The following is a 123,628-nucleotide window of genomic DNA, read 5'->3' on the forward strand; positions in this document are numbered from 1 at the left end:
TATGGATGAATTTTCTCAGATCCCTTGACATGTATTCTCTAATCTCATCAGGTATTACTGAAGACTCAGAGCTGTTATTTGGCAAAGGGAGTTTGGACAAATTACTGATTAAAAGGTGCCAATAATTGTTGCACACATATTTAACAAAGATAATTTTTTTTTATATAAATCTATGTTTTGTTTGAAATTGTTTGATATCCATGAGAGCAGAGTATTTTTGTGAATTTTTTAAATAAAAGATCAAAAGTTTGAACAATAAAGACAATTTTTCACAGCCTTCTTTGCTCATATTTGCCAAGGGTGCTAATATTAGTGGAGGGCACTGTAGCTTACTATGTGATCAGCCCATCAACCTTATCACATATGCAGTTTATCCCACTTCAGGTATAGATTTACTAATGTAAAATTAATGCATGAATGCATATATTGTCCAAAAATATGTTGTACTGTATGCTTTAGTAAAATGTCAATAAAATTAAAATAAATAGTTGGGTGACTGCAGTAAAAAGTACATTAAGTATTTTATTTTCTTGCATCTTTACAATGTGTACCATTAACAATTAAGGCTTCTTCAGTTTGTACTTTTGAGGAAACCCTCTATGTAGAACTCAATAGTGGGATTGAAGTCCAGAAAACATTGCAAGTAGAAATCCTTCAGAACGCTTGAGTGCCTAAGAGAATAGTGTGTTAATCTGTAATACTGCTAACCCCTAAACAATCAAGTAAGCTTCTTGTGACTTTCTTCATGTTCCACAATGTGGCTGGATTGGTTCTGTGCTTGAGCTCATTTCTAAGTGAACAGGAGTGGGGGATGCTGTTCAGAGAATTTGAAAACGTCTGGGACTTTTCTAATCAGAAATATGCAACAGAAGAGGCAGACTAGAGGTCTGCAAAATGTCGCTCCAGCATGACTCATGGCAAGCTACACCCGAATCATTTTACACACTGGGGAGAAATATAGTGTAAAAGATTTATCAGTTACCTGAATTGAACTAGTAGGGTCGGGGGAAAATGGCAGTTAAATCATAATTAAAAGAACGAAATCAAAAGTATATGTAAAATACAAGTACAAATCACTCATCTATTAAATAAGCAAATGATCACACTTGATATTGGGTTTTAAAAATTGTTTATGTGGTAACAAATAATTCCACATATATCATTTACACGGTAACAGCTGTCACCACAGAAGTTATTGAGAGCTTATATTTACAAAGAAAGTGGCTAAAGATAAATGTTACATTTTGATATTCTTTCCTTTTTTATTTCTACCCATAGGGTAATAGGTCCACGGTACCTTTGAGTGTATTTAAAAACACACAAATCTAAGTTAACACTTTTCTAAAAATAAAAAAATGCAATTTACTTTATAAACATATATAAACAAAGCCAAAGGACACCATGTTACTAAGGAAAATGTTTAGAGTTAAGCTCTCCCACAGCGACAGCAACAGGGCCTGTAACACGAAGAACAGCGCAAAACTGCTGACGCACAGCATTCAAAACACTTCACTGTGAAATCGTCAGAACCCCATATTCACGTATACAATCAGCAATTTGATAATAGATGTGATTAACTTCAGCAGTAAACTCCCTTCCTTTGACGTCCATATCATGGCAATGGGCCAAGAGGCCTCTGCCAGTTTTTGCTTTCAGGTTCGTTCACTGCAAAGCATGAGCCATAAAATGCAGGAAAGCAGTCAGCACAACGGCTAATGCAGATACGCAGTGAGATAATAAAATCTTTAGTGTTGTTAAAGAGCTGCTTTGACGTCAAGCAGCAGGACAGAGGCATGTTAGATGCATACTTTCAGAATAATACTAGGCCACAATTCAAGATTGTTTGGAGAAGGAATGAAAATCAGGAATTTAAAGATAATTAAAAGGCACACGTAGGCTAGACCTGCACTGTCATCACGGCACAATGATTCTGCTTGGTGAGAAAGAGTCAGTTTGGCACAGTAGACGCCCTCTGACACACACTGGGTTTCTGAAATCCCTCTCAGTCCTCCATGGGCACATATGTTGGGAGGATTATGCTGGGTGTTCCTTAGCCTTGCTGGAGTTCTTCCTTTCTTCACACATATGCTGATGCACTCCACATGTCTCTGGGGATATTTCTTATAAAGATTGGATAAAGATTTGGCTATTTGGCCCACCCTGTAGTAGCTTCTCCACTAATATAGGCAAAGCCAGGAAAGTGTTGTGCATGCTCATATTCAGAGTTTCTGCGTGGTGTCAAAGAGGAGTACATGTCCCCTGTAGAGGCATAGCGTGTTGAGTGCATAGGAGTGCTGGAGTAGCTGTTGGCTGAGGGAACATCTGGCCAGCGGGGGGTCATCGGGGTCGCATGCAGCCGAGGAGCACCACCCATCAGACATGGCTCCATGCGGGACATCGGGCTGTTCAATGAGTACTAAAGAAGTGAAGAGGGAAAAAAAAAAAACAATCAAGGTGTGTGTGTGTGTGTGTGTGTGTGTGTGTGTGTGTGTGCATACTGCAGTCATGCATTTTCCATAACTGCATAAAAAAAAAAGATCACAAAAAGTCTCAAAATTCAAAGACACGATTACTGTCTAGTCATTATGCTTATCAAGGTCTGTTATATATCTGTTACATGTAATGTTATATAATCATTGTAAGCATTTTTTGGTTACTGAAAACTACTGTATTTTAAGATATCTGGCCAAGAGAACAAGTTAAAGTAATATTTCATCTGTAATATTATAGGAGCATCTCAACAAAAAAAAAATTATATTGTGGAAAAGTTAATTTTTCACCCGTAATTTAATTCAGAAAGGGGAACTTTCATATATTCTAGATTCATTACACATAAAGTGAAATATTTCAAGCCTTTTTTTTTGTTTTAATATTGTTGATTATGGCTTATAGCTTATGGAAATAAAAAAGCCAGTATCACACTACAATACAGAAATGTCGAGCTTCTGAAAAGTATGTTAATTTATGCACTCGATACTTGGTCGGGGCTTTAATCCTTTTGCATGAATTACTGCATCAATGCGGTGTGGCATGAAGGCAATCAGCCTGTGGCACTGCTGAGGTGTTCTGGAAGCCCAGGTTGCTTTGATAGCGGCCTTCAGCTCGTCTGTATTGTTGGCTCTGGCGTCTCTCATAGATTTTCTATGGGGTTCAGGTCAGGCGAGTCGGCTGGCCAATCAAGCACAGTAATACCATGCTCAGCAAATCAGTTACTGGTAGTTTTGGCACTGTGGGCAGGTGCCAAGTCCTGCTGGAAAAGGAAATCAGCATCTCCATAAAGCTTGTCAGCAGATGGAAGCATGAAGTGATCTAAAACCTCCTGGTAGACGCTGCATTGACTCTCGACTTGAGAAAACACAGTGGACCAACATCAGCAGATGACATGGCACCTCAAATCATCAGTGACTGTGGAAACTTCACACTGGACTTCAAGCAACTTGGATTCTGTGCCTCTCCACTCTTCCTCCAGACTCTGGGACCTTGATTTCCAAATGAAATGCAAAATTTACTTTCATCTGAAAAGAGGACTTTGGACCATTGAGCAACGGTGTTTTTAGTCAAATGGTGTTTTGAGTTAATTAGCTGATTAGAACTCTTCTCAGGTCAATATTTCTGTATTATAAATTCTTTATTCTAATATTTTTGAGATACTGGATTTTTCCAGTATCTCATTTCCATGAGCTGTAAGCTGTAATCAAGTTAAAATGTAAAAAAGGCTTGAAATATTTCACTTTATGTGTAATGAATCTAGAATATATGAAAGTTCCACTTTTTTAATTAAATTACGGAAAAAAATGAACTTTCCCACGATATTCAAATTTTTTGAGATGCACCTGTATGTACCAATTCATTTAGTCATGACCAGGATTAACTCAATTTTATATCAGTTTGAGAAATAAAGAGATATTAAGGAGATAATAAAACCTATAGAAATTCTAAAATATATAAAAGTTACATAAATGAATGTTCGTTTATGATTGGTCAGACAATGTAAATAATTTTCTATAACAGTAGCTTTAATAGGTTATTGCTTCTATAGTAACAACCTGCACATGCTCTTGGCATGACAAACAGATGTTTTTGTGTAATCATTGATATGTTGAAGTTGTAAAAGAAAATATGAATGTAGCATTGTTGTAAGGAATCTCTCGTATCGGGAATTCAGTCAGAGGTAATGCTATAACTTTAAGTCTGAAATGGGAAAGTCTTCAGGATCGAGGGCTTTGCGTTTTCTCTTTTATTTTTCTAATAAACTTCACGAGAGAGAAACTCAAAGAGAAGCTCTGAGTTCAAGAGAGAGAAACTCTTAACTTGCTTTGCAAATGTTCTACAATATTAAACTATATTGTATAAACAAAATAAAAGAATGCAATTGCTGGCAAATGCTGTTGTATAAGAGGACTGAAAAACTTCAGGACTTCATAGAAATTAATCAACAGGGTGTTTGAATATTTTAGCAACAATAGAACATCCTGAAGTGTTTTATTCCTATATATTTAATGTCATGTTTATTTCCAAAAACAATACAATTTCACAATTTATGCAGTTAAGTTTAAGGAAATAGTGTTTCAGCAGGGACACTGTTAAGGGGCTCTACATACATTTTTGTTGCCATGGGTAACTCAAGTGATCATAAACAAAATCAAATCATACATGTCAAGACGTGTGCTTCTCAAACATCTGTCTCCAAATAAGAAACCACCATAATGTTCCATTTGTGTCATCTAAATCACTTCCTATTGAGTACATCCACTCAGACAAAGATCAGACATTGTGCCTGTTTTAAGCACACGGAGGAAACGTGGAAATAAAAAGCTCTCTCCTCTCTAAATAGAAACAGTCCACAGTCAATACCATTATGAAGTACTGCAGCATGGAAAAAGAAAGTCAGCCGGGGTCAGAGACCAAGATATGAGACTTAGTGACCTCTTGTTCGTGCAGAGAAAAGAGGCCATTGAATAACAATATTTTAATAAAGGCGTGCTCGGTCTGGTTTGCCGCTTTCTGGCTGGGGCTCTGTGAGGCAGCTATTGAGTGTTGGGTAGAGGGGTGTTGAGTGGGGGGCTGTCAGAGCTGTGACCAGGCCACCTGTCAGTGTCTGCATCCGCTGTGGAGAGAGCGATTCACCCCCGGCTGCTTCGGCAGCACTGAGGCTGGGTCAAAGATCTCTTGACAGGAAATTACTATTGCTATGTCTGCTTTGGCTTACAATATACGATGCCACCAACCTAGAAGTCTCTTTCCTTTCTATGCGCAGTTACATTTAACCACTGCTAGCCACTTTCAGTTTGATAAAAGTGCAATTTCTACATATCCTCATTTGTCATTTGTAGCCGGTTTCTGCATGAAGTAATACACAAAATACACTTATCATTTATTTACCTTGGATGCACATGTTCTTATTACGTTTGGTGGCGAATGCACAGAATTCTTTTTGCAGTACCACCAAATGAAAATTTTATTTCTAATTGTTTGCACAGAAACATTCCTGAAAAAAGGGACAATACATCAACTTTGGACTGAAATGACAACGAGTTCATTCACAGGGTAAGTGGTCCATTACTACAAACCTTACTGCATTACACACAGTTCAGCATTTCACATGCTAATGACCACAGTGTGTCATTCACCATTCTTATTCATATTAGCATTCCTGTCTGAGTTACAGGCCTTGTAAGATGCTATTAAACAGGCAGGAGTGGAATACACTGCCATTACCATTTCAATGAATAGGAACACACAACTATTATGCAACTATTATGAAACAGTGGAATTCATTACAGTTGCATAAAGATGTATATTGGTCCGAACAAAGCCTGAACTTGGCAGATGTTAAGAAATGTTAGAAAGACATTTCATATTGTTGGTGTATCTGAGCTGATTTAGAGTATACGAGAGTCCTGGTGGACAGCTGACCTGTGCAGAGGAACGGTGGTAAGAAGAATAGTGCAGTGGGGTGGGGAGGCCTGCATCATGGGGCAGACTCTGATATTGGCTCTGGATGGCATGATGATGCTGGTTTGTGTAGCTGCTGTAGTTGTAGCTGCCCGTGTAGCTGAGGGAAAGAGCATGAAAAAAAACAAAAACATTAGCCCATAAAATCAGGATTATTGGAACCGTTCTGCTATTTCTCTTGGGATGGACTCACCTATGCTCATCTCTGTAGGGGTAAACTTGCATCCGGTGTGCAGACGAGGTAGGGTGCACTGGGGCGCTGCTACGCATGCAGGACAGCTGGGATCCTCCATCAGGGGGACTGCCTCCTGACGTGGTCACTGTGTATGTAAGGGACCATGTATATGACTGAAGAGCTCCTAGTATAATACACACATATACAAACAGACGTTTCTCCCTTGGACCTCATTTAAATTACATAAATGATAGAGGAAACCTTTCATATTGCAATGATTACATATTAACTGGAGGTTTTTGAACGCTTACATACCTGAGGTAACAGACACACTGTTGTATTCTGGGGACGGGGCTGAAGTTGGGGTACTGGTGGTTACTGCTCCCACTGAAGGCACCAACTTCGGAGGAGAGTAGGGTTCAGGGGATACGGAGGCGCTCTCGGTTACCATCATATCCTCACTACTGTCTGCTGTAGGAAAACAGCAGTGGAAACCTCAATACATAACATACACTTACCCACTACTTTGTTTTAGGAAGGCCTGTATACCTGGTCATTCATGCAATTATCCAATCAGTCAATCATGTAGCAGCAGTGCAATGCATAAAATCATGAAGATACAGGGCAAAAAAAGCTTTTACCATGGCACTGATGTTGGTTTATCTCCTGGGATTTTCATGCACAACATTCGGTAAAGTTTACACAGAATGGTGCGAGAGAGAAAAAACACCCAGTGAGCGGTGGTTCTATGGGTAGAAATGCTTTATTGATGAGAGAGAACAGAGGAGAATGGCCAGAATGGATTGCGCTGATAGGAAGGCTACGGTAACTCAAATAACTACTCTGTGGTGAGCAGAAAAGCAACTCGGAACGGACAACACGCCGAATCTTGAGGTGGATGGGCTACAACAGCAGAACACCATATTGGGTACCATTCCTATCAGCCAAGAACAGGAACCTGAGGCTACACTGGGCACAGGCTCATTGTAACTGGACAGCTGAAGATTGGAAAAACATCACCTGGTCTGCCACATGACTAACTGACTGGATAACTGCATGAACGAACAGAAAGCCATGTACATGACATGCTTCATTTTGTAACCTTGTGATCCCATAATGTTCATTCAAACAATATAATGTGTTCTTTAACACAAAAAGGAGTAGGACTTTTTATTTTTCTGCTTGATGCTTGTCCACTGAGCAACTACAAACAAGATGCACCTTTATTGATCCACCATAGTTTTTTTTTTTCCACATCATTCTGTGTAAAATCTACCGAATGTTTCTGAAATACTGTCTGGAGCTAATATCAATGCCATGGGCAAAGCTTTTTTGACCTGTATCTGCATGGTTTTATGCATTGCACTGCTGTGACGTGATTGGCTGATTGGATAACTGCATAAATGAACATCTAATAGCTGAGACGCAAAATCTGCTTTGTCCACCACTGTCCCAACACACAGTGGTAATCACGGTCATCTTTTAATGACTAACATATGATAGTTATGATCCTATACTATTTATTATGTGCTATTGTCGCTTGTGCTCTCAGTAAAACACATTTTGACTTATCTACATTGTTTTAGCTTTGCATTCATCCATTCAGTTTCTGTACTGCTTATCCCACAGAGGGTCACAGGGAGCCTGGAGCCTATCCAAGGGTACTCAGGGCACAAGGCTGGGGACACCCTGGACAGGGTGCCAACCCATCGCAGGGCACAATCGCCTACACTCACACACGCATTCACACAATATGGACAATTTAGAGATGCCGATCATCCAACAACGCATGTCTTTGGACTGGGGGAGGAAACCAGAGTACCTGGAGGAAACCCTTGAAGCACGGGAAGAACATGCAAACTCTGCGCACACAGAGCAGAGGCTGGAATCGAACCCCCAACCCCAGAGGGGCGAGGCAAACATACGTTACGTTAATTTACCATGCTTATTTGTTTCTTAATAGAGATGCATTGGAATATAAGGCGTGATAACAGACAGTACATATCCTTTGACTCACCTGTAGTTCCCTCTCCCTTCATAGCCCTCATCAGCTCATTGGCTCTTTCCTGGCAGTGCAGTGACTCCAGCAAGTACAGCACATAGTCATCAAACATCAGATGAATCAGGTGGAATGAGCCTGCACATACAGGACAAAGGCATATACACTTCATCACAATGCGCTATATTCTGTGCTTATACCCAGCTTATTTCTTAGCTGTAAAGAAACGTACACTTGGTTAGGCTTTTGTTAGACCCTCTAATGAAAACAGATTACGAACTATGATTACAGATTAGGCATAAATCACACACTTTTTAGAGTTGCTGGTGCAAATATAATGTAAAAGCCCTCACTCATAACAAAAGGGGGAGGACAATTTTAAAAGAGCATGACACAATCCTCACATTGTACAAGTAAGTCCAGTCAGTGTGTGCATTATAAACCCCGTGGCTATTCAGAGCACCAGGCGCAAATACTGCCCACTCATAAAATGGGAAGCAGGAGGAAACACTTGCGGAGGGGGGTTAGCCTTTGTTAATTAGCTGTTTTGTACGGAGAGCTGCATTATCAAAACACTGCAACCAGCTGTGTCTTTGATATTCACAGACAGAGCTAAAGAGGAGGGGGTCTTCGCCTCTACTTATAGTCCGTCTTTCAGCTATTTCGCAATAGACACAGAGCTGCTTTTAGCCAAGAGTTAGCACGGCAGCCATGTTGGTGTGAAGCTTTGGGATTTGGACTGTGAGAAATCTCTTGAGAATAAATACAGAGGAATAGACCTCAGGTCATACTAGACTAGAAATGAGTGCAAAGTAAAATAATACAAATTTAAGTGAACCAGTAAATTAAAGCCACATGAAAAATAAAAATGTTATATTGTAATTCGTTTTAATTTAGTCTAATTTAAAATATAAATATTTCGAGACACAAAAAAAAAAAGTGTCATTCTATTCTGCATGACACCAGATAGTGGGATTATAAATTACAGAATACAACTGTAGAAAAATAACAGAAAAACAGCATTAATTGTGCTGACAGGCTCATGTTCAGTATGAGTATATTGTGAATAAGAGTCCTGAGATGAGCACATGACATTCTGGCATTCAAATATCTATCACATGGGGGTCGCACCCTAATGTGACTGTAATAGGATATCATGACTCACCAAAGCTGGGGGCGCTGTGCAGCGTCATGTCCCGGATCACTCTTGTCCCAAAACAGGACCACATGAGAAGAAACTGCTGAGCAACCTTCTTCAGGGATCCGGGTCTCTTCCCCGCCACCTAAAGGAATATTACCATGAGAAAGACTTTGGGGGAGGAGCACAAGGGCCTTAACCTTAGCGTCCATGCTGGGGTCTAACCCCACAGGAACGAAAAACATGTCAACAAGTCAACTATTTGATTTTCCCCTGGGGACACGCCTTCCCATTCAACTATTGTCTGCTGGTTAGTGGATGTTCCCAAGGCGACCAGATTTTTACAACACTATATCTGCTATATAACGGGTGCAAAAGGGGCCATGAAGACATCATTAAGTTAGGGAATTGCAGCACAATTGGCCCAGCATAAGCATGTCATAATGGGGCTGACATTTAGATGGACGCTTCACATTTCAGCAGCGCTGTTGTTAAGATGGACACCTGCAGTATATTTATGAAAGACTTAAAAAATAAAAAAAAATAAAAAAAATTTACATTCATGTGAAAGTAACAGAGAAAACAGAGAAGAAGAAAACAGAGAAAAATAACACAGAAAACCATGAAAAAGCCTGAATTTTGAATAATATGTTGTTTCTAATTTTGCCAACAAATGATTAAACATGCAGAAGAATAAGAAAAATGATTTGTAAATAGATGAGCTGATGTTTCAGCCAACAGAAAAGACATAAAAGCTGAACTGACCCGCACAACGCATCTGTCCACCATAGAGTCCAGCCACTCGATGTACGCTTCAATGGGGGACTGATCCTCCAGCAGTCGGTCAAACTCCTGATACACTGAGTAAGGAAAAACAGGACGAGAGAGACTAAACGTAAAGTAGAATTAAAATTTCTGAGTTACGCATGCTCTGTAAATTCTAATTATCCATCGACAGTGATTCATAGTCCAAAGAGGTGCTTCTACAAGCACAGCAGAAAATGCCATGCAGTTTACTGCATGTCCTTCCTAAAACACAAAAACTCGAAATAAATGGATTTTTTAAAAACAAAGAACCTGAAGATCAGGGTTTTTTTTTTAAATATCCATATCAATAAGTAAACATATTCAAACTCTGTTGGCATTAACCTACCATGAATGAACACATTATGCCCCTTAATACAATTCTGAACACTGATGCAGTGGCAAGAGCCAATTTCTGACCTTTGATCTTATCAGTCATTTGTGGCTCACCACTGAAATGAGTCTGAAATTCTCCCTGGGTGTTAAAGTGTGAGGGTAAGCTCGGTTAACCTCTCAGTGGCTGTAATTAAAGACTGCCTCTCATGACCGTGGGAATGATTCAGCTCTGGGTACCTACTACAGCTACTGAGTGACATCAGACTGACATCAAACATCAAAATGTAAACCTTGCCCAGGAGCACAATACTGATATTATACAGATACAGATACTAACAATTCACTGTTAATCACTACGAATAAATTCATATCAACTTCAGTTTCTAGCTAAGTGTTAAATGAGCAGGAGAGATGACTCATTTGTTAAGTCAGAGTAGCCGTAAAAAAAGAAAGATCAAAATATTACTTACATCGGGCAAAGCTCAGTGAGCCCTGAGCCTTTGTATTTAGTTTTACATCACTGCACTGCTCTTTTCTACTACATACTTGATTTTTTAAAACTCCACTGAAGAAAACAAGCTGTTTCTACAATTTACTTACATTAAAGACAGGCCTTTTCCCCAACTCTTTCCTCCCCTCTCTAGCAGGTTTTTATCATTCTACGAGTAGTTCAGTCAGTCACTCACATTGGATTATGAGTCGTCTCTGGTCCTCCCGCGAGTCCTCCATCGTGTAAAGTGTCTGCTTAGTGATGCTGTTCAGATCTACATTCCTCCAGTCCTCCAGCATCTGAAAGGTAATATCTGCACTGTGGATCACGGTCCGTGATGCCTACAGGTATAGAAGTGTGAACAAAATGCAGTTCAGTGAAAGAATTTGGACACCCTTAGTGCAGAATAAAGAAAGAATAATATTTATACCAACAAATAATTTAATGGGCTGGGTTTTACACGTTCCTTTATTATTAAAAGTAACAATCCCAATCAAATGTTTGCATTTTCTTATCTGAAGTGATATGAATATTCACTAATAATCATCTTTCTGCTTTTATAACTGCCTCTTCCATATCCTCTGATCATCAGCATTGGATCCTCTTAGTAATTTTTAACCCCCACCAATCACTCACTCACACCAATCCAATTCTTCTGGTGTAACTCAACATGTCATACACTGGCTTCTTCAGATCCGGTCTGGAGACAGAGTGTTATCACAAAACTCTGCTGTTTGGATGTAATTCTAGGCACACCACATTTCATTTAACATCATGGAATTCATTTCTTTTTTTGGAACTACCTGACTAACTGTAAAGGTACATGTGGGAAGACACATTTCATATGAGAAAACACTAAAACATACTATATTCATATTATTCACAGGAATTTTGTCTCACCTGACAAAGATGATTTAATGACGTTTGCCGCTTGAGGATCTGGGAGAATCTTCTTGACACTGAAAAAAATTCATATCTTTCACACTGCTTTGAGATAGTGAGTTAACTGAACAGTCCATACGCAATATAAATGTAGCTAAGACGAGACTTACACTCAAACTTGATGTTGCGCAGGTTTTCAGGTAGATCATGTAGCGCCACCCTCAACCACTCATCAAGCTGCTTAGCAAATTTCCTGATGACCTGAGTCAGGCTGCATGGACCATTCAAACAGGGATTTAAAAAAATGAAATACTCGTACAGTTAATTATTAAGAAGGTATTATGTAACTAAATATAGTGATGTCATTTCCTTTGGAGGGAAAGTAAGTAATAGATATGAAAAAGAGAAAAAAAGGAAATTAGAGCAAGGTGTCTAGGTAAACATACTGTTTGTGATGATTAAAAGGATGATGATATAAAACTATGGTGAATAAAAATATTTGTGATGATTAAAAATGTCTCTTCACATGGACATTTTCTACTATACTGTATATAGTGAATGAAAATTTGCTTCCTTTCTGTGCATATCTCACTCATGAGCATTTGAAATACTGGTTATTCCTACAAGTGAAAAGTATGAAAACTGCATTTAAAGTTTTCATTCTAACAACCTGATTCCCTGCTTATCTCTACATTTATAATCTAGGGAATTTATGGAAAGCAACAATACTGACAAATTTCAAAGAATTATAATGGTACGGCAGAAAATGTGTTTGATAATCAGAATCAGCCGCATAACACATCTGAGGTAAACATCACGAGGTATTTAAACATGAGCCTCATCGTTGTCTCTTCACGTGACCGACCTCTATGTGGCTCTTACATCGGTAGGGTAATTTATCGCTGATTAATGAAAATATATGAACATACAGTACTGTGCAAAAGTTTTAGGCACATGCAAAGAAATGCTGTAGAGCAGAGATGCCTTCAAAATAATGAAATTAAATGTTTCTACATTTAAATGAATAAATAAAGAAATACCCTAAAGAGCAGTAAACAGTAGTAAATTAAACAAAGTCAATATTTGGTGTGACAAAATAATAAAAATAAAAATAAAAATATAAATAATAGTCTCTGGTACAATTTTTGCAGTTTTATAAGGAAATGAGCTGCAAGTTTTATTGAGCATCTTGCAGAACCAGCCACGGTTCTTCTGGAGACTTTGACTGTAGCACTTGCTTCTTATTTTTGGAGCAAAACCCAGCAGCCTTCATTGTGTTTTTTTTGTCTGAAAAATGTTTCTTACATAATATGCTGCTTTCTTTAATGACATACAAATATTTTTCTGTCACGTTTAATTTTATGCTAGAAATCTAATGTTTGGGAATCTAAAATGTTTTTTGTACTGACTTGATAATGTTATAAAATCTATAACATAGGGTGCCTAAAACTTTTACACAGTACTGTATATAAATATGTTATAGCAAAATGTTATATTATACCATTTTTGTTTTATTAAATCCACATCAGGATAATGTTTTCAGTCAAAGAACAACATTCTGAACTTCAGAAGAGTTAGAGTAGTTAAGAAGTCAACATTTCCTATAAAGAGATAACAAAGGAGAATAGTGATGGGACCTAATACAATCTTTTTTTTTTTTTTTTTTTAATCTACTAGCAGGATAGGATAGGGAGCAAACACTCACCTATCAGGCAGGGCCTGCAGGACTGTGGGCATGAGGACTCCTGAAATGGCTTTGTATAAGATGGAGTCACACACCCCTACAATGTTTACTACAGTGGATGAGCCCAAGACAGGCAGCATGTGTGGAGGCATGCCTTGCCAAAAATGCAACAGGAAGCTCTGGACCTACACACACACACACACACACACACACACACACACACACACACACACACACACACACACACACAAAAACACACACACAAACACACACACAGTAGGAAAATCCTTAATACCTGATCTAAACTATAGGAATACAGCTTAAACAATTAAAGACTGTAATGGGTTGTGAGAAAAGACCACAGGTGTCAATAAGTTTTATAAGCCAGACATATTCAGTTCATCCAATGAAAAAGAAAAAAATAATACACAAACCTCATCAAAATTGGCTCGTATGACGGTGTCTAGTATTCTCTGGCAGTGAGTTCTGTACATCATGATAAACGTTGAAACCTGGGAATAACAGAGGTCATTTCAATGATACTTATTGACAAGAAAATGAAATAAAGTGTTTTCGTTCTACATTTATGACCATTCACACATCAATATGACCTCTCATTCCTCCTTAACACGTGCTGTACAGGTTCGGATGAATCACAAAATAAATGACACATCAACTATTTGCATCAGTAATGCTGGCCACAAATTTTAGTCAAACGCGGTGTATAATAAGTGGCTTTGGAGATCAGCAAGCCGTAAACCATTTAAAATTACAGCTCCCTTTTTAAAACAGGACAGCTAGAGTCTGTACTTTGTTGTGTGTGAGATCTTATTATCTACTTGAAAGATTAAGAGTTCGCTAGGACCCAGCATATAAATCCTCTGGGCCCTTGTTTAAATCCAGACCCAGAAAAGGTGCAGGGGGCAGATGAAAGGGGAAGCAGGAGGGGTGGATGCATGAGAAGAGATGGGGGGGGGGGGGTCAACTGGCTAAAGAAGAAGATAGTCACTGGAGTTTTTTTAGTGCTCTATTTACCTTCTGTTCTGGGAGAATGGCAGGCAGATTTAGGTCTTTGACATTTGGAAATTCTGGCAGAAGAGTGCCCAGTTTGGAGCGGGGTGAATACGCCACTGTCTGCTTGGTAACCTCTTTCTTGCCCGTCTCGTTTACCCAGGCGCCACCCTTCTTGGAGTACATCACATCGTAATACTGGGAGCTCTCCTTCACTGCTAGGCCGTAGTAGTGGTACCTGAGAAAGAGAGAACATAAGAGAGAACTAATGCAGCTTTGCAGACACAAGACTCACCAGAATAAATGTACTGACACAGCAGTGGAATTATTCATTCGTCACAAGAAAAGTAAGCAGAATTATCACACAATATGAGAACGTAATGCACAGACAGTGTCAGTCTGCTTACACTTACTTTGACTGACCCCTGGTTCCCAGCCTTCGTGTTGTTAACTGAGGGAACTGCTGCCTTATTATCTATATAGGACAGGGCACAAGAAAGCATTTGCTTCAGATCACACATTGTGCTTCCTTCACATTTGCAAACTTCTTACAAGTTAGACAGTTTACTTAAATCTACTGGACATGTCCAACATGAAAGGAGGAGACATTGCAGTGCATGAAAGACGGCTCTCCGTTTGACCACTGAAGTTCTTGCCAGTTGTCACATTCACAAAATTCATATCCAACAGCTCTTCTTTCCATCTTTTTTTTTCCTTTTCCTATGTCTCTCTCTGAGCGTCTGTCTCTCTCTCTGTTCTGTTTTTGTCCATGAGATTGGCTCCTTGGTCCAGCTCCCGGTGCAGAAACTTTAGCAAACAGTGGAGCTCTCCATTGTGTGGGATGAAAAAAGGGGCCAAGCTGTGAAGTTTCTGTCAGGCTCGGCTTGATAAATGAGCAGACAGGGAGGCAGCCCCAGCTCTCTCTCTCTTTTTTGTCTCGAATCAATGAAGCCTTCCTAAAGGACACCCCACGCTGCTTCAGCCACTGATCTAACATTCCGCAACATCTCACCCTTCCAAATTTCCTTTAATTACACATTAATCCAGGCCCCCTCTCTTTTTCAATATCCTCGGACAGGAGCTGGGGAATGGGGCAGGGATGTCAGGTGGTGCCGACGTAAGGAGGTGCTTGGACAGATTGTGGGAACAAAGGGAAGCATGTCTATAGGTTTAGATTGTTAGTTTGTGGAAAAGACCAATGACAGTGACATTCTGCTATTCTACTGAAGGGTAGTAATTTAGTGCAAATGTCTAAGACCTTGAGCAAGGCCCTTAACTCTCATCTGTTCCGCTACATGCATATTGTATATGCTTCAACCTCACCTTGTAATACACTTGTACTATTATAAATGTATTAAAGCTGTCTAAATGCATTTAGAGTCTGAAACTGATGCAAGTATTGCATATGTTTTAGAAATAATCCCATGACACAATTCAGCCATAATGCTCAGAATATCTGGTTTGTGCGAGCTTACCTTCCCAAAACTGGCAGCATTGACAGGCTGAGTGCCATGCTTCTCACAGAAGTCTAGATAGTGCATGTAAAGTGCACTGCGAGGGACACACACACCCTCAGCAATCTCATAGTTCTCCTCCAACCTAGTGAAAAACATCTTATCAACACAGAGGTTCAAACATTCTGCTGCATAATATTGCTGAGGAACTTTTCAAAAACACTGACATTGTATTGAAGCAATAAAAGCTTAATTTGCATTAACTGAAGCCAGTAAGCACGCTAGGTTGTAATCATTTTGACACGAATTTCACGAGTTTTGATTAACTAGTATTTCAAGTTTGATTAACTACAGTACTTTACAACTTTTTCTTGCATTTCAATAGAAATACAAGACGCAGTTGTAAAATTTTATTATTATTTTATGTCGTATTAAATCAGTGCGTAACATACAGAACTCATCACAGCAAAGTTGAGAGGTTGTCTTTGCTTAGTAAAATATTAATTTTGTTTAAAAAAAATATCTTGTATCTAAATAACAATCAATCATATTTAATTACATCTTTTTCATTTCGGGCTTTTGAACCACACAAAGGCCATATTATAAATGCTTTTGATTAATGTGTAGAAACTTGCAAATATGAATATTTATTAACCACAATATTATTGACATGATATTACTTATTAAGATAACATTCATTAATTAGTTATTCAGCTTCGTGGGTCAGAAACACTTATTCATTTTTTAATAAGAGTTTTTAAAATTTCAGTTATACTCCGTAACTTAATTCTGTATTGTTGTGTCACATATACACCACCTATACCTTAGGAAGTTTGTACACCAATAAGACACCTTCATAAAGAATATTATATTATACACAGCGAAGGGTGAAGAAAGCTTGGTGGGTTGATGTACAGTACACCAAGAGCTCCTCCGCTTTGATTTACACAAATTAATAGAGTGAACGTTCCACTATGTTTTATTTTTTCAATCACTGATTGCGCTTTTAAAAGCTGACACCCAACATCTTGGTAGAAATTAGTTGATATTATACTGAACACCAATTCTGAGCAAAAAAGCGATAAATACTGCTGGATTGTTGTTGTTTTTTTTTGTTTTTTAAAAAATAAATAGTTACTGAAACAGTTATGCCTACCTTTGGACCAGAATGTAAACAATATAAATTCTGTAATATACAGCAAAATCCCCAGTGACAAATCAAGAGCTACAGTGCTGCAGAAACTGTTACAGTGTCCATTTATGTCCAGCTGTGTTTATGAACTCAACACTGGGCTTTTTGCTGTGAATGAAGGTCTCTCTGTCTCATTAAGTGTCATGCTTAATAGTGTACCAGCCAAGTTTTAGTAGTCCAGTACATGAAAATGATATAATGGAAATGAATGGTGTTGAATAATTCTGAGTAACTGAAAACTCACCATTGTAAAGTTGCAGGTGTTGAATGACGTTTAGATGCCCGGTTATTTTCCTTCTCTTCATCTTTGACAGATTATAAATACAAACCAATTCAGGAATTAAAAAAATATTATTTTTAATTTGGTTAAATTGTGGTTTTAAATTTTAAATCCATCCATTTAAATCATAAAATGTCTTCACATGCCACTTTTTCTTCTTCTTCTTTTTTTTTTTTTTTAAATCTCTTGTTCTTTTGAAAAACTGAAGAAGAAAAAAACTGAAACCTGGGTGTACAATAACTGATTGCTTGTAAACAGTTTGTGTATTGAATTGAAGCTTACTATCCGTGTCCGTGGACATATTCCCCAGGGACGTGTGGCTGGAATAGGGTTTGCTCTCGCTTTCATTCAGGCACCTTTCAATCCAGCTCTCTGTAAAAGTGCACATGTGGAAATGTTCTTTTCACTCTATATACACACATTTTCATCAAAGAGAAAGTCAACTTTTCTGCTATTTTTATAGCTACAAGGCTTGCTTTTCCCCCCACTGTCATACTGTCAAATGCATGACTACGTGAAGCAACATGGGCTGGATGAAAAAAAGAGTTGGATGTAAAACACAATAGTTAGTTTGTGAGATTCTGTGGAAAAACAAGGAATATCTGTTATAGGTAGATAGATTCATGCAAGGTATGATGCTCAATTTGAACAGCCCTGGAGAGTTAACTGGAAATGCATGAAAGTAGGGTCCAACTTGTTTCAATTTAACAACAAACAACAACAACAACAACAACAATCAAGTCTGGATTAATCTGACAGAGGACTATGTTTCTTCCATGGACACTGCTTGTCACATTAATGCCTGTTCTAACAATTTGTCCAGCTTTATCAAGTTATCCTGCACTAACATTTCTAGGTCCACAAGTAATTTATTTTGTACTGTAACTTTATCAGAGAAAAAAAAAACACAACTTCAGGAGGAAACTATACGTAGCATGTGTTTTGTTTTAATGTATAGTCTAAAATGGTCGTGTCAGAAAATTCTACCAGCATAAAAATAGGCCTACTGGCAGTATATTTTGACCAGGTAGCTCAGAAAATATCTCTAGCGTGGCAATAGCGAAGTGCGCATGCGCAGAAGCTCTGGCTCGTATTGTGTGGATTTTGGGATAGTTGTTTGTGTTCGTTTGGACCGAATTAAACGCGCGCGCAGTAGCCTAACCGTCCGCGCGCTCAGCGTCACCTCGCTGCACCGTTCCGCTTCCGCTTTGCTGGTGCAAGTCAAGCGAGTCACACGCCCCATAATACCACTCTGAACATCTGTGTCAAAATTGTGCACGTACACGGGTTTTCGTTTTTGGACACAGCACCTAGGCCTGTACTGTTTCCGGCACTGTTCGTGACTACTATCACCATAGCAGCGGTTGCCAAGGATGCGCGTCGGCAAGGACTCTAGTTCCGGGGTTAAAGCTGACTGCTGGAGAAACTTTCTCTGAACTTTCACATGGAAGTGCAATTATTTAACATTTGAAAATGTTAAAGGGTTGAAAATGTTAATGTTAGGCATATAACATGCAATTTATTAATTTAAAAAAAAGTTTTATGGTTTCACTGCAAATCAAGTGTTGCAAAGGTAATCCCTATAAGATATTTGCGACATTGCCGACAAGCAGTTGGGCTTCTTAATTATGCCACAACAAATTACGTGTCTTTTATTTTATATTTAATACGCAGAAACGTTAATTGTCAAAAGTTGTCTTAATATGAAAAGTTATCCTGGAGCTAGGTTGTTGTAATTGAACGGTTTGTTTAGTGCGCAGCTTGAGTAGTTCTAAATAATTGGATTAAATCCAATCTAAAGGCGAGACGGATCAAAGATCGTGTCTTGTGTGGCACTGAATACGATCGGGAACGCCCACAAGAGAATGGCTAGATGGCTTGATAAAATATTAGCATTAATAAAACTGTTAGGTTTTTTTTTTTTTTTTTTGATAAGGAACAGGCAGTTGATACTGAACCTAGAGGAAGGCTGAGATGTCTTGGGGTAATTTCGTGTTTAAAAAAACAACAACAAACTTTAGGCCTAATCACAACTGAGATATGTTCGGAATAGACCTAATCTACACTTTAAATTCAACAAGTAAAGCGTGATCCGTTTAGATTGAGCAATAATTAGCCCACCCTTTGCAGTATCACATATAATAAAATAGTAGCACTATTATTTAAAAACAACAACAACACTTGTGTAACAATGCAGTGTTTTTCACCTTAGGCTATTTTTAAACAGCGGACAAAATAAATGCAGCTCGGTGCATACAGCAGGTGCAGCTCTGGGCCTCGAGAAGCAGCGCGACTTTTACACTCATTCACCACAAAAATGTGTCCAAACTGCTTGACAAAATTAGAAGCACGAACCAAAAATCTCGAATTTAAATTCCAAGCGACCCAAATGCCACTGAAAAGTTCACTACGATGCAAAAGGTTGGACATTAAATTGTTTGCATTAGAAGAGCATGCATCCTTTGAAGCAATGAAAAAGATGAAAATAGCCCTCCAGCTGATTATCTCTAATAAGTTAAGGCCACCAAGCTGTCCTGCTGAAGAATAAAAGTACTAAATGGACTTTAAAAAATATATATATTTTAATTAATTAAAAAAAAAAAAACTTTCTCTACTGTAAGGTTGAAGTCAAACATTTCCAAGTCTTGAATCCCAAAACTGCCCAGGCTCCCAAGCATCCCGAAAGCCAGGAGCAGCGCGGCAAGAACCAACCTGTGGATTCCATATCAGGCTCTTCGAGCAGCCCACAGTGCATCCTCTTCCCATCCAATGTCCCCAGGGCTCCTCTGAGAAAATGGCTTCGAGCAGGATTCCCCCTCCTCAGCTCCCTCCGAATCTCCGAGAGCACTGCCTGTCACTGAGACGCATACGATGTGCTGGCTATACAGAAAGAGAGAGAGAGAGAGAGAGAGAGAGAGAAGATGGTGGTGGTGGAGGTGGTGGTGATAGTGGAGGAGAGGTGGCGGGGGTGAGGGTTGAGCGGTGGGGTGGGGGGTGTGAGGGTCAGAGACTCCAGAAATCCAGAGGGGGGAAAAGCCAGAGCCGTCAAAATGTTTGCTGATGTTTCATGGGAAAGGGGCTGATTTTATAGGAGCCCTGATGGGGGACATGTCATTGATAGGCTCGGCAGGCTGATGAATGGGTTCGAGTCAGATGGGGATGTGGCAAGGCTCACTGGAAGTCTTTTGTGGGGCTGTTTTGAATAAGAAAAGCTCCCTCCCCAGAAAAAAAAAGAGGCTTAGATCTACGCAATCCCAGCACTGTGGCCTCCCCGTCTCCCATTATAGCATTTAATACGTTTTCATACCCCCCTCCCTCCACACACATACACACACTGCCCCCACTGCCTCCGTTTTAAAGTTCTTGATCCAAGGGCCACTTTTTGGCCCATTACAGAACTTTCTTGATGTCTGCGTTTTCTTTGGTAAACCCAAGTGGTATTTCATGAAGCAAGCTAACAAACTGCTAACCCGAATGCCCAAGTTGTAATATGTTATTTATGCATAATTTCAAAAATATTTATTGAAGTTTGAATTATTATTGCCACTTTTCTAATCTGGCACCGCTTGTATTGCACTATTAAAAAACACATAACAGCACCAAATCTTGAAATGGGGGAAAAAAGAGAAAGTTTAAGAATTTGGTCAAATCCGCTCTTGCGCAAACAGGACTGGTTGACCCCCTCCCCTTCAGTCTCTCTCACTCTCTCCTTGTACCAACCTTATTTTAGTGTGCTGGGAGGAGAGCATTGGCCACAAAAGGGGGAAGTAAAAGTGTAGAGCCTGAGGCAGGGAGGCTCTGATGGAGTGCCTGCAAACTGCAGAGGGGAAAGCTGTGATTAGAATATGAATGGAACCACGGGGGAGAGATAGAAGGAGAGAGAGAGTGAGCAAGAGAAAGGGGGATTATGGCTGAACTGCTCCCCACATGGTGGATAGGGGAGGAAGACTCTCCAGCACTCTGTGCACTCAAGTATGGGGTTGCCTTATAACTGTGTGGCTACTTGTCACTCCTTAAGAAGCAAGAGAGCGCAGGGCAGGTATAGAACTTATTAAACAACTTTGAACTCCTTCTACTCCTTCACAGGCTGCCAGAACTTAGAACATGACATGTAGATGAGAGATCAAATATGAGCTGAATGCATCAGACATGAGGATCAGACTCGTGAGTGCCTCATTAATCCCAGTTTACAAGGTGTACACACAGTCAAAAATGGGAAGATGTTAGGAGGAGCTTCTGTTCCCATCCTCAAAAGACATCCTCTTTTTGTTTTATTACACTCAGTCTCTCATTAGGCCCTCATTAGCTAGGACAGGTGCAGTTGCCTAAAAGAGACAACAGCACACCCCAAATCCCTCCATCCTTTATTGGCGAGTCACTGTCAGTACCCTTTCTGCAGCATTCTCCCAATCAAAAGCTTCAAGAACGGCTTAGTGGGAGGCGGCAAGCTTTGAATGGTGGAGGTTTTATTAGTGTAAAAAAGCATCAGAGAAGGAAGGTGGCCAACACAACAAGCACTTTTCCCCTGTCAGTGTTGTCACATTAGCACTTAATCAAGGGCACACAATACTTTCACCTCAGTCCCCACCATCAGGCCAGTTGGGATAAACACTTCCTGTTTCATTGACCTTTAATCACTGGCACAGGTTAAATTGGGTGGGTGTGAAGGGGAGAACCACTCTGGGACCATTGGTAAACAGCAAGCGCATCTGATCTATGACATTTTCATCAAATTATAATATCAATCATAACATAGCATAATTGGTGGTGATTAAAAAAATAATAATTTACTTGCATGTTTTTGCTTTTTTATTTAAGGCAGCTTTTGATCATTAAACCAAAATGTGTTCATTTTTCACGTTTACTGCATTGTGCATCTTTGTCAGAAAGGAATTAGAAAATATTTTTGAAATAATTTTAATTCCAAATCTGTCCAACAAGGAATTCTGAAAACGGATGATCCGGCCACCATATTTCATATTTCTTGTATAGTTGTATTACCATTATATCAGTGTTATGTTTGTCACATTACATAAATTAGGTTATGGCATCCATTTCCACATTGCTCTCTAATCACTGGTTTACTGATAAAGCAGTGATGACAACAAATTTAAGTAACATCACTACACTTTTGTAAATAATTGAAATAATGATTTATTACTTACATATACATACATAAAATACATCAATTCCCAAAAAGAAAACAAGAATAGTCCAAGCAAATCAATGAATATTTTTTTTCATTGAAAAAAATAAAAAAATAAAAATCATGAAGTAGGCACGTTTTCCACATGCAAACAAAATTTGCCAACATTTTGGAATATTATGGTATCTAGTTATATTCTAACCTCTGTATTTTAATGCAGAGATTTTCAAATAATGTCTCAAACCTCTTATTTAGGCTCAGATGGTTTATACAACCACTGCAACAGCATGTCATTATATTATATATACACATATACACACACACAAGACTGAGACATGAATCTGCACCAGTGCAGCTTTACCAGTACAGTGTTTTCTTGGATTGGGTTTTAGCAGCGTCAGAGAGCTAGCTCACTCGTTGTAGCGAGCCAGTTTCAGGCGAGGCACGATGTTCATGGACTGCAGCTCCTGGAAAAGCAGCTTGCAGGCGTAGGGAATACGCAGAGATGATACGTGGCATGAGGACTTACAGTAGTGGCACCTGCAGCACACAAACACAGACAAAGAACAGGGTTGAAAAATGAAACGCCTAATCCGGTTACTCTGTACACAACAAAATGTAATAAGTTTTAATACTGACCATCCGGAGTATCCCAGCAGCCCACACTGGCCACACACGTCCACTTCAAAAGCATCACTGGAGATCATGAGGCGCTCTAGCAGCAGCATGCTGGCCCCGTAGCCAATCAGACAGTCCCTCTCCATCTCCCCCAGACGCAGACCTCCGTCCCGGGAACGACCTTCTGTAGGTTGTCTGTGTAACCATGCACACACATGCACTCGTATAAATTGTGCCTACTATAAAGGCATTACAAGACAACTACTATAAGACAGTAATGAATATTCACAATTAGCATTTTTCCATTGGTTACTACTCTGACTACAGAACTATAAATACACTGGTGCCCATTTCCCATCTCTGCAGGATCCCTTTTCATACACCACTACTGTTAATAGTAAACATCAACCAGGGCTATGTTCAATGGCCTAGGTTCTTAATCTTTGTAATTATTTATTTATTTATTATTATTTCATTGTACCAGTTGGCTGACCAATGGAACCCTGTTTTCAGCAAAGACTAAGGAATTAATTTGTAGGAGAGCTCCCACATGGCTCAACAGAAAAAGCATTCACCAATTCACCCAGAAATTTGTAGATTGGATCTCCTACTCGAATGACAAACTGATGACCTTTCGCATTGGCAGCGGACCTGCAGACACAACCTATCCCTAGAACACTGAGCATGAGGAGGGAATACACCCTGGATTTGATGTCCACCATGCACAGGCACAATCACAGTCATCAACACCAAAGGGCAATTTAGTGTAGCCAAATCTGCCTACGGGCATTTTTTTGGGTGGCAGGAGGAAACCATAGAACCCAGATGAAACCCACAAGAATACATGGAGAATATGGAAAATTCCATGCAGACAATAACCTGGGCTAGGAGAGTACCAGGAACCCTGTAGCTGTGACATGGCAATGAAACCCACTGCTCTGCTGCCTCTAGCTAGTGTTTTTTTTGTTGTTGTTTTTTAAACTTATTTGAGTAACTCATTTAATTGAATTGAGAGCCACTTGGCAATGGAGATCATGAAAATCTCTATATCATACTCTCAGAATGTGGTAAAATGTTCAATGCTTTAAACTGAATTTAGTGACCATCCCTATGATTATACCTGGTAAGCACTGCTCGAGGGCCACGTGCTCTTGCATGCATCTTATCCAACACCATGTGCTTCAGTTTCTGGTAGTACACTGGACCAAAGTAGATGTAGGCTTCCAAGGGTTCTCTGTGTAAACACAAAGAGCATAGGACTTCTCATATTAAGTGGACAAATAAATAAAAAAAAGAAGACAAATACAAACATTTAAATATGGAACAGCAGCATTTAAGGGAAAGATTTGAATTTAGAAGTAAAACACAAACAAACAAACAAAAAAACCACACAGCAATAATCTGTGTGTATTTTCATAATAAATGCATTATGTATTTTTCGTAGATCTTATAATGACTTACCCTGTAATGCCAGATGTGACGAAATCTTTGCCCTGGTAGTTGTATCCATAGTGAATTAGATCCTCACACACATCCTTCACTTTACTGCCCCCGAAAGCCGTGCCATAGTGAAAACGCCCGTCCAGGACGCCTGCTTTTCCAGCCAACAGCTCAATCAGCTTCCCAACCTAGCATAATGTAAAAATAAAATTAAAATAATGTAAATGCCCTCATGCTCCAAGAAGCTCATTCATACATTATTTCCTCAGCATGCCGGTGATAATTATCCTGTTCCAGTTATGCTGTGAATTTCAACACCTAAAATCAACTATGCATGACGTCAGTGCTTTTGCAGCTGGAGAATGTGACATCATGAACACGGTCACGGTCCACTGCACCACAGTGGCTTTGCACAAAAAGGGGCTGAATGGCCTTTGACCTCCTGATACTGAAAGGGTGAATCCCTTTCTTCTATTTCTACACCAGTTTCCATCGGAGAGCCTGCTGGGTGCACCCAAACACACACTTCAAACTGGGTGTAGAACCAAAAGACGTAGTAAATGACGTTTAATCTGAATTACTTTGAAAAATCCTACTTCAATCAAACTGAGTGGGGAAAAATAACCTCCAGAAATGCAAGGCACTAAAGGCACATTTTAACTGTGTGGCAATTCCAACTATAGTGCAAGAAAATATTTGAGGTTGAAAACATTTCAATGGGTTTGTGGGTTTATGAATGGTCTATCCTAAATCGATTTCTGCACACAGCGAAAATAATGTAATCTAAACAGAATACCAAACAAGACTTTTTTTTGAATGTGGTAATAATTCTGTGCAACACAAAGTTTCTGAAATACAACTGCAGGTAGTATTAGTGCAAAATTGAGTTTTGTTTTGGAACCTTGCTCCTATGTGATGGGTAACACACATGCAGTGGTCACTTTATAGTTAAGGCTTATGGCTTGCACATTCAAATCTGGGTACTGCCGAACTGCCACTGGTTGGGTCCTAGGTTGAGGCTCTTAATTTTTAATTGCTCAATTGTATTTTCTCTCAAGAGTCAACCAAATGAATGAATATGAATATATATAAATAAAAATGTAATTCAACTTCAACTCCAATGTTATTCAATTAACAATTATAAGAAATGATTTCCACTGGACTGAAGCTTACAGTCATTCTGGAGGGGTATCCATGTGGGTTCATGATGATGTCTGGGCAGATCCCAGAGTCGCAGAACGGCATGTCCTCCTGAGGGACAATTAGTCCACACACACCTGTAGCAGGAGAAACATACAGCATTGAAAAAAATCTATAAATTACGAGTTGGTTAAACACTAAATCAAAGGCTTCTGTTACTGTGGAAATTATAATCACTTCTGTGATTATTTCAAAAGGATCTACATTTATTATTTTTCATACAGTGCTGGGAAAAGTATCTGCCCCTACCCTGATTTCTTCTGTTTTTGTGCATCTCTCATACTAAATAGTTTTAGATGTTCAAATAAAATGCAACCTAAAACAAAGGCAACCCGAGTAAACAGTTTTTTTTTTAATTGAAGAAAAATAAATAAATAAATAAATAAAAATAAAGCAGCAATATCTGCAACCAAATGCTTCTGAAAACTGGAGATCAGTCTTTCACTTCCTTCTAGGACTTACTCTTATGCGTTGGATCGTTGTCTTGCTGAATAATCCAGTTGCACTTAGGTTTCAACGGACTGAAGACCGGACATTCTCCTTTAGGATTTTCTGGTAGGAAGCAGAATTCATGTTTCCCTCAATTATTGCAAGTTGCCCAGGCCCTGAAGCAGCAAAGCATCCCCAGACCATCACAACTCCACCACTATGCTTGACTGTAGGTATGATGTCCTTTTTTGGAATTCGGTGTTTGGAAGACAGGGGTCCAGTCACATCTGGCATAATCCGAACAGTTCCACTTTCGACTCGTTAGTCCACAGAACATTCTCCCAAAAGGTATGACGATCATCAAGGTGTGTTTTAGCAAAATTCAGATGAGCTTTAATGTTCTTCTGGGTTAGCAGTAGTTTTCACCTCGCCACACTTCCATGGATGCCATTTTTGCCCAGTGTCTTTCTGACAGTGGAGTCATGAACAGTGAACTTTAATGATGACAGAGAGGCCTGTAGGTCCTTTTGATGTTGTCCTTGGCTCTTTTGTGACTTCCTGGATGAGTAGTTGCTGTGCTCTTGGAAGAATTTTGGAAGGTCGGCTAGTCCTGGGAAGGTTCACTACTGTGCAGAGTTTTTCCATTTGGAGATAATGGCTCTCACTGTGGTTCTTTGGAGTCCCAGAGCCTTTGAAATAGCTTTGTAACCCTTCCCAGACTGATGTATTTCAATCACCTTCTTCCTCATCATTTCTGGAGTTTCTTTCAATTTTGGCATATGTATATTACAGTGTAAGACCTTTTAACCAACTTCATGCTGTTGAAAAAGTGCTATTTAAGTGTTGATTTGATTGAACAGGGTTTGCAGTAATCAGGCCTGGTTGTGTCTAGTCCAGCTGAACCCCATTTTGAATGCAGTTTCATAGATTTGGGGAATTGGTAACTATGGGGGCAAAAACATTTTCACACCGGCCCAGTTGTTATTGGAAACCTTTTTTTGCTTCAATAAATAACTATCATTTAAAAACTGTATTTTGTGTTTACTCCGATTTTGTTTTAATTTCTGAAACAATTTAGTATGAGATGTACACAAAAAACAGAAGAAAACAGCAAATACTTTTTCACAGCACTTTATGTAATATTAGAGAGGACCAAATCAATGCAAATATAAAATTATTCAGTTCTTTCAGGAAATGTATTCATGTTTCATCATTTTCCTTTTGTCCTACAGTGCTAGCTGCTTGGTTTATCAGTACAAAATCTTTATAAAAACATGACAAATATAGAAACATTTTAGGTACAAATGGTCCTGCGTTGTTATATTACACTTATACTATTATTATTTTATTATTCTCAAATTTGATTATTAAAATGAGGGTTGAGTAATATTCTGTAGCAGCTCAGCTTGGTACAGTTGGGGCTGAAAGGCAAATCACAGGCTTATATTAATGCACTCCTTCTATTATGTTAGTGTTTATATACAGGATTATGACGGATGCTCCACATAAACATGTGGAGATTTAAAAAAGCGTAATTGTTGATATGGTGAAGGTTTCTGTTAGGAAACGCTTATGTAGCATTTTTGAAGGAGTCTCCAGTGTCAGCGCATTGCAACAGTCAGAGATAAAGGTGTAACCAAGTTATCTGAAATGGGAAAGTCTTCAGGATGGAGAGCATTGTCGTCTCTTAGTAACGAGCTGCAATGTTTTCTTTAAGAGATAACTAAATTGTTTCACAGATGTTCCACAACATTAAATGTGTTAACAATATATACTGTAAACTGATATTACGGGCTATTTTTTAATAAAATAAAAATTCTTTGCATTGGCATATTGCTGTACATGATGAATAATATATGTAGTCTCATACACAACGAAACAAGGACCCTCAGTTACACCATCTGCTAGGTGCAAGTACGGCAAACCTATGCCTGGATCTAAAATCAATAAAAATCAGTTTACTGCTGGAAATTAAAAAGCTACCCATGCTGTATGGATACATGTATGCGATGGTGATCATCAGGTCTGCTGGCTTTAAAGAAAAGGCAAAGCAGGAGCATTAGCCTTTCACACGGTGGGCAACAGAAGTGGTGCACAGCTCAGTGTGTGAGCGCAAATGTTTGCTCCACACTCTTCCGTCCGTCACAGCAAACACATTATTGGGCCATTTGCAAGTTGTAAAAAGAGAGTGGGCAGGAGCAGGAAGTGAGGAGAGGTGCTCAGCCGGACAGTGAGAGAGGGATTAGACTTCTGTAACTTCCCCTGTGCCATGCCACACACAAAGACAGGATCGGTCCGTGACAGGAATGCAATATGTCCGTGTGTAAAGTGAGGACAAGGCTGAGGAGATCTAGTGACTATGTACATCATGTTGACGTCATTAACTTTGGGAATTATATATATATATAAAAAGCATGTACATTAAAGCATAAAACTGGAACTACTCACAGTGAAGCTGCTGAGTATATTAATGCTGGCTTTATATTTACAATGAAGCTTAGCTGGGTTAAAGATTAATATGCATAATCAGAAATATATACACATGCCACAGTGTTGTCGAAATCATAAATCTACTTGGTTAGAAAGTGTTTATTCATTTTCTAGAACAGCATGGCTCTGACAGTGGTGCTGGCTGTAGCTCAAATCACAGGTTATGAATATGTTACTGTTTCTATAGTAACAGCTAAATCTCAGAGACTTAAAAAAAAACCATGCAATTATTCATATGGTGAAGTTTTCTGTAAAGAGATTTATTTCACATTTCAGAGTCTTAGGTGTCAGCTGCTGCAAGTACCTTGTTGTTTCCTGGTTTACAACAAACTGCATTTTTTGGTTATTAATTACAAGAAAGAGAGAAGAGAGGCAGGTGAGGAAACAACTCTTTATAGCTGCTATAACGTAAGTGATAACATGAACTTGTTTGGTGGACATTCCACAACAATAAAAGTAACTACAAACAGATTCTTCCAGGATTAAAACAATTGTTAGTGTTGGGCAATTGCTGTGACGCAAGAGGAATAACACACTTTGGAATGTGCAGTCGAAACGAATCGACTTGGGGGTGGCAACTGATCACGTTGTGCTCTTGATTCTTTTCTTAGAGCAGCACGGCTAGTTTTATTCCTTACTTATTGTACACTATAATCCAGCAAACTGTTTACCCTAGTTTGATCAAGTAATCAATTTGTCAGGATAAAGTACAACACAGAGGCTTACTGAAAAGGCAGAAAGTAAACCAAGTACAAATATCTACACTTCTTTAATAAACCTGCAGTCTAGAATTAGTAAAGCATTCAAAAGAAGGGGAGAAAAAGTGGAAAAAGTGATCTAGAGAGACTGTAAAAAGAGTAATTCTCATCACATTCTCTGTTGTTTATTTGGTATGTGAGTGAATGATAAAAGAGGCATGAAATCAGCGGAGAAAAGGAGAACAGCATTAAGAGTCCACGGCCCTCCATCACACCCCATACAGCCTCACACTGGCAGCTCACACAATGAGCCCCACCAACACAGCTCAGCCAGTGTGTGTGTGTGTGTGTGTGTGTGTGTGTGTGTGTGTGTGTGTGTGTTTATGTCTGTGTGTTTGGGTCACTGGTGAATAATTAACCAATTTTGCTCTGTTGACCAGAGCTTATGAGACCAGTCAGAGCAAGCAGGATCTGTGAAGGGGGATGTAAATAAACAGTAAAGCACAAAACCCCAGTGAAACTTGCCTACTATAACTGGCACCAGGGCACTGTGGGATATCCCCGGTTGGCTCTTGGTAAGAATAAAGCTGCCAGCTTTTTTTCCCTTCAAATACATAATTTGCTTGGAACATGTAACTCTGAAATAAAAGTGAAGCAGGAAGACAATGTACCCTTATTATCTTGGCCATAAAAATGGTTCAAACTTAGGAAAACTCCCTGATAAAGTAGTGCAATAGAAAGAGCAATTAATCTGTTGCTTTTTGCCCGCTAAGCCATTACTTCATTTTCTTATATCATGTTACCTAATAAAAGATATATATTTTTATTATTAGTTATTATTATTATAATAAATATATTAAAAATAAATTCACCCACTACAACAGCAGTACACATGTCAGTTATGGATCCAGCTGAAATGATTTGTCTATAAAAACAGATGTTTATAATTACTATAAAATGAGACCAGAAGGAAAAATCTAAGTATCTATGAAACTATTACTGCATCAAAGACAAAATCATGTTTAATCCAGGGTGTTTAACCTTTCCTTGTGAAAAACGTCTGGACTTTAAAGTCTTTTTCTAGATTTCCTAGTAATTGTAACTGCATCATACAAAAGGAAAACATAAATGAACGTGAATGTGCATTATAAAAAGGTTATTTTGTAATAAGGGAATACCTTAAAAAAGTTTTTTATTTCAATACTTAATGGTCCGTCATTCATTGAGAAAACAATATATTCTCAATCCTATATTTTTCCACATCTTGAAATGAACCCTGTGTACTGCTTACACCTGTTTCCAGAAGCTAATGGACTCTCTGGTGTAAACTAAAAAAGTAAAGGTCTAGTACTGCTGCACTTTCATACAATTACATTATTTAGAACCATTAATTTAAGGATCCCAACAAGAAAGTTTACAGCCCCAAAGCCTTTCAGTAGCACTCTGGAGATTCTGCTTAAATGCATTCCTAAAACACATTAAATGACACCAAACAAGCGACTGGAAGCCAAAACCTCAAAAGGCGTTCAAGAGAACTGCACTGACCCTCTCAAACAAAAACTGTCCTGTGTCAGCCCAGTCTCTCAGCTCTGTGCCACTCCTTTAAATACCAAAAGTCCCGGTAAAAAGAGCAGTAAATAGCATCTCGGGCTGTTTTCAGCTAACCCCTCCCTGACCTCTGCTCACTCTCATGGGCTGTGATGAGTGCCCAAGGACAACCTCGGGTTAATGAAATGAGTGAATTATGCATGGCGCCAGTTAGCGTGCTGATTAAACCATCATCGTGGCCTGGGCTCTCAGCAGAGGTGCGCAGAAACAATGGGGCCTGTAAACACTTTTTCCCAGGAGCAGTGCGGCTGTAATAAATTTGCATATGCTGCTTCGGGACAAAGGGCTAATTAATTGAAAAACAGCTCTCAAAAAAAGAAGGTGGAGAGCAGGATCCTGAATCTGAATACATGTTGGGACTAGGCAGGGGAAAAATAAAAAATAAAAGACCTTTGTACGTTCATGTGTGTGCGTGCGTACACACACACACACACACACACGCTCTCTCTCTCGTATACGAATAGCTGGCAGTGATGTTTTAGCTAGGTCTTAAAACCAAATACATGCTTTTAACACCATCTACTTAAAGCAAATGATTGGAGAGAGTCCTGAATGCTGGTGTACCTTTCTGGCCGTGTCTGCTGCTGAATTTGTCTCCTATCTCAGGCCGACGTGTCTGGCGGAGAAGGATCTTGACCAGAAACGCGTCCTCGGCATTTGAAGAGATCATCACCTTCTCGATGTACGAGTCAGTTGAACCCTTGTACCTGTGTGTATAGGAAAGTCTAAATCATCTGCCATGTCATTAAAACAAAGTAGTAGGGATAATGTGAATATACAGTATGAATGAAGCAGAAATCTTCATAAATACATGTATATATAGATATAAAGACATGGATATGCATTGTGTTACATTCATCTTCAGTAGCCACTTTATCCTGATCACAGTGGATCCAGAGCCTATCACAGGAACACTGGATGTGATGTAGGAATATATCCTGGATGGAATGCCAGTCCATATCAAGCACACGCATACACACCTGGGATAATTTATAGTTCCCAACCCACCTACCTGCATATTTTTGGGAAGTGGAAACACCCAGAATTCAAGACACATACTCAGAATCTAACCCACAGGACATGCAATGGAATCCAAAAGTCTGAGACCACTAGGAAAAATGTGTCTATTGTGCAAGCTTTTCTAATTAAAAACAATTATAAATTTATTACACAATAAGGAGTGAAAAGTGGAATCTTCACATACATTTCAGCAAAACATTAATTTCAGAATAACTTTGCATGTTTCTCTTTTGCTTCAGTGACCATGCACTCTAGCTGGCATGAACTCACCAATATACAGCTGGTACAGTACACAGTGAAATGAAACCATGTTCCTCTAGGACCGTGGTGCTACATAAAACACACTAACCACATGAAACGACACAGAAGTAAATAAGATCTACAAACATTCTACACAAAGTGCACCTGCAGACGTGTGCTAAAAACACAGGACAGTACAATACTACTAAAACGGGACAATAGGCACAGTTTGTGCAAAACCTTATGGTCCAAGTTAGATCAAATACATTACAGTGTCTTCTGAATAGGTGCTTCTATAGAAAGGATAAGACAAATTTGCTTGCTGAAATTTAAATTGGTTAAGGCCGTGGACTCCTGATCAGAAGGTCGCGAGTTCAAATCCCAGCACTGTCAACCTGCCACTGCTGGGCCATTGAGCAAGGCCCTTAACCCTCAACTAGTCAGTTGTATAAAACGTAAGTCGCTCTGGAAAAGGGCGTCTGCTAAATGCCATAAATGGAAATAGTGACAAAGAAATAGTGTAGGATCTTGAATCTTGAATATTCAAGATACTTAACATTTGATTAATTTGTTCAAAATTATATAAACTTTATTTCCAGTTTTAAATAAAAATAGAAATCTCTCAGTCTCAGATTATTATAGTAATAACTCTTTTTGCTAGAAATTCACTAACCTGCAATTTCCCTAACAGATGCTGGTGTGTAAACTACTAGAAAACTAGCTTGCATTGATCACAGGTAGACACGTGGGATTTCAGTATCAGACTTTTGGTTTTCATCATATTCTCAGCAGTTGATTTAGCAGTAGCCAAAACAGTCACAATAGGACATAACTAATACTAATGATGAACAAAAGTTGATGAAGTTGGTAACGTTAATAATAATCAGCATATCTCGCCAGGACAGTCCTAATGGCTTCAAAATATTGTGTAGTCTTATCCTGGAATATTCGCCTCCCATGAAAGTACTGAAGTGATTTGTGCTGTGTTTACAAATTTGAACAAAACAGCTATTTAATCAGAATAAATCATAAAATAATAGAAGTACCATTTGTGAGTTTAATGGTACTTCAGGATAAGTGTGACGATGCCTAATCATACTGACTGTGAGGCAAACAAACTCACGTGATTGGCACATCTCTGTACTGTGGCTGGCTTGGCTGGGTACTGCCCTCCAGTGGTGTTTGCGTGACTGTGGGCATGGACTTATTCACCAGAACCTGCTTATTCTCCACTCGCTCCCCTGGTTCACAGTGCACACACAGATTTCAATCCACATGCCCAGAATCTCACTCAGGATAGAAATCCTATCCTATTTCCAAATTCACAGAGATATTATGTATACTGTTTAATGAGGGAAAAGTACTTCTAAGCAGCGTATGTATAATGCTACACAGCGAGTGTGTGTGTGTATAAATATATATAAATTTATGCAGCACAATACAACAGCTCCAAGCTCCTTTACTCCTTCAGTGCCCTCATGAAGTGAATCTTTGGACTGCTCACCGGGGGAGCAAATGCCGTCAGCGTCCAGGATGCTGTGTCTCCAAATGGGCTTCCGTGTTTCTGCATCCAACATGGGACCCATGACCTTGTCAAAGGTCTGGTTAGTGTAACGTCTTAGTGTGCACTTTGCGTTCTTGTACACAAGACACCTGCCAAAACCTGAGGTGATGGGAAGAGTAGAGCACCGAGATGAGCACAGTGAGTATGGTAGATAACGGAAAAGGTCGTTCTCTAATAATTGTTAGCTGATTGGTATTTAAAGCGCCTGGAAAAAAATTCTTTGGAAGCAAACAGGTAATCACTATTATTGTTTATTTCATACAGAATATCCACACTGGGAACATCACTGCCTGCTACAGGAACTAGAAAGCACTGCAGAGGGTGATCAGGGCTGCGAAGCGGACCACCAGGTCTGCACTACCCAGCCTACAGGACATCTACACCATGCAGCGCAGGACCACAGCAACAAAGATCCTCAAGGATGCCACACACCCCAAGTACGGACTGTTATGGTGGCTGTGGTCTAGTAAGCATCTGCCTAAGGAGGAGCTTTTATCCTGAACTCATAACAGCCACCAACTCTCTCTAGTTCCTTATATTTATGCACGCATAACAACCAACCGGTTGAAAAACGCAAGAGTATACCGTTGAAGGTAAAAGTTATTTTTCTATGACCCAGTCTCAGAAAGATGCCACTAAACTGTACCGTTCCATGATGTTGGGGTGGTACCCTAAAGGGTGGTATGCTTTTTTACTTCTCTACCTTTAATATGCATAGTTCACCTGGAAATGTGTCCATAATGTACCTTTAAAATTGTTTTAAGGTCCATAAAATGGTCCATAATTAGTTTTTAGAGTAAAGCTTTAAAAGGTGCACTACAGGTACATCTCAAAAAATGAGAATATCGCGGAAAAGTTAATTTTTTCCTCTAATTTAATTCAAAAAGTGGAATTTTTATATATTTTATATTCATTACACATGAAGTGAAATATTTCAAGCCTTATTTTATTTTAATCTTGATGATTACGGCTCACAGCTCATGGAAATAAAAAATCCAGTATTTCAAATAATTATGTCATCAGCACTAAAAGTGTTGTGTTCCGATCTGCACTCTTACCTCTGTCCAGAGAGGCCTTATTTAGTACCAAAGCGTCCTCTATATCATAACCGCTGTAGCTCATCACAGCCACCGTAGCATTCTGACCTGCAGGTAGCTTCTCAAAGTCGATCAATTCAATGGTCTTGGTCTTTACCATGGGCCTCTGTGGATAAGCTAACAGGTACATCAGTGTGTCTATACGATTCCTCTGGTTATAGCCAATAGTGCCTGTGGAAAATAGAAACACTTCAGAGTGAATGGGCAAACAGGCAAAGGAGGGGAAAAAACACGTGAGGTCAAATTGTGCAAGTCTGGTGGGAAATATTTATTTTCATCTGCTTAAATATCTAGTAGTAGCAAGTCAGTATGATCACCTTATATGGTCCTATTCTTAAATGGCCCTACCCTTAAATGGCCCTAAAATATATAGAAAATGAAAATCCTCTCCATCTGAATTACTACTACTATTAAGAAGTTTGTAAATGTTGATTAAGATGGTTTTGCAATGCTAAGCTTCGTCTTTACCCAAGAATAATTGTAAATGAAGAATTCATTCAAGACTAGGCTAAATCTGCATGCCCAAAAACCTCCCCTAAATAACTTCTTCATGCTTAACTAACTTCAGGCTGGTGGATGCGAGTGCATTTAAAGTGACAGCATCTTTAGCCGCAGTGTTCCAGCACGATGCGGACTGACAGAGGACCATCTCCTTAATCCACCCAGGCAAAGTTATGAAAGAATAGCGGCCGTCCCTTGAGGCCTTGACATTTGTCAGATGCTATTACTTCACAATCAGGGTACAAGCACACAGTGTGTGAAAATAGGTCCGGGGGCCACACGGAGAGATTTGCACATGTATGGGGCCATCCGCAAAAAACCCACAAGAGACAAGGGCGAGGATGTCGGGCCAAACGTAGCTGCAGTCTCATTGGTTTTGTAAAGACCAAGGGGGGGTGGGGCTTGAGTAGTTCTGGTAACCAGGGAGCAGTGTGTATTCTCTCTCGCTCGCTGGTGCAGCTGAGCACACTAACCCTCTACACACACTGAGCAAGACACAATGAATGGCTAACGACACTTGGGAAGACCATGTGTAGCAGCCCTTTTCCCTGCCCCACACACACACACAGGCAGGAAATGTTTGATGTACACACACATACACACACTTACTTTAGTGTGTCTAAGCGTGTGAATGTGACTGTGAACATGAATATGCCTCAGAGTGTGTGCATGTGACTCTGTGTGTAAGATACACAGTTATTTAGTTGTGAAAATGATTAGGTTGGGGGCACAGCTCTTACCCATTGCCTGCTTGCCCATAGCACACTGATAGGTGTTCCTGGGGGATTGGTTGTGATGGGGATAAGGAATCAAACCGGCACAAACGCCCAGCAGAGTGAACGGCTCAATTTCCAAATGAGTCGTGTACCTGAAACACACCGTTAAACATACGTTGACATTTTTAGAGTGCATGTAAACACATGCCTGCGTTCTAACACCTGCCAGATTATCCAAGCGGTCAGGTATACGGGACAACAATAAAAGACTTATCAACTATGTATTCAGTGCATGCATGGTGTTAATCTGATCTCTTTTGTTTTTGTACATCTGCACAAACACAAGCAGATAGTGAAAATCCTACAAAATAACCATTAAATTTACAAAGCAAGCCACAAGCACTAATAAAAATAAATAAATGAATGAATGAATAAATAAATAAATAAATAAATAAATAACCCTCACTTGGTGATCATATGTTCATACAGAGCAATGCTGCAGTCATTCTCCTCATTCACATCCAGATACTCCACCAGACTTTCGTGTAGAAAGTCCTCAAAACTCCTGCATGGAAATAAATAAATAGGTGTGTTTATTTAAATGATATGTAACACAGATTTTCTAAAACGCTAAGGCAAAAAGAAGAACAGAAAAAAGACTCATTCAAGCCTCTTTTTAAAAAAAATAAATAAATCAATGTGTTTGTCCAACTATTGATCCCACTGAAGTGCACCTGTAGCCCTGAGACAGCTCCTCGATGTGTTTGTTCTTCACAGCCGGCTTCCCGTTCTTCACAATGATGTAGGGTCTGAAAGCACAACACAAGCAGCACTGAACAAAGCTTTCACTATTATCTGGGAAACAGGCTCGACACAGAAAATAAAGCAAGACGCTTGTGTTACACTAAACCGCAGTTGTGCCACGGAGGATAACAAGCATTTAATATCACAGCACAAATACCAGAAATAGATTCTCTTTCTCTCTAAAATAAAAGATATAAGCCACTATGAATGGTTGCGATTACCCATATTGTTCGGATTGACGATACAATACGTATATGAACAGGAGGCATGCTGTCATTTTTTTTTTCTGTAGATAGGTCACATGAGCGGAAGGTTTTTACTTTCATGTGGGTGAGTGATCAGATATATTTTGGAAAACAGTACAAACTACATTAGGAGAAAAATGTGTCACAGGCAGCTACAAACAAAAATAAGCGGGATTAAAATATTTGTCCCATGCACATATCAATGTAAATACAATGAGTGACCTTGACATTTGAAGGATCTGGAGAGATTCTGTATGGAGGAATGGTCTCAGATCCCTTGCCATGTATTCTCCAACCTCATCAGTCATTATAAGAGAAGACTTAGAGCTGTTATCTTGGCAAAGGGAGGTAGCACAAAGGATTGTCTAAAAGGGTGCCAATAATTGTTGCACACCTATGTTTAACAAAGATATTTTTTGGATAAACCCGTGTTTTGTTTCTAATTGTTTGACATCCTTGAGAGCAGAGTATTTCTGTGATTTTTAAAAAAATAAAAGATCAAAAGGTTAAACAATAAAAAATTCACAGCCTTCTTTACTCATATTTAGCAAGGGTGCCAATATTAACGGAGGGCACTGTAAATAAACAACATAACAGTTCTGGTTTGGGCCGTGGTCACTTCTGGTTTAAAATCTGAATACAGACATGAATATTTGGAGAAATAAACAGAGACAGAGAATGACTCTAAACAATCTGAAATGTTCAGAGAGCACACCAAGGCTCTGTACCTGCAGAGACGTCCCCCGTCAGAGGAGATATACACACAGCGGTCCGTCACATTTGTGGAGATAGACACAAACTCATTGATGAAGCCAGCTCTTCTCATCAACCTGAATGTGCTGACGAGCTTGTGATGGTCTCGAACCACTCCCAAGATGTTACCTGCCAGAACCACACACAGTCTCGAATTGCTTTTTGTGGGGTAGCTCAGAAGACATGCTCATTAGTGTAGATAAACAATGTTATGCTTATATCTTAGAAGAAATAACCCTCAGTGTAAAAGGGATACTTTTACAAACATAAAAAAACCCAAAAAACTTAAAAGGTTTTTTCTTTTTAAATAAATAAAGAAAGACCAGAGGATGCTTCTGCATGTGAAGGCGTGCATGTTACCATTCAGGAAGACGAGGAAGACACTGGGGTAGGAGAGTTCCTCTCCGCACAGAAGGTTGACGTCCTCTACTCCAAGGTTAAAGGCCAGCTTAATAATGGGTCCATCCTCCATGTCAGTGGTGATGTGTGTCATTAGAGCCAGATTCTTCACCAGACCACAAGCCTGAATCACAAACATCCAATATACACTACCGGTCAAAAGTTTACAAACACTCATTCTTTATTTTTATTTATTTTTTCCACATTTTAGAATAATAATAAAAAGTCATCAAAACTCTGGAATAACACAAATGGAACTATGGGAATTATGTTGTGATAAATAATCCAAAATAATTTAGACACCCTTTTTTGCCAAGAATGTCCAGAAATGTATTCTTGGCATTTTCTCAACCAATTTCTTGAGGAATCCTCCTGAGATGCTTTTTAAACAGTATTAAAGGAGTTCCCACCTACGCTGGATTCTTATTGGCTGCTTTTCATCAAATCATCCATTTAAAAAAACAAAACAAAACAAAAAAAACCCACATTTTTTTGTAAATAAAATGTTATTAATTTCTTTTATTAGAAAATTAGGTTGGCACAATTATATTTTTGTCTACAACAACGATTTCAAACATTTAAAATCATACACATTTAGATCAAAAGGTTTTTAAGATCAGAAACATTTCAGTTGAGTGTCTCCAAACTTTTGACCGGTAGTGTACTTTTTAGATCAAATGAGCACTTTTAACTGCATAAAGTACCGGCTTAATATTTAGTTATTAATCTTACAGAATATTACTACAAATTATTCAGTAAGTACAGTGAAAGCAACAGGAAGTGTGTGTTTATGAGACAAACTGGACTGCTGAAGATTGGAAAAATGCCACATGGGCTTTTTGGCTGATCGGATAATTCCAAGAATGAGCAGGTGCACTAATAAAGTGGTCGGTGAGTGTAAAAGATATATTATGATCAATTAAAAAAAAAAAAAAAAAAATATATATATATATATATATATATATATATATATATATATATATATATATATAGTATACATAAATTCTACTTTTTTTATTACTATATAAAAAGATGACCTGAGACAATATTCCAAAGTTAAGCAGTGATCATGAAGGTTAAGTGCAGACTGTTCTGGTTTTAAGATCTGGTCCATGAGATTTAACTTTTAAATAGACATGTTGTACTGACCTCTCCTTCTGGAGTGTCTGAGGGGCAGAGCATTCCCCACTGTGAGGGTTGCAGGGAACGCGGCCCGCTCACCTTCCTGGTCTTCTCAAACTGAGAGGAAATACGCGTCATCATACCCAAGGCTGAGATGTACGAGAGACGCGACAGCACCTGCGTCACACCCTGCCTGTCCATCTTAAACCTCTTCAGAGACCAGTTCCCCTGAGAACAACACAGAGAGAGACAGAGGTGTGAAATCCAACACACAGGACTTCACTTGGAAATTTCCAACTAAAAATAGCTTCATGAAATTATGAGCTTCAACAACCATCAACACCAAGACATCAAGAGATAAAGGCCGTCATTTTCCCTGTCCTCACTGTAACAGTTTCAGTTGTTTCTCAAAGATGAAAAGGAACTGAAATATTAACCCTCAAATTCCACTTACTGCACTCCACAATCGCAACCTGCTCCATGTAGCAGAAAGGGTTGAGCCATCAAAGCCCGCTGTGTATTAAGTAGCCTATATAACCAAGTAAAACCACTGCACCACCACAAGCACAATTTAGACACAAATTTTTAGACAACTGAGCTTTTAAAATTGATGCTTGCTCCACTGTATGTTGTTCTGATGTGGTTAAAATCAAGTACTGTATTATCTCATAGGGCAAAATGTTAGTGTTTGACTAGAGATGTTACTTCCCTGCAAAATAAAAAAAAAAATAAAAATCTGGTACTGCATATACGGTACATGCGTGTATTGTAAAGTGCACTTTAATATTAGTATACACCTGGCAAAGGTTTGGGAAAAGCCGTTGCACCTCACTGTGGCTGAATTCTGGCAAATATCCAAAACAAACAAAAATAAATAAATCTAACTTTGCCTAAAAGCTGGTTTTCTTGCCTATAGCATACTTTGATTTTTTTTCCCCCCCACAAACTTCCAGTCAGTCTGCTTACAAATCTCTAAAAGCAAATGTCATGCTTTGATCACCTTTATTCCTTTCTTTTTTTTTTTCCCACCATACCAGCTTCCAAGGCTATATTCATGGCGGGAGCCAGGTTTAGTTATTTAAATTAGACTTAAATAAGGTGTTTAAGAAACATTTTTCCTAAAAACTTTAAAACTACATTTCGATTGACTTGATTAAAAACCTTTTCAAAAGTATCAGCTGAATAATACAGGTTCCTCAGATGTGTAGAGGTATGGCAGTCCAGTAAAGTATGTTTAATGGATAGTGGGTTCTGACAAGATTTTCTCCTGATAGTAAAAATTGGTGTGCGAGTCTTGTATGTCCTATCTGGCATCGTGTGTAAATGACTTGATTCGTGCTTTGATCAAGTTTCTGAATAGCAATGTGCCATAGCAAAATGTATATAAGGGTAATCAGTTCAGATTGCGATCAGAAACCAGCTGTCAAAACGTCTGCCGTTACAGCTGGATTGCAGTTTTCTCCCTTTTCACTTTTAGGGTTAACAAGACTACAGTGATAACGTTACTTGTGCTTGAGATACATGCAAAAGAGAAATGAGTTCCAGTTCAGGAAAGCCTGTAGTTTTCATAACTTTGCCAAAAGTTCACCATGTGAAGGGTTTTCTTAGGCTGCCACATGTACGTTAAGACATTTGAGAACCAGCTATTGTTTTATGACTTTGCAACCGTACCATCCCAAACTCTCCGACATAAATTAAAGGGAAACCAGAAGTCAGCAGAGACTCACGGTCGAGATGGCGTTAACCATGCCGTTCGTGATCTGGTCCTGCCGCATGTGTTTCACCACGTCAAACTGGGCCGCTCTCTGCTTGGGTATGATCTGGTCAGCGATCTTCTTCAGCTCGGAGTTAAACTTCTTAAAGAGATCCTCAAACAGCAGAGACAGAAGCTGGAGGAAAGACCAAATCAGCACATACATGATTTCACAGAAGTCTAGAAGTTCAAAAACAGGCCATTCGGTGACTAAAGCAGGTAGTAAAGAACAACAACAACGCTGCACTAAGCTGCAATTTGTTGATTAAGGCATCAAACAATCCAGTGTGCTTTGAGCTTTCAAACCTCTGTTCATTAAACTCATTAATACATCAGCACTCCTCTACTTCACGTCTCTTTGTTGCTCTGATTCCCCAGTGCCGCTTCCAAAAACAACCAACTTTATTAACTCCATCTGGCTCCTGCAATATCTCATTCTGTGTCATCACCCCTCCGGGCGCCGCAGCGTGTAATAACCAGGTGTGCTCGTGTTCAGATAAGGCTGACCTGGCCTTTCGCCTGGGGCTCGCTCATCCTCTCTGAGACTCTCCAATAGCAGCTTGCCTTCATTCAGCCATATTAGCATACATCAAAACAAGCAGGCCGTACTGAAATTAATAAAGAAATTAAGCTTCTGCAGCACAGCAGGGCCAATTAGTTGAATGTCAATGAATCATAATTGAGGAGTGAGGAGATTGACAGTGTTGGGAGTGTGTGTAAGCTCTGTTGAAAGGGCTTGCTTTGCTCACTATTCTCACACACACACAGTTCACCCCTAGAGAGGGTGGGTTGGGGGAAATTAAAGGACTTAAGACTGCGGTAATTACATTATCAGAGCAGGGCTTGTGGATTAGCTCAATCGCTCCCGTCAAGGCAGCCATTCTTTTGTCATGGCTGTGCTAAATAATAATAAAAGCCAGAAAGGCCTGAGCTCGGCTGGGTTGGGATTTGGATGCTGCCTCTGCTCTGCTGCATATCTCGCCGTCGACAAAAGCAGGCGAGCTGGGAAACGGGGTGGGCAAAACACAGAGGAGACAAACAAAGCGGCGGGGCAAATAATGTAGGTATTAATAAAAGACAAGGAGGGCAGACACAAAAGAGGAAGATGAAGGATTGGGAGGAAGCCAGGCATGCAGGTCTGAGTTCGGTTTCACACAGGAGCGGCGATGTGTGTAAAAGAGAGAAAGAGAAGCCGGAGTCAAAGGCTGGAAATCTGAAAGTTCCGGAAAACATTGTGATTGAGAAAAAAGGCCCTATTAAGAAGATAAGTCAGATGGTAAAAACAGCACACTAAGTAAAGCACCTCTCAAACAAGGAACGGTTAAAAGCCTTAGTGCCCACAGTACATCCTCATCTCAAACTCTTCAAGGTCTTGGTTGAAGAAAGAAGCATTAAAAAGGCCATCACAGTCGTTCTTAATTAAATTAGAGGTGGTGTGAATAAGTGCCAAACAGGGAGGAGGGGCTGCTCATACGAGTATCGAACCCAACAGACCATCGTACACAAGATAATTGTGGACTCTGGAATCTGTGGTTGTCTCATCTCCAGTCACTCAGGCTGCTTCAGAGGCAGAGTGTGTGCATTTGTGCATTACATCCACCATCCATACCTGCCCAGCCAGCTCGAGACGCTTGTTTCCATAGTAATCGCGATCGTCCACTTTGTTGCTGCCTTGAGCGAGAATCACCCTGCGCACCATTACAGCCAGGTAGATGCATTTTGCTCTGAAGTTAAACTCCTTCACCTAGGAAACACAGAAAAACACAATTTACATTTGAGAAAAATGTAACTAAATCATGATCAATGAAAAGCAAGAACCCCCCCAAAATCATAGAATTCAACCCTGAATGAATTCAAGTAAAAAGCTTAAGTCACAAAGACAGAGGCTCACAGGAACATGGGTGAGGATGGTGGAAGCAAGCAGCTCTCTGGCCTCCTCCATCTTGGTTTTCTTCGGTCCACCCCACATGCGCTGACGCCGTACTTTGTTTCCGATGTACTTCAGAGCCTGAGATAAAAACAAAACAGTCACAGCGGCTTCATGGGTCTGGCAGTGGATCATTTCAGCATGGGGAGCGCTCGCAATTTACTTTCAAGTCACGGTAAAGAGAATCGTTTCAAATCGGGGAACGAGCAGAATAGTTCAAGGTCCACTAACTCACTAAAGGTGGGTTAGAGATCGGACGCACGGTCCCTCGTCCGACACATGCACACCTGAGCTTGGCACTGCTTATTCGACCGCAAAAGGTTAAAAGGTCACAGAGTGGGATTTTCTTCTAGACCACCCACTCTGACGATCATAGCCGCATGGCTGTGTGACTTATAATAATAAAGCACACGACATACTTCCAACAATGAAAGAATTAAATGGGGAAAACTTTATAAGACTGCAGAACGCTACACACTGCTAGGGGGCGCAGAATAACAGCAATGGTGGTGATGAATGAGGCATGGACTATAGTTTTGAGTTCTGCAACTTTTTCCAGTGTGTTCATGCTGCCTCTCCTAAGAACTGCAAGCAATAAATAAATAAATAAATAAATAAATAAATAAATAAATAAATAAATAAATAACCAGGGGATGACAGGTTGTATAGGAATTTTGACTGGGACCCTGAGCACACTGCACCACACAAACTCAAAACAACACGTCTTTACTCAAAAGATGGATTTTTGCTGCAAGGCATTTCATTTAAAGAACAGAAATCATTAACTCATTTTTTAGACCATTTGTTTAAAATATTTAATAGCTTGTATCAAAACACAGCTGATCCTTGTGCATACACTGTATTTTTAGAACATTTTTACAATTTGAACATCTAATGTATGCTTTTTTTTTGTTTAACTTCTGTAATTTTATACTTCTATTTTGATAATTTTTATACATCTAGTACCATTCGGTACTGCACCTTAAAATCCATCGTACTTCTGTGCAATGACAATAAAAGCACTCTATTCTATTATTAAAATGAGAACTTCATTCTTTAAGATGGTCCGTGTGGCTGAGAGGAAAAATCATGGAGCCGAATCTGCCGAGGTTCTGAGCCACCTGAAAAATCCCTTCCGTCTGAAGCAGGAAGTTGGCAAAAAGCTTTTGTGTGGCTCTTCATTTTAGCTCATAACAAAGTGAAATTGCTTAACTGTTGAAAATATTTCATCATAATTAGCTTTTAGAAAATGCAGGTCTTACAGGGATGTAAAATATCATTTTTCTAGCATTGAGCCAAAATCACAGTTGCTATTTATTATACCAAAAAAACACTGAATGTGGGGGTACAGTGGCTTAGTGGTTAGCATGTTTGCCTTGCACCTCCAGGGTTGGGGGGTTCAAATCCCACCTCTGCCCTGTGTGTGCTTCTCGGGTTTTCCTCCCCCAGTCCAAAGACATGTATTGCAGGCTGATTGGCATCTCTGTAGTGTGTGAATGAGCGTGTGAGTGTGCGCGCGATTGTGCCCAGAGATGGGTTGGCACCACATCCAGGATGTCCTCTGCCTTGTACCCTTGGGATAGGCTCCAGACTCCCTGCGACCCTGCGTAGGATAATCGGTATAGAAAACGGACGGATGAACAGACAACGAATGCTGGATTCTTAACGGTCAGATGTTGATTAATTTTCTAGAACAGCTCCGCTGATAGTAGTCCCGGCTCAAAAGGTTTACGTTGACATGCTTGTTCTAATACATTGCTGTTTTTATAGTTACAACTTGCGCAGGGACTTGGCAGACAATCCACATACATAGATTTATAAACATGTGTAATTGTTGATATGGTTAAGTTTTCTATGAGGAGATATTTATTTTGAATTTTTTTCTAAAGGAGTCTCTGGTTTCAGTGCGCGGTCATGGTTGCTCAGCAACATGACAAGCTGCATTTCTGGGTGATGAACTTCAAGAGATCTTCAGGTAAAAAGAGATGATGGCGGGGGAATGGCTGGTTATAACTGCTAGAACTTTAACAAGAGGATTGAATTTCTTTCATGAATTTTCCACAACATTAAATGTAGCTACAAATATAAGTTAAGTAATAGAAAATTGCAAATGTTGGCCAATTTGTTGTTTTTGGGACATGCTCTTTCAGGGAGGGGGAAGAAAAAACAACAACTTGTCAACAATAATTAAGCTATATAATATAATAAGCTATATATAATAACTAATGACAGCATGGCCCAAAAGATTTGATTTTTTTTACTTAAAACAGAATGCTTACTCGCCTACATTTAACAACTTAATTATGTTCATTTAAGAACAAAAGACCCTGCTTTTAAATTTCTGCAGCACAGTTATGACAGGCTCTGCACCATCACTTGATGACAGACGCTGCCTCTAGTGGTCAATCAGTGCCAGAACATGTTCCCTCCCCTCCTATTAGAAGCCTTTAATGATTTTGCTCCAATACATCTTATCTGAAGTCTGTCTGGGTCAATTGTAGCATGCACGTAAGGCTCATTAAGAGTCCTGATGTGACGCACACAATGGTACCGGTGCACAAACAGGCGCGTGGGCATGCTCAGACGCAGGTTGCTAGGATGCAGATATGCTTCTTACCAACCTATTGTTGGGGTTTTGTATAAAAATAAAAAAAGACGTCTGCTGAGCAAATTGGGCCTCAGTACTCAACAATGTACATCAGACACATTTTTAAAAGACAAAATGACATTGTTACGTAAGCGATGAGAAACAAACATTTAACATTGTTAAATACGGCAGTCATAAGTGAATTAATTAATGATGATATTAAAAATGGTGCATGCTGGTCACTTTGTACAAGTCCATTATTCAGTTATTCAATTAATCAGGGTGTTAAAGAGAGGGAAAAGAAAAGAAGCACTAATATGCTTTTTGAATACTAGAAGAATTCACAGCAGATGTGACACGTAAGCAACACATCTGTGTAGCGTAAATGTAAACGCCACCGAAATCCAGACGATACGATATTCGGATTGTGCGCGGTGTAGATGTAGAGCAAACACTAAATGGCACTAATGGATATTATAGCAACATGAAAACCAGAACACACAAATATGCTGCTAATTCGCTATCTCGCTGTCTCATGTCATATGTTTAAGTAAACAGCGATGTAATTACAGCTGGTCCAAATTCATTCATGTTATACCGACACGGTTTGTCATTAGAGGTGCTTTCAGACATGAAGCTTTTATTTCAAACCCTGGTGTGTTGACCCCCCTCAGCTCGATTCATTTAATCAGAAGAAGAGAACACGACAATCATACTCAGGTGGGGACGGCTCCAAGAGCTTCAGAACGAGTCTGCTTGAAAGTGATCTCTAGCATTGTTCGGCTGCAGTAAAAATGTGATTCGATTCCGAATCGACCCAAAATGCAGGAAGTGAACTGAATAAGCTGTGTGTTGAGGGCATTTTCTTGTGTGTGCAAGCTACAAAACTGACACACAAGGGCATAGCTTTAGTGCTACAGAAATACAATGGGTTATGTGTTTCTGAACAAAGAACAAATAGTCATCGTTTTTAATCGCCGGCTGTAAATTCTCCGAGCTTGGTTGGCATCAGTGATTTCTACAGGGTGTCCCAAAAAAATCTCCATACAGAGGGGAAATTGAACACTTTTTAGCAAAAAATTTTTTGTTCAGATATCCTTCAAGAACACCTCTGACAAAAGACAAACCTACTGAAATCACTGTCACGGCTGGATTGTGAAGTAAGATTGCGATGGACTTTAACAGGAAACATGGCGAGCACATCACACACACACACACACACACACACAACACTGTTGCCAAACTTATTAACAAATACAAAAAGACTGGAAGTATTGCGGTCCTCCACGAACAGCCACTGATGAAGGCACAACCGATGTGGTGCTGGCAAACATAGTCCACTGTGTATGGAGACTTTTGGGACACACCATATACACACTGGGCAAAGATTTGCTTATATTTTTATGATTGTATTTCTGACCCTCCTGCACACACATCAGCCAGTATTCTTTTTGCTTTTTGGTTTGTGTAATAATTTGTGCAACTTATGTAAAACCAAACCAAAGCTAATTATTTGGTCTAATAGTGACGGTGCCGTAAAATTTCATAAGAACAAATTCCAATAAGAACAAAGCGGAGCATCTGGTGTGACTTCAGCAACTTTAACTTCTAAAACATTTAATTAACATTACTGGTCTTGTGGCACATCAGAAGAATGTGCATCTCCATTCTGGTACTACTTCCCATATTCCATAAACGTGACTTAATTCAGTAAACCGAACAGAAGATGATGATATTTTCCTTCTCATTTCAGCAGAATTACAACTAACATCATGACACCATGCGTCTTTGGTGATACAGTACGTGTAGCTGTGGGGTACCTGTGTCTGGGTGAAAATCTGAGCCTTCTGGCACTCTTCCAAACTGGGGGCGAAAGCAGCCATGACATGCTCCTCTGTACCAATCATCTGCACGATCTCCTGATCGCTCTCCACACCCATGGCCTGAAAACACAGAGGAAATCAGCTGTGAATAAATATATACAAACAATCCCTGTATCTTACAACACACTGTGCTGATGGCCACATCGCAGGCAAACATCTGTATTTGACAACAGGAGAAGTGTTTCAGAGGTGAGGAGTGAATTTTAGGCCTCTCTGACATTTACTTATGCTAATAGACAACTGTGGGAACAGGACCAGGCTTACACGCAATGCGTATAGGTCTGCGTCGTTTGCCAAAGCCTCCGAGGAGCAAGCGAAAGCATGAAGGAATTTACTCGGGATGCACAAGTGCAGAGCAAATATGCTCAACAGCTAATTTAGGCCGTGCAATGTTGCAGTCGTATCTGTGTATTTGGAGGGAGCTTGAAGCAAAGTGATTTCTGTAGAGCACTGTGGGAGCCATTTAGGTTCTGATTAAATATGAGACCTGAATCTAACTTTTTTTTCCCTCAAACACCCATACATAATGTACCATTATGTTGGGTTTTTTTTAGTTTCCTGTATATTACTGCAGAATCATTTAAAAATCCATCAGCCAGCTGATTTTTCACAATTGCCACTGTCATCAAGCAGTTCCTGACTTTACAGCTGGTAATATTATGATGCACTCCCTTTACGGTCCTTAAACCTGAAATGGTAGAAATGCTCATTTTACTGTCTTTTTTTATTTTAAGCTATTGGTCTTGGCACTTAAATTATTATAATTTTAAATGCCAAATCGTGAGCAGGGGAAAAAAAATCTTACTACTTACACAGTTGCTCATTTTGCATTCTTCTCTTTGTATTATCATTATTATAATAAACACCATGGTGTGTGGGCTTGGGGCAGAAATGTTTCAACCGTTGCCCTTCAGCGAGCTGCCCTTATAAACACATGCCTTCATTTTAAAGAATACGGTTCATGACAATAACAGCTGCCTAGAACGACCCTTATTTACAGTTTGCAACAATTAAGCATTTATATACTGCATACCTGAATTGTGTTATACTAAACCATTATTTAAAATTTAAAAAAAAACCCACAACTATCTACAAAGTTCTTAGCATTACCCTGTAGGGACAAAACAAAACTATGCCAGACTGACTTAAATGTTCCAGACATTTTGCGTTCAGTTTCTTACTAAATGTTATTAATATCAAGTTCATTACAGAAACTGTAAAGAAAAAGAGATGCAGAATCCTAAGTGTATTGCCTTTGTTTGACAGAGTAATATACACTACCTGTCAAAAGTTTAGACAAACACATTTTTTCCCCCACATTTTAGAATAATAATTCCAAAATAAAAACAAAATAATTTAGTATTTTAGCATCTTCAAAGTAGACACCCTTTAATAGGAGTTCACACCTACGCTGGACACTTATTGGCTATTGTTCAGGAATATTTCGCTCCAAGTCATCCGTCCAAAAAACATTTTTTTGTAAATAAAATGTTAGTTTCCTAATAAAAGAAATTAATATGTTGGCACAATTATATTTTTGTCTACAACACCGATTTCAAACATTTAATCATACACCCTCGGATCAAAAGGTTTTTAAGCTCATGAGAAACATGTCAGTCAAGCGTCCCCAAACTTTTGACCGGTAGTTTGAGTATTTATCTCAAATTCATTTCTAAATTTCTATACTTCCCCAGGTCTAGAAATGAGTGCATTTGAATTTTTTCAGACGAATTTTATTTAAATCAAATAAAAGTCCTCCACCACTATTTTGGCCAAAAGAAAAAAAAAAAAAAGAAAAAAAAAAAAACCAAAACACTGTCCAGTTCATTCAATTGCATACTTCACTTTTCATCTCCCAGTACCATTGAATTTCTTTTTTTTTTTTTTGGTATGTTGCACCATCTGCTGGTTACTGAATCCAAACACCAGTCCCCAGCTCTGATGTCATATACATTATTAGAGTTTGCTCATTTCCAGCAATACACTACATACTCCTATTTATTTCTGCATTCTTCAGCCCTCTGACCTTGAAGATGATGCCGATGGGAGCGTCCTCGGAGAGCGTGTTGTGTTTCAAGTAAAAGCGTCCCTGCTTCACGATCATGTTGGTTCTACTCTTCTTCTCGTGGGTGGAACTAAAGTCCAGAAAAAGAGACAGGGGGAGAAAAAAAAAGATGTTAAAAAAAAATGTGAGGAAGAATAACGAAGAAGTGTCATTTACGAAATGAATGGTGGAAAACAGTGGTCACATGATTGCAGAACCTGGTCACCGAGGCTCCCACCGCGCCCTTGCGGTCTTGCTCCACAATGATGCGGTTCTTGGACAGCTGTTCCTGGATGAGAATGACTTTCTCCTGTCCTTTCACAATGAAATAGCCACCTAAACACAGAGAGAGAGAGAGAGAGAGAGAGAAAGAGAGAGAAACTATTAAAGAGCTACTCAAATGATTAAAACATAGTTCCTCTAATTACATACTGATTTCATTCAGGCTGTATCAGAGGATCTACCTGGATCTAAAGGACACTCGTTCAGTTTAGAGAACTCCATGGGTGTCTTGCCTGTCAGCACACAGTTGGAACTGCGCAACATAATTGGCATCCTGAAAGGAAAAAGCAACCAGTTTTTAATGACTGTTGAAGTCTCGACTCTGGTCAGAAGCTGTTGATTAATTTTCTATAACAGAACGGCTCGGACAGTAGTTCAAGGCTATGTGACCTGTCATTTTGTAGATGCTCTGACCCAGTCGTCTAGCCATCACAGTTTGGCCCTTGTCAAAGTTGTTCAGATCCTTACACTTGCCCATTTTTCCTGCTTCCAACACATCAACTTCAAGAACTGACTGTTCACTCACTGCCTAATATATCCCACCCCTTGACAGGTGCCTTTATAATGAGATAATGTTATTCTCTTCACCTGTCAGTGGTTTTAATATTAAGGCTGATCAATGTATTTCACATTTTGGAAGGATTCTCCACTGGAAGTTTTCTGACACTTTGGAGTTTCTCTGCAACATGACAAGCTCCAGTGTTTTTTTTAGTCATTAATTTCAAGAGAGGAAAAAAAGGAAGGCTAGTGATGGAACAAAGCAATACAAGGAACTAACTTGCTTCACAGAAGTTACACGACAATAAATGCTACTATAAATGGATAACATTTATGATGTCATTTTTGTTGGCAAATTGCTGTTGTATAAAAGGAATAAAACACCTCAGGATGTGCTACTGTTGCAAAATAACTTCAGAGCCTAGCTTGTTTTATTCCTTAATGAATCAGAGTGTGTGTATTATCAGAACGTCCTACAGTACAAGTCCTATTAGTCTGAAATCCAGCCTTCAGTTTGGACATCATGTGATGGCTGAACCGATCTGAGTACCTTCCGATAGGTAAAGCATTACGGATGATCCTCTGGCTGCCTCTGGTGTACTCGATGTCCACTGTAATGGGGGCGGAGTATGTCATGTCTCTCAGTCGACACTGGATGGCGATGACAAATAGAAATGAGACTTAATCATTACTCCTGTTGCCCAACCCTAGCTTCTAGAAATTACACATACAAGTTATTGTACATTGGATTTACATGGATTTTTATCTTCTTTGTAGGTAGATTATAGAACAGAGGCACTTCTTCCTTCTGCCCCATTCCAAACTTAAAGTGGATGCAAACCTTTGCACAGAGGTGTTCTTTTTTTTAACTTAGCGTCCCCTCAGAAACTACTAGCAAGGCCAATTAAATAGTTTTTGCTGTAGACTGAAGACATTTGGGTTTGAGATCAAAAGGTGAACATGAGAAGAGTTTACAATTTCAGCTTTAATTTCCTGGTATTTGTGTGTGTTAAACAATATAGAAAAACAACAACAACAACAACAACAACAGCATCAGCAGCTGATGACAGAAACACTGCAAGAGCTGTGAAGAAAAACCCAAAAACAACAGTTAGTGACATCAACAACTTCTACAGGTCAGGGGTGAAAATAGTACAATACACCAATGAAGAAGACTTCAAGGCCAGAAATATAGAGACCATACCACAAGATGCAAAGCACTCATCAGCAATAAGAATCAGAAGGCCAGACTGGAATTTGCAAAGAAATACAGAGATGAGCCACAAAAGTTCTGGAACCAAGATTGACCTCTACGAAAGTGATAAAACGCCAAAGTTTGGATAATGAAAGGATCTGCTCATGAACCAAAACATACAAGCTCATCTGTGAAACATGGTGGAGGTAGTGTAATGGCTTGGGATTGCAAACCTACTTCTGAAACAGGCTCACTAATCTTTATTGATGATGTAACTCATGATGGTAGCAGAAGAATGAATTCAGAAGTTTACAGGAACATTTTTGTCGGCAAATTTACAGAGAAATGCAAGATAATGATCCAAAACACACTGCCAACACAACAAAGGACTTTATCGGGGGAAAGTGGAAGGTTTTAGTCTGGCCAAGTCAATCACCAGACCTTAACCCAATTGAGCATGCATTTCACCTCCTGAGGAGGAGACTGAGGAGAACACAGTGAAGCAAACAACAACTCAAAGAGGCTGCAGTTAAATACTGGAAAAGCAACACAAAAGAAGAAACCAACAGCGAGGCTTGATGCAGTTATTGCAAGCAAGGGATATGCAACCAAATATTAAGTGTTCTTTAATTTAATTACAATAGTTTCGGAGGGGACTGTATATGTTGCTTAAGTGTTTTACTAGATCATGAATAGACTAGAAGGGTAGACCATCACTGAATTCATTCATTCATTACCTCATGTGGTGAAACTGGTCTGGTGACATTAAAGCTCTCTTCCACATCAGGCATCCCGACATAGATATTGAGGTACCTATTGAGGAAACATAACTGTCATTTATCACTGATACTAAAATGGGGAAAATATGGGGGGGGGGGGGGGGGGTACATAGATAGAATAGAATGCTAAATAGATCCAGCAGCCTTACTTTAGATACCACATGGGATCTGCATCACTTGTAATCTTCTCATTTGCTTTCATGATCTTTTTTATCTGAAAACATGACCATAGATGATGTGAGGGCTCTGAGCATTAAAAAAAACCTTTTAGAACTATTTTCTTGATATAAATAACATGCATATAAACAATTACCTCCACATTAATGAAGTAGTTAAAAGAGTCAATGTGCTGCTTTACCAAGCCTTTAACCTGAAAATGAAACAGTCTCTAACATGAAGGGACTGCTAATACTGGTATTATTACTTCTAGAACTTTCTTTTTTCCTTTATATTAGTACAGGATAGGATGCTTACCTTCAAAAAGGCTGGAAGCAACTTCCATTTTTCCTTGAATAAACAGAGTTAAATATATATATCATCCTTAAACACATACAGAGTCACTAGTATTATACTATATTGGTCTTTTAGCTCGTTGAAACTTGCCGAGCCATATATACAGTAGACTAGACAGGGTGTAAACTCTATTTTATTTTTTTATACCATATAGACTGCATGTATACAGGGACTGGGGAGCCATTTAGGATTCACCTCATGTTAGCCACCTGGCTAACATGTTTAAGCATGCTGCATTGGAGCTCGTGCTGGTTTCAATGCTCGCTTACCTCCACTGTGTCAACTGAAGCTGCGAGCTGTTGGGGAGACATGTCCCCAAAGTCCTCCTGCAGTAACTCCATGCTTTTCACTACAGCTGCCACAAGCTACGCTACCAAATCATATTACAAACTTCATCACCTACTAACAACATTTCAACCGGAAGTTGAATATACACGTGAAAATTGCACTGAAGCGAGAAAATGATCAAATGCGGTGCAACGAAAAAATTGGACCGGGTTAAAAAAAGAACGAACGTGATTAGTTCCACCCACAGAAAATATCTCATCATTACTGTCAGATCAATCTTAAATGTTTAGCACACCAGCGCGACTATTCACAAATATTCTTTGTGAATATTATCTACTTTTCAAGCAGAATTATAAATGCACCATAAAAGCCCGGAGAGAAAATAATGGTTTAATATGCACAAATGTCCATATAAAGGATTGTACGGTTTTAATTCAAAATTTTATAAACAAATGAGCATAGAGAAAGGAGAGTCATAAACTTTTAGAAAATCTATCTCTATCAAAATCAATAAACATGTCCTTTAACAACGAACAAATACATCAACATACAAACAAATGTGCAAACCAATAAACGAACAAATACACAAGCAATCAAATGCACCAATGAGTAGACAAAATTCATTAATTATCAATATAACCTACAATGAATCAATAATCAAATCCTAAAATAAATGTTTCCGTAAATAATTTAATAAAGCATTGAAGCATTTATGTTTTGATTAATATATGCATGTTATTCATTTAGAAATTGCTTTAAAAGACACCTTGAAGGATTTAATGATAAGTCACTCTCCACCCACTGTAAGATTAGATGATAACATTCTGCCAATGTGGCATGAAGGCTTAAGTGTGGAAAAGAATAAGGGGGGAACCAACAATTATAATCTATGTATAAGTATTCGGCCATTTATGTTCATGAAACTAATGACATCAGAAGTTTAGGAGAACTAAAAATAGTTTAATCACCATTCCAATTTATATTTAACCAAGTGTTTAATTAGCTGAAATTAGAAACCTTCCCACATAAATAACTGAAAATAGCTCTTGCAAAGGCATGGCAATACATCAGTAGGAGGTGCATTTGTATACTTTTAGAATATGTACTACACTCAGGTGCATGAGTATTTGCCTCTGTACACCAACATAGTGGATTTGAAATGAAGCAATCAAGATGTTGTAGTGTAGACTTTCAGTTTTAATTCCAGGGCTTTAACAGAAAAAAAATATTTGAATTAACCTTTTAAGAATTACAGCCATTACAGTCTACATTTTCAAAGGCTAAAAAGTAAATGGACAAACTAACATAATTATAAGTATACGAATTATTTTTAAAACTTGGATGAAAATCTTTTGGAGTCAATGACTGCCTCATGTAAGGAACCCATGGGCATCACCAAATTCTGAGTTTCCTCCTTTGAAATGTTTTGTCAGGCCTTTCCTGCAACTGCCTTCAGTTGCTGCTTGTTTGTGGGTCTTTCGGCCTTCCACGTTTCTTCAGTAAGTGAAAAGCATGCTCATTTGGGTCAGATGACTGATTCAGTCATTTAACATTCCATTTCTTTGCCTTAAGAAGCTCTTGGGTTGCTTTTGCGGTTTGTTTTGAGCCATTATCTTTCTGTACAGTGAAGCGCTGTCCTATCACTTTTGCAGCATTTGACTGAATCTGAGCAGAAAGTATAGCTACGCTTCAGAATTCATCCTGCTACTTCTATTAGCAGTCACATCGTCACTAAACATCAGTGACCCAGTTCCACTGGCAGCCATACATACAAGTGTTATGCCATAACACTTCTTCCAATATGTTTGACAGATGATTTGTATGCTTCGGATCATGAGCCCTTTCTTTCCTTCTCAATACTCTTCTCTTCCCATCATTGTGGTATAAGTTAATCTGGGTTTCATCTATCCAAAGAATCTTGTTCTAGAACTGGGCATGCTCTTTTCAGTTGTTTTCTAGCAACGTCTATTTGGTCTTTCTGTTCTTAAGTGTTACCAGTGGTTTGCACAATGATTTGCATCATAAAACTTCTGTATTTACATTCAAGAAGGTGTCTCTTGATCGGAGACTTTGACAATGATACGCCTTCCTCCTCAAGAGTGTTCTGGTCTTGGCTAGATGTTGTGAAGGGGTTTTTCACTCACCAAGGAAAGAATTCTATGATCATTAACTTTAGCTGTCTTCAGTGACCATCCAGGCCTTTTGGTGTTGCCAGTGCATTTTTTCTTTTTAAGAATGTACCAAATTATTGATTAGGCCACTCCTAAAGTTTCTGCTATCTCTCTGATAGGTCTGTTTGTTTGTTTTTTCAGCTTAATGATGGCTTCCTTCACTTGCAGATTGAGAGTTCCCATGAATGTTCCCTACCAGGTTTCGGAAAGCTTGAATATATACAACACTGGACTAATTTCATTGTCGCTTGGTGCTTTTCCGTCTTTTTTGAAGCTCAGTGCTACATTACTATTGCACGATTGTGTGGAAAAACATACATTCTTGGAAATACTGTGTTCCAGCTATCAAGGGGTAACTGATAGAGTTTCTATTTTATATAATTATAACAGCTTCATTAAATACCAAAATCATTCAGGAAAGTATGGGGTTCTGCTGGGCCCCCTGTCTAACCAGGGCCCTTTGATCATCTCCATAAAATACTCATTGGGTGGACTCAATCTTCTAGACCTTTACTGCCATATAGGTCACTTTGTAGGAATAAGTTACTGTAGTCCATGTGTTGATCATCTGCTCAATGGTGGTCACTTTCCACGAATGGATGTGGTAGATGATGACTAATAAATTGTACATAATAACAGATGGGCTAGACCAATCAGCAATTGTGCTTCTGCAAAGTGAACAATGTTGGGTTATATGGTAGGTCAAAACTGTGTAGGCGTTATTCATTTATAGACAACTTGCACAAGGTTTTACTTTGCTATAGATTTATTAAAATGGTTTAAACAGAAAATGGTTCATTCCACTATGCAAAACACTTACATTTTGTGCAATATCTTCGATTAGGAGGGTTTTTTTTCTAAATACAAGGACAAACTTTTAGCAGTTCAGTTTTATGTCAAATAAAAATATGTCCTTATTGCTCAGATACATGCCACTGGTCTTTAAATGATGCCAGCTTATTCTAAAATGCATTGTCAAGTATGCATCGACTATTGTTTTTTATAGCTATTAAAAAGAAGTGCTAAATCTCATGCTACAAGCCGAAAAATCAAGCGTTTAAAAGTAAAGCTCAGTTGCTCTGTAGGTGTCTGTTGTTGCTGCTCAGTAGCTTGGGGTAGGAAGTGCCAATGGAGCGTCCATGTCTGTTGACAACAAGCTCCAGTTGGTACTGGTCCATATTCACCACCGCAGTGCTGGTTTTCTCGGTGGATGTCAGGAAGAGGATGGTAAACACGGCCATCTCAAACTCAGGACTGACACCAATGAAAGTACTGCCCACTGGTTTCAGCAGACCATGCCAGCCGAACTGCACATTCAAGACGTGATCATCTGCATCCGGCTAATTGGTAGAGAACAAGAGATTAAGTCAAATTCCACTCTTTCTCACGTTATACATTCTTTAATTTTCAGAGTATCAACTTTCAGTGACAATGACTACAGCGCTGCTGAATTCTCAAATCTCATGTCAGAAGATGTTGATTACTTTTCTATAACAACAGCTGTGACAGTATTGATGGCTGCAATTCAAATCACAGGTTGATTTTATTAATATAGTGTCTTCAGGTCATACGACTTTGTGCTCTCCGCTTTCTCTGTAAAGTGATTAGATGAGTTTTTTTTGTCTTAATAACTTCAAGAGAAAGAAGCAAATGAGGCCTGATTATAGCTTCCATAATATACTTGATAACAGGAAATAACTTTCAAAACATTAAATGTAACTATTAACGAAGTGGTCTTGCTTAATAAATGAAATGATAAAATTGTTGGACACATTGCTGCTGTATAAGAGGAATCTAAATAATGCCTCTGAATAATGTTTCTTTGTAAGGTCAGTTTCAATAATAAGCAAAACTATTACAGACTTCTCTCCAAATTGGTGTATTGTTACACCCTACACATTGTTGTTAACTCCTTACTGTGTTTTTTGTACTTAATGAAAAATACACATTTTCTTTGCACTTACGTTAGAAAATCAGCTTATCATTTTTACTTAAAAACAACAACAACAACCACTTTTACTTTAAATGCCTCCAACTTGTCAGCAATATCTTTCAGTTAACAGTAGAGGTGTTAGACATTACCATATCATTCCTTGTTGCTTTGTAACCCTTATAATCAAGGAGATTCTGCTTTTCCTGGAGGTAAAACTGGACCCAGTTGTGGAGACCCATAATATCACGACCGGATTGCGTCTCACCAACAAACACATGTTCAAAGCCACTGGAGTCCTCTCTGGTCAGGTAGGTATAGATTTTACAAAAAGAAAGAAAGGAAAGAAAAAGTTTCACATTACTAAATGAGCAAGTCAAGTCAAATTAAACTGTAGACCTCTAGACCTTCTGTTATACATACTGTATGGGTCTATATGTAAGCATAAATGCATGCAGATCATACTGTGTGTGACACAATTAGAGAGAGAGAGAGAGAGAGAGAGAGAGAGACTCACCCTCCAGTTCTATCTCTGTGGTAAAGTCGGAACCACATGTAGTACAGCTGACTCTTAAACTGCCTCAGGTCTGACTTCGATTTTCCCTTTTTAACTAAATACTGGTGAGCCCTCTGCAAAAGAAAAAAACCCTCCAAAATATCCATCATTACATGAATTAGACAGATGTCAGTGTTCACTCTACCACTTCAATCTACACCAGCCGTTACATGTTTTATTGCACACAATATTATATTGTGGGTTTGATTTACCAGGAGCTGCATCTATGAATACAATGTGACATCAAGAAGCAGCAATTTCATGTGAATTTACTACATACTGTAGATTTAGTACTTTAGGAGAATAACAAGCACTTGGCTACATAACCTTTGGCATTTTACAATATATTTTGTATTGTTTAAAAAAAAAGTATGCTTTTGACATGTTAAAACACATTCATAGAGGGAAATACAAACTTTCCATTCATCTTCAATAATTGCTTCATCCTGGTCTGGGTCACAGTGGATCTAAAGTCTGTCCGAGGAACACTGAACTTGGGGTGAGAATATATCCTGGATCGGATGCCATTCTATCTCAGGGCACCATGCTCACTCAGCAATTCAGAGTCATCAGCCTACCTACTGGCATGTTTTTGGGAGGTTGGAGGAAGCTGGAGAACCCAGATGGAGCCCATGTGAATGGCGAGACCATTCAGAACTCAGCGTAGTCAATAACCTGAATTCAGGATCTTAAAACTATTATTTCATTTATTTCCATACGATCATATTAACGTACAGTACATTGTTTGATCATTATTACTTTATAGTGGAAGAACATCTGACAATCCTAAAACACTAAATTACATGCTTAGTTTTCTTTCGTTATTGGTAGGGGTTAGGGTATAAAAATGTTTTCCACTCGATTGATAGGTTTTTAAGCAACAACATCATACACAATGTACTTTAGTGTTTATACCTTCATGACGGCTGTGTCTAAGATGGCATCCAGGAAAGCGTTATTCTCAGCTATCTCATCAGTAGTCACCTTCTCAGATACACCAGTGGACCTTTCATAGTTATCCAGCAGCTTCATGAAACCTAGAAGGGCGTGACAGAGATGCTTAGGTTGACTAAACTCTTTTGAGCTTTCGAACAAATGATTTAATCTGTATGATCACAGACTGTTTTTTTTCCCATCTGATTATGAGATTATGGCATTTATAAACATATAATCCCATTATTATTTAAACATCAACATGAAAACACCATTTGATAGAAAGGGCATGAGAATGACATATGTAGTATATTTTTTTTTTTAAAAAGGAAAAATAATCTCCTTGATCTGAAAACAGATGTAAGTTCTCACAATGGTCATGAAATGGATTTTTAATAGACAAAAACCTTACAGAATCTTTCATTTCACATCTCAATAAAGATGGACAGGCTTTGATCTAAAGACTTGCTGACAGTAGTTCATTTTATTAGGGCTCTCTGATTTTTTTTTTCACCATCAAACAGAAATGAGACAATATTCTCCTTGCATTTATGCTCTTATCACGGTGCAGGTGCTGCATTAAATAACTGCTTCACAGTGCATGAATGGTTCTTTGTATCCAAGCATGAAAAATGGAAGCCTCACAGTTGGATAAAGAATCCTGGCACGCTTGTGAGAAAGACATGTCCAGAGCTGCTCCTGGGAACATTTAAGCTTTTGTGCAAACCAAGCCGATCTTTATGGCATGTGTTTTACGAAGTAGAGCATGTTACAGCAAAGCAGATGCTGTATATTCAAAACTAAAAAGAACATTTCTCTTACATGTGTATGTAGTGATGGATTTCAGTTTGTTCTCGTTCACATAGGAGAAGAGAGGAGATGAAGCATGATCGACTGCGACTTTGCTCCCTTTGGGTATGTAACCAGCTCGACCCTTTTTTGTTTACAAAAAAAAAAAAAAGGAATGCAACCATGTAGACAAAGAATGACAGCATTTATAATATTAGTAAATCACAGAAAACAAAGAAAACCTATATACTGTTTCTTGATGCACTGCACAACAGCTATGGGATAAGAAAAAAAATCCCTTACAGTGAAGAAAACGCTGCCCTCTAACCTTCTCTATGTCCTATCACTTATCTTATAATAAACCGTAATGCCACACCTGCAGTGAGATCTTGTAGTCCGTCCCAGGCGTAAAGCGATTGACATCCAGCTTCCAGAGCTCACCGATTATGTTAGACAGATCCTGGTTTACAGTTTGGCTGTAGATTTGAAAAGAATTTCAGCCAGGTCTGTAAATATTTTATACCACGTGAAACAAGTATCTAAAGAAAAAGATCAACTTACGCTGCTGCATTAATATGTGCAAAGAAGGCCAGGAGCACAAGAAGACATGCCCATAGTTGCCTGGAAGTGGATGCAAAATGAATATAGCAAATAATACAGTCTAGTAAACAGTCAATCATATTGTACAGTCAATAACAATAAATATATTTGCAGTCTATTTGGGATACAAACGACTCTACTGCATACATATCAAATAATTGCAAGAAGCCTGCAGTGGTTTCAGGAAGTACCAAACAGTACAGAGGACCCTTAGCACATAGTTTATAGTGCACATACACACACACACACACACACACACACACACACACACACAAAGCATTCATAAGTGTGAGACAAGAATGAAAAGCAGGTCAAAAGAATAAAATAGCATACATATCTTACCTGGTAGCCATTGCTATTTCTTCCCCTGTGCACCAAAACTGAAGTTACAGCTTCTCTTCCTCGGCTGAATCACAGACTGCTGCTCACAAGTCTAAACACTTACCACTTACTTACATAATACTCCCCAAAGCAAAAATGGGTGAGTGAGGTTTTTTTCTTTATAGAATGACTCATCTAAGAGTCAGTCATTCAATTTGCAAGCACGAGATGTTTTGTTACTAGTTCTCTGCACCCCACACCCCCACACACACATTTTTAAGTGCACAGCTAGCACACAAATAACTTGGCAATAAAAAACAAGTTGCTATAGACACTAATGTCCATAACAGTATACAAGAACATGTGGGAGCCTAAACTGTAACATATGCATGATTTGTGTCATTTGGCAGATTATTCCATCATCCTGCTGTGAAACACTGACTTCTCAAACGACTCATTTACTTAATCGGACATTTCAAAAGAAGCAATTCAGTCAAATAGTCCCAAACAGTAGTGGGTAATACAAGCATCTTATTAGTACACTGTCTAATAAAAGTAGGTCATATACAGTAGGTTGTGGAGAATACCTGCCCATTCTTATCTTATGAGTGGGTTGTGTCAAAATATAATTTGAATATATGAATACCTGTATCATATTAAAATAAGTAGTTTATATATATATATATATATATATATATATATATATATATATATATATATATATATATATATATATATATATATATATATGTTATATATGTTATATAGTTACATGTAATATACACACATTTAAGTTAAGGTAGCTAAACACAAAAATCTATCATCATTCAATGCTGTTAGCTTAGTTAGCTAAAAGGTACCTAAACCTTGATAGTATCCTCGTAAATGTAGCTGCCTTTTTACATGGTAATGTACAATTAGAATATTGCAATTAGTTATACTGATGTTACTAACCTTAGACTTAACAATATGACTTCCAATATGAGGGGACTCCAGTACAAACCAGACTTTTGCAGTAGATCACTTTCTAAGAGCATACAAGACCCATGTAATATGGATTCTTCATTCAAGAGTGCTTTCTGGAAGTTTGAAGTGACAGTCCTCAACCTGCCCTTCACCAGCAAGGCCAAAGTTCTCTGTCCATTTGGGAGAACTGATCTACTGGAGGGAAGCTGCCACGAAGTGTTCTGTCCACTAATTGAAGCAGCCGGTCTTGCTGGCCATTTCGGGGCCACAAGTAGGACTCTCTGGCCTCACTTAGGAGTTTTCTGCAACATGGGCAAATTCAGTGGTAGAAATGGAAGTGCATACTGTATACAGTAAAGTCAGGTGTGGGCCAGTGTGTCCTCTTCCAGCAGACTGTCCGACTCTGCTAGGAAGAACCATAGTTGACAATGAGATGATTTGGCACAAGGTCTAACTGTGCCTTGCTAAACCTTAGCCTGATCTGGAATACGACCTCTGGGTGCAGACACCACTCTCCCAGATGTACAGTATGTGCTGCCTCAATAATGTAATTGCTGCACCAATATGCTGTCTTGGCAAGTAAGTTTCTTTCAGTGAGATTAACTGTGGGCGCACCCATGCATTGAGCTTTCGTGCAAGGCAGAGAATGCCATCTATCCAAGTTCTGCCCTGGTAATGGAGGTATCTGAGAGTCACAATTTTGAACGGATCAGCATGTAGCAGTGTCACAGAATTTTACAGCCAGATGATATGTTCTAATCTCACACTGGGGCTCCACTGCACCCCAATAAGTGAGAGATATCTATGGTAATCGCTCTATGATGGGACATCACTCCCAAGCAGACCTCTTTCATAAGAAAAGCCCAGTGCCTCCAGCAAGCTACAGCTTGTGCCCCTCTTGCCAAGACAAGGACTCATCTCTGTCTGTGGTAGTTGGGGTTTAGATGCAGGATAAAAACCCACTTCTAAAGGATCCCAAATTCCGACAGGCCCAAGGAAACTACTGCTGCTTGCACCATCAACACAAACTTGTAATGCAGATTGAGACAATCAAGGATCACATCATAATAGAAGTACCAATAAATCTAGCTTCATGACAATGAATTATGGCCTGTTTCAGGGTTATAGAGCTCTGTTCGAGTGTATCTCACATTGAGTGGATCCACTGATGCTGTGGTCACAAGCCATAAATAACATCGGACAGCCATAACAAGCAAAATGGAAGGCGTTTTAAGAACCTGTTCAGCCCTCTCAAATCTAGAACTGCATAGAAACCACTGTCATTACCAAGATTAGACCTAAAGCTGGTGTACAAGAGAAGGGAAAACACTAAAACATTCGGTGTCAGATAATTCCAGGAGTAGGATTGGGAAACACTGATGTTTTCTGGAGATTTTCTGCTCTACACTGATTTGGGTTAGGCTATGGCTTAATCCAGGCCAATCCATGATGGTTCTGAGAGAGGCAGTAACTCAAACCTATTTAGGGCTAAGATAGTAAGAAAAAAAAAATCTATAAGCTGGTAAAGGAAAACACTCCAAAGTATCAATAAATAAGTGTGCTGTAGTTTAATTAATTGGCCTTTTACAAATGAGCATAATAAGAATAATAACACAATACACAAGTATGGCTGGCAAAAAAAAAATCCTTTGATGAGTAATAAGAACAATTTTGATATGTTAATAGATGCACAATATAAAAAAAATGAGAAAAGCTTAAATAACATGCAACTGTACAAACAGGGCAAGTTTTCATTACATTTCATCTTCAGTAATGTCATTATTCTGGTGAGGGTCATGGTTTACATGGTGTATTTCTCAGGAACACTGGACACAAGGTAGGAATACAACCTGTATGGGTTGCCATTCCATCACAAGGTATGTACTGAGTTTTCATAATGTTAACGATATTGAAAGCAAACACAGACATCAATGAGCATATGAGCATACACAACATTCAGGGTCAAATAAACCTTGTATTGATCTATGAAATACTGTGAAAAGTTTTTAAGAAAAATGTACATATGGCAGACATCATGTGACCATAGTGGAATTTCGTAATACTTACTAGGAGTGTTTAACAGGAAGTTGTTTTTTTTTTAAACTATACTTTTTTAAAAATCTAATTTCTTAAAATAAATTCTATTATTCAGAGGCTAAAAGTGTCATTGTGCTCGGTTTGCCATAATGGACACAACAGATGGGTGTGGAAGGCCAGCAGGAAAAAAAAAAAAAACTACATAAAATCTCCAGTCCCTAGTTGGGAGGCAAACTACAGTAGGGCTGCCATTCTTCCCCTTAAAAACTCTCCTTAAAATATGTCGCTGAAGCACAACACATTGTAATCATACAATTTCAAGCAAAGACGAGACTGACTATTCAATATACTCATACATCTGTTCCAGGGAGACATACTGTATTCACAACCGTGACCCATATTTTAGCTTAAAGAATGACACCTACTCTGTACTGTATACTATGGCAAATACTGTATCATGGTTCTTTTATAGGAGTTTACAGAAGGTGAATACACTCATAAGGTATAGCTAGCACTGACGGATTTTGAGAGAGAGCGAGAGAGAGATATGTGCAGAGAGGTTGGCACAGTCAGTTCTGATCACAGCAGCACCACTATGGGCAGTTGTGCCCAAACAATGTCCTCAAACATTGGAGTCATCATCAGTCACGCTGGGGTTGGGCGACGATGTTACAATCTCCTTAAAAAATTCGTCATCTTTCAGCATACTCTGAATCACAAAATATTTGCACTCATTACACATTCTAAAATGTTTAATAAAGATGTTATATTTAACTTGTTGTCCTTTTTACCGTCAAATTGTTGATGCCCTCTGAGAAAGCCCCAATTTGTCGCACAGTTCCCTCTGAGTCCTCCATCTGTGGATACAAAAACAAACAAACAAACAAACAAACAACAAAAAAAAAAAATCAGTGAAACAGTCTAAATTAGGTAAGATGTAACATGTGAAGTTCAATTCACACCTTTCTCATACTCAGGAACACATTACAATTTTAGGAGAAGAAACACTAAAATAAACAAAAGACTGGGTCCAAATGCTGTAGCTGGGATCAAGTTTAAATGGCACAGTCCCACTGATGGTCATGGCTGTCATGGCCTACACAGTCCAGATGGCTGCAGCATCACCAGGCACCATAGATCTCAACACAGCACCAGGGAGCCATGCAGCTCCACAAACACTGCACAATGCAAGCCCAAGCACATTATGGCACAGAGGGCGGAGCAGCCTTGAGGATGCCCAGAATAATGTCACTAATCAAACTGATGCAGTAGATATGCATTGCACATGGAAGACCAAGGCCAGGAGGAATCCTGGATCTGGGTCTGGAGCTCTGCCACAACCGACAACCAGCAGGCAAATTCTACCAACAACCAAAAAATTGAAATGATGCAAAACCTACAGCCAAAAATACAAATCGAAGAAAAATAAAAATAAAATAAAGAACCCGGAAATGTAAATGATCAAGGACAATGATTTCTTGTGGTGTACCAATTAACCTAGCTGATGTCCTTGATGGGTCTTAATAACTCCACCTGTTCTAGTCGGTCTAGGTCGTCCTCATAAATGTGCAGCTCCATGCCTCTAAATCCCTTCTGGAAACTGTGTCCTTTTGGCATCTCGATGTCCATGGGACACACATACTCCTCGTTATCCTCCTGCCTCTTCTTCTTCAAAGTCCCAAAGCTCCCAAATGCCAGTTTTCGTGGCTAGATACAACACAAAATGAGAGTTAAGCCAGATTAAATAAACCAAGATTAAAATAAAAGACAATGGTAACCAGAGTTAAATCTTGTTAAGTCCTATAGTATGGTTTGGTAAGCTGTACCTTGACCTTAGCGGTTGCAGTGAGTAAAGCGTAGTCAGGATTCTCCATACACTCCTGCTTCGTCTGCTGGGCCTCTGAGCCCACCAGCAGGTTAAAATGAGTAGCCAGGTGCCTTCGGAGCAAGGTCTTGTTGGGAGGAATGTTCAGAAGCAGCGCCATTGTCTCCACGTTAAAGCGAGGCTCTAGAACCTGAACACACAAATACATGCCCATTCAAGACTCATCCAATCTCAAACATTTTCAGGATAGTTATCCTCCTTACAGCTCACCATCAGTCCTCCATGGACGCCGCTGCCCCTTAGATTGGGTGCGTATTCGGCCAGATCTACAGAACGCAGCCACTCCATCACACGGTGATTGGTCCACTGAGAGATTTCAGCTGGAGTGATGTTGTTCTAGGAAGACAGACAGAAAGACAGATAGAAAGAACATAGCTTATACAAAGCATTAATGGAATACAATATTATGGAAATATTTCAGCAGCACATGTACCTCATCTGAGGGTCTACGGCGCAGACAGTTGGGCTCGTAATTGTTGAGGCGGAGAACTTGGATTGCTCGCTTAATGCTGAGGTGATGCAGCACACTGCCCACTTTCAGAGACAGCAGGTCATCCTGACAAGCATGACAGAGCTTATTGTAAAATGTATTCAAACTACACTGTATTCAAAGTGTTAAAAGTGTACTGCCCAGTCTCAAGTTTTGCTTGCTCAGAAAATGACTAGGTTAAAAAGTGGTAAGGTAATAACGTATGGTGAACTAGTCTGTGAGTGTATTAATACAGACTAAGGGAAACGAATGGGTTTATGATTATTATCCTCTTCTTAGAAAGTTTCTCATGTAGCACACTGTGTTTGTGCCTTCGACAAAAAGTCAGCAAGACGTCGGTCAACATTTCTGCTATTAGATGTGGTGTTCTATCCTAAAACTCACCACGGTCATGTAGTGAAGCATTCGCCCATCCACTTTTGCCTCATCAAACTGAGTTTTGTACTGAGGAAGTCCAATATCATCAAGCCATCCTGGGTGAAGTTATCGGAAATAAATATAACGGCGGAAACACTTAAAATTGTTAAATGAAACTTAAAATTGTTAAATAAAAAAGTGGAAAATTGGATAGTGGAAATTAGAAAAACCATTCCTTACTTGTTACCCATTGGTAGTCTAGTTTGCCCTTGTTGTCATCCTCCTCAGAGCCCAGTGCTTGTAGGGCCAGTTGCAGTTTCTTCCTGTGGAGAGGATGCTTGATACCCAGCTCCTATACACACACACACACACACACACACACACACACACTCTCTGAGTACTATCACACCTCTGTGTGTTGTTTAAAATATAAAATATAAATACCACATCTCAATGTGCTGTTTAGTTTCAGGACCACAGAGATTGGTGAGGATCACAGAATGTAAACAGCTTTGTACAGTAAAGCAGAGTTTTCACCATTAATACAAATACTTTTAAAGTAAAGCATTCAATTAAAGATTGAAGATTCATTGTATCGTCCATCGGAGGGTAAAAATCTGCCACCAAACAGCACCAAATACTAGCTCAGGGTCGAAATAATCTCAATCAAATATATCAAGTAGTGGTGTAACACAATATCTGTATCTGTATCTAAACTTGAAGTTGCCTATTTTTTTTTTCAATTACATTTGAAAACCTCATCACTGTGCCCGCTGAAACTCTGGGGGGTGGGGGGGGGGGTTAAAAATGCCAGTACTGTCAGTATGGTCTGCGAATTCTGGCTCTGAGAGACCTTCAGCCTCAGCTACAGCACTCAAGTTCATAATGCGTCTCAACTAGAGCCTAATATAATTACAATCTAATTACAAACATCCATCCATCCATCCATCTTCTAAACCGCTTATCCTTTTCAGGGTCATGGGGAACCTGGAGCCTATCACAGGGAGCATCGGGCACAAGGCGAGGTACACCCTGGACAGGGTGCCAATAACTACAAACATTCCAATTCAATATTAACCAACACATCCAAAACAACATATTAAAGGTGTTCATTTTTCTTCACAGCTTTTGCTTGTTTGATAACAACTCAGTAAAAAGTAAAAAAAAAGAAAAAAAAAAAGAAAAAAAGAAAAAAAAAAAAAAAAAAGGAACCAGTATAAAAACCAGGATTTTCTCTACAAAGAATCTATAAAGCTGTGCCAGGATCACATTATTCACGTTATGTCATTTTTAAAATGTTTTTAGCTTATTTTATATATTTACAAAAAAAGGTTATAACTGCATAATACACAAGTGGAAAAATATGACTCATCAACTTCTAGATACTGGAAGTTTGCCACCATGACCACACCCTGTTCTAGTATAGACAGTGTTTCTTTCATGGACTGGGGTATAGCGCCATGGGCGTAACCTGACCTGTGCATTCGAAAAGTTTTTCTTTAGCCCTGAATAATTCTTCACTTGGAGCGGTTTGTCACTACGTAACATCGTACAACATCAGTAAAAGAAGACAGCAGTGTTGTAATTTTGTATCTACAGTGAACGGAGGCAAGACCAATCAGACAGGGTTTACAGGAGTTACCAGTTACGTGAACATGATATGAGCAGAGCATAAGTAGCTAAATCCATACAGTGATAGCTTAGTTGTGCCTCCCCTTGGCTAGCGTTACCCCTGTATAATGCTCTCCCCTCAACACCCAGGTATAACTGTCTGGTTGTAGAGATGCAACCACTGAAACCATAACACATTTTATCCAAAATACATACCAATTTGTATATGATGAACCGAATGCTCACCTTTTCTAAATTCTGTGGAGAAGCCTGCAGGAGAGTTTGTCCTGAGGAAATCCACTGTCTGGCCAGGTTCACGTACAGGCCCAGTCCCTGCTCCTGCATCCAATCGCACACCTGCTCCCGGGACCAACGCGCAAATGGAGCATCCACCTCACTGATGCACACACAATACAAGTACAAACAATTTCAGGTCCCAAGTGAGGCAGTGTAAGCAATGTGTGAGTCTGATATTTCAAAATTGAGAACCTGGTGTGGTGGCCTGATACAACCCATGGGGTGTGTCTCAATCAGCTCCCTAATTCAGTAGTTCACTAATTCACTGATCAGGGAGTCAGCCATTTTAAGGGCTGTCTCAATCACAAAATCCTTCCAGTGCACTGGAACGTTCGCTCCCTTAAAGAAAAATCCCACACCGCACCTCAAAAACCAGGAAGCATTGATGCTCACTATGTTCCCTTATTGGAAGTGACATGCTTTCTGAAGCCTCTCAAAAAAAAAAAAAAAAAGGTGGAACTCTCTGCCAACTTCTGGCTACAGATGTAAGTAGCATGCTATTGTTGTTGTAAATCTCAAACGATTACTTACATTTTAACGTTAGAGGTTCTATATACGGTTTGTTGGAGACTAACAACTTTTAAATGTTTAATGATTAAAAATAAATAAATCTACATGCTTGCCTACAATCCTGCTTGACATATTTCTGTCACAGAAATGCATGTGATTAAGCTTAGAAATTTATAAGACATATAAAAGTTAAATATTAGTTTTTAATTTTTGGTAATGTTTTAAAATGCGAGTATGTGATCATGTTGCCAGAAATTCAGTTATCAGTGACCCAATGTGTAGTGAGCCAGGATCCTTACCAGTGCCCGAACTCCATATACTGATTCATGATCTAGGGAGCTGGTTGAGACACACCCATGGTTACATGGTGATATTTTCTACTATACTGTATATAGTTACATACACTTTCCTGAACAGTAAAATTTTTTTTTTTTTTAAATTACACGTTCAGTGTGGTTTTTTTTCCGTCTAATATCCATTGTAGAAACTGTGAATTGTCTCCATACACCTGACATTTTTCACAGTTTTTCGTTAGATTTTAACACATTGGTGCAGAGCTATTTAATCTACATTTTTAGCCGTTTTCCCCCTCTTTTTGCCAAAATGATTACTATTTTTTAAAATCATTTTCCACCAAAGAATTGTCAGTACATTTCTAATAAATATAATAAATACATTTATTTTATTTTAGTTAAGCTTAACTTAGTCAAACCTCCATTGATGGATTTTCACATTAATGAATGCAGAACATTCTCCATTAACCTTGACGGAACGTATCAGCGCAACTTTCCAGCTGGAACATCGAGTCGAGAGTGCACTGGATGTGCACTTATTAACGTGAGACTGGGGAATTGGTTGCGGCTTCCAACTGTCAAACACTGAATGAGCTCGAAAACACTACGTGACTGTCAAATCATTCCAGATTCGTATGTCAGTGGGAGCTAAAAAGCAGACTGCTATTCTAGTGGATTTTTCATCTGACTGTACTTTTAAACATATTTAGGCTGACTGACTGTTTTTACCACTGTGTTCATTAAACTGGCTCCTAACCCAACATGATAAGAAAACAGCCTAAACAAAGAAGAGATGTCAAAGTATATAGAGGCAGAAAACCCAGCTTTCATCTTTTTCTGACTGTCTGCAGAATTCAGCCACAGCGACATCCAGGCTATTCCCAGACCTCCACACATTTATCGAAAACAGCTATTTAATGCAAGCACCAGTATTTTTTTATGTGCATGAGGGCTTTGGTTCACCACCAGGGGGTGCGCGCTTCACATATGTTAGTGTTGGATTGTTTACTTGATCAGCAAGCGCAGCCCACCCTTGTGTGAACACTGACTGACCTGTTAGTGCTGTGCAGGTCACGTGACCACCCCAGTCTGGGCCCGGCTGTGGCTCGGACTCCTCCCCGCTTGAACTCATTTTCTGATAAGTTGTCATCCAAGGTGAATGTGGTTGACTGACTTCTTGTAAGCCTTTAGTGAAGAGTAGTGTATACAGATTTACTTAAAAGTAGGGGATTTGAGAATGCCTAATGCCCCAATACTATTGTGCATGTATGTTGCAAAAAGTAATTATAACATTAGAAAAAACTAAAGGGGCAACGTTTCAGTGTTAGACAGTCTACTCACTTTCCTATGAATGCTTTGATTCCCTTAGACTTCTTCTTGCCCTCTAGGCAGCTGGAGAGAGTGTGTGTGCTGTCACTGTTGCTTGACTTCTGCGGCATCCCTGCAAGATCCAGATGGTCCATGCCGTCACGCTCCGTCTCAGCTGTTCAAACACACACACACAGCAGAAATTACATGACCAACAAGTTACATTCTTATAACAAGAACACCCATTCTTGTTAGATTTCACAAGAAAGAAATAAAAGTTCATGCTAATTCAAAGTAATTACACAAATGTATTCATAAAGTTCAGTGGACAACCATCCTACAACAAATACTACAGACACCGCTACAGGACATCAATGTGAATGGAATCTGTTGAGAATAAAAGAGTAACTGACGCTGAGGGAAACAGAAAAGCCATGCATACATGCATGCTTTAAAAAAAACAACTAACTAATACACAAGGCAGCATTTTTATAAAAGGGTGATATTAAATAGATGAGGGGTGCAGCACTTTAAAGCCAGTTCTGTTGCATATAACAGCGCTGGTCTGGACTATGTGTATGGGAACACAGTTGTGTGAATGTGGTGAAATTGGATAAGTGGAGGAATGTGGTTCTGGAATAACATGTTACTGGGAGGCGCTACATTTCCATATCCTGCAAACCCAGCCGGCTCCTTCTGGTAAAGTGGCATGAGTGGAATGACAAAGCACACCAAAGACGTCAGAAAATTCAGCAGGGTACTTCATTTATCATTACTGCTCAGTTCTGCTTGCTTTTAGAAAGATGGAATAAAGATACATGAAAAATAAGATGGATTTTCACACGGAATTTTGGCTGACTTCACTACAGTGTATAGCAGACATGCAATACCTTAACCTTAACAGAGATGTGAATATTTAAAGGAAAGATCCTGAATGACTTGCATATCAATATTTATCAGCAATATGGGATGGGATGTTCAATTGTGCAAAAGATCTACTTTACAAAATCACAAAACACATCACAAATATTCAATATAAACACATTTAACGTGTTTCAGGGGGCAATTTTTCCTTTAAGGAAGGAGAGGTGAGAGAGGAGGCACTCAGACCACTCAGACTGTGGTTGTAGACTTCACACAACACACGCATCATCAAACCGATGTCAAAGGAAGAAAAGATAAAAAAGTAAGGTTAGGCAATTAAGTAAAACACACTCTTTCTTTGGACAGATATGTTGCACTGATAATTCTGTTAAGATCATTTAAAGAAGATAAAGCAAAATGTTACTTTTTCATTATTTTCTGAATGGTTAACTATTTGGGCGGCTGTGGTTTAGGTGATGGAGCGAGTTGTACACTAATCGTAGGATTGGCGGTTCGATTCCCGGCCCACATGACTCCACATGCCGAAGTGTCCTTGGTTAAGACACTGAACCCCAAGTTGCTCCCAATGGCAACTTAGTGCCTTGCATGGCAGCTCTGCTACCATTGGTGTCTGAGTGTGTGTGTGAATGGGTGAATTAGACACAGTGTAAAGTGCTTTGGATAAAAGTGCTATATAAGTGCAGACCATTTACCATTTAAGGACCTTTAAAAGTACTGCTGATGAAGATTTCTCAGGTACACAATACTACTCAAAAAGAAAGTAGGTTTACCAAGATTTGGAGCACTGGCTGTTCTCTTGCCTCCTCTGAGCTTAAAGAAACCTCGTCCAAATGAGGATCTCGCCTTCTTTGTACCAAAAGCGTCATCTTCAACCGCACGGGCACTACTGGTGGACTTCGGTGGTAAGGTCGTAATCTTGTTGAACTCCTCAAAAGCACGACTCTACAGCAACATGACATATTAGTTCACAAGCATCTCACACAATATCTGAGTTAAGAATTGCAGAGAAAATGGTGATGAGCAAAACCTACCTCTGCTGGACTCTTTCCAACTGCCAAAGGCCTCTGGGATTTAACAAAAATAAAAAAAGAAAAGAAAAAAGAGGTTTTTTAATAAATATAGACTAATTAAGCTTTACTGAGACACACAAATAATGCTGCTATTGGTAAACCCGAAATTTCCCCAAAATCAGTCAGTGGAATGAACTTCACCTTTTCACTAGTGTTGCCATCCAGTTTGCTCAGGCTGCTAGATTTGGGGACCTCCACCCCTCTGCAGGAAGAAGAAACCATTTTTATCATTCTTTATCAACCAAAACCTCTGAAGCATTAAACCACTGATACGATTGAGCACAATTTCAGTTAGATTGATTTTACTAGACAAACTTCAGCAATGTGATTTTAATAAAACTATCTTTGTAAAGTTCCACAGACTGACAAACCAAAGATGGATGTACATGTGACAGGTGCATCTCTAAACAACATGGCCATACCAAGTTCACTTATAACTGCACCGAAATTATAACTGTCAGAGTTGTAAAAACAGATTTTTTTGCACATAATGTAAGTGATAATATGAACATGCATTGAAAGAGGAACTATCAGAGCGATCACTTGGATGGAAACTTGGCTACTCTCGATTTGTCCTGGAAATCATCTGCAATCACCAATTTTCCTCCCCAGGTAACATAATTCAGCTCAAATAGAGCTTTAGATATTTCAATCCTGAATACCAATCCTGAAGAAATCAAATGAGTTACACCAAGCATAAATGGCAACAACACAGATTTATCTCTTTTACGTTATGGTCAAGCAAAAACACTTTTTGCTCATCAGGAGACCATAACAGAGAGGATAATTCATGTATTAAAACAAACAGAACTCTTGACAGGTTGCAAACCTGGGGATGATTTCAGATAAACTGCTGCGAAACCTCCACCTTTTTGCAACTCAAACATACTCACTCCAGACTGGTATTTATGGCAGGCTCCTGTGACTGACTTGGCTCCTGATGCACTGCATCACTACACAGGATAAACACACATGTATTGGAATGCTAGCATGGAGGGAAAGGAGTGACGGACAAGCAAGTTTGGGATGTAAACAAAAAAAAAAAGTCACATGATGATGAGGAATAAAACGGAGTGAAAAGTGAAGGAAAAAAATGCAAGGAGATGCTGGATATGACCAAGCACTGTGGTTATAATATGTAGAGACAAGGGAGAGCAGCTAATATTATGCATTATATATTAATTAATTATTAGACTAACATATTTATAGAAGGTTGAGATAGTGAGATGCAAAGAGAGTTGAAAGGAATAATATGGACTATATAGGAGACATGACAAAGAACAAGTGAATGATCTTGTGAATTGAGCAGAAATGTAATAAAAGGATTACGGATGAGTCTCTTAGTGATAAATGTATTGGGTTTTCTACTTTATTTCGAAATTGCATTATCATTCTAGTGCTGTTCTTTCTGTGATCCGGTCACACTGATAGATGGCCAGCCTGCCAGCCAGGGGGCTAGTATTTATATATTTCCAGAAAGCAGATCCAGTATGAGGTTGTGTTAAGTGATTTGAAAAGCTCACCTCTGTGACTCCACTGGCTCCAGGTCTATATCAGTCTCTAGTCTGGGTTGTGGTGTGGATGCGAGTGAAGAGACATGCAGCGTGCTGACAAACGTTGTTGGCTAAGCACAGAAACAAAAAAGACAGAGAAGAAGTGTAGATTAGTACAGTTATGGCTTTAGAAGCCATAACTGCAACCAGACGATTCCGATAACTGGAGATCAGTCTTTCGCTTACTTAAAGATGGGAGCAAATACTTTTTCATAGCCCTGTAGATAAACTTGGCCCAATGAGCTGTCTACTTCTGGCTTGTTATACCTTAAAGTGAGCGTCTTGAATGTTGTAATTGAAATGAATCCTCCATGCTGTGCAAAGCTCTAATATGAACCATATGCAGACTCAGAGAGAGGCTTGGATGTGACAGGGAGTGTCAACTGCTCATGTTGGCTCAAGCCTCACAAAGTTCAAAAATAAAACATTTTCAAGGGTCTCAAAGAAAGCTTGGCGAGCTAAAACAGAAACAATACATCATCTGAAACCATGCCATAGAGCCAAACGAGAAACAGTAAATAACAAAAGCTCTAAAGTCCTACCACTGCACGCAAGACTGTCTGGCGTTGAGATAACGTCTGTTTCAGATGCATTGAATTTAGATGCCATACCTCATCTTGACTCTTTACTTCCTCAGCACATGACAGGATGGACTTCTCGGCATCCATGGAAACCGACATTGCAGCTGACATGGAGAGAGAGCTGTCGCTGTGGCTCTCATCGCTTTCTTCTTCTTTCGATTTATCTGAAAACAAAGTAGAAAGGAAAGAGCGATTTAATTGGATCTGATTTGACTGAACACGGACAGATTTAGACAGATTCAGATTGAGCAGGCAGATTTGAGCATCAAATATCATTTAACAACAGTCAGGTGTAAACTCTGTTCACCTTTTCTCCCTTGCACTGACATGACCATGTCTTGCACCTTCTTGTAACGTGTAAGCGACTGCCGAAGCTCCTCAATCTTGCGATCCTATTGAGCAGGCACGAAAGATACACAGATTAAAATCACAGTTTTTAAAAAAAAAAATCACCCAAACACCGAAAACACTAAAAATGTAATGAATATCGGAGGAAGTACCTTTTCTTCATTGGCTGCCATAAGTGACTCAACTGCTTTCTTCATTCTTTGCACTTCCAAATCTGCAATGCACAGACTGTGTAGTAAAACAAGAGTGAAGGAATATCTACGTTTTGACAGCCAAATGAACACGTGGACGCTGACACAAGGCGGACAACAGAACATAAATTCCAGTGTTATAGAGGGAGCTGAGGTCCAGCAGTGACGGCATCGCATATGGACGAGCTCCATACAGTTTACTGTGAGAGTGGAGTGCACAGACCTCCAGCCTCAGAGACGTCCTAGGAAGAATTATGTAGGGAAGGGAAGGAAAGAAAGGATGTGGAGAGCTGACAAACGTGTTGACAGGAGCTGGAGGGCAGAAGAGGTGTTACTGTTAATGCACACAGGCAAGAAAAAAAAAAAAAAACACAGTGCTTGCTGGGCAAAACTGTGTAAACAGGAAACATCCAACATGCTGAACGTCTGCGAGATACTTGCAAGCTGGTTTAGACTGTCTTGGTATCTTAGTATGTATTTGAAGTGAACACTCCAGCGAGTTTTCTAATGTAATCGACATCAATGTGTCTGTGCTTAGCACAAACAGGAAATCAGACATGTTTCCCCTGACATGAGAAAAGAAAACACAACCCATTTATTTGAAATTCACTTATAATGGAGGTTTAAGGGGAAAAACTACAATTGTTACACTCTAACAATAAAGATCCTTCATCTTCAGTAGGCACTTTATCCTGAACAGGGGTGCAGCGAATCTGGAGCCTATCCCAGGAACACTGGCTTCCAAGGTGGGAATATACTCTGGGCAATGCAACATAGTCAATCCACCTACTGGCATGTTTTTGCAAAGTGAGGAGAAACCAGAGAACCCGGAGGAAGCCCACAGGGACATAGTGAGAACATACGAAACCCCATACGGACAGTAAACCGTATTCAGGATAGAACCGGGGACGCTGGATCTGTGAGGAGGCAACAGTGGGGTGCCGCAAAAAAATATAAACAAAAAAGTAATTCTATTTACGTTTTCCTGAACATTCTGCAGTATTCAGGAACAACAGGGCAGAAACTGACTACACTGCTAAAGCAAATTCTTCCTTCTGTAAAAGTAGCACCATCTTGGAACGGATGGAAAGCAAAGATTTAATTTACAAATACCTTTGACTTAAGAGTTAACGAGTACACTGAACAAGAATATGTGATGACAATACTTCCCCAACACCTGCCCTTAGACTTCCATTATATCAGAGTTTTGCATAAATAGGGTTTCAGTTCTTTCCTCAGTACAGGGGAAACGTATGGAAGCCCAGTTCCGCCACGGAGGAAAGAAAGGAAAAAGAAAAAAGAAAAAGAAAAAAAAGGTAATTGCGACTTCATACCTCACAATTCTGACTTTTTTCCCCCTTGGAATTATGACTATATATATATATATCACAATTCTTATTTTGAGTTAACATCTCACAATTTTGACATTTTTCCTCACAATTCCGAGTTCAATATCATAAGTTTATTTTATTTCTTGCAATTATGTGTTTCCATCCCACAATTTTGACTTTGATTTTTTTACTCACAATTTAAACATCCACTTGACACAGTACCTGAAATGTGACTTCAGGTCATGAGCATGTGCTAGCGTCTGGGTTTTCCTTGTCTTGACTAGCTATTTTGCAAAGATTTTTGGAATTTTGCAAAGGGGGGCAGTGGTGGTTTGGCGGTTAAGTCTCTGGGTTACTGATCGGAACGTTGGGGGTTCAAGCCCCGGCACTGCCAAGCTGCCACTGTTGGGCCCTTGAGCAAGGCCCTTAACCCTCTCTGCTCCTGGGGCGATATCATGGCTGACCCTGCACTCAGACCCCAGCTTCCTGACGTGCGAAGAAAAGAATTTCACTGTGCATATGTGACCAATAAAGTCTCATTATCATTATTTATAGAGAACAGTTGGTGCTTTGAAAGCCGGAAACAGGCTTTCATAGAAATGTGTTCAAATACTTGTCAATAGAAATTGTTCGAACACTACAGATGTGGTGGATTGTGACTAGATTGAAAAAACACTGGAGTATTCCACTGGAATATTTTCCCTTTTATAACTTGTAACTTGTGTTTGTAATGACTGGCTCCGGGATCAATAAGTTGTCATTTCATAGAAATGCAAGCACAATGAGTACATACATGCAGACTGTGAAGGAAGAACAGAAGTGAGCAAGACAACAGGCGTGAATGATTACATAGAAGGTAAGCCTCCCTTACGTTTCTCTTTGAGCCTCTGCTTAAAAGTATCCTCTGCATGGACAGAGACAGAGTAATGAAATACAATATCTGTCGTTACACTTCTTGTTAATTGGATATGCACTGAGTATTAAGAATAAAAATAAAACAAGGTCCATTACAGCGCCGCGTTCTTCGTCACAGTGACATGTCAGAACCTGGCTCTGCATCAGGGCAATTCCCACAGCGTGTTGGAGCAGGTTGATGTGGACTCACCTCTCTCAGTGGTCTCTAAGCATGCGGGTGTGGGCGATCTGGACCCTGTCTCATCCTGTAGCCTCCTTAGTTCTCCATCTTTACCATCTAACTGCCTTCTTAATATAGCCAACTCCTCCTAAAAAACAAAAACAAAAAATAGGTCATAAAAGAAGTGCTGAGTTTGAAACACTATAACAACTATCAACAAATCATGACCATGCCCCCACCCTCCCCCCCCTTCAAATCATACACATGGCAGATACTTGGAACAGGATAATTTTCAGAAGCTGCAACTTTGGAGCATTTAGCAATTTACTGTCTCACCCAAAAGATTCCCAAGCCTAAAGTGTCTAAAATTAAAGCATAGCTGTGGTTAGCAAAACATGCTGAGTTCTTTCTCTGCGGCTCAGATGTTATCGTGGAAAACGTTGTATAGTTAATAAATAAACCTTTCAAATCTTATACTTATATATAACATTTAGACTGAGAACATTAAACTATAGATTATCTGTTCTTTCTGCAAGAATATTTGAGGCTTTAGAATTTACAGTTTTTATTAAATGGCCAACTCTATTCTCAAAAGAAAAGCAAAAAAGTTAAAAAGAAAAAGAAAAAACTTAGGGAAGTTTTGGTTAGTGAGCATTGCAATGTACTGTACTAACGGGAAAGTTGAGGGTTTTTAAAAATATATTTTTAATGATATTTTTTTAAGATCACTTCTTTTTTGAGAGCTGTCTAAATGGTTAATTTGACTGCTATTTTGGGATTCTACATGTTGAAAACACAAGACATAAGTAATACATAAGTAATAAATCTGGTTTGTAATTTTTTTCCCACAGTGCAATGTGTTTTGCAGAATAATTGAATCCTCTACACACACCCAAGTGTGGGTGTTCTGTCTGTAATGAACCCATCTGCTGTATTCAGTAACCCAGGGGTAATGAAGGAGCTTACTTGAGCCATTAATGCTGGCTGAAAACATTTGTTAATTCAAACACAGCAATCCTACAGTCCTACAATAGATAGCTCATGCATCAGAAAAGTGCAGTTATATCAGTTAGTAGGTATTTCAGGTTTGTTTTCATCTTACAACAAGGAAACACTATGTAAGTGACAAATGGCTGTGTCTGAAAAGCTTTTATACAGTGGTGCTTGAAAGTTTGTAAATTAACATTTTCTATATTTCTGCATAAATATCACCTACAACATCGTCAGATATTCACACAAGTCCTAAAGGTAGATAAAGAGAACCCAATTAAACAAATGAAAAAAATATTGTACTTGGTCATTTACTTATTGAAGAAAATGATCCAATATTACATATCTGTGAGTGGAGATTATATATATATATATATATATATATATATATATATATATATATATATATATATATATATATGGAAACTTCTAAAGGGTTCACAAACTTTAAAGGACCATTGTATGAGAAAGAAAATATAAACCAGTGAAAATATTTAATGTTTTACACTTTAAACTTTAGGGGGCGGGAAATTAAATGAAAATATATTCCTAATATACACAATATGTGCAAATGCAATCAAGTAATACAATTACAACAGCAGCAAGGTAGGCCAACCTCGAGTGCCTGGATTTTGTGTTCCTTCCTCTGTTTTTCATACTGCATCTGGCCCATTTTGATTTTCAGGCTAGACAGTCTTGCCATTAGCGACTAGCAGTGCACATTAGCCAGGAAAGAAGAGAGAAAGAAACTGAGTAGAGAGGAAAAACAGACACTTGAAGAAGGAATGATGCAGCGTAAAGTCAACCCAGGTTATCACAAAGCTCAATAAATTTGAAGAAAAAGTGGAGGAAAGGATTAGAGGTCGACCAATTGATCCGTTTTGGCGATTAATTGGCACTGATAACTGATTGCTGGAGCTATCGGTTATCGGCAAAAATCCACACACATAGTTTTTCCTGTTGCGCCTGTTGCAGGAGCGGCTGAGAAGGGTCCGCTGTCATTATACAGTACGAGAGTGTCCTCTAGAGGCGAAATAAAAAATATATATATTTTTTTATTTTTAATTCATTTTGGATTTGTTATTTGGAGTGTTACTTTTTTTGCTTGAATATTTCTTCTTTTTAGAAAAAAAGTACAGTACATTTTCATGGTACCGTCAGTATTGTTTATTTTTGTAATATTTTACTTTGAGTGTTACGTTTTCATTCAGTATCAATTTTAACATCTTTCACTTGATTAATCGGTTATCGGCAGTTACTGCCCAACTTAGTTATCAATACCTGTAAAATCCACTAACGGTCGACCTCTAAAAAGGATAAAGCAGTGAAAACAGAAAATAAAAATCATTTCTTTTCTGATACAATAGCAGACTAAGATAAATGTCAATCATCCAGCTCACCTTGGTAGACTTCAGTTTCTTCTCATACTGCATCCGTTCGGTCTCCATCTCAGAAATGCGATACCTCAGCTCATTTATCTCTAGGCTCAAACCCTGAAGAGGAAAAAAGCCCATATTAACAACAGTCCCACACAAATTCCTTGAATTATTGTTCAACTATTATTGAATAACGCTCAATGCAATTTTCCACACAATGTATGCTCAAGTTTCATAAAAGCATGAATGCCATGATAGTCAATCTTAGCCATTGTTCAGAAGCAAGAATCCAGTGACAGCCACTTCCATTCAGCACTAAGGCCTTAGGGTGATAAGCTCTTTGTTAAGAGTGTCAAGCAGCCTTTAGTGAGAAATTTATGATTCAATAAACAAGCGAACAGCCTGAGGCCATAAACAGATTGAACCACTGAAAAGACTCAACAGTGTAAAAGCAGACATATACAATTAAATAAACATTCAAAGAAATACAGATTTCTTTAATACAAAATAATAAAAACCTTAAGAGTTATCTGTCTTGGTGAAAAGTCAGCAGTTTTACAGGTTTTAAGCTTTAGCACAACTTTGTTTGGATCTTCCAGTTACTAGAGAATGAAAACATGGTATTCAAAAGGACAGCTTTTGAAGCTAAAAGAAACACAGGGAAAAAAACATCTGACCTTCTTTTGCTACAAAAAACATTGCTGACCATCCTAGACCAAACACACTTAGAATTCTGTTAACGTTTCTTGTCTAATTCTTGCCAGACAACTGATACTTCAAAAAAGGGACTGGACTAAATCTGCCTGATTTGGTTCATATGCGCTGCTAAATTCATATCTGGTTCAATGAATTCTGTCTGCTTCCTGCATTATTGCTGCAGCATAACTTCATAGTCGTAGACGGTAAACAAATTTACAAGAAGGAAACCGTTTTCAAAAACACTCTGGAAAGATAAAGTCAGCATATGTTTAATTTTGGATAACCTCTTTCTCGTCACACCTCCATACGGAGAACATGAGGCATCCATCTGTTTCCAGCAAGTTTTTCCCCTTGCAAGTTACCACATGTGCTTGTTCACAGCACTACACTAACACAAACCCATCCCATAGACCTGCCCCCGACGCCCACACTCGCAGGAAACTCGGCATTCTCAGACATGCATGTCCACAGTCAGAACAAAGTTTCTGCGGTAGTAAAATATCCAAAGCCACCCAAGATAAAGTTTAGAGTAAAAATGGCATTTGGCAGCCTTTGTTTTGCTTTTTTAGTATTTCAGAAAATGTGATTATATATGTGATGTGATATCATATGTAATCAAATACGTGATCTACAACCTCACTATCTCTGAATCTTCCATCAAAGTCTATTCTCTCCTTCTCCATGGCAGTCAGCTTTAGCTTCAAATTGGAAATCTCAGCCATTAGATCTAGCTTCTGGGTCTCAAGCGCTGACCTACAGATAAGCTCCTGAAAACAAAAGAGGAAGAGAGAAAATACAGGATCAATACATATAAAACAGATAAGGAATCTGGTCCTATGGCAAGATGTTGTTATGCCTGAAGTTATGCAAACCAACACAATGCAGAAGCTCATACAGAATATATATATATATATACATACACACACACACACACACACACACACACACACACACACACACACACACTATATGGCCAAAAGTTTGTGAACACCTGACCATAACATGAGCATCTCTAAATAAGATGTTAGGATTTGCCCATTCATCCAGAAAGAGACTATCCTTGGGCACAGTCTGCGTTTCAGTTCATCCCAAAGGTGTTCAGTGGGGTTGAGATCAGGGCTCTGTGCAGGAGACTCAAGTTCTTCCACTCCAACCTTCTCAAACCATGTCTTCATGGACCCCATTTTGTGCACAGGGGTATCGTCATGCTGGAACAGGGTTGGGCCCTGAGTTCCAGTGAAGGGAAATTGTAATGCTTCAGACATACAAAGACATCCTGTACAATTGTGTGCTTGCAATTTTGTGGGAACAGTCTGAGGAAGACCCACATATAGGTGTGATGGTCAGGTGTCCACCATCATTTGGACATATAGTGTATATGGCTGATGTAATGGGACTTAATTATGTCAAATATATTCTGCAATATGACCTAAATCTAAATTAATTTCAAGACTTGCTTATTACTATTGTCATGGGCAGGTTGCAAAACAGTGACCTTCCAGCAACGCACCTGTTGTAGCATTTCCTCAGTGGAATTCAGTTTTTCACGGTGTTCCTCGAGGCACAAGTCTAGGTCTCTTATTTTTTCTCCTTGGACTTCCACTTGGTCTGTCAAGACACTCACCTGTAAGAAATCATTTTAGTTGTAAAAGCAGGCATCAGTCTAAGAGCATGCAGACAAACTGTCAGACGTGAGAAAAAGCACTTCAGTTCTGTGAGCACTGACCACTGAGAGTGTAAAAAGACCAGGTGATTTTTTATTTCTAATCTTCAACTGTTCAGTTTGGGTGAGTCTGTGCCCATTATAGCCTCAGATTCTTATTCTTGGCTGACAGGAGTGAAACCTGATGTGGTCTTCAGCTGTTGTAGCCCATCCCTCTCAAGGTTCGAGGTTTTGTGCATGCTGATATGCTTTTCTGCTCACCATGAGTGATCATTTGAGTTACTATATCCTTCATGGGGGCTCAAACCAATCTGGCCATTTTCTTTTGACCTTTCTTGGCGTTTCTTTGACAAGGCATTTCCACCCACAGAAATGTTTTGGGGTTTTTTCCGCACCATTCTGTGTAAACTCTAGAGACGGTTGCGTGTGAAATTCCCAGGAGATCAGCAGTGTCTGAAATACTCAAACCAGCCCATCTTGCACCAACAACCATGCCATGATCAAAGTCACACAGATCACACTTTTTCTTCATTCTGATGTTTGATGTGAACATTAACTGACGCTCCTGACCTGTATCTGCATGATTTTATGCATTGTGCTGCTGCCACATGATTGGCTGATTGGATAACGGCATAAATGAACAGGTGTACAGATGTTCCTATTAAAGTGAACTGTGAGTCTATAAATGAATTATTCAACCATGTAGTATCACACAGATTATATATTAATCAAAATAAAGTATATGGTTAAACATTACCTGAAGCACAAGGGATTCCTTGTCAGTTTCAAGCCGATTAAGTCTGTCTTGGTAAATATCACCAGTCACTGAAATGTGCCCATTTGACTGCAACAACCAAACATGATAATTAATGTACAATGACTTTTTAGGACTTTAAAACTTTAAAAGGAAGGTACTTTTCATGAGCTCTTTGTTCATCTACCACCACCTTAAATGGTGAACAGACTAACACAAAAGTAAACAGAGTAATGGTATTACATGCTGACTCTGGCATTTGTTTGGAGGTCTACCAACCTCTCTCTCAGCATACAGAATTAAAACTGGTTTCTTGAATAGAATAATCATCAATATATAAACAACGATATAATATCATATGGATTCTAATCAACCAAATAAATGTTTTGTGCTGAGCCTACAAATGTAACTCCATTATTCAGAGATACTCCCAAGTACAAATAACAAAAGAGGAAATCTATTTACAACTTAGCAGCATCATGCTATTATTACTACTCGCCTAAATGTAAAAGTAAACAGCAGTAACGTGACACTGTTATGAAATCAGAATGCATACTAGGTGTCCCTGTAGCCACTCCACCAGACTGTGTGCTGTCGAGTCGGGTATCTGGCAGCGGAGTCCCTCTCTCTCCTCTGTGTCCATGAGCTCCAAAACCCCCCTCAGATCTTCGATCAGGTGCAGTGCCCGCAGGCTTCCCATGAACGGTGAGGTTGGAGACTGGCAGTCAAACATCCCATTGGAATAGTCAAGTGATTTGGAGCCTGTGAGACAATCAAGGAAAATAACAGCATTACTCAATCACCAGTATCTAATATGAAGACTTTTTCAGATGGTTTGTCTCAGATAAAAAACAAAAAAAAAACAATTACCCTGTCAATAAAGGAGGAACTATTACTGAAAGCCAATGAAGGTAAATTGTGTTTACAGTGTGGAGAGCGGCATATTGCCCGTTCTTTTCATTTAAGCAACATGGTAATTCCCAATATGTGTTCATGAATTATTTGGAAAGATTAATATTTTCAACATGAATGATCAGGCCATGTACTATACTGCTCCAGCTTACCACTTATCATTTGTTCATTCATTGTTCTTCAGTTACAGCTTTATCCTGATCAGGGTCACAACGGAACCAGAGCCTGTCCTGAGAACACTGGGTGCGAGGCAAGTATACAGCCTCGATGGGACACCGGTCCATCACAGGGCACCATGCACAAACTCATTCACACATAGGGGCAGTTTGTGGTGGCCAATCCACCAACCAGCATGTTTTGGGAAGTGGGAGGAAACTCCACACAAATAGTAATCTGAGTAATTAAACAGTGTACCCTGGAGCAATGAGACAGCAACACTACCTACTGTGCCAACATGCTGCCCTGCTAAGATATCAGTCATATAAAATTATCTGTGGAACAAAAACAATGTGTCTGTACACTGGGAGCTGAGGGCTAAGTTTCAGGTTCTGAATTGAACCAGAATAAAGGTTACAGTTACCAAGACTTCAGGGCATCATATAATATGACAGACTACAACCCAAGATGCCAGCCTTATAATTAGCTAGGGGTAAAAGCCCGCATTACTTCATAAGCCAGCTCAGACTCATCAAGGACTCTCAAATGTCACCATAATGGTAGTCAAGGCATTTAAAAAGGGTGTTCTGTTTCTCGTTCCATTATGGATACTGTTCACACAAACAAAAATTAAAATAATAATCATCATCATCATCAAATCCTCGGACAGCACTGAAATCAGTCCTATACAAGGAAATTTTGTTTTTGTTAGTTCTTTTGTCTTGAACTGCAAGTGTAAGAAGTGTACTATATGACCACAAAAACAACAACAACAACAATAATAGTACTAATAAACTATATGGCCAAAACATTTGTGGAAACCTGACCATCACACCCATATGTAGACCTTCCCCAAACTGTTGCCACAAAGTTTGAAGCACACAATTATATAGGATGTCTTTGTACTTTGAAACCAAGTGGTCGAGCCTAAACATGTTCCAGCATGACAATGCCACTATGCACAAACTGAGAAGATATGTTTTGCCAAGGTTGGTGTGGAAGAACTTGATTGGCCCTGACATCAACCCCACTGAACACCATTAGGATACACTGGAACACCGACTGCACCCCAGGCCTTCTAGTCTGACATCAATACCTGACCTCACTAATGCTTTTGTGGTTGAATCCCCACAAATCTCCACAGTCACGCTCCAAAATCTAGTGGAAACACTTCCCAGAAGAATGGAGGTTAATTTAACATCAAAGGGGGACTAAATGTGGAAAGGGATGTTCAACAAGTACATATGGGTGTGATGGTTGTGTCCACAAATTTTTGGCCATATATTGTAATTATTAATATTACCTGCTATGATGCCATCCATTTGCTCCAAAGCAGCTGCCAACATATCACTGGCATCGGACATCATCTTCAGTCTTTTTAGTTAAGCCTGGAACAATGGAAACAAAGAGCACATTAAAAATAAATCACATACAAAAATTTTTTTACTGTGTAACATCCGGCAAGATTGCAACAAAGATGAAAAAACAACAACTCATCAATATACAGAAAATGTCTCAGCACTGCAGCGTCAATCACTGTGCACTGATGGGATCCCATACTTAATAATGTGATAAAAGAGAAACAACCTAAACTATAGTTTATCACGTGTAATTTTACAAATAAAAGTAGAACTCAAAATCTCAAGGAATATTTTTGAAATATAATTTTTTTCATATTATATTATATTATATTTTATACATATTAAGAAGTTCCAGTCAACTGGAAATGTTATAAATCAACCTGGAAGAGGACTTGTGTCTATATTGTCTCAACGCGTTGTGAAGAGGATGGTTCGACTGGCAATTTGGCAATAAACACCAGAGGTGGTTTTGGTGTACACAGAGAGGTAGCCATATGGAAAAGTACCTCATGCCCACGGTTAAATATGGTGGTGGCTCTTTAATGTTTTGGAGCTGTTTTTCTGCCAGAGGACCTTGATAAACCTGACTGCCTCTGCCAGAAAGCTTAAAATGGTCCATGGTTGGAGCTTCCAGCAGGACAGTGATCCAAAACATACATCAAAATTGACACAAAAATGATTCACTGACCAAAAAATCAAGGTCCTGCCATGGCCATCCCAGTCCCCTGACTTGAAACCCATAGAAAACCTGTGGGGTGAACTGAAGAGGAGAGACCACCAGCATGGACCTCAAAATCTGAAGGATCTGGAGAGATTCTGTTTGGAGGAATGGTCTCAGATCCCTTGACATGTATTCTCCAACCTCATCAAGCATTACTGAAGACTCAGAGCTGTTATCTTGGCAAACGGAGGTAGCACAAATTACTGACTAAAAGGGTGCCGATAATTGGGGCACATATATATTTAACAAAGATATTTTTTTGATAAACCTGTATTGTGTTTATAGATGTGATGTGAACAAAAGAGATTGCTTATCTGAGTGTCCCGGGACTGGGTACATGGACAGTGTCCCGGTTTCATGGACAGTGAAAGCTATGGCTACTAGTTTGGTGCTAAACCATTCAATTACTGCAAGCTCATCTATAGCAGCAAGTCACTGATCTTGCACTTGTTTGGCTCTGCTTTTCCATCAGTGTGCCACATACTTCCAAGATTTTACCCAGCAGGGTACCTAGGACTTGAACTAAGGTGCAGTACCTGTCTAAGATGGCCTCTGGAACCGTCCCAATTGGCAGAACAGTTTGTGCTTCCATACCATGCGCCTGCTTCAGTGTAAATAAAGATGTTTTAATTTAGTAAACCTCAAAGTACAGCACTGTAACATTCTGGCTTGCAAAAACTAACATGTTAAGCCCTGATGGTTTGGGATTCTTTGGTACATACTTATAAACTAAACATCAGCTAGTAAAATGGACCATCTGTTTGTTTATGAAGAGTCAGATCTGGGCAGAAATTAGTGTAGAAGTGGTTGTTCCATGGCAGATTTCTTTTCTGGTCTGTTTTTGCTACAGTATATATAGATCAGTGATGACTAAGTGGTATAATGATGGTATTTTTTCATTTGAAGCAATCTCTTTACATGGCTTGTATTGCTACATAAGTTATGTAACATTTTTGCCTATATGGCAAAAATATTTAATATCCCAATGCTTAAAGCGTCACAACATTTACATTTGCTAGCAACACCAGAAGCTTATGTAGATTGATTATAAAGTCTTCAAAACATTTATTGGCTGATGTAATGTTTAAATTAGAGGATTGGCATTAAAAGTTGGTGAAAACAAACATTAATTTTGTGCATCTTTAACTTTTTTTGTGTTGACTTGGAAGTATTTTTAGCTCATTTAGCTCATATATACAGTCATGTGAAAAAATAAGTACACCCCATGGAAATTGTTGGCTTTTTTTTACATATTTGGACAAGCAAACATTTGATGGTCTTTGAAACAGTGCTTATTATTAAAGCTGATATACTTGAACAAAACCACAAGGAAAATTAGCTTTTTCAATCATTTATTCAACAGAAATATCAATAGATGTGAGATTCTTCTGTGTAAAAAGTAAGTACACCCTTGGCCTCAGAAGCTAGTATTGCCCCCTTTAGCAGAAATAATTTCTTGTAGGCATTTTGCATAATTGTCCACCAGATTTGCTGGAATTTTTGACCACTCTTCCATGCAATATTCTTTCAGGTGCAAGATGTTTGAGGGTTTTCTTGCATGTACTGCCCATTTCAAATTCCCCCACAACATTTCAAAGGGATTCAAATCTGAGCTTTGACTAAACCATTCCATAAACCTCCATTTCTTTTTCTGAGCCATTCCTTGGTGGATTTGCTAGTGTGCTTAGAATCATTATCCTGTTGAGAAGTCCACTATCGGTTCAATTTCAACTTTTGGACAGATGGCCTCACATTATCTTTAAGCACTCTTTGATATGATGCAGAATTCATAGTTGAATTAGTGAATGCAAGCTGTCTAGTCCTTGAGGCATCGAAGCAAACCCAAACCATAACATTTCCACCACCGTGCTTCACAGTTGGTCTGAGGTGCTTCTCCTGAAAAGCTGTCTTTGGTCTGCGCCAAACATGTCTGTTGTTACTGTGGCCAAACATCTTTGATTCGTCTGTCCAGAGCACATTATTCCAAAAGGCCTGGACATATGCTGATATGCTCATTGGCAAACTGTAGTCTTGCAAAGGCTTTTTCCTGGCATGCCTCCCATGCAGATCAAATTTGTGCAATCTCCTTCTGATTGTAGAAGCAAGCAGTTTGACAATAGCAGTTGCAAGGCTTACTAGTAGATCCTGTGATGAAATTGTGGGATTCTTGGAGACTTCTTTTTGCATCAGACGGTCTGCTCTTGGGCTGAATTTGCTGGGACAGCCAGTCCTGAACAAATTGGCAGTCGCTTGAAATCTGCGCCATTTGTAGATGATTTTCCTTACAGTGGAATGATGTATTTCAAATAATTTGGAGATCTTTTTAAATCCCTTTCCAAACTCATATGCATCCACAACCTTTTTCTAAAGGCCTTAAAGAACTCTTTAGATCTTGGCATGATGACACCACACACCTCAATAATAAAGGGAACACCAGACACTAGATATGAGAGGGGTATAAATAAGACCGGTTCCACCTGCACTCCCTAAGCAGCTTCTAATCACTAGTACCCAATCTTGAAGACCTAATTCTAATTTTGAAGGTGTGATAAATGTAGGGGTATACTTACTTTTTCCATGTGACTGATCTGTTTTATGTTAAATTTGTGAAAATAGTGAAAATTACTACAAAAAGTCAATTTTATATGTCATTTGATAGAGTGTATCAACTATATTAATAGGCACTGTTTCAAAGAGGATCAAATGCTTGCTAGTCCAAATACGTCAAAAAAGCCAACCGTTTCCATAGTGTGTACTTATTTTTTCACACGTCTGTAGGTGTCCAACTTATTTACAGACTACGATTTCTGTACAGAAATCAGGTGCTTATAATATCTTGAAGCAACAGCCACAAAACACTTCCAATGCATCACTGATACACCTCCATACTTTTCCACTGGGTATCAGGTGCTTTTACTTATATGCAGTCGCCTTTTTTCACCAAACATGCAGATGGTGAAAATAAACTATAGGTTTCATTTTGGTCTCATTTGAACACGACACATGATTCCTATTGAGTTCTAAGAACGCTTGATGAAGTGCATTGTGTGACACACTCTCAGCAAGGGCTGCTTTCTTGCAGTGCTTCAAACCAAACAGATTTGATGCATTAGTCCACCACCAGTTAAAAGTGCATGATGTAGAGGAAATTGGGGCTGGTTTTATAGGGAAAAACTGTGGGTGTAGCACTGTTTGGACCTTTTACATAAAGTACTTTATGTCCAAAGCTCCCCCAGCAAATTATCTCCCCCTGAGAGCTCTCTCATCTACAAATTTAGATTTATCAAGCTAACTAAAAAAATTGGTCAGCGAATCCAATTTGTAAATGTTGATGAAATTATTCCTAAAAAATTGTCACATGTATGAGTCATACACATCAACATTTACAAATTGGATTCGCTGACCAATTTGAAAATCTTACTCATTACATGGTATATTAGGTGATGAAAAACTAATTTGTTTTGCTTTCTGTAAAATGTCCTATTTTAATGGATGTCTGTTCTGTGCAAACAAAGAAAAAGAAATTGCCTCAAGTCTCAATGCAACATGTATGATACCACTGTAGGACTATTAAATTCCTCATGATGAGTAGCATTAAACACTAACGAGTGGCATTTGCCAGCCTACAAACATGAGAAAAAATGAATGGCTGGGTCTCATGAGGGTAGCATTATCTTCTCAAACAGCGATCAAAACTAACTTCCCTCAATAAAATGTTTATATAGGCTCACTGAGACTATGAACACAGTCAATCTTTTTTATTTTTGAGGGGTTGAAGCAGGATGATTCTTTATTCATCCACTGTTCCCTAGGTGACAGAGTCAGGATACGACCATTGGCCAGTGATTGTAAAGAATAATTAGGTCATTTACCTCAATTATTGGCACAGTGTTCATGCTGCTGCGTTGGGACACAGGGCAGTCTGTTCAGAGACTACTGGGTGCAGTCTGTGGGGTTCTTTTGGTGCACAGGCCAAGAACACAGTAGTACCATTCTCTCAGATTAAATATTTAGAACAAACTAAGAAAAAAAATGGGTTAGTATATACTGCATATACATTTATGGGATTTGCGAGACGCCCTCATCCAGAGTGACTTATGTTTTTTTCAATTTCATTTCTACATCTGAGCAGTTGAGGGTTAAGGGCCCAACAGAGTCAGTTGGGGTTTGAACTCATGACCTTCTGATCTCTCTCTCTCACACACACACACCATGCCTTCATGGATTATTGGCATCCCTTATGAAAAGAAACTAAAATTGATATAGAACAAGAATTAAACTTTTAATAAGTGATATCTTGAGCTCGTACAGGAACAAAGTTTTATTTAATTTAGGGCGGCAACTAAGAATTATTTTGATAATCGATTAATCTGTTGATTATTTCTTCAATTAATCGATTAAATGATAGTTTTTATTTTCTGTATTTTAATTTTTTTGAAAAAAAAAAACGTTATTTCACATTCTGTCCAATGTTGTCCTTCAAACATTGTGTAAATGGAAGGCTATGAAAAAGGTATTAAATGTATCTATGTGGGTTATGGTATACATTGTGCAAAGGATTAAAAAAAATTAACATTATATTTTAAAAATAAAACAAATAAACAACAACTAATTGTCCACAAGCTTTAAAGCACAATTTAAATCCCTATATTAAAAATGCTAAAAAAGAAAAACAAAAAGCAGAAACTAAGTGTTAACTGGTAAGAGGTTGAGTGCTCTGTAGTAACACACACATTCACTCATCTGTAACGTTACTTTATTCTGTAAATGTACGACACTTCTTACATTTCTATACAATTACATGTTATAACCCCATTACAGTTACCGCTCTCATAAAAACACAGTTACTTTTCTTTCTAAATATAGCTAAATACAGCATCAAACAACATATTTGATCCAAATGAATATTTTAGTCAGAGTTATTACGCTTCCTTTCTATTACACACTGTTTGATTGGCGCATGCATAGACTCGCGCTCATTCAGTGAAGTTTAACGGAGACTCACTTGCTGTCAGGACGAGTCTTTATGTAAAATGGAAATACTGGCGTGAATTTCTAGCATTTACAGATAAGGATATGAAGGTAAAAATGTAATTTCTGTGCTGAAGAAAACGTGTCCGGAACATATTAAAAAGCACACGCATCTGTCGCAGCATCTGACACGACAAGCCACGTTAATACATTTACGAGTTTGTTTGAAGCGCTTATTATAAAACAATCTCATGTTTTGGATGACCTGGATCTTGCATGTTTCCCGCAGCAGCTCAGTGTGTGACGACTGCTGTTTCTCAGATATTTTAATTTATAGAAATGTGTTTTTCATCATTGTGAAGTGACGTCACTTACGGGGGGGTTATCCACAGTGATGTCACAGACCCAACTAATCCATAATCAAATTCCTTATCAGTTATTTTGATTACTGATTTTTATCAATTTTAGCGATTAGTTGTTGCCTAATATAGTTTTCTTTTTACTAGCAGGTTGTATAAACTACAATATATATATTGTATATATATATATGTGTGTATATATATATATATATATATATATATATATATATATATATATATATATATATAAAACAGGATTTCTATTATTTAAAAACAAAACCACCACTGGCGTTTAAAATGTGTGGATTCAGTGGCGAACACAGTGTCACCTGTAACCTCTGTCCCACAGGCCTTACAGTGAATGCAGTGCACTAAGCCATTTTCATAGCGGAGCCACTCCAAGTCTTTCAGCCACTCTCTCCGAAAACTGTAAGCCTTCTTTTCCGCTGGTGGATCCACGTTCACCACATGATCGCCATCACCAACTCCAGGAGTTACATTATCAGTAACTTTACGTGACGTACGAAAGAAATCTCTCAGTGTTCTTTTCATCTTCTCTCTTCAGCGCTTTACATTTTGCGTGCTAGTTAGCTCCCTGTCACGTGAGAACGCAGTGCAGTGAAAGGGACTGACTGACGTCTAATATTAACCAATCTAAAATCTGCATTACAGTTAAGGATGCAAATATGAAATTTTATTGGTTATGTAACGTTGGATAGAACGATGTACTGGTCACTGTATCAACTCACAGCAGGCACATACTGTGCAGTAATTAGCGGATGTTTTTTCATTGAGAAATGAAAACAGGTTGCACCACAACAATTATTTGCACTCGCACAAATGCTCCCAAATATATTTCGAGGTCGCACAGATTAAATTTCAGGAGTATTTGTGACCAAAATGGTCACAATTGTTTCCCCATTCTGATGGATGATATGAACGTTAAACTGATGTTCCTGACCTGAATCTGCATTACTGTATGCATTGTGCTGATGCCACATGATTGGCTGATTAGATAATTGTATGAATGAGCAGGTGTACAGGTGTTCCTATTAAATGGATGGAGAGAATAACAGCATTTTTTGGATCTTTAACCATTTCTGTATTGACTTTGATGTAGTATGTTTGGCTCATCATCTTGTTGAAACCTGCCAGAGGTAACCAGGTTCTGGCCCCAAATACCCCGGCAGTAGAATTCACGCGAGTCCTAAAACCAGCCAGAGAACAACCAAAACACATCAACAATCTATCAGCGGATATTTGTGGGGTATCAGATGCTTATACTTGTATGCAGTTCCCTTTTGTTGGCAAAAATGCTGAAGTTCTGAGCAAAAAGTTGGACTTTGGTCTCATCTCACAACAACACACTATGCAAATTGTAGGCTTAATGATGCTTGGTAAAGCTCAGGTGCTGCAGTTTGTGAGATGCTCTCAGTAAGAGCTTCTTTATTGTTGTCAAAATGGTATTTAACCAGGGCTGGGCGATATGACAAAAATACCATATCCTGATACTTGAGGATATTTCTATGATACAGGATGCATATCACGATATATAATTTAGCTAACAAACTCTCTGCAAAATAGTAGCAAAATAAACCAAAACAATACTAAACGGGCGATACTTTTCTTTTATGTGTACAAAGAAGATTAAGTTTTTTTTAAAAATTACGTAAAAATCTGTGACATGCATTCAGTAACGTTTAATTTATAACTATTAGAAACTAAAAAATACATCACCATACCAATGATATCTCAGAAGAGTGTGTTGTGTAATCATTTATCATGATATCAATATTATATTGATATATATAATATATTGTCCTACATTTAACAATTTATTTCAAAACAGTTGCTCATGGGTCCAATTTCTGGTAAATTTCCAACTGTTTTAGACCGGTTTCAAATTTATCTTGTGGCCCTAATTGTGCTTAATGGTATTATTAACCGCTTATGTTCTTTTATATCCATGAACTGATTCGTGCAGGTCAACAACCATCAGTCTCTTGTGTTTAAAGTTCTTTGTTTTGCCCATGGTACTGCATAACAAAGAGATTGTACATGTGTGCAACTGCATATTTATAACCCAGGGACTATATCCTGTTTCCTTGGGGTATAAATATTTGGTTGCACACATGCAAAATCTCTTTGGCTGCATCTGAAATCGTGTACTGTGACAGTATGTATGGCATTCGATGCGGTACCTACTGAACGGCTGCTGAAACTACAATCCTGGACATACTACATCAGCTATGTTGGCATTGCTGGGCCCTGAAAGTATGATGTATGGCTATCGGTTAAAATGCAGGGTTGAGATACTGCTTGTTCCAAACCATCCAGGAATTCTGTTTCATTTTATAGCCAACATGATGAAAGCAGAGGCAGAAACTAGGTAGTGGATTCAACTTTCATGCTCCTAACAGTTGGCATGAAGTCAATATAAAGATCTGAGAGCAGTTAAGCTTTTAAAAACAGACCTCAGGTGTGTGTGTGTGTGTGTGTGTGTGTGTGTGTGTGTGTGCGTGTTTTTAGTATGCTAGCTACCATTAACTGGTTAGCTTGCTACTACATGGCTATGTGTGTTGTGTTACGGAGCTGCACTTAAAACATCTGCTAGCTCGAGATAGCTAACAAAAACACAAGTTTGTTTTCAAGTCAAGTAGCTAGCTGATGCCCAGCACAGCATACAGAACCAACAGCTTAGCAGCTTTTTAACATTAGCTAGCTAATTCACAATGAGTTGTGAATACTTGAGCAACACCCCATACCATAATCTGACATACTGTTTAGTAGGTAGTAAGCATTACGGGACACAAGTTACATCATATTGCTTTAAAATGTTACAAACAGCATTGTGTGCATAAAAAATATTATTCCTCACAGGATATCTTGTGATTTTTCAGGTGAGGAGGAACTATTCAGCCACCCAGTAGAATGGTAGTTTTTATTTAAACAGCTGGTCCAACACACTCCAACACACTGGTGACACCCAGCATTCAGCTAGTGGTTTTCACTCTTGATGTTTCATAGAAACCACCCACAAACATGTGCCACATCAAACGTAAAGAAATCCAAGTTAGAAAACATGTAACCCAACCCCCCACTTTAGCCTAGTAGTTTTGTTTAAATGCTCATTCCAGTGGCTCAAAATGCCCAGACAGATCAGTGCTTTTTGAGGTAATTCTCTAGGAAACGGCACTGAAACGGCTTCACAGCAGCTCAGAGTGCAGTCTTTGTGCACCTCTGGCAATCTCAAAATTACACAGGAAACGCTGCTTTGAGTAAACTAGTATTTTACAGACATTCTTCAAAAAAAAAAAAAAAAAAAAAGGGAGAAAATATCTAAAGCTGAGACAAAATTATGTCAGGCCTGGTAGCTTATCTGGCCTAGTGGGTTCAACAGAAATCACTGTTTATATCAAACTCGAAAACATCTCCAAATAAGATAAATGAAGCAAGTTCTAAATTGGTCTTGAACGGCCTTGTTGTCAAACAAAAAGGGGGCGTCCAGACAGACGTCTGTCTGGACCACAAATAAAATGGTACACACCTCGAGATAAAAAGCCTTTCAGCATTTTTGGAACTGAGTCAATGGTGCAGAATACAGTATATATAGAACATTACAAACTGTATCACTCAAGCAAAAAGGTATGTACATAGCTAAATGTTATCACTAAGCAAACATTGCAAATTGTAAAATAAAATCTGTCCTGTAGCAACAGGAAGAGTAAAATAAGCAATTAGTTAGAAATAGATTCTCTGAAAAAAATTACTGGTATTACTTTAGGGGGGGGGGGGGGGGAGTAATGACACCACTCATTACTTTACTCTAAAAATTACTCATCTGTACCAACTATAAAACAACAATGATGACATTTTGCTGTACTTTATTACTGAAGAAAAAAAAACACATTAAAGTCTCATGAATCTGGCTAGTGCAATTTGAAAATCAAGAAATGAGTAGTATTACTATTTACTTTGAAATAAAGTCTTGAATAAAAATGTAAACATAAGTCATGTTCAGTGAGGTGTTTAGCTGAGGTTCATACACTCCCTCCCTGGATGTGGAGATTTTTAGGCCTTCTGTCCAGCATGCAACACAATGGAATATTTTAACTGAGTTATATATTCAATTTTTTGTGTAATAAACTCAAGATGATGAGAAAATCTCAGCTTATGAAAAGACATAGTGTTCTTTACCTCAAAGATTTAGTGTAGTCATGGAGACAAAATTTAAACTATACTGTGAACAACAGTATCCATCCATCCATTTTCCATACCACTTATCCTACAAAGGGTTGTGGGGGAGCCTGAAGCCTATCCCAGGGAACACTCTGGACAGCGTGCCAACCCATCACAGGGCACAATCAAATATGCATTCACACTATACAAACGATTTGGAAATACCAATCAACCTACAACGCATGTCTTTGGACTGGAGTACCTGGAGGAAACCCCGGTAGCACGTGGGGGGGGGGGGGGTTATGCAAATTCCACACACATAGAGCAGAGGTGGGATTCAAGCCCCTAACACCAGAGGTGTGAGTCAAACGTGCTAACCACTAAGCCACCGTGCCCCCCTAGTGTAAACATATTTACTGTAATCTGCTTAGACGTATATAATAAATACAAGCAATAATTATGAAAGGGATAAATGATGACACAAAGTGGAATTAATGTTACTACGTCAAAGCTATTTCCCTATATCAGGTTTTATTCCTCTTATACAACAGCAGTGTGACAAAGACTGCATTTTCTATTTATTAAAAGGTGCATTAGGTGAGATTAGTGATTCTTTTTTCAAGATTAGGTCTCTAAGTGTTAGGTGGGTTTGACATTTGAATGATTTTTATTTTTTTTAAACTCCTTGAGCTCACTCCCCCATTACCGCCCATGTTCACAAAGCTCTGCCCCCTGGTTCAGGACTGAGAGAAGGCACATCAAAACCCAAACAAGCAGAAGTCATTTTTCCAAACTAGTTTTCTCAGCGAACTGATGAAATTTCGCCAAGTCAACACCTTAATCCATTGTTTATCATCAACATGTTCTACATGGCTTCCAAGTAAGGAATAAAAAAAAAGAGACTATTCCACCTTTAAAGAATAACATGTTGCACGATTTAACCATTTGTAGGTACATTTAATGTTGCGGAACGTCCATGAAATGAGTCATCACTTACATTACAGCAGCTATAGAAAGTAATTCCCTCATGATCTCTTGAGGTTAATAAGATTACCGATTGTCCTTGTATTTCCTGTAGTGGAAAAACTTGTAGACCTTTACAAAGCCCTGACACTGGAGACTCCTTCCAAAAACCTTAGAGAAACCATCACCATATCAGCAACTACACATATTTCTTTGTTACATAACAAAATGTTTTTTTTTTTTAAATAAATGTATTATTAGTTTTCTATTACATGGAGTGTTCACCATACAAGTCCCTGTGAATAAGCTATTACTATAGAAATAATAATGTATTAGACATATTGCATTAATATAACCTTTAAATTGCCTTCCAGCTTGAAATACTGTCAGAACTTCTGTTACAGAAAACTCATCAACACCCTCTGACCAATCAGAATCGAGAATTCAACATCACTTGGTGTAAGCAACTGCATGTGGCAACAAGAATTTATCTAATCCTTTCCGCCATTTCATAACAGAGGAAACTCGCATGGTTTCGATTAAATTCTACCAACTTGGAAATCAAATCATATTTCATGCACACACAAAAGAGCATTTGAGCTAAAAGAAGTGTTTGTGTTTCTTCTTAGCACGCTGTCGGCTGCTCTAGCAAACGCAGTGTTGAGTGGCCGTGAAAACGTCGAGGCCATGTCGGACGTGTTGTTAGATATCACTAGGTTCTCAGGGGAAAAACTATAATAGCTGCTGAACTGCTGTCTATGAGGTCAAGGAGTGAGGAGGTGAAGCAGAAAAACAAGCACTGCATCCTTTGGTTGCCCAGTGCAGAAAAAATACAAAACGCATAAACTTACCTTACCAGAAAAAGAAAAGAATAACTAATGAAAACACTTCAGTTGAACTCTTTAGTATATGAAGAAACAAGAATGTTTCTCCAACTTCACAAGTGTGGCATGAAAAACACATCTTTCAACGACCCGACAAGTATAATACACAGCTTAGCTATGCATTTTAACATGTAAACACTGCATGCCAAAACGAGCTGGTTTTATGTCCGTAAGTGTTCACTGTTCTCAGTCTTCACTTCTTAGAGGGACTCTTTACAAGCGTACTGCTTCACATACACACTTTCAAGCTGGTACAAAACACTTTGCATTGCAGATTCTTGCTTCGCTGGAATTTCCTCTTGTGGCAGGAACACAATGGTTCCAAGGCATGGACAGCGATAACACAAAGATAATAACAAGTTCTTTGTGCTGGCCATCACTATCACATCACATAGCACGGCATAGTACTCAGATTCTTGAATTACAGTCTGCAGGGATATTGTGCATTCCAGCTCCATGTGGTGACTGGAATTTCACATCAAAAGCTGAGCCAAACAGCAGAAATCAATGAATTTCACTAAAATATAGATAGAAAAGGAGCCACCTACTAATCAGAAAACACTTAAATATATACTTGTATTTATGTTGTTTTTTTTTATTTTGGGCACACCAGAGAGATTTAATTTATAATGTCTTCAGGAAACTATGATGTTTTTCTCCATACTTGTTTCCAATATAAACACCAGAGAAAAATTCTAAGTCGCACACCACTACGGCTACGCGATGGTAATGGTAAATGGTCCGCATTTATATAGTGCGTTTTTAACCTTAGTGGTTCCAAAGTGCTTTTACACTGTGTCTCATTCACCCATTCACACACACACTCACACACCAATGGTAGCAGAGCTGCCATGCAAGGCGCTAACTTGCCATCGGGAGCAACTTGTCTTGCCCAAGGACACTTCGGCATGTGCAGTCATGTGGGCTGGGAATCAAACCACCAACCCTACGATTAGTGAACAACCTGCTCTACCACCTGAGCCACAGCCGCCCATTACATTGTGTAGCACTCTGTTTTTGTGTGGGCATTGGGGTGATCAAAAATTGGTCAAATGTGATCTTTAAGGGAAAAATTTACCCTGAACAATTTGCATATTAATCTTTACACTTAACAGGTATTCTTCGAGGACATCCAAGATTTATTTTGTCATGAAATTGAGTTAAATTATTTACTTTTGGTTATAATTTCTATTATCCAGTCCTTCCAGGATTTAGCAATTTTGCAATCGCAGAAATGAACGCAAACTCCGCAAACTTTGTTGGAGCTTGCAATTATTTCAAAATTACAGCAGATTTTCCACAGATTTGGACCAAGACGTGTCATGTGATGTCATCACAATGTGCATTCAGCCAAAGCCCTCTTAGATTCACGTGCGTTGAACATGAGTACAGCTAAAAGGTCTCGTTTTCCAACAAACATCCCTGCAAAAGACCATGCAAAACAATTTCGTCTAAATGCAATTTCGCCGATTCATCATATCAACATGTCGGTCTGTTTTCACTTTGGTTAATTGTTTACCACATTACCCACAATGCCATTTGACTGCTTGTTGATAGTGGTGCCAGTGGGAATTAGCTAGTGATAGTGGTTGTGTGTACTGAACCAGACTGAGAGATTAAAGGCTCAGGAAACCTTTGCAGGTGTTTTGACTTAATGAAGCTGATTAGAGCTCTTCTCAGGTTGACATTTCTGTATTATAAATTCTTTATTCTAATATTTTGAGATACTGGATTTTTGAAGCCGTAATCATCAAGATAAAAACAAAAAACAAAAAAAAGGCTTGAAATATTTCACTTTATGTGTAATGAATCTAGAATATATGAAAGTTCCACTTTTTGAATTAAATTATGGAAAAAAATTAACTTTTCCACAATATTACAATTTTTTGAGATGCATCTGTACCTGAAAAGAAGCTATTTCTCCTTCGTTTTCACAAGCTAACAGCAAGACCTGTCCATTATCCCTCATGTTTAAGAAGCACACAACCAATAACTTCTCATAGGAATGACAAAAATACAATACCATTCAACAAATTAGGACCAGAATCATTAAGCAAATCACAAATGTTTCAACATATACATATTTCATGGGTTTCTGGGGTGGAGTCTCCTTTACACATGATGACACATACCATCGCAGGTTTGTTTTTAATATATCGCAAGTTGTTTCATGACTTCAACGTGCAGGAGGATAATCACAGTACGCCATCATTGTTTGGAATGCAAATGGTCCTTGCATTTTCCTCTCCTTTTCCAAAACTTGCCTTTGAGAAAATATTTTTCCTTAAAAAAAAATCTGTCCTAATGGTTTCGGAGCTCCATCAAGCCAAGTGCCTCTAAGCTACACTACACTGTGTATGCTGTATTAACCGCAGACCTCCTCTGAACCCATCAGACTCAGTGACCGTAAGAAGAAAAGAGAAAAGTACCAACAGTCTCTACACAAAAACAGGTCTTTTATCGCAGGCAAGTTCCATAGGTCGTGCAAGGCAAGAGAAACACATCAAGTTTCAAAATAGCCCCAAATGCAAGCTATTTTATACCATGATGAAGTTCATATACCAGAACACCTGCATGAGTAAAATAAAATCAATCTAAAATCTAAAATAAAATAAAATCTGCACTACTACATTTCAGAAAATCTTTATCATCAGCCTGGAAATGTGTCATGTGATCTGCCCTCACATGTGGAGTTCTTAATTATAACTCATGGTGTTATTTTGGTTTGGAACTGGCGCCACACTTTATGGAGTGAAACATAAGCTGTTGTGATTTCCGGTTTGTAGCACTGGCACAGTTTTCTGTGACAAGACTCCCCAAGTAATCCAAATATCCACTGCTGACCAGTCTAAAGCAAGGTTGTTTAAAATCCATAACTGTTTGTTCGATCAAAAGTAGGAAACAACCGTATTTAGCCAACGTTGTTTACACCACTATACTATATTTAAAAGATGCAAAAGGTTCATACTGCTTTAGTGCACAAAAGTGGCACAATTTTGAAATAACTGTACTCATAACTATGCAAACTATACTTCTTAAGATTGTATATGATGTTACAATATCAGTTAGTATTACTCAATAGAGCACTGTTATTTAAAAAACAATAATTACATATCCTATCCTATTTCCAGCCGGAGTGACAGGACTTATTTCAGCCTCTCACAACTGCAACTGCATCACCTCAGGAAGATGGACTGCTTCTCTATCTATAGCACGTTGTAAAATTACAAATAAAACTCCCTATACTCTTTGCAGAAACACAACCATGGAGCAAGACCACAATCATAGAGAGAAAGCAGATCTGCATCAACTAATGATATCTGATATATTATATTTTTGATATATACTGTATATATGCATTCCTATGAAATACAAAGTGAATACATGCACGGATGATTTTGTAAATTTTAGCACTATACTCGAGTTCGCAGGATTGTTGTCCAAAACAGTGGATCTCAAAGTGGGGTCCGTGAGATGATTGATTTTATATATATATATATATATATATATATATATATATATATATATATATATATATACACATACACATACACACACACACACATATATTAATTATATATATATATATATACACACACACACACACACATGTATAATCCCAGGGAACTAACTCAAGGCACAAGGCGGGAGACACCCTGGACGAGGTGACAATCCATCACAGGCCACAATCACACACATTCACACAATATGGACATTTTGAAACACCAATCAGCCTACAGTGCACGTGTTTGGACTGGGGGAGGTAACCTCCAGAGTGGGGGGACATGCAACCACTAAGCCATCATACTCCTATTATCGAACAAAGGTATTGTATTTATTATTGGGTTTTTATAGTTGTTAACCTGTTTGAACTGAATTTGCTTCATCCAAATGTCAATAGCTAACAAATTAAGTTGGTCTATAAATAATGTCTTGGGTCTAATGTGTTCTATTGGTGGAAAGTTCAGGTTAATTTGATTTATTCTACTGGTTTCCAATAAACTGCCAAAATACTACTGTATACATTAAAATAATGAATCTAATATTTAAATAGTTGGATTATGTTCATGAAATAAGTGTGTACTGAAAGATTTGTGGAGTCCTTAACAGTTAAAAAAAAAAAAAAACTAACTAAATAAATTAATAAATAAAAAAGACCAGGAGAGGGTTTTTTTTTGTTTTTTTTTTGGTGCTCTAGATGTTTTAATGCAAAGAACATCCAATATATTGTATTTTGTCTGTACTAATGGCATGGGACAGATATTAAAAGTTGCACAAGAGTCCAGCAAGCCGTGTTCACCCCTGTGCACAGATGTTTTCCTCTCTTTACACACCTTTTCCCCTGTAAATGATGGAAAAGCAGCAGAAAGCTGCTCTTGTTCCTCTGATTACGTGGAAGGCGTGAATCACAACCCAGCTCAGCCAACAGCAACTCAGTGCCTACATTATTATACCTTTATAAACATCATTGAACTGATTCAGAGAGAACACTAATTTAGATCATGGCTATGAGAATAATACAGAATTTGGTTGTTTTTTTTTTGGTGTTTTTTGTAATCAGTCCCCTCGGGCTACGGAAATTACTCAGAGCCTATAGGACTGTGTTTGTCATAACTAATCCTCATCTAACTCCTTATCTTTTTTATTGTAACACGTAACTCTGTCATTCAAGTCAAACTTCCAAATTATCTTCTACAAAAAACAAACAAACAAACAAACAAACAAAAATAAACCCCTGTGATACCTACATGCAGAGTTTACACGCATCAACAAGTTTGGAAAGTAGGAATCTGTACAGAGCCTTCAGTTAAGAGTCAAAAGACTTACCAAAAGCCGGACTGAAGTTTAAACCCTTATAAAAATGAAATTCTCCTGCTAGACTTCAACTTTCTCCGTCGTCCTTGCTGTAAAACTGAATTTCACAAGGTTTACTCTTCGTTAACTACGCGCTGCCCCTCCGCCTGCGCCATGTCGACAATGAATCGGGAAGGCGGTGACGTCACGGCAAGGACTCCATCCCGCCCCAGAGCGAGGAAAAGTGATTCACTTCAGTGGGTCGGTTCTTTTGAACTACACATTTAAGCGGGATGCGAGATTCGATTCATCACTTCTCAAGTGCTCACACAGTTCATGGCTTCGTACAGCATCATATTGACAGCTTTACTGCCTACAATTACGATTCAGTTTATCCTTGCAAAACCTAGTCACACAGTCTGACACCGTAGTGAAAAAAGACAGTAATGAAGATGCTCAGTTTTTAAATTGAAATACCTTAACGCAGCATTAATACAGAAGTCCAGAGAGGCCTAACTACCCCCCTTCCAACTTTTCCCTTACCTCAGTTTCACAACCGATTTATCCCATTATTTTGTGATCTTTGTCTTGCAATCTTTGTACTGTGATCTTGTGATCTTTGTTCTATGACCTTGTGATCTTTGTCCTGTGATCTTGTGATCTTTGTCCTGTGATCTTGTTTTCCAGATTATTATTGCTTGGGGGCACAGTGGCTTAGTGGTTAGCATGCTTGCCTCACACTGGATGGGACAATTTAGGGTTGCCAGTTCATATACTGGAATGCTTTGGCATGTGAGGTGGGAGGAAGCCAAAGAACGTGGAGGAAACCCAGGTGGACACGGGGCAAGTAGGGGAAAGTCCACACATGCATTAACCTGAGCTCAGGACTGAACCAGGAACCCTGGAGCTGTGAGGCAGGAAATAAATCCATCCTTCTATTTTCTATACTGCTTATCCTTCACAGGGTCACGGGGGGAGCCTGGAGTTCGGGGGACAGGGTGCCAACCCATCGCACGGCACAATCGCACACACACCTTCACACACTATGGACAATTTGAAAATGCCAATCAGCCTACAATGCGTGTGTTTTGACTGTGGGAGGAAACCGGAGTACCTGGAGGAAAGCCCTGAAGCACAGGGAGAACATGCATACTCTACGCACACAGGGCAGAGCCGGGAATCAGACCCTCAAGCCCAGAGGTGCGTGGCAACCAGTAAGCCACCCTGCCCCCCACATTAAACATATTTTGTCATTTTTTTATGTTTGCATTGACATGCATGTAACAAGAAAAACACAGAGAGGAACTCTTTTGATGCTTATTCACAATGCTCCTATTTAAAGCTGAAATGTCTTGATGTCTCTACAGTGTCTTATTTCAAATATGGTATGATAGTCATCCTAAAATGCTTTAGCTTCTTTGTGCATAGCAAATAAAAAAGTATCATGTAGGTATCAATAAGCACTGTAATAGGGTCAGACACATTTAGCAATGCAATACTTTTACTCTATTAATTGCACATTACACATCCAGAAGAAAGCTGCCTTTGCTGTAGCGCTTCCAAAACATGGTCTTTCATCATCATGCCTTCAAATTTTACTGTTTATTGATCTAAAAAGTTAAATATAGAGCAGAACAGGAACCCTTTATATGTGTGGTGTAGGGGAACTGCCAGAAATACTAGTCTACTGCTCCAGCAGATGGGACATCCTTCATTCTGTAAGCTCAGATGAACCCAAAACGTTAGATTTTGAAGGAACCCTTAAAGGGTCGCTCTATCTTTACAGTGTTGGGGTCACACGCCAACATCTCTCTTATCCACTCATCATCCAGTGCCCCCTCAATGAACTCCTCCAGACTGATGATGGCTGTAAAAAGGAAAACGATTCCTGTTATGTCATACACCAACACCGGATGAGACAACAAACATTAAGAATAAGAGTAGAAATACTCTGATGTCAGTCATGCAACCAAATGAGTTAAAATTAATTCCAGGGAATTAGATCTATTACACAATACTATTCCTTAAAGGAAAACTACACCATAAAACAAATCGAATACACTGATATTTAAATATTTCAGATGTGCTTAGAGATTCTGGTGCACATTTTTTGGTTGATGCTATGTTTTTGTCATTCCCATGAGAGGTTAGTGGTTTAATAATCTCAAACATAAGGTATAACAATCAGTTTAGCTGTAGCCTCCTAAAAATAAAAGAGCAAGAGCTTCTTTTCTCACTCACCATTTTTCCAGTGACAGTCTATGTCATATTGATGAGAAATCCAGCAAAGACATATTGGAGACAACAATCATTGGACTCAAAGTTCCAGAATGTAATGCAGCTATATGACACTGAGTTATGGCAGAGATTCAGGTTGAATCTTTGGATCCTTATGTTTTTGAGGCAGAGTGTACTTATTACACTATTACAGATTACACTATTACAGACTGTACAGATTACAGAGATTACGTGAAAGAGCTGGAAAGACTAAAACACTAAAGCGCTGCTGCATCGCTCTCCTTAAGTAAAGATGAAGCAAGGGATAAATCCCGCTGGCACAACTATAAACAGGTAGTCGAACGACATTGTTCGGGTCATGTAGGAAACCATTAACCAATGTGAAAATAGACCAACATGTTAATTAAAGAAGGTTAAACTAAAATTTAATTACAAAATAAATATTGGACGCCAATGAAGATCGCATATTAATTCTAAAGAAGAATGTGCAAGACATCCAGGGTTGATTTTTCCTTTAAGGAAGCAATGTACTCTATACCACCTTACCATTGTTGTCTTTGTCTAGTTGTGTGAATATCCTGTTGGTGCATTCCTCAGCAGTCAGTGGATTAGGTTCGGTTAGAGAGGCTGCAACACTCATCTTATACACAGCCTGCCAACAATCAAAACACACTCACAAAGTCTCTATCGCCCTCTAACAGAGTAGAGCAGTAATACTGACCTCCGTCACACAAATCCCTGTCACATCTGAAATCATGCAGAAATCTTCATGCTGAGTCAGAACTGGGTCTGATTTAATTATTCATCACTTATCTAAGCAGTATTATCAAAGCAAAAATAGGCCAATCCTATATACTATTTGAGTGATTTTTAATTTAGTATTGTATTGTAAACAAACAAACAAAAAAAAACATATAAGGAACCCACCTGCATGATGTCAAGCATCTCTGATCGTGTTATGGCTCCATCCTTGTCCTTGTCATAAAGTTTAAACGACCAGCGAAGCTTCTCCACTGATGAACCTTCTAACAGCATGCTAATGGCCATCACGTATTCTCGGAAGTCAACGAATCCATCCTGTTAGATAAATGAAATTGTATCTTTGTGTATATTGGGAAAGCTTGTAGTGTTTACAGAGGTGTTAAAAATCTAGATAGTGGTTTTGGCAGAAGTTTGCTGAAGCTATCCATTTTGAAACTCACAATTCACACTGTTTCCTCTGAAAGCACTTATCGAAAACACATACATGCTGCACCCTGAATGCAGAATTATTTTGGATGGGCAATACAATACCGATTGGCCAGAAGGTGTTTAATTTTCTATACATTTTCTATAAATAATTTTCCATAAATTTCTATATATTGTCTGTGCCTTTGACAACAGTGCCAGCATAAATCATATCATAAAATATGATTTATTATTTTTTAATTCACCATATGGCCAAAAGTTTGTGGACACTTGACCATCACACCTATATGTGGGCCTTCCCAAACTGTTGCCACAAAGCTGAAAGCACAGAATTATCCAGAAAGTCTTTGTATGCTATAGAATTATACTTTCCCATCACTGGAACTAAGCGGCCCAAACATGTTCCAGCATGACAATGCCCCCGTGCACAAAACGAGGTCCATGAAGACTTGGTTGAAACACCAACTGCGCCTCAGCTTCCTCAGCTGCCATGCTCCAAAATCTAGTGTATGTTATCATTTCTACAGCTACAGCTCATTCACAGGGACTTGTATGGTGGACGCTGTACACAATCTAAGGCCAATAATAAACAAATTATTTTTTAACTTCAAGAGAAAAAAAAAGAGAGACTGGTGAGGGAAAAAAAAAACCGTTTAATCTCACAATCTGGTTCATCTCTGTAAGAGCTGGTGTCAAATGGAGCTGTTACGTAACCACTAAAAAATGTCCCATACATGACTGCCATCAAGATGAGACACTAGAACATTTACTATTGGAGTGCAATCGATCCATTGAAATATGGACAAGAGTTAAAAACATAGGGTTAAACATAGACATCACAGTAAAGACAGTCATGTATGGGATTTTTGACAGTGTGCCACAACATTTACACAAACTCTACTGGTTAATTGTTTGTACTACTACTACCACAACAAAAATATGGAAAACAAGATGTTATTAAAATGGTTATTAACCAGTGTACTATATCTGCTGATACTGTATTTAAATAGACTGTCAACCACCTAAGAAGGTTCAGAACTGAGGAAAAACAGAAACAGTACCCATGGACTTACTTAAAAATATGAAGACATGTAAATTATGAATCTATGTGGGTTTTTGCGCCCCTCATGCTTAAAATAAAATTTTAAGCATAAATAATTTTAAATAAAAGATAAATTTTTTCTATAAAACCACTTAAGAAGACTCTTAAGTGAAATATAAGTCTGTTAAGAAAATATGAACGTGTGTGTGATACATTTTGTTATATATGATGAACTCTGCATTGACGATTGTATTTATTACAGATGCCTGTAATATTTTCTGGAAGAAAATTTTGTTTAAAAAGCGAGAACATAAGTGAAGACAGGAACTAACATGTCTCTCTGACGTACCGTAACATTAAATGCAACTATAATTGATAAAATACAATGTGATGTTGGCAAATTCCCATGGTACAAGATGAATACAACATGTTTGTACATGTTGTTATAGGAAAAAAAAATTCATTTCTATACAGTAACAGTAATTATGCTTCGCTTCAGGAAACATCATATCACTCCATTGCTGATTATTTTCCTATAACAGTACAGCCCGTTGTGCTTGATTCTTTTCTTTAAAAAGTCTTTTATGTCAGTTCATCTTATTATTAAGTGAATTTCAGTACAGTTGCAATCATAAAAATGTGTTCTTTCCAGCTACACACTTAAGGCAAATCCATTCATCCATCCATTTTCTGTACAAATCCTATATAGGGTCGTGAGGGGTCTGGAGCCACTCTCAGGGAACTCGGGGCATGAGGCAGGGGTGCCAGCCCATCACACAGTACAAACAATTTGGAAATGCCAATCAGCCTACAACACATGTTTTTGGACTGGGGGAGGAAACCGGAGTACCACGCACACTCCACGCACACAGGTCGGAGGCAGGAGTAGAACCCCCAGCCCGGGAGTTGCGATGGAAACGTGCTAACCACTAAGCCACAGTGAACCCTCCGGCAAATCCTTCTAGGTATATTTTCTATATAAATCATATTAATATACTTCCTCAGATCCAAGTCAATATGTGTGTGTGTGATTTGTCATACCTCGTTGTTGTCTAGGGTACGGAAGATCTGCTCAGCGTATTCTGCAGACTCAATTCCCACAGTTCCATCACAGAAGTGGCGTCTGAACTCGTGCAGAGTGATCAGGCCGCTCGGACAATCGTTTAAGAACTTCCTGTCAGACAGAAACAACATGGGGTTTCCCGTTCATGGCTGTAGTTTACTTTGCTCAGAATCTTCATTTCAAACTTCATTCCTAATGTCACAGTTTTGGCATTCTGATATTTCAGTCAATAGTTATCAATAGTTAGTTCACTTGGTTAATGGAGGAAGGTTAAGACACCTTACGAACTATTCCCTGACAACTGTGTGTTAGAGAGTGGCTTCAAAAGCTGACCCTGTATGTTTTCTTATACATCTACAATTTCAACAACCATTATGAAGTGGTTTTAACAGTCAAGTAGAACAAAAACACACTATATATGCTTAAGCACACATTTGTGCAAACATCAGATAATTTGTGGATAAAACCTCAGCCTTACCTAAACCATTCATAAAGTTCTGTGACGTAGGTGCCGCCGCTTCTGCAGGGTAAAGTCGCAGCCTGTCCCATCCTCAATTGTGCTCCAATATCAGCTACCTCAGGCACACGCACTTATATACCAAAGCCCAGCTTACCTCTCTCAAGCTTAATCACTCTTACAGGTGGCCTCCTGCAGCCATGACATTAGCTAAAAGTAATCTCTTAGCAGGGGGCACAAGCAGGTAGGGGTGCCTCAATATAATTACCTTGAGAGCAGTTATATTTAGGAGCATGTAAACTGTGATTGGGATGGGTGTTATGTAAATGACTCTTAACTAAACACCTTTCCACAACTGCATCAAGATGAATAAATATTAAAGAGTAAATGCACCGTTTATCCTGGTGATACATCACATGTACACTATGCTGTTCCCCTAATATAGATCTACTGTAGATTTATTTTTTGTAGTAATGTAGTAGAATTTCTGTGTCCTGAATACATTTGCAACATTTTCTAATGAGTTTAGTTGGTTCTACTTCCCAAAATATAAACCAACTAATAGCCCAATTTAAACCACTGTGATCCTTACTAAGGATGATTGAACACTGTAAACGCATCTATGTTCATCTATGCTAATGAATGTGGTCTATCTTTATCCTGTGAGCTCCATGTCTGACCGCATGAAATTAAAAACCTCCCGCTCACGTCTTGATGCACCATATGGCCAAAAGTTTGTGCACATCTGACCAACACACCTACAGTATATATGCTTTTTGAACATCACATTCTAGATGTACACCTACCTATTCGTTCCAGACATTTTGCCCATTTAGCCACAAAAGAATTATTGAGGTCTCTCTGATGTACCGTAACAGTAAATGTAACTATAATTGATAAAGTACAATGTGATGTTGGCAAATTCCCACGGTACAGGATGAATACATGTTTGTACATGCTGTTATAGGAAAATAATTAATTTCAATACAGTAACAGTAATTATGCTTCACTTCAGACCACATCATATCACTCCACTGGTAATTATTTTCCTATAACAGTACAGCCCGTTGTGCTTCATTCCTTTATTTAAAAAGTCTTTTATGTCAGTCTTATTACTATTTCAGTGAATTTCAGTACAGTTGCAAAGATAAAAATGTGTTCTTTCCAGCTACGCAATTAAGGCAAATGCATCCATCCAGTTTCTGTACCACTTATCCTAGATAGGGTCGCAGGGGAGTCTGGAGCCAATCCCAGGGAGCTCAGGGCACAAGGCAGGGGTGCCAGTCCATCGTAGGGCACAATCACACACATTCACACATTATGGACAATTTGGAAATGCCAATCAGCCTACAACACACGTCTTTGGACTGGGGGAGGAAACCCATGAAGCACAGGGAGGTTAGAAAACTTGCATAGGGCTAAATTTTGTAAACAGATTTTCTGAAATGGTTTTACCTATTTCACCCATCATTTTTTTATGATGAACCTTTTAGAAAAGAAACCTGTATTTCAGTGCACAGCTCCAAGGTCCCCGGTTCAATCATGAGCACAGGTTACTGTCCATGTGGAGTATTGCATGTTCTCCTCATAACATTGTAGATTTCCTCTGGGTTCTACCGTTTCCTTCGTATGTCCAAAACCGTGCTTTTCATAGACTAGACACCTATTGCCCTAGGTGCAAATAGGTGCATGAATGTGTGTATGCATGGTGCCCTGCAAGGGGCTGGCATCCCATTCAGGATGTGTTGCTAGGATAGGCCCTGGACCAAACAGGATAAAGCAGTTGCATTTAAAATGGGGTTGCACATAAAAGAGTGAAACACATTTTTATAATAAATCCCATGTGAAAGATGATTCAAATGTAAATGAACCTAGTATTTATTTAAGAGTCATTTTGTACAGGATAGCCTAGATAGAGACAGCTTCTCTGTCATGAACCAGGCCTGTTCACAGCAGCAGCCATGGCATCAAACACTTGTGTCTTATAAAACACAGGAAGATGAAGACAATGTTTTGAATGTGGTCTTGATGAAATCCTCTTCGTTTCTTTTTTGGAGGCTTGTACAGTGATGCATATCCCACGTCCAACCACATTCCCCTCACAAACAGTTCATGGAAGGAGGAACTGGAGAAACTACGAGTGTCCCCAATCGAACAGTGAACTAATCACCACGCTCCAAGACATAAGCAAGGGAAAACATCAGAACGACAAATTTCTGGTCCATGACATAAGGCAAAAAATTACCTTTATCCAATACTAACAAAAATTCAGTAAAAAACAAACAAAACAACAACAAAAAACACCACCACACACACAAACAAAATGAACAGTTACATAAAAAGGCCAGCATGCATGAATAACACTAAAAGATCAACAACATATATCTAGCATATTTCTATGCAGGCTATTTCAATATAACTGAAACTAGGACTGAAGTAGTAGAAGGTATAATGGCTGTGGTTCTAAACTAAATACAGTACTTATTTGTTTTGCTTAGTGCCAGTGCATATAGCACATATTCACACTGAAGGACAATGACCCTATGCTAAGGGGTGAATGCATACAGTACATAGATACTAAGAAAAAACAGCAACTCAAAAGACAAATACTTTTTTGCCGTTCATGTATGGCACATCTGTCACAGCTCACTGCTTGTTCGTGTGGGTCGAGAGAACAGCTGTGCTTAAGGCCCCAACTGACCAAACCAAACCCTCACTGGCCATCACAGTAAGTCTCCATATTCCACTAAATATCAGAAGTTGTTCCTTGATGTTCATCAGTCCGTGTGTTAAAAAGTCAGGCATGGGGGGAAAATGGACAATACAGTAGGAGAACCTACAGTGGCCATGGAACCTTACAGTGGAAGTGGAACAAGACCTTAATAAGTACTAGTCTAGGTGGCCTATCTAATGTTCAATATGAATGAGGATATTTTGTACAATCTGTTCAAAACAACTACTGATAAAGCAGTTACAGGGAACGGCTTTAGTGTATTAATGATGCGCCGCAGTCAAGAACACTGCGTTATCCTGTCAGATTAAACAACTTTGGTATGTCAGTACACTGAACCAAACAAATGCGGTTAAATAAGGCCATTAGACTCTTACAATTTATATTATATATAATCTGAACAGCTGTTTTTTTTAAAAAATACGTCACCATCAATACCTGAAAAGAAGATTTTTCTAAATTGTTTCTATCAAACCAAACTTGACAGGCCTAACATCCAACCAATTTGGCTACTTCAAATAATCAGCTTCTCACATATGGTATAGCTTAATCTGCTCAAGATTCACATTAAAGTGTCTAAAAATTCAGAGTGTCCAAAAGGGAGCAATGTTGGAAAGCTCGGAGGGTCAAGAAGAAACTGTGCATCTTGAGGTTTATAATGTGCTCCAATGTGCTTTCATCCTACGAAGAGTTTTCTCTGCAATAAAAGATTCCTGGGAGTGATTTTCACAGCAAAATGGAATAATTAGCAAATGTTTGACTGATAAAAGAAAATCTATACACCAACCTGGTGTGCCAGTGGAAACATGCCAAAGGACAAATATGGAAAAATTGCACAAGGTGGGTGAAAAAAAAAAAAATTAAACTTCCCAGCCATTTGCTCCCTGAGTATTCTGGATTCATCTGGATAATATCTTCATGTTTTCAATGCTTTATGGTGACGTATAGCTTATCAGAGAATACTTCCTGAAAAAGGATGTTGTAATATCAAAGCATCACTGAGAACTGTGCAGATATGAATCATGGTCAAATGAAACACAAACTAAATCATTTTAAGACCAAAAATAGTTCAAGCCCCACGCGCCAATTCCTCAGTAGCCCTAAACCACGAGCTGTGGAAAAAAATGAACATGAACTTGCCATGTCATGATTTCAAACGAATATCTTGTTATTTCAACTTAACAACATATCTTATTATTTTGACTCTGACAGAAATTCCATAATTGTGAATGCAACCGATTTGATTAGTTGAGTTCAGGGAATTTCAGACAAGCGGAGTGATACAAACAGTGGAAATATTCCACAGTTGTGCTTATACTAAACATCAGGACTTGGAATGCCGCTTGTCAAATTAGCGGACCAGAACTAACTGTTGTATGATATTCATTAAATGAATTTAATTGATAGACTGTGGGGTGGAGTTGTGAAACATAAACAAGATGTTAATATGTTAAAATTATGATTAAGTCAAAATAATGAGATATGTCTAAATAGTGACATGGCTCTTCAATATTTTTTTTTTTTTTACAACTTGCATTTCAGGGCTTCTGTATGATTCAGATCTCTCAGAACATACTGTTTGACAAATGACCACAAGCCTGGGTTTAAAAGATCCCTTCTGGCCAAGAGAATAACTAATATCTCTCAGGTTTCATTACTTTAAGAATGTAGGTATTCTGTAAAATGTTTATTTTTTTCCCCTTCCTAAAAACCAACAAGTTTAATGAATTAAAAGCGAACTATTTGGGAACGTGTGTTATGGCTTGACAGAGACAGGCTTCTTTCAGCATTGGAAAACAGCTGATTATTGTCCTCACAGCTGAAGACCAATAAAAATCTGGTCATTGCTTAAGGTATTCTGGTTCTTTACATGCAGACTCTTCTGCTCTTCATTCTTCTGGAAGATATACACAGGGGACAACAGAAACAGGTTTGACCCAAGAGACACTGTCGGTGTCTTTTGCTGCTCTCTGGATATATTTCTCCTGCACTGAGGGATCAGTGGAGGACTCATGCAGCAATAAAAAAAACAAACAAAAAAAAACCAAACAAACAACCTAACAGATTAAAAATAGTCAGGAGACATGATGTGGATGATCTTGGGCCCAGTGATACAAGGTTTGTTTAAAAAACAAAAACAAAACAACATCCACCAAGGAATAAAAATGTCTTTACAAAAAAAGAAAAAAAAAACATCATAAAACTCAAGGAAAGACATTGGAGCTGTGAAGTTAGAGAGACCAGCGCATCTCATCAAAGTTCATGCCCTCTCCCAGGTTGGCGTCAGTTTCCAGCAGGCTCATTATGACTGCCATGTCGGCCTCATCGCTGCTTAAACTTCCTAGACCTGGGACCCCTTCTAGATCCAACTGAGATGGTCCCTCTGCAGCAGGGAAAGAGGAAGACAATGATATTTCTGTTATGATGTTATTGGAGAGTGATTATACAATGGGTGACGTAAGTATTTACCCCTTGAACATTTCCACATTTTGTAGTCTTACAAGTACTTAATTGGGATTACACAAAATAGCCCATAATACTGAACAGGAAATCAATATAGTTTGCAAAATTATTTCCCAATAATAATAATAATAATAATAATAATAATAATAATAATAATAATAATAATATTATTATTATTATTATTATTATTATTATTATTAACAACAACAACCCATTAAAAGTTCTATTGCCCAAGTCTTCACCCCCATTGCAGTGAAACCTCTAAATTAATTGACAAGAGACATGGTTTTGACAAGGGACATGGTTACAGAGGCAAATTTTTAGTGTGCTAATGAAAAATTACATCATTAGCACTTTGGCACTTTCTGTCAGTATTTATTGGTCGACTGCCTCCTAGTGGAGTAACAGACTAGCTGGGTTTCTTTCTTTTTTACTTAAATCACTCGCTTTCAGTAGCTATTTTATAGAGTGCTGCATAAATGAGTCCTAAAACCCGGAAAGGAGTTAGCATTTTTGCACTCCCGGTTCCAACATCCCGAAGTCTATGGGTTTTTTGAATGAGTTTTTGGTTAAACGTCCCAAAGTCTGTGGTTAACACAAGACATTATTTTACGTTTTATTCTACGATGTAAAATACATCAGTAATATCCCACTCATGATTTTGTTATCTTAAAAAAGGAAGGTTGCTAACAAGTGGCTAAACGGAACTACAGGGGTTGTCGGGGACATGAAACGTCATCACGCCGAACAGGGAAACTCATCTACTACAGCCTCGATGTGTTTATATTCACGCCCTTGTAAACTATTCCAACTCAATGTGTTTTTTAAACGTGCTTTTTTCCCTCCAAATTGTAGTGCTATAAAAATTCATAAAAGCTATGTTAATTTGTGAAGATTATCTTGATTTAAAAAAAAAAAAAAATCATGTAAGAATCATAAGCTTTTCTTGGACACGGAGCTTATTTTCTGCAATAATCTAAACGCCAATGGAAAAATCCTATTAGCTTTATGTCGAGGGAACCAGGGTGATGCTAACTTCAGGGTTGGCCTACAAAAATACATCACCCCTGTAGCACTCTATGATGGTGGATCCAGAGCCTATAGGGGGAACACTGGTTGTGAGGCACGAATATTACTTACTGTAACACACCTGATTCAATTCATTAATAAATGATTAGATTCAGTCAGTGTGTTAGAGCAGCTCTATTCACCGATCGGTGCTAGACATCAACATTTTAAGATTGCATTCAGACAATTTGGCTCTGAACTGATAAAGTGGTGCAGCAGGTACCCATGACATTTTCACTTCCAGGAAAGGGTCCACTATGCGAATCATCCTCCGAGCCTGACTTGCTGGGCACATGCGATTCTGTCACTTCCCCATTTGGCACCTAGACAACATGCAAAAATATATATATTATATTATTATATATATTTAAAAATCAGTCAGCAAAAACCTATTTTGCACATACATACACACAAATTCACACCCACAAACTTTCATCCACACAAACTGTCAGAGTGACTCACATTGCTGCTGGCTTGAGCGAGAACCAGTGGAGATTTGTCCTGCAGCACACTGAAGGGGCTGGCATTGCCACTGGATGGGGAAGAGTTCATCCTGTGAAGGTTGTCAAGAATACATCGAATGTTTTAACACCTCCAATAACTCTCATTTCAAGAGACATTCATGAATTCTCAGTATAAGTCTTACCTATTAAAATCCAGTAGCTCATTAGCTATTTGTGTTCCGATACTTCCAGCATAAATCATAGTGCCCGAAGCATTCGAGATGCCTGGGATGATGGGGAGGGATTTCTTTGCATCCTCTGATAAGGAAAATACAATACAAAAAGAATTTACTCTAAGATGACCAAAAACATAATAGGATTTGATCTTTTATTACTCGCTTAAGCAACAGAACACAGAAGGAAGTGTGTTATGATCTACTGCGATCAAATCACACCCATGATTTAGTGTCATTTTTGATCATACACAACCTCAAATTTTCAACTATCCGTGTAAATATCCGTGTTTAATATTGGCCATTTCTTCAGCTACAAAATATTTGCTCCCCCAAAAGTGTCAGGCTGCTATGCATCAGTATTGTTACTTCGTGAATAAAATATATTTTTCCAAGTCTGTAAAGTAGCACCTAGTCTGTAAGGGTTTTAGCTGACTCATCGATGTAACAACTATGTTAGGTGGTGTAATTTTTTTTTTAATTAATAAAAAAAAATTAAATAAAAAAGTACAATTGAGATTATATTCTTTGAACACTGCATCATTTTACTTAGAAACTAAATATATGTGTTGTTCCAACCTTCTGTGGAAAAAGTATTTTACAGTCCAATTTTTGCACTCGGCCTTCAGAGGGAAATTTCTCCAACACACAGATAAACTTTTATTGTGTATGTCTGCCATCTAGCGGCAAAAATGATTAAATGTATAAAAATAATACCACAGAAGGTTCCAGATCCTGGATCTAGACAGTCGCTACAAAACATTAATTAAAGGTCATAAACATAATTCAGTGTTCACGGTTACAATTCAGGCCACCGTTTCAATAACAAGAGGAACCATGATAATATAATGCATATATAATAAAATATATGTCTTATGTTATATTTTCTAATGAATGTTTATTTTTGTATTTGTTGACGTATTGTTAATTATTCGAAACAGCTTATAGTATCGTGCTCATTGCTTCCATTTAGTAAGAATTATACAGATTTGGTAAACACCATTTTGTTTTTAGATATAACACACCTAGAGCAACCTATCAGACTGTACAGTCAAAGCATGGGATGTAATGATCAGATCTTGAAAGGCAACGACTCAAATCAAGGCAAGAATCATAAGCAGATTATTACTGATTTATAATTCATTATACTCATGCTATTGCAAACAATTCCAACTTAAACTTTGTGGTGCTGTTTTTTTTTTAAATAAAAAATGAAAAAGTTCTCAGAAGCTAAGTGGTGGTGACGTTGAAGTCATGAGACTGTGGTGTAGTTAATTAATAGCCTAACTTTAGCTTTTTGCTTCTGAAGATTGAATTTAGGCTTCAAAATTCATAAAAGTTGTGTTCATTTGTGAAGATTATCTTGATGAACAAAACGTGTAAGAACCATAAACTTTTGTTGGTCACAGAGCTTATTTTCTGCAATAATCTAAATAATTTTCCACAATAACCTAAATCCTATAGGATTTTTGTTGAGGGATCCAGGGTGATGCTAACTTCCAGGTTGGCCTTCAAAAATACATCATCCCTGCAGGATTGACTACTTACAAATTAGCGTACAACACTTCAGAAAGTGTGCTGCGAGTAATAAATCTTTTTTTCCCCCTCATTTTTATTTATTTACTTTATTTCAATATAATATATTGGAATAAATACATTTATATTTTATGTATATAAATATATATATTTACATATACACACACACACACACACACACACACACCCCTGGGTATATACAATTGCTTGCGATTACATGTATTGTATGTGTATGATTGAATTCTATATCTACACACTATTGTTACTTCTATGCATAAGAATTTCAATAAAATACATCCCTCTCTCATAATGTTGAGAAAGTCCGTCTGTACAGTGGGCAATTATTACATTTATGGTGCTGAAGATGCCATTGTGCATGTAACACCAGTCCCAAGGCGTGAGATTTTCTCGGGATAAAATTACCTCGTGAGAAAACAACTTTTGGTTACGTCAAGATCATGAGAAAATTAAGTTGAGATTACAAGAAAACAAACAAAAAAAAAGAAAAAATTAATAATGCATGGCCGCTTAGGACTTCCTTACAAAACTACTTAAATTGGTGCAAGTGAAATAGTTTTGCATGCTCTTTCACAGTGATGTTTGTTGGTAAATGAGACATTTTGGCTGTACTCATGTTTGACGCACGTGGATTGAAGAGGGATTTTGGCTAAATGCATGTTGTGATGTCTGGGCCCAAATCTGCGTAAAATATGCCGTAATTTTTAAAAATTGCAAGCTCTTCTGAATATTGCCGAGCTTGCGTGATTGATTTTGCGTTCTGCAATCGCGAAATCCTGACATTAGATTTCCTGTATCAACACAACCTATATAACCACGACTACTAAGGTTTATATTCTCCATGATTAGAAGCTAAAACACGTCTATGTATTTAGAGAATTAAACAAATCAAACAATATCAGACTTTACAAAAATAAAAATCTAAAACTTAAAGAAAAGCAATGAAGGCCCTCACCTTCCAAAGCTTTGGAATCTATTGGCTGTTCTGACTTGTCCCCTGATCCACTGGAATTGCTCTTATCACTGTGTCAAAGTAACAACACAAGAGTAACAAAATGTTTCCCATTATGCACCTTCACCTGTATAAAAACTTTTGCTTGGTAATGTTGAAATATTCTCCACAAATAAGGAGGAGACAGATGTACTCACGACATGACCGTGTTTGTTGACACTATATATTCTACTTCTTTGGTCCAGGGATTTATAAAACTAAACCACTGACTTCGCAAGGTGACAAAAGAGCCATATTTCGTTTTGAACTTGTAGCAGTTTGTCTCGATCTTCTCTTTACTTCTCAAAACTAAAAAAAAAAATATATATATATATATATATAAAATAAATAAATGACATGATAATACTACTGAAATGATGTATGATAGTAATAATAGTAATGATAGCATTATGACAGTGATACTACTGAAACACTGACAGATAACATGTACCCACAGTTCTAAGCTCTGTGAATTCAGTTATGTGACAACAGGTTCAGAAGAAATTATAAACTGGAATTTCACTATAGCTAGACGCCAGCTAATCGGAGATTGTCATCTCATTTGTCATCTAATTAGAGATTGGTTTAGGTGTCACTTATTATTTGACATGGTGTTTCTTATAGAATTAACAGAATACTTTTGCAACCCCCGTGTCTCCTCAGCACTGCACGGATATCACCTTTTCGGTGTCGGTCTGCTAAATGGAGCAAATCATCTTGATGAAAGTATTCATAGCAGGATGTGCCTAGCAGCTCCTGTGGTAGATATCCAAGTACGGTGGTAGCTCTGCAAACATTGTAAACAAATAGGTGTCATTAACTTGGACAGTTTTGGCCATTAAGCCAATTTATATCTGCCTCTTTGTCAAAAAAAATTTTTTTTTTCTACAGAAAATCCAAACAATAACAATCCAAATTTCAGTACATTTACAGTAGCCACAAAAAGGCTACACACCCCTGTTAACATGTTGAGATGTTTAAAAAAAAAAAAAAAAAAAAGTCAGATCGATTTGAAAAACAAATAGAAATGGGGGCTGGAGAAAAATGTTACAATAACCTGGTTGCACAAGTGTGCACACCCCTCACTAATACTTTCTTAAAGCACTTACTGCTTGCAATAGAGGACTCAGCCTTTTTGGCTAAGAGTCTACCAACCTCTTGATTTGGCAATTTTATTCTACTCTTCCTTGAAAAATGCTCCAGATCCATCAGATCACAAGGGGATCTCCTGTGTACAGCCCTATTCCAGTCATTCCAGAGGTTCTTTTGATAAGATTTAGATCTGAGCTATGACTGTCCCATTCATAAAATGCTGATCTTCTGCTCTTGAAGTCAGTCCTTTGTTCCCTTGGATTTGCGCTTTTGCTCATCGTCATGCTGGAAGGTGAAATCTTGAGCTCTCTCACAGAAGCCTGCAGATTTTGTGCTAAAATAGATTTGGACTCCATCTATGTAGACAAAAGACTAGATCCCTAGTCCTAAATGGATAGAAGCAGCCCCATAGCACGATACTGCCACTACTATGCTTCCCCATGGGTATAGTGTTCTCTGGGTGATACGCTTTCATGTTTGGCACCAAACATATCTTTTAGAATTAAGACCAAAACTTTCTCCATTGGTCTCAACACATTTTGCCAAATGGTTCGGGGTGATTTCGGTGGGCTTGTTTTGTTTTGTGTTTTTTCATATGAAAGTGCTTGCATATTCCTGCAGTCCTTCCATAGTTGCTGTAGGGTCTTTTGGCCATCTATTCACCCCATTTTCACCGCTTCCTGATGATGGCCTTCATAGTGTTCCATAGTGTTCCATCATCTTATGCATAAAAATTTTTTTTGTACTCCTCTCCTGATCCCATACATACTTTGTAAACTCTTTGCAGACCATGACTTCAGCATTGCTTCCCCCCCCTAAAATGTTTCTATTTGTATATAACAAAAAGGATGTAGATATGCAATGGAGATTCAGAATCAGGAGGAAAAGACTCACACGATTCACAAGAATTTGCCAGATTTGTCATCTCCTATGGTAACGTTTGCTGTCACACCATAATAGCTAACTTTAACTAAGATATTAGGACAAGAAATATCACAATATCCTTATAATTAGATACCGTTGATCTACAAATGTGAATTTGCCATCCATGGCACAGCGAGTGATGAACTCTGTGGGCTTGACCTTGACCTCTCCGTTGGCCTGGGGGATGGAATGAGGGTGCACACGGCCCACGGCTACAAGGCAGCTGAAGTGGGAGCTCTCCTTATCGGCCTCGGCCTCACCCTCTGCTCCGAGCTGACTGGTGGGCCAAGTGCGCATATAGCCGGTACAGTGCACCGTGCAATAACGCTGTGATTCTGAAAAGGCACAGGGAAGCACAGAGAAAAACTTGGGACCAGGCTACCACAACTAATCACAACATTTTTTTCAATTCAACCATGTGCAGAGTTAATGAAGAGAGGGTATAGGTGCAGGGGATCTTGTCTGGATTTGGTATTGGTCTCTAATGTCTACCCTCCACGTCTCCTGGGACGGTAGCTTATGGAAGAGCTGGTGAATGTTTAATAGCAAAATACCATGCAAAAACTGCAGCATAGGCAACTTATTGTGAGCATTCCCAAAATTAGACATCAAGAAATAAATCAAGAAATATTTTTGTTCAGTGATCATTTTTAGTTAATTATATATAGTAATCCACCGCAATAATAAAAAAATAATTTTTTTCTTTCAGTCTTAACTAGCTACACTGAAAAAAGGGAATATGTGGTCAGTCAGATTTAAGAGAATTATATTGCGCATAGTTTACATAAAAATATCAAGTTTCTCATCAAAACTTTCACTGCTTATACTAACTTAATTTAAACAAGATACTATTTACTAGACTGAATTCTGTAGCGTGAGCATGATCAAGTCACATAACTTTAATGTAATTTTCACGAGGACGTTGGCACTGACAGGAATTATAACTATAGTGTTACATTAACGTGATTAAAACACATATGGTAGAATAATACCGCGGTAACATGGCTGTTTGATCCTCAGTTCCGGTGAAAGCATGAGGTTTGCATTTTCCTGTATTTATAGAAAATATATGATCAAATCACACTGAATGTATGAAAACAAACTGTGTTAATATAACTTAATTCAAAAGTGTACCTCAGTTCCACCTGATTGAATTAAGTAAGATCAATGAGCTTTATTTCAGTGTACACTAGCTTTTTGAATGCGCCCTGCTGTGACGTGGGGTGTTGTTTGTCTCGTTTTTTTGCATTAACGTATTGTGACAGCGCATTCAGCCATTTATAGATGAAGTCAGCTATGTCAAACCACACCCATGACTTTAACATAAATGCACTGTGACTTGTGTGTCTAGGGATGTGGTAATTTACTGGTATGACAGCATGCTGTGATAAGCAAAAGTGAAATAATTCTCATTGGCAGTGTGTGAAAGCTGTATAGATAACATCACCAAAATATTACTCCAGGTGCAGTATTGCTTTCATGTCATCCTTTTTGAATACCGTGAAGTTGTGAGCAGACACCATGTTATAGTGAAGTTATATTTTGATATGGGATTGCACATTCCACACACTTTTTACACATTCCACCTTCACACATTATCTGTACTGCTACTAATTACCAAACTAACGCGTATAATAGCTCTGATTTAACAGGTACAAGGCCAGTTTAAAAACTTTAATCATGATTGTTTGGGGGTTTATTAAACCTTGCAAAATCATTGCAACAACACACAAAACTAGAGCTTTGAGTGGGACTTCTGAACAATACTGATTCAATAACTGTACAGCAATTACCAGGGCGCAGACTTCAATCAAAGATGCATGATGTGCAAACAGTGAGGAAATAGAAATACGTCTGCAAATGAAGGCAAAAAGGTACAGTCACAGGGAACCCGGGGTGTAAGATGGGGGATGGGGTGGCAACCCATTGCAGGGCACAATTGTGCATGCATTCTCACAGTACGTACAATTTGGAAACGCCAAATCAGCCTACAGCGCATGTCTTTGGACTGGGGGAAGGAAACTGTGTGCCAAGAGAAAAACCCTGAAGCACAGGGAAAACATGCAAACTCCACACACACAGGGTGGAGGCAGGATTCGAATCTCCAACCCCAGCAGACATTCTGACTTTTTTTTTGTACATTTAAATATAAAGGGGATTTTTAACCATAAAAACAAATGATGGGGATGAGACAGACTTTTTATATTTTATGGTGGAATTATTTTTCTTCCTGCTTTCATATGTAGTGTGTCTACCCTGCCCACACTACGTCCTCATTACATGCTACTTGCATATATCTTAATTATTTAAATATCCACAGAAGACCTGCATAGAAATCTTTGTATTTTGAAAACTTAAACCCATTACTAGTTAAACTAAGAGTAATCTGTCTGGAAGGCAAGTGACAGGATGGTAGTAAAGTCGTCTAAATATTTTTAGTGTAAACTAATCAGTGTGAACAGCACAGGTGCTGTGTTTATACTTTTATCACACTGCTACATCTTGCTCTTGTATGAGTCCTTGGAAATAGTTGCCCAAATAATTATAATAATTTCTAGAATAATATAATTTTTGTGTGTGTGTGGGTGATATAACCTGTTGCAATTTTATGTCATTAGAAAAGACCACAATATTTATCAACTGATTCTTTTTAACAGGACACTTATCCAGATGTTCACTGGCTAGCTTACTTGTAATACATCCGAGTACCTCCACTTTGGAATTGGGGGACAGTTCGTAGATTGTTTATGGTTATACCAGTGCTTTTGATGGCTTTGACCTTTGTTTTTTTGTTTACTGAGAGAAATATTGGCTGAACATTTTAAGAGGGCTGAGATGAATAACAGAATGTGCATGAGGCACTGGTTTGTGCTGCCTACCTTTCTTTTTTGATGAGCTGGCCTGGAAGTCTTTTTCTTCTTTAACAGCAACTTTGTTGCACTTCATTCGGCAAAAAAAAGAGCGGCGAGCTCCTGAATACAGACGGGTGGCTCCTACAGGGAGATCAGCTTGCACCTGGAGTCCCGCTACACGCACATACGCATGGGGGAAATTGCATACACTAATTTTACATTCAATAGGCACATTAAATGGTAGACTAGGAATTGTGTACAATCTCCTGAAAGAAGGACTATCACTTTAAAGTGTTTACTTTTGGCGTCTATAAGGCGTTCCCGTGGGTAGAGCTCAGAGGCTGAGAGCTGCTCCTTTACTTTTCCTATGTCCTTTGGATGAACATAGTCAAACAAACTCTGGCCAATCAGCTCTGGCTAGGAAGCAAGTCAACAGTAAAAATGAGCTATAAATGTGTAATAAATGTCCACCAGTTCATAAACAGCACAAGGCCCTGTTTTCAGATCTGTTTACCAGCTGTTCACAACACAAAAGACTCTAATGAAAAATAATAAATATGCTCACCCGAGTGTAGTTCAGAATCTTTGAAACAGACTCTGAAACAAAGACTATCTTCCCCCGGTCACATCCAACCACAAACAGGAATCCATCTGCAGCCTAGGCAACATGGAGATCACGAAGGTCAGTGGAATGAAAAACATACAAAGAACAGCTGGACTACAGAGGACATGCAGTACACTAAAACATCTATCTGTATAGTAAAGATGGCCAGAAACTAAGGGGGTGGGGGGTTCGGGAGCTCTTAAACAGTTTCGTATTTTAGAGTTACAGGTACTACACATGGTATGTCTTTCTATAATTATAGGTTTTCAACCTTGAGGTCATGATCCCACATGGGTTCAACTGAGGTCGCAAGAGATTTTTACCAACTATTATTTAGTTCTACGCACACAGACTTGATTTAGCGAATGCTTTAAAATAAATTTCTTCCCCCACTTTTTTCTTTACACTCACCAGCCAGCTCTCCCCTATCCGTCACACAACTACCAACCAGGCAGAATGAAGGCTGAAATGGCACGTGCTTCCTCCGAGACACGTTAAGCCAGCCAACCATATCCTTCCGGACTACTTCTCATGCTGCGTTACAGGGCAGCATGACACACTCAGAGGAAAGCGTCA

General features: G+C 38.7%; 6 protein-coding genes across 14 annotated transcripts in view; all 6 read right to left on the bottom strand.

The window, feature by feature from the left end:
* Window positions 1–691: 691 nt before the first annotated feature.
* On the bottom strand, window positions 692–20,298 carry rfx4 (regulatory factor X, 4). Of its 4 annotated transcripts, none has more exons than XM_053622894.1 (18): window positions 20,113–20,298; window positions 17,683–17,772; window positions 17,365–17,425; window positions 15,950–16,073; window positions 14,888–14,949; window positions 14,499–14,712; window positions 13,898–13,975; window positions 13,485–13,648; window positions 11,950–12,050; window positions 11,798–11,856; window positions 11,094–11,238; window positions 10,033–10,127; window positions 9,295–9,412; window positions 8,148–8,267; window positions 6,446–6,601; window positions 6,149–6,275; window positions 5,917–6,055; window positions 692–2,416 (listed from the first exon to the last, which is right to left on the bottom strand). In XM_053622894.1, exons 1-18 carry the CDS (start codon window positions 20,153–20,155, stop codon window positions 2,147–2,149), a joined length of 2,166 nt encoding a protein of 721 aa, XP_053478869.1. In that variant the 5' UTR covers window positions 20,156–20,298; the 3' UTR covers window positions 692–2,146. The 4 variants fall into 4 exon arrangements, with proteins under 4 accessions (XP_053478869.1, XP_053478868.1, XP_053478870.1 ...); XM_053622893.1 differs by having other exon boundaries at window positions 6,149–6,314; XM_053622895.1 differs by lacking the exon at window positions 20,113–20,298 and adding an exon at window positions 18,684–18,730 and having other exon boundaries at window positions 6,149–6,314.
* Window positions 20,299–22,538: 2,240 nt separating this feature from the next.
* Window positions 22,539–53,833, bottom strand: polr3b (polymerase (RNA) III (DNA directed) polypeptide B). The gene is made up of 28 exons (XM_053622898.1): window positions 53,221–53,833; window positions 52,913–52,945; window positions 52,752–52,808; window positions 52,588–52,652; window positions 52,397–52,472; window positions 51,015–51,115; window positions 50,149–50,240; window positions 49,903–50,020; window positions 49,667–49,775; window positions 47,578–47,700; window positions 43,135–43,251; window positions 42,853–42,987; window positions 41,218–41,379; window positions 39,518–39,718; window positions 38,330–38,492; window positions 37,945–38,098; window positions 36,902–36,976; window positions 36,634–36,732; window positions 36,192–36,319; window positions 34,912–35,121; window positions 33,794–33,952; window positions 33,413–33,530; window positions 31,594–31,736; window positions 25,778–25,881; window positions 24,626–24,792; window positions 24,285–24,398; window positions 23,186–23,359; window positions 22,539–23,086 (listed from the first exon to the last, which is right to left on the bottom strand). The coding sequence occupies exons 1-28, from the start codon at window positions 53,290–53,292 to the stop codon at window positions 22,957–22,959; spliced, it is 3,399 nt and encodes a 1,132-aa protein (XP_053478873.1). The 5' UTR covers window positions 53,293–53,833; the 3' UTR covers window positions 22,539–22,956.
* Window positions 53,834–56,158: 2,325 nt separating this feature from the next.
* endouc (endonuclease, polyU-specific C) lies at window positions 56,159–60,780 on the bottom strand. The gene is made up of 8 exons (XM_053622899.1): window positions 60,561–60,780; window positions 60,180–60,239; window positions 59,995–60,094; window positions 59,652–59,763; window positions 58,812–58,933; window positions 57,858–57,970; window positions 57,493–57,643; window positions 56,159–56,750 (listed from the first exon to the last, which is right to left on the bottom strand). The coding sequence occupies exons 1-8, from the start codon at window positions 60,569–60,571 to the stop codon at window positions 56,481–56,483; spliced, it is 939 nt and encodes a 312-aa protein (XP_053478874.1). The 5' UTR covers window positions 60,572–60,780; the 3' UTR covers window positions 56,159–56,480.
* A 2,274-nt stretch (window positions 60,781–63,054) lies between these two features.
* ppfibp1b (PPFIA binding protein 1b) lies at window positions 63,055–102,315 on the bottom strand. Of its 3 annotated transcripts, XM_053622900.1 has the most exons (28): window positions 102,143–102,315; window positions 85,181–85,265; window positions 83,366–83,571; window positions 82,813–82,899; window positions 81,903–82,016; window positions 81,028–81,159; window positions 79,718–79,810; window positions 77,358–77,475; window positions 77,124–77,156; window positions 74,883–74,944; window positions 74,690–74,774; window positions 74,413–74,546; window positions 73,772–73,872; window positions 73,142–73,201; window positions 72,390–72,450; window positions 72,210–72,242; window positions 71,949–72,120; window positions 70,327–70,468; window positions 70,039–70,170; window positions 68,132–68,282; window positions 66,515–66,626; window positions 66,302–66,390; window positions 65,861–65,983; window positions 65,638–65,763; window positions 65,369–65,557; window positions 65,076–65,249; window positions 64,334–64,399; window positions 63,055–64,251 (listed from the first exon to the last, which is right to left on the bottom strand). In XM_053622900.1, exons 2-28 carry the CDS (start codon window positions 85,242–85,244, stop codon window positions 64,165–64,167), a joined length of 2,946 nt encoding a protein of 981 aa, XP_053478875.1. In that variant the 5' UTR covers window positions 85,245–85,265; window positions 102,143–102,315; the 3' UTR covers window positions 63,055–64,164. The 3 variants fall into 3 exon arrangements, with proteins under 3 accessions (XP_053478875.1, XP_053478876.1, XP_053478877.1); XM_053622901.1 differs by lacking the exon at window positions 77,124–77,156; XM_053622902.1 differs by lacking the exon at window positions 73,142–73,201.
* A 1,170-nt stretch (window positions 102,316–103,485) lies between these two features.
* si:ch211-245j22.3 (uncharacterized protein LOC563798 homolog) lies at window positions 103,486–108,259 on the bottom strand. Its single transcript, XM_053622903.1, has 5 exons — window positions 108,119–108,259; window positions 107,619–107,751; window positions 105,275–105,424; window positions 104,894–104,999; window positions 103,486–103,976 (listed from the first exon to the last, which is right to left on the bottom strand). Exons 1-5 carry the CDS (start codon window positions 108,187–108,189, stop codon window positions 103,852–103,854), a joined length of 585 nt encoding a protein of 194 aa, XP_053478878.1. The 5' UTR covers window positions 108,190–108,259; the 3' UTR covers window positions 103,486–103,851.
* Window positions 108,260–109,959: 1,700 nt separating this feature from the next.
* The window catches only part of bmal2 (basic helix-loop-helix ARNT like 2), a 32,575-nt gene continuing 18,906 nt past the window's right edge, over window positions 109,960–123,628 (bottom strand). For 3 of the 4 annotated variants that reach the window (XM_053622904.1, XM_053622905.1, XM_053622908.1), the window contains 11 exons: window positions 123,014–123,106; window positions 122,748–122,865; window positions 122,476–122,622; window positions 119,691–119,931; window positions 118,261–118,367; window positions 117,739–117,889; window positions 117,545–117,612; window positions 115,006–115,120; window positions 114,822–114,912; window positions 114,583–114,682; window positions 109,960–113,211 (listed from right to left, as the gene is read on the bottom strand). In XM_053622904.1, the coding sequence (XP_053478879.1) occupies window positions 113,060–113,211; window positions 114,583–114,682; window positions 114,822–114,912; window positions 115,006–115,120; window positions 117,545–117,612; window positions 117,739–117,889; window positions 118,261–118,367; window positions 119,691–119,931; window positions 122,476–122,622; window positions 122,748–122,865; window positions 123,014–123,106 (1,383 nt within the window). In that variant the 3' untranslated portion in view covers window positions 109,960–113,059. The remainder of the gene's footprint in view (window positions 113,212–114,582; window positions 114,683–114,821; window positions 114,913–115,005; window positions 115,121–117,544; window positions 117,613–117,738; window positions 117,890–118,260; window positions 118,368–119,690; window positions 119,932–122,475; window positions 122,623–122,747; window positions 122,866–123,013; window positions 123,107–123,628) is intronic. The other variant, XM_053622907.1, reaches the window with a different exon arrangement.

Source organism: Ictalurus furcatus, chromosome 4 (genome assembly GCF_023375685.1).
Source record: "Ictalurus furcatus strain D&B chromosome 4, Billie_1.0, whole genome shotgun sequence".
Taxonomy (NCBI): Eukaryota; Metazoa; Chordata; class Actinopteri; order Siluriformes; family Ictaluridae; genus Ictalurus; species Ictalurus furcatus.

Coding starts and splice junctions, on each gene's coding strand:
- rfx4 (XM_053622893.1), bottom strand. CDS start 20,155: ATGCACTGTGGGCTGCTCGAAGAGCCTGATATGGAATCCACAG. Junction 17,426..17,682: donor TATGTCCACGGACACGGATA/GTAAGCTTCAAT, acceptor AATCTGTCAAAG/ATGAAGAGAAGGAAAATAAC. Junction 16,074..17,364: donor ACACCTGCAACTTTACAATG/GTGAGTTTTCAG, acceptor GTTTTTCACTAG/GTTGGAGGAGAACTATGAGA.
- polr3b (XM_053622898.1), bottom strand. CDS start 53,292: ATGGAGTTACTGCAGGAGGACTTTGGGGACATGTCTCCCCAACAGCTC. Junction 42,988..43,134: donor CCATCCTCACCCATGTTCCT/GTGAGCCTCTGT, acceptor TGTGTTTCCTAG/GTGAAGGAGTTTAACTTCAG. Junction 33,531..33,793: donor TGACGGCATTTGCTCCCCCG/GTGAGCAGTCCA, acceptor ACTGTGAACCAG/GGGAGCGAGTGGAGAATAAG.
- endouc (XM_053622899.1), bottom strand. Junction 60,095..60,179: donor GCACATATTAATGCAGCAGC/GTAAGTTGATCT, acceptor TCAAATCTACAG/CCAAACTGTAAACCAGGATC. Junction 57,971..58,811: donor TAGACACAGCCGTCATGAAG/GTATAAACACTA, acceptor TTTCTTTTGCAG/AGGGCTCACCAGTATTTAGT.
- ppfibp1b (XM_053622900.1), bottom strand. CDS start 85,244: ATGATGTCCGATGCCAGTGATATGTTGGCAGCTGCTTTGGAGCAAATG. Junction 65,558..65,637: donor GCGTCCATGGAGGACTGATG/GTGAGCTGTAAG, acceptor TTGTGTGTTCAG/GTTCTAGAGCCTCGCTTTAA. Junction 64,400..65,075: donor ACCTAGACCGACTAGAACAG/GTGGAGTTATTA, acceptor TTGTATCCACAG/ATGGAGGACTCAGAGGGAAC.
- si:ch211-245j22.3 (XM_053622903.1), bottom strand. CDS start 108,189: ATGGGACAGGCTGCGACTTTACCCTGCAGAAGCGGCGGCACCTACGTC. Junction 105,425..107,618: donor GTACCCTAGACAACAACGAG/GTATGACAAATC, acceptor TTTATCTAACAG/GATGGATTCGTTGACTTCCG. Junction 103,977..104,893: donor ACTAGACAAAGACAACAATG/GTAAGGTGGTAT, acceptor TCCTTTTTACAG/CCATCATCAGTCTGGAGGAG.